The 144,179-nt window shown below is 40.4% G+C and overlaps 2 protein-coding genes across 4 annotated transcripts; one reads left to right on the top strand and one right to left on the bottom strand.

The window, feature by feature from the left end:
- Positions 1-40,456: 40,456 nt before the first annotated feature.
- Positions 40,457-118,803, bottom strand: CTPS2 (CTP synthase 2). 2 transcript variants are annotated; one of them, XM_074605762.1, is made up of 19 exons: positions 118,527-118,803; positions 115,613-115,818; positions 112,889-113,059; positions 112,503-112,603; positions 110,541-110,657; positions 109,098-109,181; positions 105,736-105,816; positions 101,738-101,889; positions 101,347-101,479; positions 95,707-95,795; positions 94,538-94,632; positions 93,624-93,686; positions 92,954-92,997; positions 60,693-60,789; positions 58,533-58,588; positions 56,750-56,846; positions 53,463-53,607; positions 44,225-44,335; positions 40,457-42,543 (listed from the first exon to the last, which is right to left on the bottom strand). In XM_074605762.1, exons 2-18 carry the CDS (start codon positions 115,776-115,778, stop codon positions 44,266-44,268), a joined length of 1,761 nt encoding a protein of 586 aa, XP_074461863.1. In that variant the 5' UTR covers positions 115,779-115,818; positions 118,527-118,803; the 3' UTR covers positions 40,457-42,543; positions 44,225-44,265. The 2 variants fall into 2 exon arrangements, with proteins under 2 accessions (XP_074461863.1, XP_074461873.1); XM_074605772.1 differs by lacking the exon at positions 118,527-118,803 and adding an exon at positions 118,330-118,464.
- SYAP1 (synapse associated protein 1) lies at positions 118,748-139,740 on the top strand. 2 transcript variants are annotated; one of them, XM_074605786.1, is made up of 9 exons: positions 118,748-119,125; positions 123,992-124,110; positions 126,387-126,453; positions 128,162-128,235; positions 128,585-128,724; positions 130,396-130,541; positions 135,519-135,577; positions 136,517-136,664; positions 138,132-139,740. In XM_074605786.1, the coding sequence occupies exons 1-9, from the start codon at positions 118,933-118,935 to the stop codon at positions 138,257-138,259; spliced, it is 1,074 nt and encodes a 357-aa protein (XP_074461887.1). In that variant the 5' UTR covers positions 118,748-118,932; the 3' UTR covers positions 138,260-139,740. The 2 variants fall into 2 exon arrangements, with proteins under 2 accessions (XP_074461887.1, XP_074461898.1); XM_074605797.1 differs by lacking the exons at positions 135,519-135,577; positions 136,517-136,664.
- The last annotated feature ends 4,439 nt before the right edge of the window (positions 139,741-144,179 follow it).

The following is a 144,179-nucleotide window of genomic DNA, read 5'->3' as shown; positions in this document are numbered from 1 at the left end:
ATCACCTTCACCTGGGATCCTGGGTGCCACTGAAGACCCAGAGCCCATGCAGAAGCTGTGTCCCTGTCATTCACTCCTTCCCCTCCCAACAGCAATCATGGCTGATCCCTCACTGCCAGTGCTGCCTCCAGGCAGCAGGGCAAGGGGACCTCCAGGAGCCACTGGAAACCTGCTTGGCCCTGTCCATGCTCCCCTTTTCACCCGGCACTTTGCCTTGGAAGCTCCCTGTGAAGAACCAATGCCACTGAAAAAGGGTCCTCCTTATCACCCCCCATGCCACCGCTCAGGTGAAAAGAAGAGGAGCGAAGGGCACCGCAGCTGGGAGGTGCTTCTCTTTATGAAACTTATCATTTTATATGGATCAGAGGGTGCATTTAAGGAATGCTGTGTCCATCCCACATGGGCCACAGTGAGCGAGGGAAGGTCTAAGGATTCGTCCCTGACCTGTGGTGGGGAACATCTCGTGATACACCTGGAGATACAGATGATGTTCCCAGTGCTGGCAGGTCTGCAGGCGTCCTGGCTACCACTATTTTTCCTGTTTTCTTCTAAGGTAGAGTGAAACTCTGCTGGGAAACACCAGGTGTTTTGTTTGCAGTGTATATACCAGAGAGGAACATGGGGAATCTCCTCACTCTGGGTGAAATAAAGATCCAGGTGGGAAAAAGCCAAAAAAACAGAACTGAAAACAATCTTTTTATCTGGTTGCTAATTTTGTTGCAAGAAAAGGATCTTTTTAAACACAGTGGCCACAGTTCAGTCTCCAACAAGGAAGCATCTAGTGCCATTTGAAATGTCCTACAGACCTCCTCAGCTGACAGATGCTGCTCCACAAGGGTACAGCCCTCCCATGGTTGTATATTCTCCAGTCCCATGCAGATGTCCCAACTATGAAAAGTAGAAAAATGATGCCATGTTCAGGCAACTTAATCAATCTCTGTATGTCATCTTCTTGCAGAGCTGGACAAAAAAAAGTCCTACAAGATACGAATTAACATCAGTTTAGTTCATTAATTTTAGACATTCCTGTGCTTTTGCAGGCCAGACAGATTTCTAGTGCCTCACGTTATGCAGCTTTACACTTCCTGAGGACCTGCAGGTGCAAGAAGTATGATTTCCTGTCGTTTTCCAGTAATAAAGGAGTTCACTAGTTACTTAGCCTGTATATTCACATTTGAGTCACTCTCTGACCTAAGTACCTTTTTGTTTTATAAATCATTCCATAAGCTCCAAGTATAGTCAATTGTGTCAGAGAATGATAACCAAATCCAAAACAGACTTCCATGAAAGTTTTACTGGAGGAACTAAGTGTAAAACTGAGACTTTGCTCTTCATTTGAACCAGCATCTGATTACCATCTGTTCTTCCAAGCATGCTTCTGCCAGCTTTCTTGTCATTTATGCAACTATGTAAGGATGTACAATCTTACTAATCTCCTTCTGTAGTTAACAAAAAAGATAGACCCTCCAGACTCTAGGATTGTCAACGTGGATAAATACAAAGTGCCAGGAAGGAAGTTTACATGCTGAATCTTTGAGCATCTCTAACTTTCGTTTTTACTTGATATGTTTTTCATTCGTTCCATTGATTCTCTCTAAGATATCACCCATTCTTAGCCCAGAAGTTAGCAGAACAGCTCCCTCAAACAGATGTTCCACTTCAGGATGTGTGTCTTCCATCTCACTCTATGGAAACATCACTTTGATGGACAACAGCCCTCCTGTTGTCTTAGGCATGAGAAGTGACAGAACACACAGAAGACCAAACCCAGCTTTGGGTCAGAGAAGCATCCACATGGGCACAGCAGAAACCCAGGGCCAAGTGCCGGGGGGCTTAGACATCTCCAACCTGCACTAATGGGGGGAACAATCCAGACACGAGCCAGTGTGCGCCAGCTGGCCATGCAGCCAGGGAAATCCTTCTAACTGGAAGGTTATCATCTCCCCTACTAGAGACAGCTTAGGACAACAAAGTTGTTAGTTCAGGTGGCACTGTGCATCCAAAAAAAAGCCAACTGAAAGCCGTATGTTGCTGGGTAATAGTGACTGTAGCGCAGATTTGTGGATCCCATCCAAAAGGGTTAGGGGAAAGTTACAGACTACATGGGGTTTCCCTTTCCTGCTCCTGTGCTCATAAAACTGAGTCACAGGGAATTCCTCCAGGCAGGCCAAGAGCAAGAAATATCCCCGTTATACGCGTAATGGGAAGTCCCACTGACCAACCCTTTGGGGTACCTTGATATAAATTGTGAGGGGAATAGGGAGGGATAATTTCTCTCAGTGTTCCTCAGCAGTTATGTGTTCTTTCATATTCAAGGAGAACCATGTAATTTCTCTCAGCAGATAGCCCAAAATGTTTCTGATAATCTGTATGGTGAAAAATACTTATTAACATGCAAAAATTGCAATGTATCAAATTACAGCTTTTAATTGAAAACTAGCATCGACACAAGTATGTTGCTGGAAAGAGAAATATGGTTTGTGATACTAGCAGTGTTGAGCCCCATAGTGGGCTGTTATTTCCTAATGTTTTTGTACATACAAAGCATACACCCATTAGCAAGCTACAGTAAATAAGTAGGGTACAACAGTAGTTAACAATTACTGCAACTGCGCCAGCATTGAATACAGGCTCTTCTACCCTGCATTCAGACATCCAGGCTTTCCCCTTTAAGCTTGCTGCTTATGCTTACATGTGAAAAAATGAGCTTTCTTTTCTATGTGATTTGCCTTTCTACATTATCTGCAGAATATGAGAATAGCAGCAGGGCTTAAACCCTCCAGTGTGACTCAGAGAGCTAAGAAAAGCCAGCAGCCACCCTGCTAATGGGATGAGAACTCGCATGCAGAGCTGCTAACTGCTTCCCTGCAAAAAGCCTCCCCCGTGCTAATACATCTCTGCTCGCTGTCTTCCATACATAGATATAGACACGTGGTGGGGGTGAGCATGGCGCAAAAAAAAAAAAAAAAAAAGTGGCCTCAGTGAAGTCAATCGTCATACCCTTGGTGAGTTATACAGGGACAAGAGTTTGCCTCAGGTCTTGAAGCCAATGTGCCTGCGTGAAATTGCGTCTAAACTGCGGGCCCGATCGTAGTGTGGGGCGTTTGCATTTTGGTTTACCCTGGAGGGAGCCCCAGGAAAGTCAGCGCGTCAAATGTTTGACATAAGTCTCCGTACATCAGCAATCCCCTGGCTGAGGCATGAAGAAAGTGTCCCCGCTGCTGCCATCCGTGGCCAGCCCGCCTCCGCTGAGTTCTGCGGCTCAGCCTTTAACTGCGCTGGCTGTTCCAGTAGGCACAGGATCCCCCCACGTCGACTCACCCTGTAATCCTGTTTATCACTAGGCCCACCTCAGAGAAAAGAAAAATCCTATTTATTGTCACAGAAGACAGGGGAAATGCAATTTATTTATGGAACTGGGAACAAAGTTACAAAAAAACCAAAACAAAAACGACCAACAAAGGAAAACCTAGTGGCAACAGACACCTGAAGTATTTCTCCGTCCTCATCTGCTCTGTCAGGACTCACTTGCAGATATTGCCATCATGGATAAATTTTCACAAGCAAACAGCTTTCAGAGTGTTATTTTGGAGACCCGGCCTCTTCCTCTGTTCATAGGCTGGTTATATGCTGTTTATATGCTTTCTTAAAAACAAAAAAAAAAAAAAAAAAAAAAAAAGCAAACAAACAAACCAACAAAAACCTCTAAATAGTAATGAACTTTCAAAATTTGGCCCATGTCCACAGTGTTCCCCTTTTCAGCTATTAACATCAGAGTTTGCACCATGTTTCAGCTCCATTGCTTTTTTCCCCTCCGGCCAGTCGGCGCAGACAAGTCCCTCGACGCCAGGTCGGTGTGTCACCAGCACCATGCCTGCTGCCCAGAGCAGCTGGCCGGGTCCCAGCTGATGTTTAACCACGGTTAGAACTTTAGATGTAATTTTATACAGGCACATTGACTTCAAGACCTGAGGTAAACGCAGCAAAGTAGGTCATTTTACTTAACTTTCACATTTCCAACTACACGTTTCCACTGCCAGTTCAGGCAGTCCTGTGTTCTGTCACAAAACTTCAAACATTATATCTTTGCTGTTCCTTAAGATATAGTAGCACTTCACCAACACCGAGTTCAGCAGGTTCCCCACACACATAAGAGCACCCAAAACTGCCCAGTAACAGGGACAGAGAGCAAAGCGGAGGTGAGAACTACAAGCCTGCCGCCTCGGGCTCTGCGCAATCTGCTCTGGCTAAGCACTTTCCTAGGTGTGAGGATGAAGAGGCTCAGAAAAGTGGAAACAAGCCCAGAAAAAACAGGCTTGTACTCAGCTGTGTGAGTTCACATCCTCTGCCAGGGGCGCCTGTGCCCTGCAGACCCCCCTGGGCTCCCTGCCAAACCCAATCCTGAAAATGGGGAGCTTTAGCACAGAGAGGCTTAATCCCACCTTCCTGGCATCCTGGGTGAAATCTTGGCCGCGAGCAACCAGTGGGACCATGGCGGGTTGCATTGCCCTCCATGCCCAAGGAATAAAGCGCAGTCATTCCAATTCAGCAGCCCTCCAGAGACGCTCGTGCAGCCTGGCCATGCAGCGGTACCCGGCGCCCTCCCCTCCGCACCGGTTTTCTGCTCACAGGGTGAAAACAAAAACCCCATTGCTGACCAGCAAAACACAGCAGATCAAAAGCCAACCTTTATTGCAGGCACTACGTGCTTCTCTAATTAGGACACCTTCCCGATATCTCTGTTTTTAACTGCTATGGCAACAGGCGGTATGGACATGAACAAATCGAACAGAACGGGAGGGGAGGCTCTGAAACAAGCAGAAAGACCACATTGCACGAGTGGACTGTGCAAAATGACGCAAAAGCCAGTGAGCCTGGAATTGATTTAATAAGTGATATGCAACAGGTACAAATTTCTTGTGCCTAGAAAATAGGGTAAGAGGTATAAAGACTTATCAGCTGAATCCTGGTAAGTTGTATCCCATGTAATCACCTTGACATCTTGAAGTGCAGATGCTTTGGTTGAAGTAACCAGCGTTTGTTGTCTACAACAAACCCGAGCAATTCAATGTAAAAATGTGTTTAAAGCAAATTCAGGGCAGTGCAGCAGTGCTAAAGCGGTTTCTGTTTCTCATGGCTGCAGTGCTTTCCTGAAGACCATGGGGCAAACGTGGGCACTACGAAAGCCCTTAGAAAGCAGGACTGGCAAGCAGGAGAAAACGAAACGCAGTTTCTTAATCTGCAGTTACAGACAAATGTAGATACAAAAATCAAAATGATGCGAGGCAAGTGGATTTCAAGAGAAAGGGACTGTAATATGAGATAATAGACTGGAACAATATACTTATTGCATGACATGTGATTCCTATTCTCCTTACTTCTCCTTCTCATTTCTAGATGGGAGTTCCAGTTCACTTTTGTCCCTCTTTATAGTCAAGCCCTTATTTTTGTGCTGTGTTGGGACTACCACAAAATACACGGAAAGAAGAGTTTGTGAGGGGTCAAGCCCAGTGAGTTCTTACCTCACCCCATTGCAGAGCCATTTTTCTGACTTTCTCCTCTTAAGTTCTTTTTAACATATATGTATATTAAATTCGTACAGAGCATGATGCAACAAAATCAAGAAAAGGCGAAGTTGCTTTCTCCTAGAAAATCACCAAGAAAATAAACACAGAGTGATTATTGCTGAGGATTCTTTAATGCTGGAGTGCTGCTCACACACTACTTATACTCGTTATGTAGATACTTCTAGTTACATAAATATAACTAACTAGTTGCACTAGTTATTAGGAGCCATAAAAACCACCTTCATGTGAATTGGTGTCAAACCCCATCAGACTGACTGTCCATCAAGCAATCTTCTAGGAAAACTTTGTCAGTCTGGAAAAAAGACGACTGAGGGGGGACCTTATCAATACTTGTAAATACTTAAAGGGTGGGTGTCAGGAGGATGGGGCCAGGCTCTTTTCAGTGGTGCCCAGCGACAGGACAAGGGGTAATGGGCACAAACTTGACCATAGGAAGTTCCACCTAAGCATGAGGAGGAACTTCTTTCCTTTGAGGGTGGCAGAGCACTGGCACAGGCTGCCCAGAGCGGTGGTGGAGATTCCGTCTCTGGAGACATTCCAAACCCGCCTGGACGCGTTCCTGTGTAACCTGCTGTGGGTGACCCTGCTCTGGCAGGGGGGTTGGACTAGATGATCTCCAGAGGTCCCTTCCAGCCCTATGATTCTATGAAAACCTTCAAGGGTCAATGCATACTTATTCCTGAATAGGTGATATTCCTTCCTCTCAAACCTCAAAAACAAAATACAAACTAGCAAGGTCTCTGACACAGGTCCGTGTGCTCCTGAGGGTACCCAGCACCTAGCACAGCTGAGCTCAGTCCCAATGGAGTTTGCAGAGACTAATAATAATTTGTCAGTAAAAAGCAACTGTATTGAAAGAATACACATTAATTTAAGAAATTCCAGAAAGAAAAGAAAAAAAAATAATCACATTAGCTTTGAAGCTGAACTCAGTCTGCCCATCTGTTCGACAGTGTCAGAGGCTGTCAGGACCTCCCAGGCCTTTTCTTGCTTCTGGGGGGGTCACAGGACCTGAGCTAAACACGAGCTGCCCCCTCCCTTGCAGCGCTGCCGTCTCCCCAGCGCACCCATCACCGGGGCTCTGATCTCTGATGCCTCCTCTCTGTTCACCAGACCTCCACGAACTCCTCGTGAGCTGTCAAAGCAGAACCTTAATTTCATTAAATTACTTTGCTCTTTGAGCAACTTATTATAATTTTGGCTTGGAAATAAGGAGTGAGCAGCGTTTTTAGTAGAAATGGTCTCTGGGCTATACAGCAACACAGGTGAAGGTGGCGATGTCTGTAATCAACTTTATTGGTATCAGCATTGGAATCTGGTCTTCCCCAGCAGACATGCTAAGTCCTTACAGTGCCAAAAAAATTAATATTTGGTGTGCAGTTCAGAAAATGAGAATCTTTGCTGTTTAGAGGCTTAAATTCATACAGCATGTCTATGAACGACAAGGTTGAATACCTATGGATTCAAATATGTTCAGTTTTCTTTCCCAAGTATATGAATCCTATGCTCAAGCAGTTCGCTATATATTCCGTTTTCTAAATCCCTTTAAACAGACATAAATAAGACTTATTTTTAGTTCACAGCGTTCCAAGTTTTATCAGCAGAATACTGTGTCCCATACACTCTTCCAAAGTCCAAACACAAATACATGCTGAAAATAAACTCTGCTTACTTTGCTAGCTCTACTTTTTGGGACATTCTTGCCTGTTTTGTTTTTTTTTAACTCTAAGCCCTGCTGCATATTTAGGGATTTGAATACAAACAGCATGAAAAGGAAGGCAAGTGGGTTTTCTAAACACCTTCTGTAAAGATAATTCCAAAATAAAACTCAAGGAAAGGCTGGTCTTGCCTCAGGTTTGCCTGGTCATCTGCCGTAACTGCATAGTGGAACAATTTTTTAAAGGCAGAAAAGAGATGCTGGACAAAGGGAGCTTTCTCCTGCAGGCGACGCATGGGTTTTCCTTTCCTTATGGGTGAAGTTAACCAAGTGCTCTGCTACGTTTTATCCCGTTTCCTCCGGAAGTCTCAGAACTTCTCCAAAAGAAGCTGCTGCAGACAAAAAAAAATGCAGCATGTGTTATGCAGGACTGCAAATACCAGTAATCCCAAGGAGGGCTGCTTTGGGCACCCAAGGAGCAGAACTGTTCTGAAATGTGATCTGAGCATCTGAGACCACGACACGCTGGGCAATGAGGTTGCCGTCACAGCTGAGCCCCTGTCCCCACAGCAGTACAGGTTGTCCCAGTGCGATTTCCTCTCTAAACCAGAAGAGTTTTTCCCAGTTTGTAACCAGCATGAGCTACCTGGACCACAGGCACCGTGCTGCTACCGAACCTTGCCATGCTGTGGGCTGCTTCCCAATAAAATTATTTTATTCTTTACCAAATGCCTTTTTTTTTTTTGTCGTTTCTTCTGGCAAGTGGAAAGTAAACATCTCAATACACATCATTTGTTCTAAATATATACAGAAATTGACTTATTTTCTACAGCTTCAAAATACATTCATTATCATCAAATCCTGCCACCTCATGCCAATTAATTTCTTAATTTATAAGTAGCCAAAGGGAATGGCTTTAGATAATACCTTAATGTATAATTGATGAGCTCAGTGTTGCAGATGCCTGTGAGTCAAATAACTGGACGAAGCGACTCCAGCCTGACTGAAGAGTTTTTTAGTGAAATGTCACCTGTGATGAGTTATTGCCCATCAGCACTGTATATTGCTTGGTCCACTGGCTGGGCAACTACGCGTTCCCTGAGGCTGCTGCAACTCCTCATGACTTCTAGCTTTTAACATGGGGCAATTTCTACAGGCTGATTTTCAACGGCTTGCGGTGAATTACACCATCCCAGCTGTGAAATCATAAAAAGTAATTTCTGTTTTCCATTATTAAGGAAGTGGCTGAGCTTTGGTACATTCATTGATTTTTTTTTTTTGTCCAGTCTCATCTCTAATGTTTTATTCCAAGTTTTCTTTTCAAAAAATCCTAAAGGTCCTGACATTTTCTTACACTCTTAAAAGGTATGAAGTCTCCCACATTTTTATTCTCAAAAGGAGAGAGAAGGAAAAGAACAGACAAAAAAACTTCTCTTCCTACCCCTTCCTCCTCTTCCACCAAGCTCTCTCCATCTCCCCCATAGTTTGAAAACCAGATGTAGCTGCAGTGGTGATGGGAGAGGGTGGGGACAGAGACAGTGTCCGAGGAGGCTTCAATGTCTCCTGACTCCCATGCCCTTCAATGTGCAGTAGAAGTGGGTGCACGTCCTCTAGCCTTTCTGGCACAGCAAAGGAATAGCTGAACATTTGCAGGTCCAGCTCGTGGCTCCTGCTCCCTGAGCTGGCCCCAAGGCAGCAGGACAGGGCAGGGATGCTTTGGGCTGCCAGCATGCTGGGCTTCACGTGGGCAGAGGAGTTCAGGGGCTTGCCTAGTGGTGGTAGTCCTCACCACCAGCCAAAATTTCTCCATCCTTCCCATTTCCGTGAGCAGGAAGAGAGAACTAACCCACCTGAGACACTTCCAATGTTACTGGCCAAGACCATTGAGGGAAGTATTTTTCCATTGGCAAATCCTGACTGCATTTGCTATTACATACGCACACAAATGCACACACACCCCTGCCCACAGAATTTGACCTGCTTAATTTAAATCGTATTAGAATATTTTGCCCTTGGGTCTACAAAGAGTTCATCCCTGAGGACAGCAATGTGCATTAAGTAGTACAGAGAATTAAACATAAAAATACGTGTACGGGCATTACACAAGAACAGGCACTGATACTGTAAAGAGCTGAGCAAGGAAATAACTCCCCTTGTAGGAGCAGACAGGGATGTGATTTTTCTCTCAAAGCCATAGCTGCCTCTTTTCAGGATCCTATACATTCAATTCACTCAGAGCTGTTTCATTCCGGCAGCGGGTGTCGCACAACTTGCCACACAGCTGTTGTCAATTAATAACAACAGATTATTATAATAAAACGAATAGCCTATTAGTTCACATCCTGGTTTATTTTCACGCCTCGCTCTCAAGAAAACCAATAGGCAGCTGCTCTGTGACTTTAAACTGGTCCCTATTCATTTCCTACGGGGTGTGCCTGGACACCCAAATGTATTATGCATGTACACCAACACAAAGGAGACTCGTTCTTGCGTCGAGCGTGTGAAAATAATACATTGGATCTGATGGTTATATAAATAGTAGTAATTATGCAGAAAACAGCCCATGTTCCCTTGGTAATGGCACTTCATTAATTTTGCTGAAACCTCCCTAAATTATAGCAATGAATTCTGCTGTCAGGTTTTGGGTTGGGGTTTTTTTGTTTGTTTGGTTTTGCCTTTCATGAGCAAATTGTGCCATAGAAGAGTGAGAAGGGAACGTTTCTGCTGGGTTGCAGTGGACAAATTGCCCATCAGATAAAACAGCGGTGGGAGAGAGAAAGACCTGTGACGGATAGTATACACTAAAATTGTGCTTGCTAACAGCTGTAGATAAAGTATTACTTTGACCAAAAAAAAATCAAGAAGTAGTTCCAGACGAGGTGGAGCCCAGTTTCCAATGGATTTTTGTCTTGTAGATAGCTGAACTGCATGAAGGCTGCAGCATGAACTCACCATGTCAGTAGACATGAGAGAACCCTCTGAGGAGAAAGAAATAATATGAATTTTGAGAAAAACTGCAATTAGCTAGAGGGGTTGGGGGGGTAGTATAGGAGTAGTAAATGCCAGATAATGTCCTTAGGAGCCAACCATTGACAGAGTAGAGGACTGTTCACTTGTTACTGGCCCTGTGTGTCATGCAGCTGAAAGTCAGCCATGGAACACAAATCACTGGAGGCCTTGAAGACAGCCAGAGCATCCCTTCGGTGTCTGTATGGATCCTCTGGCAACTAGTACGATTTGAGCTCAGGCTGGAATATCTTCCCCTTGGTAAGGAAATGAGTGGAAATGCAGTGTATTCGAGGCCTTCAGCAGTCTGCCAAATCTGGTTGAAACAGAACCGCGAGTTTGAAAGTTATTGAGAAGGGAGCTGATGGCGGACAGATCTGTGCAGCAATGGAGAATGAACTTAGTTTCTTCGGAAACCAGGCTAATAGAGAGATACACTTTCATTATTGTCACCTTTCTGGTTCCCGGGGCTAGCTGATAATAGTGTCACCAAGCTGATCATTTCTACTTAAGAGTCTACACGTATTCTTCTCAACCTCTCCGTCTTTAGAAGTCCAGGCCTTTAATACATGCATTTCTCTTCACTGGACAAACACTGGAGAAGTAGCCTTCTACTCTTTAAAATCATCACAAAGCTTTTCACCTGGAAAACTGCTCCAACTCAATGGGTAAAAGGAGTGACCAACATCAGGACAAGAGACACCCTTGGCAGGTGCATTGTTAGGGATCAATGAGCTTGCGTGCTGAAATAGTCAATGAAAATGCAGCTCAGTATATGTTGCCAGTGTTCACAGTGCAGCCTGGGAACAGGAGGTCAGAGAGACTCCTTTCTTCTCTGTGCATGGAGATGGAGCAAGCAGCTACTACTCCAGTGGTGTTGAACTCAAACAGCCTCAGCACTTCTCAAAACATAATTATTTCCAAATATAATTATTTCAGTCTTTATTCCTGCTTTCAAAAGGGTATGAAGAGGCTTTTTCAAAGACTGAGAAGAGACTCAAAGCTATTTTGATTCCATTTACAAAATATTGGCTAATAGATAACTAACTGCTAATAAAAATCCTACAAATCCCATTGCTGTGTGAAATTTTGTCCCTTATTACTCTTTGTGAAGTGCTAAAAAGGGTTTCCTTTGGTTTGCATTTGCAAGGGGGAGACTGTTATTGTAGAGTTCCTTCTATACAAACTAACATTGATTTTCAAGTGAAATGTTTCTAATGCATTTCATTTTATTCTCTATACTACTGGATGCATTAATAGGAATAGCTAATTGATTTAATTCGCCATTGTTGCCGTGCTGGACATGCAGAAGCGTACAGACTCAACTGCCATTTCTCTAGTTTGCAACTTTAGTTAGTTATCAGTGTGTTGCCGATTTTTTTTTCCCCAATCCTTTGTTAATTTTACCTCATGTAACCTTGTAACTCCTGGTGAGGAAAGTTTCCAAAGAATCCCAAGAATCAGTTATTTCACGAATTTCCCTCACTCCCAGCTTTTATCCTGCCTGGTTCGCATACCTGAAAGCATTGATGAATGCTTTAGTACTCATGTATGCCATGCCTTTCTGTTTTTTGTGGTCGGCAAGCTGCAGCTATACAATGTCGCTGCTTCGTTTCATTCTGGCTTATTCATTTCTTTCATAAATGCGTGCCTGTGATATGTTTTTCCAAACACTTCTCGACAAATACAACTGTGCTACAGAATCTTGATACAGCAAATAGTTAATAAAACTGTAAAAGCAAGTATTAAAATCTAAAAAGAAATGAAAACAAAATTTGTGTAGATGAAGTAATTGGCATGAATATGCAGTATTTCTAAAAAGGCCAGTGAGAAGGTTGAAGAACGCTAGGGAAACCCCTGGGCCAGTTCTCCTTTTGACAACACTGCTAGAAGTGTACTGTTTATTACAGCCAACACACCTGTACAGAGAGGTCAACGCTTTCAAACTCAGTTAGTCCGACATTTAGAAATATTGAGTAGATACAGACTGTTGACTAGAGGTAGGAGTCCTTAGTGGTTGTAAAAAATAGCATTTTCTAAATTAAATCCCCAAGCGGGAAAAATATCAGTCAATGCCTTTCTTACCAGGTGTTTCAAATTATTCTCCTATTTCATTGTATTTACTTTAAGTGGCAAGGTTTTGGTAGGAGGCGGGCTGCAGGGGCAGCTCCTGTGAAAAGACACCATAAGTTGCCCCCATGTAGGGCAGAACCAGTTCCAAACAGCTTCAAGACGGACCTGCCACTGGTCAAAGTGGAGCTCATCAATGACACCATGGTGCCTCTGTGATAACATATTTAAGAAAGGGTAAAAAACATTGTGCAGCAACTGGGAGAGAGGAGTGGGAAAATGTGAGAAAAACAGCCATGCAGGCACCAAGGTCAGTGAGGAAGGAGGGACAGGAGATGTTCCAGGCATTGGAGCAGAGATTCCCCTGCAGCCCATGGAGCTCCACAGTGGAGCAGATATCCACACTGCAGCCCTTGGAGGACCCCACACTGGAGCAGGTAGATGTGCCCTGAAGGAAGCTGCAGCCTGTGGAGAGCCCACGCTGGAGAATGCTCCTGGCAGGAGCTCCAGCCCATGGAGAGGAGCCCATGCAGGAGCAGGTTTGCTGGCAGGACCTGTGAGCCTATGGTGGCCACAGGTGACCCATGCTGGAGAAGCTCCTGAAGGACTGCACCCCATGGAAAGGACCTATGCTGGAGAAGGTTGTGAAGACTGGTATCCCATGGGAGGGACTCCATACTGGAGCCAGGGAAGAGGGTCAGTTTGTCACACGTTGTCTCTGCTGCAACCTCCATTCCCAGTCCCCCCGCGCCACTCGGGGTAAGAGAGTGAGGAGTGAAGCTGAGCCTGGGAAGAAGGGAGGTGGTGGGAGAAGGTGTTTTTAGTTTTGTTTTATTTCTCACTATCCTAGTCTGTTACAATTAATTGGCAATAAATTAAATTAATTTCCCCAAGTTGAGTCTGTTTTGCCCATGACGTCAACTCTTAAGTGATCTCCCTGTCCTTATCTCAATCCATGAGTTCTCTTCAGATTTCTCCTCCTGTCCTGTTGATGGAGGGGATTGGTGGACACCTGGCAGCCAGCCAAGGCAAGCCCACCACATTCATCAATATAATATTTACTCTTTTTCAAAAGTCCTTCTGTGTCTATTTACTCTGTTAGTCTCCCTATCTGGTACATCTTATTTTGTCTCTCTTCTGTTACATTATGTAAATACAAAATCACCCATGTTTTTACTAAGCTTTACTTACGAAAATTGCTTCATTTTTATTCACAAGTTGTGCTACTTAATAATTTTATTTCATTTTGCTTGACCTTTCAAAGTCCATATTCCGTCTTTACTAGTGCAACACATTATTTATTCAATTCTTGTGGTACGCATAGTACTTTTGACAAATGCGACAAGTCTGTCCTCTAACAAGCTTACAGCTGAAATAGGTGACAGAAGAAGTCTGAGCTGGGGGCAATCAGGGAATGATAAGATTTGCACAGTATACACTTGAGAACAAATTGACCACAGGATATATACAGATCGTCACATCCTTGATGGCATGTAACTGTGTAATCAGGGTCTGATAAAGGCTTCAAGACATCAAAGCAATGAGGTTTTAGAACAACCGCCTTGTTAGAGTGGTGGGGACAAAAAAATAAGTCATCCTTAAGCTGGAGCCTGGGGTATTTCTGTAAAGGACTGCAGGACGCTGTTCCCTGCAGTAGTGGGAGAGTGGATTTTTTTTTATTTTTTTTTTTTTTTACTTTTTTTCACAGTATTTTTGTATTTGCTTGTTGTGAACATGGGAGGGAAAGGGGCTTGTTAGAGTGTAGGTTTGAAGAAGGTGAATGTCAAAACCGCATGCATGAAGGACAGCAGAAAAGGAACAGATGAAGTGAGCGAGTGGATGAAGAAGTGTTTAGCACAAGATCTATTAAGAAAGCAGGCTCTTATTAAATGGCTTTCCAGTGGTTTTCACAGCTGGTCCTGTGGTAGTTCCCCTCCGTGCTCAAGAGGTGAAAGTATTTAGTTTATTGCATGAGAGACGGACATTGGGCATTAGGCAGAGCATTGCTGTGGACCAGCCCATTGTGGACTAACCCAACGATGGTTGCCAACGTGCCACGCAGAGCTGTCGTCACGTGGCGCCAACCCTGCAAACTTGCCAAACCATGTTAAAAAAACCCCATAAACTACTTTCCAAATAAGCAGTTGCTCTAAATTTTAGAGAGCTAATAAAGGCAGGAAGGAGAAGGAAGATGGTCTGCTGGGTGGGGAAAAGAAGAGGGGGCATGGCCAGACAATGGTATTGCAACTGACTGTGATCGGTTTTTCAAAGATAGTTTGCACTCCATCTGCAAACAGTATATTTCATAATAAATGGCACTGCTGGTAGAGTGGCTAGACGTTTTAAGAAAAAATTAAATGGTTTATTTGATTACATGGGGATAAAGCATTTGCACAGACAAAGCATAATTAAATACCAAGTTCTTTGCATCCCTCAGAACACTGCTGCAAGGTTAAGGTTCTGTCTTTTTCCCTTGTGCACTGATTGGTTTTTGATTATACACACACACACAAACACACACACACCCCTTCACTGTCAGCTTTCTGGATTTGTAGTTTGTTTCCTGATTTGAAATAGTATTTTCCTACTGGATATACCACCACTGGTAGTTTCTCAAATACTGGTGGCATTCAGGAAGCAATGACAGGGAATGGCTTATTCAGCCTGCGTACTTCTGTCACTAGTCATACCTAGAGACCGAATCCTGTTTAAAATACAGCTTTAGTACCTAACGGACTGTTTGCCTAGGAAAACAGATGTCTGAATCAAAAAGGCTAACTTAAAGGGAAGGTGGGGTGTGATTACAGCCTTTAATTTTTTTTATTTGATTTCAAATAGGAAGAAGTTTTTAAAGTGCTACAAGACAGGGAAATCCAGGAGTTTCTGCACAGCACCTGCTCGGTGGCTTGAGAGCCCCAGGTCCCAGGAGCCACGCTGGCATGCAGTCAGGCTGCCTGGTTTCTGCCATGCCTGAGCTATCTCCACTGAACGTTTTATTTTCTGTCACTCCACAGAAGCCAGGCAACGCTGTTTTGTTGGAATTTTTCAAGTACTTCTAGGCGCTCTGGCACATAATTATTTCTACAAAAAAACCTTCTTCGGCTCCTTTCCTCTCTGCTTACCTCACCCTCCTCCACAAGTCCCCTCTTCCTGCATGGCTGCTGAAACCTTGACACGGCAAAGGCACCTGCTGTTTCTGCAATTGCTGCCTACCGCCCTGCCCGTCTCTCCATGTCTACCCCCGGAAGCCTGTCAGCTAATTGTATTGTGCAGTGAGGGGCAAGGATGGGCTTTAGCCAGCACCCGGCATGCTGGGATCCTGCTCTGGGCGAGCACTCCTGAGCACAGCAGCAACACAAACGTTATCGATAAAATTGTACTTAAGTAGAAACACTCTCCCGAGCTCCTTTCCCCCTTTCTGATGTTGTGAGAACAGGAGTTTGACCTCTTTCCACGCACCGCCTTCACCAGATGTCTTTTGCAGCACACCCAGAAGGTCAGTGGGCCTGGGTTATTTCAAACCAAAGCAGCTGCCTTTAAGAGCATTCCTCTCTGAATGCGTATCTTGAATGCAGACACAAAAGCAACATCTCCCCCTTGATTTTCTTGAAGGGTTTTGTTATTGCATTTCATACTGTTTTGACTTGCTCTCTGTTACTTATTGTTAGGGGTCTTTCTGGAAATAAAGATGCATTTTGATTTATGATCAGAGGGCTGGAGCACCTCTCCTATGAGGACAGGCTGAGAGACTTGGAGTTGTTCAGCCTGGAGAAGAGAAGGCTCCAGGGAGACCTTATAGCGGCCTTCCAGTACCTACCAGTACCTAAAGTGGGCCCATAAGAGAGATGGAAAGCGACTCTTTATCAGGGAGTGCAGTGATAGGACAAGGGGTAACAGTTTTAAACTGAAAGAGGGGACATTTAGATTGGATATCAGGAAGAAATTCTTTCCTGTGAGGGTGGTGAGACACTGGAACAGGTTGCCCAGGGAAGCTGTGGATGCCCCATCCCTGGAAGTGTTCAAGGCCAGGCTGGATGGGGCTTTGAGCAGCCTGGTCTAGTGGGAGGTGTCCCTGCCCATGGCAGGGGGGTTGGAACCAGGTGATCTTTAAGGTCCCTTCTAACCCAAACCATTCAAAGATTGTATGATTCTATGATTTTCCTCCATGAGAGAGTGGAGACTATTTATTCCTCAGCTCTATAGGTCTGCTTCACCTTACTCCGTCTCTTTCAGGATAAGCCATTGCTGGCAGGACTGGGGAAACATAGTACATTGAACTTTCTGAAGCTAGGCAGGAGCAAAAAATCTTGTGTATGATGATGCAAGAGTGAGGTGTTAACAACACTTATGCCATGGTCTTGGTAATGGAAAGGAGAAGAATTCAGCAATTCTCACTGCTGAGGCCTGCAGAGACACTTCTCGCTGAAATCTGGGGGTGACATCCAAAATCTGTTTTCCGGAAGACCACTGACGGTTGCTGGCATGGCAAGCTATGGCATATGTCTCTTAATTCTTGAGGAAAAATATCCAAAAGCCCTTGTGTAGAGATATATCACTCCAAAATCCCTGAAGGGAGGGAGAAATAGGGCAAAATGCAGGACAGGAGAGGAATGGATGGGACAGCTGTCCTGCCAGCAAGAAGTATGGTCAGTGAAAGGCTCTCCAGAACTTGGGGCTACACCATTGCCATGGGCACCAAACATCACCTTGTTGTTGATCAAATTTTTTGGCAGTCAATTCTGTGGGGAGGTTCCGTCTGGAATAAAAGTAGAGAGCATGAGAGAAGTTTCAGGTTATAACCTGGTATCTTCAAAGGGCTTCCCAGAAAGCATGATTGTAGGTGCCATCAAAGTTCTTCTTGTCCAGCCTTTGTCTGGAGATCCGGTTTCTCTCTCCACTCCTGTCAACTTCATTTCAGTCACCTAAAATAGGTCCTGCGTTATTCCTTCGTTGTCATATACAGATAATGGCCCAGAAGGTGCAGGCACTGTTATAGCTTAGATTTGTTTCCAGCTCAGCTTTGTTTCAAAAATAATTGCAGTTTCAGATTAATCCAGGTTTTGCTTTTAGCCTGCGTTTGGACTTCAGGCCAACTGAAGATAGGCATAAGCCATCTGTAAGGTTGCCTTGGGACTTTCCTGTAAGAAAAAGGCCTGTTTGGATGTCACTCTATCTACCTTGATATGAACTGAAATAATCATTGATATCTTGAATCTAAAACATATTTTATGCTTCTTGAATTTAAAAACAATGGAACAAACGAAGAGTTTGTTGATAGCTGCTGTTAGGCAAGAAGAGACCAAAACACGTGCTAAAACTGAGCTTCTTCAGCAGTCCCCCAGAGTCTTTGAATCTCTTTTCATTTAGTAAAAATTTGGGATATTATGAAAAACTGATTCACACTGTTACTCTAGGCAATTAAAGAAGTACTATCATGTTTTCACACTTTTAAAATTCTTTCAGTTACTGAAGCATCTTAAGCCACATGTCATTCACCATAGTTCTAACAACAACTGTAGTTTCCTTGGGAATACTTCACTTGTCAGAAATTAAAATTCATTATCACTAATGAGATGTTCTGATTTCAGATTGTCATTTCCGATTCTAAATATAAAAGTAATTACCAGCACATACGACCCCCCCTAATGGAACAATTTTATCATCATTCCCGGAAGTAACATCAATACTTTTGTTGTTTCTTGTAAACAAAAAGCCTTTACCATAATGACCCCCTGACAGTCAAGTAAAAGCCGTTACATAGATACAAAGGAATGAAATAATTGCATCAGTGATTTAGCAACGTTTTCTACTTACAAGAGCAAGAAAAAAATACAAAAGTGTAGTTTTTTAAGTTATTATGTACAGTTATATAATGCAGCTTTTGTTTTTGTTTCCAAACTCATGGAAAAAATTACCCAAAATATGCAGTTGAGTCTCTGAAAACTGCAGCAGCACTAGGCAGTGAAGAGAAGTTGGTGCTACTTGTGAATCTCAATAAATAGAATATCCTTTCCTTTCATTCCATCATGCCAATATCTCACTTTGTAAACTATACAGCTATTCACAGGAGACCTTTTAAAATACAAGCAGCAGATTCATAAACAAGCTGGATTTCAGGGATAATTTTGTCAAGTGCAGACCTGTCATCTGTGCCCTTCAGCACCTCTCCTTTTTCAGCATAACTTTTGTAGCAGGCAAACACTTCTGTAAGCATCGCCATCCCTCTTACAATTTGGTCCCTGTATAGTCCCCATGGGATTTCCTGTGTTTGGTACAGAATATCACAAGATGTCTAAAAAGGGAGTCACACAAGTAAACAGACATTTATAGACTCTCCCTTTACCTAGCACTCATAGTTAAGATTATCTAAATAACTGCTGCATTCTTATACAACCTGTTCCTATTCTGTAATCGCATTGAATATCCCTGCATATGTTTATATATTAAAACACAACTCTATATAGCCTCATCCGTGCTGCGCAAGTTACATTTTTAGACTAGTAGTATTGAATATATTAAGAACAGTGAATGATTACATAAGGATATAAGGGTCATTTCTTCATTACTTACTATTTGGTACTGAGTAACTGTATTCTGTACACGCTGTTCTGGTTTATTTTAATTGGAAGGTTTTTCAGAAGAAAGCACTATACTGGATATCTGGTGAGATCAATACTTAGACAGCCACTAACTATGTCCCCTTTTCCATTCCCATTTCACACCCATTTGAAAGGCATGAGAATTTGGTGGATTTTTACCCAAATTCTTCTCCTTCTCCTGAGAGAAAGACCATGAGATGAGATTGATGAAGAAAAGAAGACTGGAAAGATCTTCTTGGATTGTCAGATCTAGTCTTCTGTCACCTCCGTCAGCCACGTCATACACATCTTTTCATAAAGAGACAAATGCATAACTTTTTTTTTTCTTTTAATCCTATTGGAAATCAGCTACTGGTTAGGAGCATTGGGTTCATTTCCACTTTGAAATTATCCTTGTCAGTGTTTATTCCCAGTCCTTTCTGTATCACCATTTAGGTCAGTTAAACGCAGCGAGGTCTTTTGTTTAAATGCTAGAAAATGGGCTTTCCTTTCTTCTGATCCTCTTCTCCCTCTTGCCCTGTTCTTGCCCCTCTTCAGAATGGACGGATTATCAATGACAACTGTGCCCAGCATTTTGGGTGGGAACTTCCCAGTGGTTCACACCGGGTAAATAGGACTTTTCCGGTTTCTGCTGGAAATGCTCTGCCTGATCCAGCCAAAGGCCCCTTGCTGGTCTTCCCACAGTTGCATCTCAACCTGTTCACCCCGCAGCTGTTTAGTATAATGAGGTCTTGTTCTGTCCTTTGTTTCCAGCTGATGAATTCCAGTTTAGAGCAGGAATTTTTGCTGCTTAGCCGCCTTGTAATTTTGACTTTTACAATTTCATTATTTCTTTGTTATGTCAAGACTTAAGGTCATCCAGTTGTTCCTGTACTGTTCCTACCTCCCAGCTGTTACCATCAAGAGTTCATCAGCATGTTCGTACATTTTCTGCCAAGCTCCAAGACATTTCTGAGTCCCACACCCAATCCCCACGGAATTCAGGTCTTCTTTACTCCTAGTGATTAGTTCTCCTCCACTGCAAGCCTCCTGCTCTCTGCTTATTGGCCATTTCCTTAACTGTCATATACTAAATGACACAAAACTTTAAACCAATTAGTCATTTCCAGTGAGGAAGTGTTTTACTGAAGTCCAGACAGATTGGAGCTATTTCACTTCCCTTGTATCAAAAATTAATTGACTCATGAGAGATAAGTATTAAATCAGACTGGCACAATCTACTGTCAGCCGATAGTAAATCTATGCTGTTTTATCCCATTCCCCATCTAGTTCCTTGACTTTAATTATTCTTTCAGACTTCTGGGATGAATATTGCCTAACTTTCTAGTTTGACTGCATTCAGCATTTTGAATTCAAATTTGGTTATGGGAATCAGCATATTTTATCATCGAGTTCAGAGTTACTGGGTTAAACTGAAAATATGGTTACATTTAATTATTTGCAAGGCTATCTTTTGACCATGTAATATGTCTATTTGGGCATCTATACTGCTGAAGAAACGGTTCTTTTTTTTTTTTTTTTTTAGAGTGCATTTACAAAGTCTAAATGGGTGCCCTTTTTTTTGCAGTTCTGACTTCAGTCATAATCTTCTTGCTTTCCAATTTATAATTTTTTCGTTGATCTACCCCTTCTTCTTTTGCCAATCAGTCTGACAAGTGCCTGTCTCTCTACACAGGTTCTAAAGAGACTCTCAGTGGCTCAAACGTAGCAAGTCTTTATCAGCACTGCAGATACCTGGAAGTCAGGAAAAATGAGAACCAGCCTGGGAGTCTTTCAAAATACACTGTAACTAATTCAGGAGTTACGGGCTTGACACATAAAATAAGGCTCTGAGTCTTGTGTCGTGAAAAATCAAGTATAGGATGCTAATGGTCCTGCTGGATTTTTTTCTAGGTAATTAATGAGGAAGCTTGTCACTAACCGCATCCAGGAAAATAGCGCCGTACTGTTATTACTGTGGTTCTTCGTTCTACACCTGAGAAGGTAGTTTCCTCATTCGTATTGCAATTCCTAACACATTTTTAACTTGGAGAAGTCCTCAAATATTACTGTACTCAAATGCATTCACACAAGCAAACATGGAGATAAACAGTGAAAAAAAACCACCAAAGAAAGATGTGTGTGAAATGATTCTGCAGCGCACAGGACAGTAGTACATTTGCTTTAACAAAACTAGTAGAAAAAGCCCTTTTCATTGCCACTCTTACTGGCATCTCTATAATCACCTCTAGCATTTAGCTTCACAGGCTTTTCTGGTGTAGTAAGAGAACTAGAGAATTCGACCTAGTTGCTAGATTTAAGAGAAACAAGACAGACAAAGGAAGAAGCTGGGGGTTTTTAAAGCAGGATGTTGCCAGGGTTACAAGAATTTGCTCATGTAATGCTCTCCACCACACTCAAACCATCCCAGGGCTGTTTCCTGGGCCCACACACTGAAATAAGTGCATATGCACAGGTCTTGAGAATGTCATTTATAGATGATGGGAAATACAAGATGCTGGGTTCAACATGGCTTTCAGCTCATTTTGTTCCTTATTCCTTATCAAACCAAATATTCTATGTCAAAAAAAAAAAAAAAGAATGGGGTGACCTTGGTTTGAGGAAGTTAATTGGATTGTCAAGATGTTTCAGTAGCATTCCCGGAATGGCATCATTTGAGTAGACTCTTAATACTTCATAATGGACTTCACGGTAGTGCTTAAGAGTTTCAGACAAGCAAATCTACTTTTGAAGTCTATATTGATGCATATTTCACCTTATCAGCATCTGACCAAAACCAAATATTTGTTCCTGAAGAGTACACTGTAAAAGCCCCGCAGAGAAAGCAAAGCATTAAGATTTGAAAAGTGTAAACCAGGAGCTTCCCTGGCCCCTGGCCCTGCCTGAGCTACACCACAGGTCCCTGTCCCCTGCCCCATCCCTTACCAACTGGGCACCCTTGTCATCGTTGTGTCCCTAGTCGTGCCTGGCCTTGCCTCCTGCATGGACTTCAAACCCACATCACAATAGTGCCTCTGCTGCTGACTTGTTACCTTGCCTCATCTGGGACTATTGGTGGATCCTGCCACTGTCACCACCTGAGCCCCGGTCAGACCCTGCGGGACAGCAGCCATCAGAGAGGGCACACTAAACCCCGGCTCCAAAGGCAGCAGGGCTGACAGCTCAGTGCAAAGAAAGCACAAGCCCGGTGGGAGCTATGCTGAGAATGAGCCTTCCCCGTGCTTCGGTTCTTCTAGACTTTCCTGAGGCTGAGGGTCAGTCCAACCGGGCACAGCCTGGCTGAAGCGTGCCTACACTTCTGCCACACCTCTTCTTATGGACTCTCCTCTGTGCAAGGATTGTAGTAGCGTATGCAGTGGTGAGCTTTTCATGCTAGTGGAGAGTTTTCTTCTGCCTGGGAAGGTTCTTCTCTTGCCGGATTACACTCACTGGAACTGATTGCCCAGAGAGGTAGTGGATGCCCCATCCCTGGAAGTGTTCAAGGCCAGGCAGGATGGGCCTTTGAGCAGCCTGGTCTGGTGGGAGGTGTCCCTGCCCGTGGCAGGGGGGTTGGAACTACATGATCTTTAAGGTCCCTTCCAACCCGAACCATTTTGTGATTATATGATTCTGTGATTCTATGATTTAACCTCAGAAATATTCAGTAGTTTTGTGAATGCTGATGGCTACAGATTCTTACCACACCACAGGGGGTCAGAAGCTAATCTTGGTTTCCATGAGTGCTCTGTAAAGCACTCCTTTCCTTCTCAGATCATGCCGCTCGTTCTAGTCCTTGCTTTGTTTTTCATGGCTAGTCACTAATTATCCCAAAGATTGATGCAGAAGGCTGTGAGGACAGGTTGCTTTTGACATCAAACAACTTTAAAAAAACCCAATTCATTAAGAAAAGTTGGAGACGTGGTCCGTCTGAGGCTTACATGGATAGAGCCAAAAGACCTGTTAAACCCATAAGTAAAGCGGAGACCAGAATGATCTCATGGGCATATAGCCCATTATTTCATTAATAAAATGCACCCCAGCAAAGGGTTAACATTACTTGAGCATCTCTTACCTGGGGCTTTGTGAGAACACCTAGTGCACTTCCCAGCACATCTTAGGCTTTGAAGTACTCTGCCATCACACGGGGAAGGAACGGGTTTGGCCTGCTAGTGGGCAGTCTGCCATCGTGAGCGTATTATGGCGTTACACAAACGTAATACCAACAGTCCCAACGCTGTGCAGGCACGTATGTGTAAATAAAAAGCACAGCGTTCAGCACAGACTGCATCACGCCCTGCCTTGCCTCACAGCACACAGCCCGGCCCAGCCCAGGCGCTTTTTGCGCAACCCAGCCCCGGAGCCTGGCTCCGTCACCTGCTCCACAAGCAGCTCCTTGGGCTTGGCAGCAGAGGAGAAGGGCAGAAAGGGAGCTGTGCTTTCCCCACCTGCCCCTAAAGGCAGCTCTCCTGGCTCCCAGCCCTGCCTTAGAGAGGATCATCGTTCCTGTGGAGGGTCTCTGAACCCCTGGAGGAGGAGGAGATGAGGGAAAAGATTATGCTGAAGAGCTGGGGCAGGAGAAGGGAACTAATCGTATGACCTTGACTAGCAATGTTCGCTGTGGAGACACATCCCAGGCTCATCACCTCTCCTTTGTTCCTGTTCCAGCCGAGCACTCAATGTACCGATTCTCTCCTCATCAGCATCGCCCTTTGTAAGCAACACAGGAAGTTTCCCATTTTCAAGATAGAGCAAAATAACGCCCTGATTGAATTTCCTCCGTGGAGAGAGGCAGAGGGAGAAAGACCTTCTTCCATCTCTGCCCCAACACTAAAAGCCCCTTAGTACAGCATTATCTACAATACTCGGAAACAAATTTAGCTCACTGCCTCCAGAACTGAAAAACAGGGCAATCAAGAATAGCATAAAATCTGTGCTGTTGTTGCTTTAAAACACCCTTTTGACTGACAGCTCTTAAACCCAGCATCAGAACTGAGGCATGTCCAGGCAGCGAATGGCTTAAGATGCAGTGTGACAAAACCTAGACTCCTCCATCTCATTTGTTCTAAAGTTTATCTCGGCAGCTTTTGACTCACTAAGTAACTGTAAACTCCCACTGCAGCTAGTTTGTCTTTTTAAAGTGAGAGCCTAGTGCTGTGTGAGCCTCAGCACAAGTAGTATCATGGATAAAATGCCCTAATTGGATAGGGGTAGTATATGCCTGCAAGATGATAAATAGATCTTTGCCAGCAGTTCCCATTGCGAGTCTTGGAAATCGTGCAATGTGGTCACTTAGACATTTGGCTTAGCTACCGCAAAGAGATAGCATTCGGATATAAAAAGACAGTATCAGTTTGTGGGAACTTTATTCCGTTGTTTAATGGTCCTTGGGGCAGCACAAGAGAAGCCGTGCATGAAACAAGAAAACAGGCAAGGAGGCAGTAGTCCTGGCAAATGGCAGATTCATTTATTCTAATTAACTGAATTAAATTACAGGAGTCAGACAAACTGTCTTTCTACAACCAGCCAACAAAATCAATACCAAGGATTAGTCATAGCAAATTTAGTAGTGTTGCCTGTTATGAAGGTGGCTGGACATTTCCTATTAGAAGACCTGCTTTTGAGCTAATTATTCCTTGCAAAAGTTCATCTGTCTGAACTGAAATTTTCCATATGTAATATCTAATTTTGACTGATCCGTCTGGAAAATTTTAGCAAGAAGAGTCCAACCATTTCCAAGAATGAAAATAGTGAACAGGATACTGCTTGGCCTTGTCACTTTCCAGGACCTTTTCTTTCTACCTTCTTACCCTTTGCTTTGGAGGAGGCATTTGAAATGTGGAAGTAGAAAGTGGAAGCTAGCATCAGGAATCCCCATAGGGTGTAGCCAAGCTCAGCTAAGCTTCACTGTCCTCAGACACTCTGCAGATGCTCTGGAGAGTTTGATAGCTGTGATACCCAAAGGTCCAGCCCTCCCTGAGGGCACTGCGCCCAGCTCCGGCACTGACACAACCCAGAGGACTGCTCGACCTACAGGAGCGGTGGGAAGCTGCCCTGAACAGCTGCTCTCAGCCATTCCGGACCTACCTGGGATAAGCAACGGATTTGTACTTACTTGTTCCTTTGGCGTCACCCAAGCAATCCAAGGGAGGGACCAGTCCCACTTTGAATAAGGAAGGGATGAAAATCTAAAGAAGAAGAAAGAAAAAGACTGGGCAGGTACAGGGGAGTCAGACCCAGGCCTGGGACAGGGAGAAAAGGAGGCTGTGACAAGAGGAGCAAAAGGACCATCTTGAGACAAGCACCCAGGCGATGGCCCAAGTCCATACTCTGTGGAGGCCCTGGCACCTATCAGTGTCCTCTCCAAGGTGATTTCCATGGGGAGGAAGATTCCTGGGTGCAGGCCAGACAGAAACTTCACTGCAGTCCAAGAGGTGCCGACTCAGCGTGATGAGGAAAGCCAGGAGAAGGGGAGGAAGGAGGACTGGAAGGAAGCGGAAGATATGGCATATCACCAGGCAGGAGAGAATACTTCTGTGAGTGAGAGAAAAAAGACAAATATTTCTTATAAAATCAAAGTTCTAATCAATAAATATTAAAAAGACAGTAAGGTGAAATTAACACATTAATTTTTATTAATCCTCTTGCTCTTCTAGCAACTTCTGCTGACTATTTCTGGCCCACAACACAAGAGGTAACCAAGCATTATCCAGCCATGCAACGGAGCCATCAATAACGCTGTCGCCAGCATGCCTAAGGGAATTCTCTCCTAACCTGTTTAAGTTCCAATGAGCTTGGGAGTAGCTGTCAGAGCAGACTTTGATTATCTGTTCTAATCATCTTTTCAGGCCACTGGGGAAGAAATAAAACCGAACGTTTTATTATCTGACTTGCCGTGGATTTGGGCTTGTTTTTTTTTTTCTTTTCTCATCTGAGAAATTCAACCTCCAAAAACCTTCTACTCAATTCCTTGGGTTGGGGCTTCAGAGGCTACTCAAACCATGCTTAGGTATGCTCTGCAGAAATGACTGTCAATCCATACATTATCGCTTTCCTGCTGGTGGTGAACACTTCTCCATCCAACTCAGGAGAACCAATTGTTGGAGTTCTCCTTAATCGGTCCTGTACCAGCTGCTAGGTTGATTTAATGTGCACTATAAGGCAGTTTAACCTACCCTGGCTTACTTTGCCCTGAGGCAGATGAAGAGATCTCATGTTTCCTCCAGCTGGGGGAGCAATCACCTCTGAAATCATCACAGGTATTCCAGTAGGAATCATCTGCCTCCAAACTAAACTTACGTTGTGCAAATGCTTAGCACAAAGTTTATGTCCCAGAGCACCTGTTTGCTGCCGCAATTTAGCCCACATAGTGTTGAACAAAAGAAAAGTGAGGGCAACCCAAATGCTGCTGTATTTCAACAGCTGCCAAACATTTGGGTTAGAGATGTTGGCAGGGTGGCATACAAACACCTATAGACGAGCAAAGTAATCTCCACTCTTTATTCATATTAGGGTTTCCAATAGTGTCTCTCTGTCATGGGAGAAGGCTGGCCTCCTATTCCCTGTATCTCCTCTCCTGTGAATCTGAAGTCTGAAAATGCATGAAGAAAAACAAAGGCAATTCAAATATACATTAGATCACACTTTGTAAAAAAAGGACATAGATTTGCAAAATTTTGACAAAAAAGGCCAGACACAGGAAAGCATCTGAATGTGGCACATGGATGGGCAAACCCCTGCCTGATTTTCATCTCAAAATAATTTGGCTTCAGTATTCTTAACAAGCAGGTCTCATTGTACAATACCGAATCAGACACGCAGAATTATGACGAATGAGAAGATCAGCCAGCAGGCCAACCAGGCATTTCAGCTATTTTGCTTCATCAGACAGAGACGCCGATTCGACCGCTCCCTGCCTATAGCAGCCATGGAGACAGGCAGGGCGGCCATGTAAGTACTACGTCGTCTCCTTGCAGCTTGCCTATCCGCACTGGTGGCAGAGGAGCTATGAAACAACTGGAAACACTCTTAACTTTTAGGATTCCGATTCTTTCTTCACAAAATAGCTTGAAAACCCAAAATCTTGTTTCAGTCTATGCTAGCTATCAGATATCCCCATTTTTTCAGGGCAGCTTTGGAACTGACTCATGTTTTTTGGGAAAGCCATGGTGCAAACCCCAGCCACCTTTAGAAAGCTGTCACTGTGGTTCCAGCCACGGTGAAGGAATAATCCCATTTCAGGCAAGTATAAGGAGAGGGAGAGAAGAACAGAAACATAGATTCCTCTTTTCATCTCAAGTCACAGCAGTTAATGGTGTCAGCAGTGCAGTGGTCAAGTCTGGCCAGGAACGCCCCACATAAGTTATTCCATGGAGGAGAAGGAAACTCGGGAGGTAAAAGCCTGGGTAGGCATCGTACCTGCAATTCTCTTCCCTTGGCAGGAACATCTTGCTTTAGAGAGTGTATGGGCCTCCCTAAGGTGACTACAGCAAGATGTTTTAAGAATTACTAACCCTTCTTCCCCTACACTGAGAGAATTGCTGCCAAATTTTTATTTCGGACATTGTTATAATACTTTGATACAAGAAAATAAACACTGATAGGAGCTGGCAATTACCTGTTGCAGAGATAACAAGAAGAAAGACATATTAAAACACTGGTTGTGGCGCAGCCCTTTACCTTTGATACCTTCTGGTGCTCAAATTCTCCTCAGCCTTCATTTCTTTTTATTTTAGCTGCTGCAACCTATCTCTGTGTGGCCTTCTATGGTTCCTGCTTCCTTGCATCCGAAAGGCATATATAAAACCTCAGAACTGTGTTAGGCTTTTTTCCCCATGAACAATTGCCAAAAAAAGAGAAATACAACAAATTGCCATTTTTTTTTAAGTCAGCGCATAACCTTACCCTCTGACCTCTCATACTTCCAGGCCCAAAGTTCTCCTATTCATGTAAGGATCAAATAGACAATATTCTTGTTTTCATACAATGTGTCTTCCTGGTTTCATTCCAACACGCATTTGTTGTCATCCTTGTAGAAATAAAACATGCAGCTGTTCATAACAACAAGAACATGACATTTTAGCAGAAAAATAGCTCAGGGGCCTCATATTTCTCTGTTCCCTCCAGTCCTAGCCTCTTTTCATCGTTGGGATGAGAGAATACAGACAACTTGGCCATTGGAAAGACATTACAACATTCTCTTTTTGAACCTCAGGTTGTTAAACTGCTTCCCAGTTGATGCCTTAAGAGGTCCATCCTTGCACCTGTCTTGGTGCTGACTCTCCATAGGACTGGCTTGCTGGTGAGGAGACAGCCCTGTGCACTTCATAGAACCATAGAATCATAGAACAGTTCGGGTTAGAAGGCACCTTAAAGATCATCTCATTCCAACCCCCCTGCCATGGGCAGGGACACCTCCCACTAGACCAGGCTGCTCAAAGCCCCATCCAGCCTGGCCTTGAACACTTCCAGGGATGGGGCATCCACAGCTTCTCTGGGCAACCTGTTCCAGTGCCTCACCACCCTCACAGGAAAGAATTTCTTCCTGATATCCAATCTAAATCTCCCCTCTTTCAGTTTGAAACCGTTACCCTTCATCTTACTGCTCCACTCCCTTATGAAAAGTCCCTCCCCATCCTTCCTGTAGGCCCCCTTTAGGTACTGGAAGGCCAATATAAGGTCTCCCCAGAGCCTTCTCTTCTCCAGACTGAACAACCCCAACTCTCTCAGCCTGTCCTCATAGCAGAGGTGCTCCAGGGAAGCCACCACCCCTGGGAAGCCAGCAAACAAATCCAGTTATGAGTATTTGGATATTTAAGCAGCACGTGCTCTCTAACCCTGAACCCTGTGAATAATGAGGAGGTTTGAATGCCAAAGCTCCCATAGCCTCATACCTATGGCGTGATGAACTATTTCACTTTGTTAAGCCGTATTAGTGCGTCTGTGTCTCTCACAGCCAATGACAGCCTTGATCTAAAGACCCAGCAACTGTTTTGATGACACCCGTGCCCAGATTTTCACAGTGTGCTAAACTCTGAAATATCTGGTTCCATTTACATCAAAGAGGAGATCTGGCTTCTTAATGGGTGTATCACAGTGAGACTAGAGAAAGTCTAATGAAATCCATGCTGAGATATTTCATTATCTTGCAGGCAATAAAGCCATCAAAACAAAGCCATTCATTATCTTTCCTATTAGGGGAGAAAACAAGTGATCTATACCATTTAGATTACCTCATTGTCCTCCCCGGTCGAAAATGATAGTGGCATAACGAACACTAAAGAAAGCAATGTATATTATTTACTTGTTTGTTTCCACAGCAAGAAAGCAGTGCCTTAGAAGTAAAAATAAGCTTGAGGGCTCAGCAGCATAAAAATCATCTATTTTACAGATCATTGCATTGTTAAGTAACATTACAGTGTAATTTGGGCGTTAGGATATAGTTTTACTTAGGATAAGCTAGCATTTGCAGATTTCTTTTAACGTCCCATTCCCCCAGATACGTTACACACAACCAAATTCAATATTTGCATTTTTAAATCTGCACTAAATGGAAATGACTATCAGCATACATGACAGCAGGCAGCTTCTGGACTCCAATTCTGAAAACATGATTGTTTCTAAAGTGATATATTAAACACTTCGGAATTGCTTGTCTCTGCTGACTATCTTGATAAAACAGATTATAAAGTCTTCATGGTAACAGCTCTGTCACATCAACATGCCAGAAGGCTGTGATCGTAACAAGAGATTTGGGATGTTAAAAAAATACAATGATAATAACAATTTTTGCCCTGTTTCATAAGAAAAAGAGACTTTTGTGACTGCATCATTTTTTCCCCATCATCTTCTTCAGTCTGTCAGTGAGCTTCTCATAACTTCGGGGAAATTTTCAATCACGCGCAACAAAGAAAGAGGGGTGTCAGAAATGTTAAGTTCCTCCAAACTTTGTGGAAACTGGCTAGGAAAAACTAGGTAAATGGCAGTTATTGCTGACAAAAAGCACCAGGGAGCTGGAGCAGTGCCTCTGCTAGGTGCGGGCTGGGCTGACCTGAACTGCAACCAAGGCAAGTGCTAGCAGGAGATCTTCTGACATGGAGTCACGAGCAACTGCTTGCTCTGGGGCTTACCCCCTCGTCTCTGATGGTAACGAGAATGCTCTCACATCGGCTCAAACAGGGCACACCTTGCTCCAAAATACACATCTTTCACAGCCGTCTAGAAGACTTGGGACAAAAAACCAAAGTATCTATCTATCTTAGCTGTTTCAACGTTTATTAATCATGTTTTTCTTAAGCAGCAGAAGAAAATATACCATGAAGTATTCTCCCAGCTTCTACCTTCCTGCTCCTCCTTTGCTTTCCCTGGTACTTCCTCCAAGAAAAATTATAGATACGCAACTTTTATTCTTGCTTTATTCTTCCATATGAATATCTGAGTAGATAACACTGCATTGTGCTAATAAGCCATACTAGCTTATAAGGACTTGTTTTTTCAGGTCATCCTCTAAAAAGGCCTCGCCATGTCCAAGGGAGTACCTGTAGCCAACCATCAGATCCTAACACACGAAATATGCCCAGATAGCTCTCAGCTTTTTAAGCTGAAAATGGAGGCGACAGGGCGATCTTTACCACGGCAGAACCCCGCTTCGTTGCATATGGAAGAAACTCAGTATAGACGCTGTATTTAATCATGATTACACCAGAAGTAGACCAAGGCAACTGTGGAGTAGGTTTATCCAGTATTTGGATTCAACAAGGCTAGGATTTTACACTTAGGAAATACCTTTTCACAGCTTCCGTGGCATTTTTAATTCAGTTAAGCCAAAATGAGAGTTTAGTCTCCCTGGCTGTGGAAGGTAATTTGAAGCCAAAATATATGGCTTAGAGGCAACGATTGAAATCAAAGGGAAATTCAGAAAAATGTGTCATTATGATATTCCCCATCTCTAGATGACTAAAGAAACAGCATCTAAAAGAGGAGCAGCATATATTTTATTTTCATACTGGAGCCTCCTACATATAAATGGCAAAGAAAAAACCACATTGATAGTAAAGACAGTCAGACTGCGTGAATGCAAGAATGTCCCGGGTTCCCCCTAATAAGGAATTTCCCTACAAATAATACGACTAGCACATACAGTTTTTAAAAAGCTCACTTGTAAGATTATTTTTTTATTTAGTAGAAGAAATTAAAAATAGGAAGAAAATAGTAAAATTTCAGTCCATGAGAGGAGGGGAAATTCTGGATTATGTTCTGGAATTGGATTCTTAATAAACAAACTTGTTATTGAATAGCTATTCATTCAAGCGACTAAAATGGTGATCCTGTGGTAGCGCTTCAGTTCTACATTATTAAATAGACGGAATAAATAGATAGAAGGTCATTCTCCAAAGTTGGACTTTCATTTTCAGATTCACTCTAATGCACACATCTTTAATTGTAGGTCGGCAGTAGAAGATCCTTTGTGGTAATTTAGCTTTAAAGCAATTAAGATCTTAACGCCCATGTAACATAAATTTTCCCTACCATTTTCAGCTTAGCTGAAAGGAGAGGGCCAAATGTTGCCTTTGGGCACATGAATGTAAGTTACACAAACAGGTGAATGAACTTCAGTTGGTATTTGAAGTTATAAATTCTCATTCAAATCCACAATAGCCATATCTGACTCTGAAGTTGTTACCTAAAATATATCACAATGTGTGAAAACATAATCTTTCTTAAATGAATTTTTCCTCTCATCAAATACTTGGATAGTACTTTTCATCCACAATGCTTTCCAAAGGACATCCGTCTGGGTAAACTGAAGCACGCACGAACAAACTCACTCATCTAAGGTCTCGCTGTGGGGAATAAAATTCCGTCTCTCAATCCTTACTTCTGGACTCTACCAAGAAGGCAGCTTCTCCAGATCCTAAACCAGATACGATCAGATACAATCACATATCTATCCTGCAAAGTACAATACAGGTCAGAGATACTAAAGCTACCTTTAAAAAAGATATCTCAGAACATGCATAGTCTTGACAATAAGGAGCAGGACATCCTGGGATATTGGGAATGAATTACCAGTTTCACAGATACTGTGGCCAAAAAGGTATCATTTTCTTCACTGTAGGTTGCAGTTTTACAAAGTAATAAAACTAAGAAGAGATGGGGTCCGTCTGAGAAACATGGAACAAAACATACCAGGCATCCAGTTACTGAATCTTCAAAGAGGGCTTCAAACTCATTTTAGAGGGAATTACAGCTAAAAGCCCCTGGGCAAGTGAAATGAGGAACAACATCTAAATAAGTAAGCCCTCAGACTGAGCTGGTCAAAAATCTGCAATGAAGGTACAGAGCTCTCCTTCAGATAACCCAAAAGCTTGTCAAAACTCTTCTACATAAATCTTTTCATTCGATAAAGACCGTTACGTCTGCCTTCAAGTTTGTTTCTCCTCTCTGACTTCACAGTCAAAGCGTTAACTGATGCGTCAAAGAGGCAGCAAAGCCCAGGGTATTAGTTCAGACAGCGGTAGGAACCTGTTCTTTTACCAAGCTCATGCTGCTGAACACTGCAGTAAATATTAACAGATTTTTTTAAGTCTCTACAGTAGAAACAAAAATGAGATAAATTATCACTTTTGTAAATTAAGGCTCCTTACTGTCAAAGAACAAAGCCAGCAAACAAGCAGACTGGGTGACGGCTTTTGGCCCTTTCACACTCACGTGTTCCTCTGCCTCACACAATGAGATGACCAACAGATGTTGAAGGTATCACCTTAGAAAAAGCAGTTGCAGAGAACTGCCACTTACACATTTTATTGTGTACCTAGATTTTTACTTTACGCAGTCGTATTTTAAGCCACGTGCAAGCTCTTGGTTAAACTTTTACATTTGCATCACTGCAACATTAAATATAAAAGCACATAAACATCAATCTTGTGATTACTCTAGCCTGCCCTAGGAAGCCCTTCTGTCAAAAGTCTCAACTAAAGCAATCCCAGGACGTCTTCTACACACTTCTCAGTTTAACAAGCAATCATGTCTTTGTTCCCCAGTGAACTCAGAGTTGCATTACCCTGAGCAAAAAGCAGACCATTACATGTATAATGTCATCCCTAATTCACTTACTTTTGCAAGCAGCAAATCACCTAATACATGCCACTCAGGGGTGATTCTCTCCTGCTCACAATACTGTGCTGCTATCTAACTTCACGCAGCCAGGAGAACTTTGTATCTTCAATTATTGAAGAGAAATGTTCATTGGTCAAAGCCTGTCTTTCTTAAAGCTTGTGTAAAACGGGAAAAAGATGCTCCCAAGAGTGGTATCCTTGTCAGTCTGTAGACTCAATTCTGTCTCTAGTACTGATATTAGCAGTAAGACAGCATACACACAAATAAATCAAAATTGGGAGCCTACTTTATAGTCAACTCTAAACTAGCACTGACCAAACTTTGTAAAAGATGTCACATCATGCTAGCAAGACTAAACAGCCACAACATTACAACTACATTAGCCAGCCACAAGCCTTAGAAGTTAATGTTTTGATTGTTCGAAATTTTGGATGCCTATTCAATTTCTCAAACCTTGAGACTCAACCAAGGCATATTATTAGGCAGGTATGTTAACAGGAGTTCAAGCCCTTCCAGGTAGTGCTTGCATTGGAACTATGCTGAGAACAGTTTTCTTTTATGTTTACAAGCTTCCTTCTATACCTTTTGGAATAAACTAAATTAAAATCCTGGGTAGGACAGATGAATGAGCAGCACATCCAGCAGAGGAAAAAATAATAAGCATTCCTGAGCCTGAGGCTGGCGCTAGCAGAAGCAGAAGCTGGCACAGGCTCCTATGAGCCAGCAGGAATAATAACTAGATGGACAAAGCAGTGATGCAGCAAGTTCCAGCCATTACACTGAAAAGAGAGGCGCTCTCACTTCTTCCTGCTGAATCTGTGCCACCCCAGAGAATAGGGTTCAAGACTTATTTGGCCAAAAAGAGACAGCAAAAGGGGTTCTTTAACATATTTATTATAGCACTCGTTTAGCAAACAGGAGTCCTGTCCTCTGGCTCTGTTGGCCTCTGGCCAACAACTGTTTCTATCTTTTGTTCAATAACTTCTTAAAATACATACGCAGTCTAAAGACCTGGGGTCAGGTGCTCTCCCCCCCTCCCTCCCTTCCAAGGAACCTCCTGTTGCCTCACCTACAGAACCATGTACTCGCCGTTTCTTTGACACAGGACCAGTAGGTGGTTTTATTTCAGATTGTCCTAACGTTGTTATGACAGCAATGAACAATGTCACTGAGAACTGATGTTTAACCTTGTTGAGTGGGCAGCCCCCAAAGGAGAGGGGGGTCTGGCTGCCTCTGAAACTCAGGAGGAAATTGGGCATGTCTCCTACACGCCAGGGGAGTGCTCTGGGAAAGGGATTTTTATTTGTCAAGGGAGGGAGGCACACTACATGGTAAAACATGATGGCAGATGCTGATGCTGCTTCTTGCATGGAGCTGGGCCCAGCAAGGGCATTCAGAGAAGGCTTACCTGAGCGCCCACACTGGGGAGACACTGGTACAGGGCCCTGGTGGGGCTTAGGCAAGAAAGAGTTGCTAAATTTGAGGCCTTGACTAACACAAAGATGGTTTGGGGCCCACGGGAAGGATGAATGTCGCACTCTGGGGAAGCGTAGGCTACCCAGGGGAGAGTGTGCTTACCTGAGCCCCCAAAAGAAAGGAGCCAGTTAAATCTAGCTGATTAGAAACAATGAGTGGTGACTAATCCCCACTTCAGCACCTACACACCAGGAACACGGTCATCTAACCAAACATAGATATCTGAGCCATTTGGGCGAGGTTCTTCTTTGAGCTCCATGACCAGAAAGAAGCGATACCCACGGCGATTCATCTGATCTGCTAAGGAGGACTGAAAAGCTCCTGCTTTTCTCTGCCGATTATAAAAGCAGCCTGTGGTGAGTAGCTCACAGACAGGCATCGACATTTAACTAAACTGATACTGTGCAGGTGCACAGATGAGCATGATTCACCTACTTTAAAACAAAGACTGTGGTCCTGCATTTTGCATAATGTCCCACTGCTCAAGTAGGACATTTACCAAGCTCAAAGAGGACCCAGATCAGGCCATCCAGTGTGACTCGAGCACTCTGCTGCCTGGTTTCTCCTCTCACCTGGGAATACAGCTCCAGCAACTCAGAGCAGGATGTCTGTGTAGAAGTTTGAGGAAGCTTTCTGCAAAAAAAATGGCTGATAGGAAGGTGGACACAACACCCATATAGCACAGGAACCATTTTTGGGTGTCACAGGAATGGTCTGAACACCTTCTATTGGCACACACTCATTAAACACACGTTGGAGGCCCCCACGGCAGAGTGCTTCCCCGAGTGGGTTCAGAACTGAATCACACCAGCATTTGGAATGGATCTTCGGCTTTGTTTCCTCCAAAAGGAACTGCGGTCTGCTGCACAGCACAACAACTGCTGCGAGAAACCAAGCACATGTTGCAAATGGAGAGGATTTGCTTCAAAAGTGCACCATTTCTCCAAATTGCTAATTTAGACTTGGACAAGAAAGAGTACATTGCAAAGGTAGAAAAAGTGATATTCAAGCTAAAAGATACATGAGATCATATTTTTATTTCTCAGTTTGACTCTGTGAAATCAGGAGTTTATTGAAGCTGTTGTTGGGTGAGGTTATGTTATGCAGAAGCTCTCAGAGCAGACTATCCTAACCATTCCCTTAAATATGTGGAGATTTGTATTATGCTTTAATCCAAGACTTGAGTCAGTTCTTAGGTTATGCAAACTATATTACTGTTAGCTTCAATAGCAGCTTCCAACTGTTAAGTTTCTTAAACTATGAACCATACAGCCTACAGAGGTGGGAAAGATAGACTTATCTTTCCAGTAGCCCTCCTAAAACGCAGAATGTTTCTACATTTCAGGCAAAGCTGGATTTGTAGGCTCTGATCCAAAACTGTGAGAGCACGTCACGAAAAAGGCATGAGTCCAATAAGGCAACCCATTTCCTCAACTGAACTAGGATGTTACAAGCGGAGAAAATATTTCACATACAAACAAACCATCAAAGTGTAAAGATTAAAGTACACACTTTTTAGAAGATGAAAGACAGTTTAACAGGCATTATTGCAGCAGCAGGTCAGCTAGGTCAGACCAGGATGTTAGATCCTGCAATCCATGAGGAATTTTAAGGAGCAAGGAACCAGACAGTACTGAGGATGACTCACTTGGATATGAATAAAGAACAACAGAACTGGTCCACCTCTGTGCTTCAGGAAACGTTAATTCTCATTAAAAAAAATACATAGTTTTTTTTTAAAAAAAAGCTTACAGATGAAAGCAAGAGAAGCAACCAGCAATTCTGAATCATTTTAGCAGAATTACACAAATATGAAGTTCCTACATAATAGAAAATATGTAGCTTCTTTTCATATCCTTATTTTAGGGGAGTCCTTAATGCATTTCACCCTGTCAGCACACAGTGGTTAACAATTCAGATACAGTTGAATACCTGAAAAATCGAGACAGGACTGAGAACCTGATACAGGGAGGAATAAAATTCATTGCCATCAAAAATAGAAAGGCTGCTAATTGGGAAGATGAGCAAAATCCTTGAAAAAAGCACTGACCATGTCAACAGCGGGGCCAGGGTGAACTGGTAAGAGGAAGAGTTTGTCTGAAAGTTATCACAGATCTAACAGCTACCAACCACTATGCTAGCAGGGAAAAGCTAAGCACTACGTGGGACAAAATGCTGAGGCACAGACATGTATCACGACTCCCATGAAGATGCCCAAGTGAAGGAGCCTCCTCCTGCTGCTGTGCAAGGATGAGGTGTTATTCAGTCCTAGGTACAGAAAGGATTGTATTGTTTGTTTGCTTCCCTGTCATGTTGCAGTGAGTGAATTTCCCCAGGAAATTTCTCCTTGCTGGAGGAGGCCATGTGCTCTCCTAAAGGCAATGTTACTCTGATTCCCTCCTTGATCCACCTTACTCCCTTTCTCAGCAAATTTTAGTCACCTCACGTACGCAAACAGTGAAGTTGGGGGAAATGAGCTTCAGGCAGTCCCACATAGGTCTTCACAGCCCCTGTTCATAGAATCAGAGTCGTTTTGGTTGGAACGGACCTTTAAGATTATCAAGTCCAACTGTTAACCTAACACTGCCAAGTTACCACTAAACCATGTCCCTAAGCGCTGCATCTACACATCTTTTAAACACCTCCAGGGATGGCAATTCCACCACTTCCCTGGGCAGCCTGTTCCAATGCTTGACAACCCTTTCAGTGAAGAAATTTTTCCTAATATCCAGTCTAAACCTCCCCTGATGCAACTTGAGGCCGCTCCCTCTTGTCCTATCGCCTGTTACTTGGGAGAACAGACTGACGCCCACCCCGCTACAGCCTCCTGTCAGGTAGTTGTAGAGAGCGATAAGGTCAAAACCTCCAGTGTCTTCCCGGCAAGCTGGGGCTTCGATGCCTGCAGAGGAATTTAGGAGGATCATGCCTGAGTGCCATGAATGACAGGGGACAGTAAGCCCTCTTTGGTACCACCCTGTAATCAACAAAAAGTCACGCTTCGTGTGCTATGAATATGGCACCACTTCAGTAGCTTCAGAAAAACAGCAAGCTAGTGCAGGATCCGGCCCACCCTGCCACAAGTACTCCCTAATGAGGAATAGGCTGGTCGGCCAAGCAAATCCTCCTCAGTGACTCAGGAAAACTTAGCAAAATGCCTCTCCATTAGATTCAACCTCTGCAGGCATTACATTAGCACATGAAGGTTATCTCTCCAAGCTGCTAAATAAACTAGGAAAGAAACCTCAACTTCAAGGTAACACAAGCTAAAATATGTCGAGCAGATGCTAAAGGACTTCACATGTAAAGATCACAGCAAAACAGGAATCTATGCTGTCGAGATGAAATTCTTGACTAGAATAGATATTCGGTAAGACACAGTATCGGTTAAGTGCAATACCTACCCCCTGCAGTCCCATTCAAACCTGGATGCTGCTCCCCTTGTTTGCGGACAAGCACGGCCTCTGCTCCAACTCAACCAAGCTACCAAACTTTCTGTGAAGGAAAACTTGAGGGTAGCTGGCGTATCAGCACAGGACCGCTTTCTGGATGAGGTAGGCATAGATTTTAAGTGTCATCCTCTAACATACCAAATACATCTTCCTGGCACCCAACTGATCTTCAGCCCCCAACAACCACACCCGACGGATCTTTGCGTCAGGTTTTCCCAGACAACACAGCTTAGCTATCTCTAGGCTAGTAAAATACACAGGTTCACAGAACATGCCCAGAAACAGGTACACGACCATCCACTCTGGCAAAATATAGCACAGCTTTCTCCCAGGGTATCTAGCACTCTCCCTTAGGCACCTTTCTGAGAGTTAGCATGCACTAAGGACCTTTCCCAGCAGTCAGCCTGAATGCGGCCCCCTTAGGAGGTGAGTTTCATAGAATCACTGAATAGTTGAGGCTGGCAGGGACCTCGAGATTGTCCAGTCCAACCCCTGTCTCACAGCAGGGTCAGCTACAGCAAGTTGTTAAGTGCTGTGTCCCATTGGGTTTTGAGCATCTGCAATGATGGAGATCTCCATCACCTCTCTAGGCAATCTGTTCCAGTGTTCAACCATCTGCAGCATAAAAAAGTTCTCTCTTTAAGTAGAATTTCCTGTGCTTCAGTTCCTGGCCATTGTCTTTTCTTCTGTCACTGGGCACCACTGAGAAGTGTCTGGCTCTGTCTTCTTTATTCCTCTAGCATCAGGTATTTATAAACATCGATAAGATCCCCCTTGAGCCACCTCTTATTCAGACTAAGCAACACCAACTCTCTCAGCCTATCATATAATGGATGCTCCATCCCTACAGTCCTTCACTGGTCTCACTCCAGTATATCCATGAAAGTTTAGCTGTAGAGAAGCAATCTCAGCCACTGCAGCTGGGCTCAAAAGACACTAACGTCCCTGCCCTAATTTACTATTACAAATACAGCCCTTGAACCTAAGCAACAGACACAACATAGGATGGAAAACACAGATTTCAGACCTTGCTGTGCTCCAAGTATATGCTAAAGAGTTTTAACCAGTGGTACTGACCTAGACAGTTCAGTATATTAAGCTACCGGCTCAACAGTTCATGCTTCCCAAGGAGAAAGAATAGATCCAAGTCTATCAAGACACGATCACAAAAATCACAGGTGCAGATCAATGGTCTCAGAGTAACTATATCTTTCTTTCTACATTGCTTTCATTACATGCCCAATTTTGGAATGAAAACACAAAAGCAAACTGCTTTATTTCATTGTTATCCCTTACAAGAATCTAAATGCCACTATTCACATGCAAATGAAAAACATATACGCGATCTCGCTTTGTTAAGATGTGGTGTGTACTTCTGCATTAGCAGGCTGTCTTTTTTTGTCCTGCCACAGCACTAACAAAATACTGCTCTCTGCGTGAATGCAGCATTAGGTGTAAATATAAAAATGGAAATGAATACATTTCCACTGAAGGCCTTACTCGAACAGGATGAGAGGTCTGAAATAATGCAAAAAGCACGCTTCACAAACATTTTGATTCAGAAGGATAACTTCAAGCTTTACCCTTCATCTGTTCTTAGGAATTATTTCTTCAGACTTTGGATTGTGTATGTAAGGTTTGGCTTTTTCAAATCCTCCTCTCTCTTTAGTGAGAGAAGCCTAACTATAGGTTGCCTGTGACAATCATGCCTCATTTCACAAAATGTTTGAGGTTGGAGGGGACCTCTGTAGGTCATGCGGTCGAACCCCCCTGCTCAAGCAGGGCCACTAGAGCCAGTTGCCCAGGACCATCACCCAGGCAGCTTTTGAGTATCTCCAAGGATGGAGACTCCACAACTTCCTTGGGCAACCTGTGCTAGTGCAGTCACCCTCACAGTGGGAAAGGTGTTTCCTGATGTTCAGATGGAGCCTCCTGTTTCAGTTTGTGCCCATTGCCTCTGGTCCTGCCACGGGGCACATCTGAGAAGAGCCTGGCTCCGTCCTCTTTGCACCCTCCCTCCAGGCATTTATACGCATAGGTGAGATTTCCCCTCTCCCGCCTTGAGATTTCTCTTCTCTAGGCTGAACAGTCCCAGCTCTGGCAGGCAGGTGTTCAGCCATCCCCAGGAGAGCAGGGGTCCCTCACGTGTAACAGTAGCTTGGGAAGACAAATGCCATAACTCAGAGCGTCTGTCCACCCGTCCTCCTCCTTTCCCCAACTTTTGTTGCTGAGCACAATGTCATATGGTACAGGACATTCCGTTGGCAGGTTGGGGTCAGCTGTCCCAGCTGGGTCCCCTCCCAACTTCTTGTGGGCCCCCAGCCTCCTCACTGGTGGGGTAGGGTGAGTAGCAGAAAAGGCTTTGGGGCTGTGTAAGCACTGCTCAGCCACAGCTGAAACATCTCTGTATTATCAACGCTCCTTTCAGCACAAATCCAAAACATAGCCCCATACTAGCTACTATGAAGAAAATTAACTCTATCCCAGACAAAACCAATACACTCTCAGCCTTTCCTTGCAGGAGGGATGCTCTAGTCCTTTAATCACCGTAGTGCCCTTTGCTGGACTCCCTCCAGTATGCCCATGTCTCTCTTGTACTGGGCAGTCCAGAACTGAACACAGCATTCCAGGTGCGGCCTCACTAGGACTGAATAGCGGGGAGGGATCACCTCCCTTGTCCTGCTGGCAATACTCCTAATGCAGACCAGGACTTGGCTGGAAAAGGCTCATTTGCCTTCTTCCATTTTGGAAATGGCCTGCTGCTGCTTCTGTCAGTTCAAGTGGGAGACGGATCCCTTGTGACAGTGATGTGTTTATCTCCAGGATACTGCTTTGTATAGGACTGTTAGAAGGAAGAGGACTGACAAAGGCGCCGGGAGACTAAGGTGCTGTTTCCAGCTTCACTCCAGGTTGTACGTCTTTTTGTCCCCTCCTTTTTTTGGATAAATCACAGCTTCTCACAGACAATGCAACTCAGACACGACTCAATGAAAAATTCTGTCCATGACACCACAGTTCACAACTGGCACTATGATTCTTTAACACAGTATCTAAAGACTTCTGAGTAACACAATTTAATATATTTGAAAAATCATTTGCACATTACAGACAATCTTAGGAAATGCTTCACCTTTCACGAACCAGTTGGCAGTGTCTCTCATTGGGGAAGACATACAGTGACATCAATTCTGTCAATACCTGCTACTTCTAAGGCACACATTTTCAGATCACTTTAGAAAAACACTGCCATAATAATATATTTTATATTGCATTAGCATTAAAGCTTTTTTTAGTGAAGAGATAAATTGTCTGTGTGACCCGAGATTTTCTAAAGCAATGCAAAGCTCTCAAATGTACTGTTTTACAAAGCTGTAATAAGGGACGTGGTGCTTTTAATTTTTATACAAATATTTACCTTTTGATGAATTAAAAATGTCACTTTGCCCAAAACTAAAATGAAACACAAAGCTCAAAATTCAGGAGTTTTCTTTATAGGAGAGGGTGCCCCAGGCATTTGGAGGCCGTCGGTTACATAGCTCAGGTCCAGCTTCTGCGACAGGTCTGATGATGCCACATTGCTAAGGGGATCCAGCCTTAAACACGGTAGAGCACCTCTCACCTTCCCTTTCTCTCTCAGCAAGAGACTGCAATCGCCATGCAGTAGAATAACTTTTGTGATTTCTAAATTAAAATATATTGTTCTATTCTACTGGGGAATGAGTGCCACGACCACGAAGTGGTCACTGGATGAGGGAAAACAAGGGTGAACCTTAATTCACCTTTACATTAATTTATTGACATTAACTGAGTGTTGCATGGATGGTGCCCAGATAATGCTCCAGATTAATCACTGGTTCCTCTACAACTTTCATACAAGTGTTCAAATTACATTTTAACATATGAGTGTATTTACTTTCTCTCTTACAAAATACAAATACAAAACCACCTTCTAATATCACTTCTGTAATTTTGTAGGTCAGAATTACGTTCAGTATTATCAGACTTTCAGGAGAAATAGAGCTTTTGTAAACTTGAGCTTTTGTAAAGTGAAATCACTTATAAAAGCAAAGTGAAAAGATGTGTATCCAACATCAATTATTATAATCACAAAGAGCTGAAATACGGCAACAATTTCTCATTTGTACATATTGAACAGCAAAAAAGTAAAAAAATATATATATACAACAAGCTTAATAGGGAAACAAACCTGAAACAGTTTTCTTCTGCTCATGGATAAGACAACTTTCCCTTACTTTTTTTAGTGCATTCCCTCTCATTCACAAGAACTAATGCATTTTGTCTTCCTGTTCTAAAGCGAACTGAAAACAATCAAATCTTCCTTCAAATCAAGAACAGTTGTGAAGTAGTGAATTAATACATATTCACCTGAGATCATTCTGAAATATAGGACAAGATCAATAGTGATTAACAGCTAAGGTGCACAACCATTTTGTAATTTGTAAAGAGAAACCGCATTTATACGGAACAGTAAAACTGTCATCTGTAAAGAGAATTATTGAGAACCGTATAGGAGGAGACACTATGAAGACTATAAGCAGCTTCTTCAACTTTCTTCTATTCAATATTGTCCTGTTCCCAACTTTCTGTAACAAAAACAGGGAGGGGAAGGAAGAATAAATGGAAAAAAATTAATGATTAAAAATATTTCTTCTGTAACTCCGTTTATTTCATGCTTATGTAACTTTCTCTCAAATCCGTTGAGTGACTTCAAAGTAGTCCTATGGTAAATACTACAAGTAGGTGCATTTCATCTAGGTCAAACAGCATAAAGCAAAACCACAAAGCTATATATAGTCTATATGTGTATCCAGCTCTGATTAATGGGTAGAATTAACCCTGAGATAAAAATAAATGTGCCAATGCTTCTATCCTTCTTTTATATATGGAATTAGTTACTTAATCCTTTCTAGAGTAATTCTGTTGAATACATTTGGTATCCACTAGTGACATGTTCAAACAAAATCAGACTACTGATAACTACTTAAAAGCATCACAAAAGTACATTCATCCAAGCACTGAAAAAGTGACATCTGCAATAGTAAACAGAGAATTACCATTCATAAATTCCACTGAGAAAAGCAAGGTCAAAGCTAAAGGGGCTGTCCTGTACTACGTGTTGGTCTCAAGGAACAGAGCCATGGTATTTGGAGGTGGGAAGGATCCAGGTAAGAGTGAAAAGGAACATTTTGTCACTCTAGGACATGCATCAGTACTCTATCTGCATGCACCAGGTCATGAAATCATTTAACATTCTGTTCTCCATTCTCATGATTTGGGGATGTATTATTATCTTTAACATGCGATAAATGAGAGGGAAAAAGAAATAAATTACAAATCACAGAAGAAACCCATGCTGCGGCTAAGGACTAAACTCCAATGTCTAGCATCTCATGCCAGTATTTTTAATCAGGAGACCATCAGGCAGAAATGCATCACTCATATGCAGCCTTAATTGTCTGTTTGGCACAGCTGCTCAGTGACTACACCATGTGAGAGGAATAAAATCAGAGGGGAAAGCTGTGTCCCGCTTACAGAACTGCTCAGAAATCCTGAAAAACATGAACGTATACATATTATCAGAGTACCATACCAGCCACAACTCTGTTGAATCTGTGTAGGGAAAATAAAGTAAGACTAAGACTCAAACCCAGATCCTGCAGAGATCAGGTGTCTCGCAGCAAATACAACCTCCGAACTGAAAGGAAATCTATGGCTGCCATGTTTACAGGTGAAAGAAACAATCAATACAACATCACTTTGGCAAAGCCTACGGCAAAAAAAGCTACAACTTTATAAAACTTGTTTGTATCTCTATCACTCTGCAGATTAAATCCAAGTATTTATCTTGGGATGTCTTTGTTGTATCAGTGCCTCAAATGCAACTACAGATGAATTTTAATGCAAAACAGAAAGTAATGTCAACATGGTGTACTCAAAGTGATCTAAACTTGCAAACCAAAGTAATAAAAAAAGAAAACATAATTAAAAAATATATTTTCATTGTATCTTCAAACACTAACACAACCTGATATTGTACATCATCCTACATATAAGCTGGACCCAAAACACTTAGCAGACTTTAATACAACAATTGCAGAGTTAAGCAGCAGAAGAGGAAAACAATTAAGTGCTGCAGGCAAGGAAGAAAACATAAGCTCTCAGATGGGATTTGAAACAAAAGGGAGAATCAAGATAAATTTGTCTCCTGTTTCAAGTCTAGAAGAAATAAATGTCATAAAGCAGGATCAAAACGATTCTGTTTACCTCAGCAGCATCATCCATTTCTGTGATCTCATACAATCATTTCAGCTCATTTCTGAATTAGAGAACTCTTTCTCTGGAGAGCTGTCATCGCTGAGGTCACTGTAGCTGTCACTGTTAAAAGCAACACACAGTCAGAAGGATCTAAACCAAATATTGTATTTCAAACCCTCCAACCCAGATGATGCACATGACAAACACTTTCCTCAAATGCAACCCATTTCCAGAAAACTACTTTAAGCTCATGCTCAATTTTGGTATTTTAGAACACGCTTCTCTACAGGGCTTAAGTTTGGAGCCTAAGAACTGATGAGAAAAAATATTCCACCATATAAACAGTATGTTCCATTTCTTTTTGCTTGGCTCCTGTACATTCATTCTATAGTTTGCTGGTGCTGTGTGCCTGCAACCATGATTAAAACCATGGAGAATAACAGGTATTCAGAGCAAGACTAAAAGGAATTTCTCCTTTATAATAAAGAAAGTGACTGTTTGACCAAAGAAAAAGCTAAGGCAACTTTATTTACTCAGAATGCTTCAATTTATACTTAAATTACAATTCTCGCTCTTCCAGTGAGAACATAAATTGTTGTCATTGCACCAAGCAATATCCTGACAGTTTTTCCTGAGGTTTTATTCCCTTCTGCTGTTTTCTGAGAGAAGTAGACTGGTTTTCACAAAACAAACTGCCATGCAAGTGACCGTTTTATAAGTGGCCAGAACAAGTAAACAGTGAAGGACAGGAATCACCACAGTGACCGAGACAAAGAAGTGCCCACAAACCACATTTTCAGTCAGCTGTGATGTCTGTCAGGTCTCCAGGTTTACCTTAACTCCAGCCTCAACCTCCCCCTACTACACTTCATCTCTACAGTCTGTTTTCCAGATGCTTGAATTTCCCAAGATCAGAAGCCAGCATAGGGAGCCCAGGGAACTGACAAGTACATCTAAGAGGCAATAATTCTCATCAATTCTGTGATACATCGGAGTGCAGGTTATGGTTAATACAGTACAGGTGGGGATCTCAGACCTCGTTTGTGTGGGCACAGCAGTGCCAGCCCTGGGTACCCACTCTACTGCAGCCGCTGCGGGCCTGTCTGCTCACATCTCACTCATCACATACACCTTCATCCTCCAGCCAACAGGGCCTCAGTCACATCACGCTCCCCCACTGTGGGCGTGATCTCCCACCGAGACATCAAGCACATCACCACCCCGTGTCCCGCCTAGACACAGCCTTAGCAGTTGATCCGCAGTGACCGCCTGCTGTGCAATGGTTCAAGGGGAACCACGTAACCCCGCAGCTGGAGATCTTTGATCTAGCCTGCAATGTGGAACAGTGAACAAACTGCACTCAGTTATACTGGTGCTTCTTACTGAGCGCTGCTTTGTAGCCTGAATTTCATCCTCTCTTCTTTGCAAAAAAAAAAAAAAAATTTTTTTAAAAATCACGGCCATTTAATGGAGTGGGACAGGAGGAGTGGCACCAACAGTCATCTCATTTAATTTCTCCCTCTGACTGTCAGGAAAGTCTCCCACAGTTGCAGCAAATCACTGTACCAAATTCCGACTTTTCTAACATTAAGACTTTGCCTATAGCATTCTGCCCTTCCTTTGCATGACACGTATGTTGTCGCTGCGCTTCTCATAAAGAATGTGTCATATCAGGCTAGTGAGAAGTGCTCAACTTGATCATTTCACCAGCTGGCGAACAATTACACAGTTCAAGTGAGGAAAGTGTTGTTAACAGCACGATCAAGCATGCCAGATGCACACAGACAAACACAACATCACCAACGTTGTACTTACTTCTTTCTGAAAGTACCCATGGAAACATGGAATAAAAATTCAGCATTATTAAAACAGTTTTGCACTTTCACATCACAGCAAAATAGCAAAAATTTTCCACAGAACAGAGGGTAAAACTGTGCAGAGAGCTGCGTAATCTCATGATAGCCCTGGTTTAAGCCCAAAGTCTTCAGAAAACTTTTTTTTTTAATGGGTTCTGCTGCCTAGTGGCAGTCACAGCCCAAAAACATATGCCGGAGCTCCATATACACCATAGTACGGGACACACATGCTTAAGTGAAAATGCTCATGGGCCAATGAGGTGAGTGGAGAACTGCCCAGCTTCATCTCTTGACGACAGTTACATGCTGATCCCCAGCCAGCACTCTCATCATCGGCCCTCCCCCACTCAATGTCATGGGGTTTAGAGGCATTCACCCACAGAAGCAGTCACACAAGGCTGGCTGCTTCCATCACTTCATTGATTTACCACCCCAGCTTCTCAGGCCTTTTTCCAGTTTGGGAAGCTGAGGGTCACTTGGCTAGCCACTAGCCCAAAGGCTAAAACACTTACTCAGCCAATGACAATTTTGTTCCTGTTTCCCCACTTCCCAGTTCAGCACAAGGCTTGACTCCACACTCCAGAGCAGGCCTCTTGTCGCCACATTCTTGACTGTTTTGCAGTAGCACCTCAGGTTCTCCCCTGCTTTAAGGCTGTCCTCCTGGGTGTAAGTCAGTTGTATCTCTAACAGGCAGGCCACAGTGGCAAGAAAGGTAGGGGAAATATCCAGGTAAGGGTCAGCCCTTGAACTTCAGACTCAGGTTAACTGTCAGTCTCACAGTTTCAGCTTCTTGAATGGTATCTCTAAGCACCTCCAGACTGTGGCATCAATTACCAAGAAGAACTTGGGGTCCAAGGAAACCTGAACTTCTTCAAGAATAAAGCTTCCACTGAAAGCAAGCAGGGACTCATGAATCTTGGCATATCTGTATCTGTGTGCTACAGCTTCAAACCAGAGCTGATGTCCAGTTTCTACGATTTACTGTGATATGAACTGTACTCAACTGGTAAGTAATCTGAAGAAAAGCTCCAGGTGATATTAACCACAAATGAGTCATCCCCTCTCTTCGGAATAAATGTGTACTTCCTTTCAAATTACATTGAGTTTCTAGACAGATATTAAACACAAAACCCAAATGGCTATTTTGTGCTCATAGTTGCTAATATTATGTAACCTTACTTCAATGTGCTGGCTGTGAAAATGGTGGTGGTGGTGGAAAATCAAGTAAGCCCGGCTTTTCCTTTATGATATTCTTTTTCACGCTGAGCCCTCAACTGAAAAAATATGCTTGCATTTCCTTCATCAAGTTTTCTCTTAGTTTGTGTACAAATTAATTAGTAATTACCTTGGGCAGGAACCTGACACCCACTTTATCTTGTTTGTAACTATTCCCACAACACTGGACTCCAAAAAAAAGGATCTAGCGAGCAGATTTAAGGCCACTACAGTGGTTCTATTCCGTCTTTTTTTTTTTTCATGGGATCTGGAGCATAAAAATGTGGCCAAGAGAAAAACAGAACAAAGCTCAGAGTATGCAGCGTCACTCCATCTAGTCAGTCACTTCAGTCTTCAAGATCAAGAATTGTAGTCACTTTGATCCTTACACCTAATCTACCTGTAGTTAATGGAAATACATTCACTGCAAAGTGAAATACCAACCAGTATCTAAGCTGGTATTTCACTTTGCAGTTAACTGCAACGTGGAACAACTACTAGTACCTAGCTGGCATTCGATTTTGCAGTAAACTACAACATATTTCCTGACTGGAGCAAGGAAAACATCCTCTGTTGAGAAATTACATGACGGGGCTTTATTCTGTTTTAAAGTTCACTCATCCTCAGGTATCTGTCTTCTCAAGACATAAGCAATAAAAAGAGCTTTCCCCTGCATGTGCTCCATTATTACCAAATTCATGCCCTTTTCAGATCTCTCTGTTCTGCTGACAGAGGCATCATCATAACTCTGTTATGCATCAGTATAAAGCACAGAAGGAGGTAAGATCAGAAGATTCCCTATTGGTATGGTATCGAAGGCAGCCGATAGCCGGGGCCACGCAGCATGAGGCTGGAATGCATCACCTCAGCAACCAATCTCAGCTACAAAACCACTAGAATTAAGACGCAAGATCAATTTTAAACCTGTATTTCTCAAACAGCCCCAAACAGCTCAAAAACAGTCTCAAACAGCTGCTCAAAAGCCCCAAACTGCCTGCTTTCGATGCTTTTAGTAAGAAACAAAGGCAACTGTAAAATGGGTACTCCCTGAACATTCTGTTTGTTTCATTTTGAAAATCCAGATTAACATTCTTTAAAAACAAAGGATTTGACACAGTTGCAGGGGGGCTTTTTTCATCCTTTTTAATGTATCATTAACAAAAAAAGTCCTTTTCCAGAAATGGAAGCAATTTAAACAATTGTTACGGTAATGCTATTCCTGTAAAGGCAGGAGCCAAGCTAAGTGCATTTCTTCCTCAATCCAAATTAAAGATAAACGTAATTACTTTTAGTACAGGCTGTGACAGTTTAAAACAAACAATTGTTATAGCTTTCGAGAACCTAGCAAAAAGCAATCTGTCAATTATCATTATTATTTCCCCCATATAAAGCTGAATGATTAAAATTATTATAGTCATTAAAACATTATTTAAAGTAAATGCATATTTGATTGTGCAATGGTTATAATTGCAGTCACCCATATTTCTCAGTGCATATTTTTATGATTATATGATCATAAAAATTAACATATATCATTTATTGCGATCCCCATCATTATATGTCCTTTGCTTCCACGAAACATCATTTCATTAAAGCATCCCTCAGCACATACCTAAGACTCTCCAGTTCCAACCTGCCAGACATCTGCACTCACAAAACTGGACCTAGAATAATGGTTTTATTAGGACCCAGCATTACAAAAATCACAACCAAGATGCCAGAAGATATTTGGATGTTATAAAAACTCCCAGCTGAGTGTCATGCACGGGTTTCAGTTCATATAGCTTTAGACATCTTCATCTGAGATAGTTGCCACCAGCTTCTTACAGTCAATGGAGAGAAACAGGCACTTGTGGAGTATAATGCTTCTGACTCACTCAACCATTAAGATGAGCTATTTGGCTCCTTTGAAGTGCATATTAACTTAGCCACTACACAAAAAGACTTGGGGTGACCAGCTCTGAAAACATCTAACATTAACATGACAAAGTAACTGCCACAACTAACCATTACTAAGTTCATCACTAAGTACCACTATGGTTGAGAAGGGATTTCCTTTAAAACTTTTTCTGTAGTTTTCTCTAAGAGCTCTGGGGTCTTAGCTGCTCTAATCATCCTCACCTGGGGCCTCCACCTATGGGCCCAGGAGCCTTGGCCCCCAGTCCTTTCCCACGCTATGTCACAGGCATGCCTGTACCCACCTCTGTAGTTCTGTACTTGGTGACTGGACTTCCTGGATTGACCTCAGACCCAACCCATCACTTTGCACTTCTGCACTGGACTGTCTGCAGGACATAATGAATGTCACTGGAGCCGGTCCACTTGCCTTCTTTGGCAACTGTGGCACTGACTCCTGCTGGTGAAGACACTACCCCTACTAGTACAGCTGCTGCCCCTGGCTCCAGTATTGCCTTCTTTTGTGGAGCAGCCCCTCTCTTGCTGCTCTCTTGACAGTCTTCAAGCCACAAGATTTTCTTCACTTTCTTCTGAAATGTCTGCATTGGGTCAATGACAGAAATATGATGCTGTGCCAGATCTATTATTGGTTGGGGACAATGTACAGGGACATCAGAGATAGCCCTGCCCATATCTCCTTTGTCCCTCATACACCAGAACATGTCACACAGGCTGTTTACTGTTCTGTTTATAGGTTGTTGCCCAAACCTGCCTACACAACTGAGACAGCTGGACCACGTTAGTGCAGTAAGCACCATATGGACAAGCTTTCTGAGGTTTTTTTCTTTATGCTCCACTCCTTCTGTCCCCTGGCCACTTTTGTACCCTGTCTCTGAATGCAACTCATAAGTCATCTTTTATTAATAACCCGCCCAGAATTTAACAGATTATTCTGTCACTAGATGGTATTGGATTGGTGCCTTCCATTAGCATATTTACTAACGACTTGCAAAAATTTCTTTTGGCAGCAGTCATAGTTGCCCACACTTTCTCACCTAGGAACATCTCTCACTTTCTACATTTCCTCCCATCTACTGCACATTTGCGTTATTCCAAAGAAAAACAAGATTTCATTATTTTCAGCTCAGATTTCTAAATTCTCTGTATTTTTTTATGTTATTTCTTTGTTCTGAATAGTGCTTTCGGCTCTTCTTTGAATTATATTATTTGCAAATATCATTCATACACTGTAGCCTACTGTTGAAGGCCGTTAATAAAGATGTTGGTTGAGGGGAAAGAAGAAATAAAACCTGCTGATGCTAAACTTGCTCTGCAAAAAAAACCCAGCAACATCGCTTTATTGTACATCAGTGGTTTTGCAATCCATATGACAATGTTCCCAAAGATAAGCCAGTTTTTATTACTTTTTCCAAGTGAAATTCTGTCAGACTCAGTAAAAGCCAACACTACATCTGAAGTTCTTCTCTTAATCCACAAGTTTTCTATTAAAACCTTTCAGTTTCTCTTAAAAGCAGCACATTTGTGGGTATTGTACACTTTCTGAGCATCTCCTGTGGTTCTAGTGCTCTCTGTCCTTTAAAATGAAACATGTAAACTGGCAGCCCCTCACCTTCCTCAGCTCCTTATGAAATGGTGACTTCAGTATTTCCATGGAAAGATTTTGAAAAGGTCATGATTTAAAACCATTCACAAGGAAATTAAGAGCATGGCTTTGTCTGATGGTTGGCCACGCATGCCGTAAAGCACGAGAGACTGCAACCACAAAGGCAACTTAGATGCCCAACTACCACTTCAGGTAACTAAGTAATAACTCATCACTGAGTTACTCCAATCCTGTCTTTGGTTCTTAATTGCCTCTGTCTACACCAAAGCTCCTGGGAACTAAGTTTACCCCAGAGGATGCATTCCGGTCTCAAACTAGGTATGCTCATGCCTATGTGTAAGCATTCTCAGGCTGTCTCCCAGACTAGGCCTCACAAAAATTTAAGAGATGGTTTATTCACTTTTATTTATTTAGGGCACTCTCCTGGGAGGTGTGATGCATCTTCAAATTTACTGTTTGCTTTGCTTAGAAGCTAAGGCTTCTGTCCAGGTGTCAGATGTTCTAAAGTTGTGTCCTAATTATGGGGCTGTTAAATATTCTAGGGTAATGATTTCCTGTTAAGAATCTCATGCTGATGTATGTATTTCCTTTTGTCTCAAGACTTCATCATTAACTCTCTTTTTAGTGCTTTTAATAGCCTAGTTTAGGTAATCTGCTGAAGTTGCTGGCAAATTCTCTTTCAGGTTATGTGTTTGCTCTAGTCAACAGCGCGACTACAACTCGTGTAGGCAGCGGTGGATAAGGTATGCAGAAAATCCCCTCCTCAGATTTGTTTCAGTCTTCTTATGACACACCTTAGCTTTACCGTTCAAGGAAATCACTAGCATTCTGGGGTTTAAAGGTTTAAACTGGAAATCCTTTCCACTCAGCAGGTGGATATGCTAATATGAGTGGGTGTGCTGTAATTTGCACTGAAATTCCCTCCTGAAAGTTCTTCCCTGCAAAATGCTCCTCTTTCAGGCCCAAAATGTTTTTCTGTTCCAATGCTCTATCTCAAGACAGAGGGGTTTCCTTGATTGCTGTGTAACCAGGTAAATGGCAAAATTTGTATTTTTATATATAAAGTTTTGGGGTATGAATTTTTGTCTTTGCCAAATGGTTAAGTGTTGGTTGGAGTTTATTATATGAACATGAAGAAAAAGAGTTTGGTATACTTTTTTATTGATTATATATTAATTTAAATAAGTGTAAGTGCAGCACATTCAGTAATTGATGAAATTTAAAAGTCAAGGTTAGAAAATATATTTGCTGTAATGCGAAGGGATGTAAATTTAAATTAGTGTGACCCATGCAGATCACTCATTCAAAAAAAGTAATTTTTCTTTATCTCAGAGACATGAATAGGTATACTCATGGGAGGAAGCAGTAAAAGAAAGCACATTGGGACCTGGGAAACAAGATGAACTGTGAGACAGAGAGTGCCCACAAGAGGAAAAGACTGAAGGTCACTGTGCTTGAAGACTCCCCTTCCTGCCAAGCACCACAAAATTTTGATCGGTGTAATGCACTGGCACAAATTTTAAAAGGTAGATAATGTTATGACCACTAATAACAAAGACAGGCTAAGGTAAGAGGAGTATTTCAATCAAGCTGTAGTTTGCAAATCAGAAAGAAATTCTCTCTGTATGTAGATCATCGCACAATTGGCCAGGGTGAGCAAAGATGAAGTGCATTTATGAAAGGGTACCAAAATAGATTAATCTGGTCTGGCTTGGCTATTTTCCATTACTACTGAAACCTAAACAAAATTTCTACTTCTCACTTAAGAAGAAGACCTCATTTTAAGAATAGAAAGCAATGTTCAAAAAAAACACACAAAAAAACCCAACCAAAACTAGTAAGTTTGCTGCCTTGTTTAGGGGAAAAGACAGTAAGCCAGGGTTAGATACGTTCTGTGACATTATTCAGTCATTCTGTGATTATTTTTTTAATATTTTTTTTTCATTTTTGTTATTGTACCCTGAGCTGCCCCCTGACCTCTTTATTATTGTTATTGTAATGAAATTGTTACTGCTATTAATATCATTCAAATAAACAAGAATGAGTTAACACTGGCGAAAAACTATTGCTACATTCAACAAACCAAAAACTCCGTGTCCAAGGCAACTGGCACAAAGGATTTTGGTTTGGCTGAACCATGCAGTTTTGATCCAAACCCTTCCATAAGTCTAAAGATATCCCAACTGTCTTGTTGCAGGCCTGTCTCTGCTCGATGGTACTAATTATTTAGCTACTGCAAAATAAAATCAGTTTTTTTCTTTTCTGTTCCTATAATCATTCAAATACAACTCAGTAAGAATTTCACTTCATTATTTGATCCTCTAGGAAATCTCTTTCCCTGTGAAACTGCCGTTAATGAAAGTTAACATAGGAGGTGACTAACTTCACATGAATTTACTCCAGGCTTTTTACTTCTTTCTGGTTATAGTGTATGGATCTGGCTTTAGCTCTAATAGCCTCTGAAAAGGAAGTCAGGAACTGTGCTTCCTGCTTACAGATGCTTTTACATCAGGGTTTATGTTAGGCATGTACAGGAACAAGTAAATCCATACGTGAAGAACTCCCTTTCCTCTTCTGGACTTCTGAACTGATGGATGGGATAGTTCCCGCAAAAATGTGACTGTCAAACTGCAGGCACGTAAGAAAGAAAGATTACCTTGGAGACAATTTACATCCACGTTGCAGGTATGCATTGAGTGTCCCAGTTGCTGCTAACAACAGTCCAAGGTATGGAGGTGAAGGTTTCATAGGTCTCGAGGAAAACTCTGGGTGGAACTGAACTCCCACAAAATATGGGTGATCTGCAAGATAGATGTCAAAGAAAATTATAAGATGTAGGAAGAAGACAGTAGAATAACTGTTAGGAAAAAAGTTTATTGAAGATTTCACACAGGAGTCCAGAAGCCAGATCAGCATGTGTGAATTTAAGGGCGGGGCAGCAGGAATCTTAACTTTTTCCACAAAAATTAACTGACAACAGAGGCCGAAGGTTAGTAAGGCCAATTAAGGAAAAATCATCCTGTGATTCAATCTTAATGCGCAAAATGATGTAATTAAAAGCTGAATAATAAACCTGTACTGACATGTAAAGGAGGGAAAGGGGGAACAACCACAAAGTCTACATTTATCACATTATTTTCATAGTACTTTGGCTTTCAACACATATTTATGCATGTATATTCAGAACATGCACCCATCCATATCTGAGCGAAAAACAAAACAGTTCCTAAAAAACCAAGCATTACCATACAGCAACTATTTACACATTAAAAGATGGATATGAAAGAAACATACAGAGAAAATTGGTGAAAACAAGCTTCAAATAATTAGGCCTAGAAGGGATCTCTTGGGACATTAAGTCCAGTCGCCTGCTAGTGAATGCAGCTACATCGTGTAGTCTCACGCACAAAGGGTCAAGGCTCTGTCGTAACACCCCCTAGGTTTTTTTGCTCCCACTAGAAAGCTCTTCTAATACTCCCTCCTTTTGATTAGAAACCTTTTCCTAATTCACAGGCCATCTTTATTACAGCCAACTTATATCCATTTCTTGTGGTGCTCTTCTTGCCTGCTCTTTATTCTGTGTGATTAAGGATGACAACATCACCATCACTCAACTCCATCTGCTAAGCTAAACAAGCCATGCTGCTTCATCTTCTCTTAAATCTTTAGCTGTTTCCCAATCAAAGCACCTCTTTACTACTGCTTGTTTCCTTTCTGTCTTCTTTGAAAGGATAAGGAAGGAACAATGTTTTCATACTCTTCCATGCTGTGCACCTGCTCCTTCTTTGAATATTGTTTTAATATTCACATTAACCACTTCTAGTGCCAGGACACTGGACAAAATGAACCATAGATCTCTTCCAGTTTGACAATTTCCAAAACAATCCCAAACATTCAAGGAACTTCTCTGCAGTACAGAGTATTTGATAACAAGAAAGCTGGGGTTTTCTTCTATGAAGATAAAGGTAAACCATATGATGTAGTATACTGCTCTTCTCTCTGCTGCTACGTCTTAAAGACAACATGAATCCTAAATTTATCCCATAACTTCTTTCTCTCTACCATGCAATTTAGTTCTTTAAAGCTGTAAAACAAGACAATGACAAAGCATCAAATATTTCCCATGGGGATATTTTGCTTAAAAGCTTTGCCTAAGCTATCTGGTGTACTGTTATTTCTGCACTTCTGCTCCAACCCGCTTTCCTCTCTATGATGATTGTTTTTCTTTAGTAATCAGAGTCTCCTTGGAGCCCATTCTGAAATAATTCCAGGTTTTACTGCTGCTTTTATTCTTTTCACACTAACATGCAATTTAAAAATCCTGCCTGATTTATTTCACAATGCTTTCTATAGAAGTTGTTTCATGCAGGGCAGACAAAATAGCCTCCCAACATCAGCATGCATAACAGAGGTAATTTATCAGGAACAAACTAAGCAAAGAACACCATGGCAATTAGTAGTTTATGAATTCACATGTATCCTTTGCTCTCAGATTACTCTCTATGGTGCAGTTGCTTGACACTGAATACGGACACCTACTTATAAACCCAGGTTCAAAATTACAGCACTGTTCTTCAACATACCATGGAATATAAACTGAATTCTCGGAAGCATCACGTCACAAATAGTACTCCATAGGATGATAATATATTCTTATGATAAATCTATGTTTCTGTGCGTGGAATTTATCTTAACCAATGGCAATTAGGGGCCATGTCAGAAAAGAAAAAAATATGTTGTAAGATATCCTGAATCTTCATGTGCCTGATACTCATCCAGCCAATAGTGACTTAACAGCAAGGAGTTAATCAAAGAATCAAGCAAACAGAAGGAGACACAGACTGATTGGACGGCATCTTGGAAGGTCTCTAGTCCCGCCTCCTGCTCAAAGCATGGTCAAGTTCAAACTTAAATCAGGTTGCTGACAGCTTTACTCAAGTTTTGAAGGTCTCTATCCGCAAGGATGGAGATTTCACAGCCTCTCTAGGTAATGTATTCCAGTGAAGTTTTATACTTTGGCTATATTGCATGTATATATAGTTCATATACGCGAGGAAATTGAACACAGTTATATATGGGACCCGACTAAGAATATTTGGGGGTGCTTCGGGAGCAGGCCAATGTCATCATGAAGCTGGTTGTTCTCTTTAAAAGGCCAAGGTGATCATGAGATCCTGGATGACTGGAAAAAGGCAGGCACCGTGCCCTTCTTCAAGAAAGACAAAAAGAAGCATCCAAGAAACTTCAGGACAGTCAGCCTAACCTGCGTTTATAGCAAGATTATGAAACAAATCCTCCTCCAAGGCATCTCCAGACACATGAAGGACAGGGCACAACAGGCTTGGGAACAATAAGTCTTTGGATGCAGGGAGAGCAGTAGCCTTCATTTACCCTGACTTTAGCAAGGCTTTTGATATGGTTTCCTAGCACCCAAGCTGGGAGCTATGGACTGCGGGTAGACTACAAAATGTGTTAAAAAATGGCTGTACTGTTGATTCAAAGAGTAGTGGTGAGTGGGTTTGAAGTCTAACCAATAGGGTACTTGGAGATACTCAAAACTTGACTGATACGGTGCTTAGCAACCTGATCTATATTTGAAGGTAGCCTTGTGTTGAAACAGAGGGTTGGACTGGATGACCTCCCAAATCACTCTATGATTCTACACAGCCAAATCCCACTGAGCTAGAATTATGACCTTTTGGAAACGGAGCATGTCTCCCCTTGATAATCAAATACATGCACAATCCTTGAGAAGCGTAGGACTTCTCCTAACATCCTCTGAATCTTCACCCATTGTAATACACAGGTGGAGTCAGCAGTATCTCCCAACATGATCTTGGCTGTTACAACAGCTAAATGTAGTCCCTACATGTCATTTAACAACCTACAGTTTACACAGTTTTAATAGATGCAGAAAATACAACAGACAAGTAAGACACTCACTCTCCAGTTCAATAATTTCCATTCTGTTCCCTTCCGTATCATGGCCAACAAATTTCAAACCTTTATCTTCAAAGCAATGAGTCAATTCTGGGTTCACCTGAAATATTGAAAGTAACAATGATTGTAGTTCTATTTATTTTTGGATTTAACAAACAGTAGTAGATAATTGTAATGTTTCTAGTATGCATATAAGAATGAAAGAATTGAGAAAAGAGTTGGGAACCTTTTCTTTCTTGTTTTAACAACTCTGGTATAAATTTGTAAAAGTGAGCATGCTTATTTAATAAGACATGATTCAGTAATTTTAAAACTTACTACATAACATTCAAAAGATTAAAGCCAAGGTCCCTTCTGCTTGCTATCCTCCTGCTTCTGAGCAGCTTGCTTTGATTTTTAAAAGGCCCACTACGGTAGGCATAAAGACTGACCTCCTATTTGAACACTGCATTTCAGTGGTTATGACACAAGCTGTGGTTCAGCTCCTCCTTGAAACTCAGGAGCTCTGCAGTGAGCTGTTTCATTTCCTTGGTGGTGTTCTAACCACTCGGTTAATATTCAAACTCTGAGCACCTTTACCACCATTCTCCTTCCAGCTTTTTAAGTAAACTTAACATTGTTTGAATCAGTTTGTAGCATGCATGCATCTCATAGCTCAGACCCCTCTGGAGATACTGATGGAGTCAGGTCCCTTCTGAACTATCTGAGATAACTCTAGGAGTCCGGGTCTTGTCTGTCTCCTTGAATGACAGTATTTTGAATGTACACAGACACCTTTACTCAAATGTTCTCAAACAGAGGAGTGGACCTATACAAGGGTCCTACAGAGTTGGATGGCAGGAAGCAAGTGATCTGAATTAGCCTCCAAGTTGTAGATGCCTGAAGTCTGCCTACGTTTAGAGTATGAAAGAATGTGCTTTACCTGAACATAATCTAAGCCTTTAAATAAGCCAAATCAGCCAAGGAGCAATGCATTTGAGGATTATAAGCCTTTACCTTTCAAATACTTCACAGGAAGTCAAGTCAGGTAATATCTGACATCACTCTCCAAGATCATTTTGCTAGACACTGCACCATCTCTACCACAGAAACAGTACACTACATTATTCCCCTCTATTGAACACTTAGAAGAAGACCTCTGTGATACTCTGTCTAGTTTCAGGCGCCTCAATACAAGAAAGCGATTGACAAAATGTTGCGAGTCCATAGGAAGTCCAACCAGGATGGTTAGAGGGGTGGACCACACGCAACATAGGAGAAGAGACTGGATGAGTTGGATTTGTTCAGCCTGGAGAAGAGAAGGCAAAGGGTGGATCTCAGTGCTGATTTCAACTATCTAATGGGACGGTATAAAGAAGACTGAGCCAGATTCTGCTCAGAGATGCACAGCACAAGACTGAGAGATAAAAGACAAATTGCCCAAGCAAATCTCCTCTTAGATATAAGGGGGGAAAAGGGTTCACAATGATGTGGTTAAGCATTGGAACAGATTGTCAAAAGGTGTTGTGGAATCTCTTTTTTAAGAGAGATTCAAAAATAGATGGGACAAAATCCTGAGCAGCCTGGTCTAATTTTGAAGCTGGCTCAGCTCCAAACAGGGTGTTGGACCAGAAGACTTACAGAGGTTCCTTTTGATCTAAATTATACTATCTAGCCACTATTAAATTTTGGGTTAAGTTTATGTAAGAAATCTCCCATTGGCTTTAAGGAGAATCATGCCTACCAAGAGAAACACAATTTGCTTAAGCTTTAACTCTTGAGCACAAAGTACTTCAGTAGTGCTTACCTCATATCTATGCCTGTGTCGCTCCTCTACAAACATTTCATCACCATAAAGTTTCCCTGAATATACAACAAAAAAGAAAGTAATGCTAATGTGTTGCTTTAATAGTTGTTACAACTATTTCTTGTAATTTAAACCTCAAAAAAAAATTCCCATGTAAAACATAAAAGGACACTATTCATCTCACTCCAGCTTTCTGTTTTTCAGAGGGATGACTAGTTTCTTTTAATTTACTGTTACCTGAGTTTAATCAGGATTCATATAAACATTTCTTGACCAGAAATAGCTTAGGTAGACTAGAATCTGAAGGCCATGCTTAAACTAGTTTAAATTGTAAAGCCCAAAATAAAATAAAAAATGTTTGAGTGAACAAGCAACATTAAAATCCCTTCAGGGTTTTACAACAGTTGTATGCAAAAGATGCAGTGAAGGAAGCCTTTTAGTAGCATCTGTTCTGTTTTAATAGATTATGCATGGCAGCTGGCATAATACCTCCAACAAGAAACAGAGAATATTGTTCTTCTCTGTTTTCCTGATCTCATTACCCAAATGACTTTTGCAGTCCTCTGAGCCTAATCTGGAACACTCCACAATGCAGATCAACAAGGAGTAAACTAGAGGTATGCAGTAAACCAGAATTTAATCATATATCTTACTTAACATTACAGCTCAAACTTTGCTCTCAATTTATCCTAGTGTCATTAGGATTACTATCTCACTTAGGGGTTGGTACAAGAACTAGGCTGCCAAGAAGATCTCCAAAAATTGTAGAGTGATAGTACTGCAATTTTACAAAAAGTGGTATATGTGTTAATTTTAAGGAACCACTTTTTCAAAACCATTATTTCCATTCAAGTTGAAAAGCATTAGGAACAGGAATCAGATTTCCTGAGTAAACTACCAGAGCTTTCTTAGAGTGTTTGATAAATATGGTCATCTAAACAACTCATAATACTGGTCAAGAGTTAGAACCATGCTAATTTTTATTAACTTTTCCACAAAGCGTTTAGGCCACAGAACAACTTGTGCATTGTGATATGCATATATATATATCACACCTAGGCAAAGTATCACCCACAGCAGTCAGATCACTAGCACAGGCATTCCCTAGAAAGGCAGATTTTTCATTAAATGGGCATATGTATTACATTTTGGTTTCCTGACGAAGTAAACGACATTTGTAGAAGCTCAGAAGGATATATTCCGTAAGTTCAACATAACTAAATATAGTAATAGTTCAGATCAATGTCAAAGGCAGAGCAATATAAGAAATATGCCCATATTTATCGATGGACAAGAAACCACTTTTTACACATTTTCAGCTTCACTTATATTATTACTGTATAATAGGCTGATGAATAGGAGACAAGTATTACTTCAATTTTAAAATACATATAGATCAAACTGAATCTTTTGTTCTATATTCTGGTTGCTTTTATTTTGCCCTTTGAAGCATCCTGTTAGAGCAAATAATTTTCCTTTCCTACAACAAATAATTTGCTTTCCCAAAACAAGACTGTTTCCAGGGCTAGGCTAGGCCTAGGGCAGTGCTGTATGAGAGACTGGAGTTAAGCAGGGCCTGGCTATAATTAAGATACAACCTAGCAAACACTATCAAGACAAGGTGAGGACTAAGGCAGCAAGGTCAGATGACGTTTAAGGCTGAGGCGTACTGGCAAATCTAGGGAATGACAAGCAAGGTCATTGTAGGTCTGGCAAGAGCATAATGAGTGGGAGTTTGGGTTAGTTCTACCAAAAAGCTTCAAGGGTAGAACAATAAGCCCTGGTTCACATGTCCTATCAACTCATAAATAAAATAGGAAGAAAATGCTCTGATCTTCCCAAGAAAATAATGAAATAAGCTACCATAAAATGCATTTCAGTTATCTCACCAGTTATCTCACCGTTTATTTAAAGTGTTGGACCCTAACTGACCTTTTCACTGAAACTTCCAGATGTCTCTCATTTCTTTCTTTACATGCCTATCCTAGATAAATGTATAAGGGGACAGAATCATGAGCTTGGGGCAGCTGTCACACAACTGCTTGCTTGAGGTTGTAGTCCTTTAACAAGATGTGCTTTGGGTGCTTTGGCATTTTTGCTTTGCCCTGTTACAGAGTTCCTATTCAAAAGGCAAGTCATAAGAGCAGAAATTTAACTTACTTAAAACAGAATTTTCTGTTTTGAAAATAGTCCTCCTCTTCCCCAGTCTCATTGTTCCACCCATATCTCCAGGATTGTGTTCTGGCATGTCAATAACCTGTAGAGAAAAATTGTTTAAACACTGTTTCATCCAACAAAGAAAAAAAGAAAAAAAGAAACAATTGTGTAACAGGCTGCATAGATTTATAAATAGTAACATTATTTATTTTTCCTCCAAGCATTCCTAATTATGACTTCCTCTTTGGTTTTCCTACTGCTTTGTTCTCAGTATTGGCACTGCAATAGACTGAGGATATTAACTGGTGTGAAACTTTTTCATTTAATGTTAAGATCAACAAAAGCAATTATTAATTCCTTAATTTAATTTTTGGAGTGGAAAAAACCTTTCTTTTAAAAAAAATACCAAAATGTTAGCAATAGGATAATTCTGCCAAAAGCTATTCTTGGTGCTATAAAAGTACACAGATTTTTAAAAACTGATAAATTCATAGATGAAAAAAAATCCACAAAGTGATAAAGACACCATCTCTGAAAAAGCGAGTCCCTTAACCACACAGTGACAGAGACTGAAAAATTACCCTGGGTAAATATTCCTGTACACTGGGCCCTTTCTTACGCTGTTCTTCACACACAATATTCTTTCTTACACTAAGAGGCAGAAAGAACTGTCTTATCAAGAGAGCGGAAGTCCTCTTTTTGGGAAGCGGGAGAAGAGGAGGGCACAGAGCAGCAGAGTGCAAAGAGGGCACTTGAAACAAGACTATAATCTAATGTTGTAAAAGCAGAGTACTAAAAGAGGTGACTCCGACATGTGTGTGCTATTTCAGATCATATATGTAACTAATTTATCACAGGGAGAAAATGGAAAAACCTCCCCCCTCTAACTCACCTTTACTAAAGGGTTTCTCAGATTGCCTAAGAATCCACAAAATACTAAATTGCCTTATATGAAGAACACGCTATTTAACATGACATTTAAAGAAGAGGATATACAAATACTGGTTTTGATGACTGAGGCAGGTGGGTCAAATGGAATCCAGGATGGTGGGACTCAGGGGATGTGAGAAACAATGGCTTAGTGGAAGGAGTGCATTTGGTTTTGCTCAGTTTGAAAAATCCTGCTGGGTCTCACAATCATGATTAGACGAAGTCTGTCTCAGAGAGGTAAAACAGTTCAAAACTGTACAAAGAGTTGAGCTGAAACTATGACCTACGTGCTTGTATTCACATATACACACTCTGTGAGTATAATTGACAAAGAGAGGTTCTAAAAATACAAATATTCACACATATGGGTAATCTGGAATTGGATTTTTATTAACCTTAATTTGCCCTCTGGGAGTAATGAAAACAATTTCTGATGATACACTTCATAAAGTGAAGTTATTCAATTTAGAAGGGATGGTGGAAAGTGCTTAGCCTTTGGCCTTGTGCCAATGCATTTCAGCTGTGCAATTATCTCTGTATAATCTTATACCTTCAAAATGTTATTTATAAGCTATATACTCATTATAAAATGTCACAAGCAGAAGTTGTGATCAAACCAGTGGGATATTACAGATCCCCTAATTACCTCCCAAATCATGAAGGTGAAAACTATGCAGTACATCCAGCTAAAAAAACCCCAACAAAACACAAACTAAAAAAATAATAAATCATTCATTAGATCTTTATTACTTCAAAAAAAGACGGGATTGTCTGCTTTTACTTTATTTCCTTACATTTACTTTCACTTCTTCTCTGAAGTAGCGGCCACAGAAAACCAGAGGACATCAGAAGCAGTTAAAATGTATACAGCAAACTGTGTGTATATGTCTAACACTCTGACCTTCTGAAATCAAACGTGTTCCAGGAGGTGTTATTCACTTGCCTACTCCCATACAACAGATAACCTTCAAGTTGCGCTCCTGACTCTTGTCAAATGGAGATGAAGTGCTAACAAGCAGCTACCAAGGACTTCAAGTATATGCTTCTCTTCCAATTACAAAAATTTCATTTAAGAGCTGTTTAACAAATATTTGACAAGTAAAACAATGAGGGATTTTTGTTGTTTGTTTGGGTTTTTTTATATTTGGAGGCTAAAGTCAAGATTAGACATTCCTTCACTCTCAAAGGTGTATCAAGCACCTAAGTACTGTCCCCTCAGCTTTAGATTTTTCTTCCTAAAAATTTGGGGCAGGATGTTTTGGTCGAATTTTGCTAACTGAATTACGGTAATAGTCAGGTACTTGGAGTCACCCCCCCTTCTCAGAAAAAAAACAGATTTCACTATTTCACCTTTCAGTATTCGCTGTGCTAAGATATTCTATCACAACATTTCAAGCATAATGCCATAAATAGAAGACGGCATGGGGATACAATGAGTGGGATGGTAACTTCTTGAATGCTCAGCTCTTAAACTCCTCAACTAAACCACTGGCTCCAAATGAAGTGGACCTGTCTATGCAGTCCACAGCAGATTTCACTAATTTGCTATGCTTAAAGGTGTTCTCCAGGAAGACTCAGAAACATTGGTTAGCAAATATATGGTCTCCTTCATTAAACAGAGCATATCAGTTCAAACAGGTTACAGCCGCACTCTCAGTTCTTCCTTCTTTCAGTAGGCAAAAAACAATCACTGGATGCTCATAAGTCCCAATAAAGCTCTAGATAATGGCCCAGAATGAAGCTCTGCAGGCTTCTGCCACCCTTTGTGTCAGAACTCGACATGGGGCTGCAAGCCCAACAAAAATTCCAGTGGAGAAATGGCCTCGCAAGGAAGATCCAGGCATTTTTCCTCAATTTTTGCCTTCTGAAAGGCCTGCTTCCTTGCCTCAACAGTTACATTAGTGGGGTCTGGGGCACATATTCAGAAAGGATGCGACCCTTAAAACTTTCACTAATGTCTGCTAAGTCTTAATTGAGGTGCCTTTTAAGAAACACTGCACGATACAACCGTTCAATCTTATTTCTATCTGCAGCAGATTTTCTGCCAATGTGACAGTTGTATTGAGTTTCAGCATCAAGCAGCTTAACGTGTGTCCGTATTTTGTTATAGATACGTGCATTATAAACCATCTCTCTGTCTTCCCCAAAATTTTTAGGCTTAGGATAGTAAGAAAATAGACAAGGCTTCAAATATTAATTTTTGTAGCCTGGTGAGGAAAGGAGCTACTTACGAAGTAATTACCTCAGAGCTACTCTGACTCTGAATCTTCCTTTTTGATCTCCTCTCTGGCTCTGATCAACTTCTGCAACACAACTATCACACGCAGCCCTCAACCTTTATGTATTACATGAGTTTCTCTGCAACAAAGTCTATGCAAGAAGCTTTTGGAAGCAAAGTGGCACTGCTGCCCTACAGCCCAAGGACAGTAATAAGTACCAGAAAAGCAACTCATATTATGGAAAATTTTGCTGTATTTTACAGAATTTATTTGATCAGATAAAAGATGAACCTTCAAGTGGTGGTTATTTTGAACAACTGTGCAACTGAATGCATTCTTCAAAGAGCTTATGCTTCCTGCCACAGAATACATCAGCTCTTACTATGCATTAGCTCTTTGAAGAGCAGAGAACAGCACAGAACAACAGGCACCACAAGCAACAAAAAAGCATCAGCAGAGAGGGTGGGAGAAGGGATAAGGCATTAATTAGGTCTTTCTTACCCAAATCTCTGGAAAACTGCTAACGCTACAGGGATTTTACAGAGATCATGTATTACCTGGCAGACAGCCAGGTAAAAACAAATAATGAATCACTCTGCACATTCTAGATATAAAACAGTCCAATCAGTATTAAATCATGCTACTGATGAACAGTAACTTTAACTACCCATGAACTGCAATCTTCCTTCAGAAATCTACTGCTTGGATCATTTCATTGTCATTTGGAAATATATAAAAGCTAATGAGAAAACCTCTGAAGCCCAGACAGTCAACATAGAGCAACCAAGGCCCCAAAAACCCAACACCTATCATTTTACTAATCACCCTAGGACCATTAAGTTTTGTCTTTGTTTTGCCTCGCATCTTGCAATGCCGTTCTGAGGAATACATCCACCTTGATTCCTTGGGGGGATCTGTTTGGGTTTTGTTTGGTTGCTTGGGTTATTTTTTTTGCAGGGGAGGGGATATGGGGATGGAGGGAGGAAGGAGACATTACTTGAACGACAATTTGGTAAGTCAGCTTTGGAAGCAGGTTTTTAGGTTTTTTACTTTTTTACTCTGTCCTAGTCTGGTGAGCAAATGATTTGTCACTGCTGAAAGAAACTGCTATACATGTAAGAGCTGATCAAAGCACGAGGAGAAGCCCCAACCCTAAAGATTAATTGAACACTGAAAAGAGGCTGTGGGACACTCGGCACACGAGACGCGCAGAGGGAAAGCCCACAGGAGCAGGAAAGACAGTGACAGATACTGATGAACATTAATCCCTGCTGAACACAGCTATGAAAAAACCCCAGCAACACAAACTGACAAGGACTCAACCCAAACTAGAGGAACCCATTCTTTTATTGACTCTTGTATCATTCCTCTGCAGGATTAGTCAGTACTTGCTGGATTCGATTTGATCTGTTTCAATCACAAGTTCATCAATAAACAGACCCAGCCACCTACAAATGGGATGTTTATACTAACATTTTAGAAACAATAGTACAAACATTTTAAAGAAAAAACTGACAAACACAACACTAAGAGTGGCACTGACAGCTTCCAACTTGGCAAGTAAACCAAAAAGACACTCTTTCCCCATTCATTCAAAACCAGAAATGTGACATTTTCAATTACTGAAAGAAGGTTCAAGAATCACGTATCTGCCAGAACCCCTCACTCCCTTGTTCCCCAAAGATATCCTAGTTCCAAGCTAACTCCATCATTGCCCACCAATCTTAAGCACTCAGCCCACTAGGATGGAAGTAGTTGCCATAAAGCCACTTGCAGATTTCGGACTATGCAGTGCTGTATTACTCTGGCTGAAGAAATGTTTGTTTTCAAAAAGATGATCACTGTCATGTACAAGATCAAAGCAGAAATCATCAATAGCTGATTCATGCAGCTACACAGTGATAGGAGTAACCAGTTTGAAAAATCCCATCCTCTGCTCTCTTCGCTAAACTATGGAACAGTATCCAAATATTCCAACAAATATCAGCTTAAATTTCTTAAACTCTTAAAATCCCATAGCATGTTACTGTTAACCATTTTCCAGTTCAGGCAATCCTTTTTCCAGAGATTTGTTGTTTCCTATTTTAGAATTAAGTAATTACCCTAGAGCGTTTATACAATTAAAGCCTAAAAACTCCCTAAGATAGATTCTGCCTGATTCTGATACAGAATGTTTTGTAACATTTTCTTCAGAAAAAGTCATAGAGGGTGTAACTCCTTTTTCAAACACTGCTTACTCACTTATAAGCACAGTGCAGTGAACTGAGAAAGTTAATGGAGATGTTGATATGCAAAACCCATATAGATATTGCTTAACAGCATTTTAAAACTCATTCTAGTTATTCCAACCACATGTCTCAGAGTCAGCTTAAAGACTTAATCAAGCAGAAATGTTCAGACCGTTAGTGTTAGCAAAAGGAACAGGGTCAAACAGTGCTGGCTATAGAAATACGCTGGGGTGCCAGTCATGCCATGCCAGGCAGTGCAGGATTTGCCACAGACTTGAATAACTCAAAGAAAGTGGAAAAGTGTTCTTAGGCTTTGGATTGGTCCAGCTCGCATTAACAATTAATGACAAAATACTCACTAAGTTAATTTCAGAAAGATCAGCATGTCTGTAACTAGAAGAAATCCTTCCCTTCCTACTGCATACATCTATTTAAAAAATTAGAACTCTGTCACTGCCTTTGACAGGGACTTCTCCAACTCAAATTGCTAGTAGATGAAATTTTGCCCTTACCAAATTCACTTAAATCCACAAAAGATACATCAGGAGGAGGAAGGCATGAAGCAAGTCTGTGTTTCTGAGCATTCTAAAGCAGAGGGAAGAACCTACAATGGGAGACAGAGCTTGATCCTCTCTTCATCGAACATCCCAGCCACAAAGATGAGATGGGGATAATCAAACACAGCCCAAGACTGTTTAAACGGTAGCATGCGCGATGGTCTCTGACAAAGAGAATTATTATATCCTACAGGCAACTGCCATGAAGACTCGGCCACGGAGAAGCCCTGCTAGCTAAGCTATGCAAAGTAGCCAAGGAGACATGAGATTGTCCTTAGTAGAGACAAAGCACAGTACATGATGTTTTACCCTTAAAACTGTCCACAGTGTTCTGTACTTCCACCACCCTGAGTTATCACACATGAGCGAGCTCCCATTCCACTTATTTCTCATTCATTAACAAGGTAGCATTAGTTAGGATCACTTCATTATCAGTTATCTCTGCCTTCAGCAAGCAAGGCAGAAAAACAATTTGCTTACTTCAACGAAAGTAAGCAGGAAAATTGCTTACTTAAGTGCCCACTGCTCCAGACCTTCACTGAGAAGAATTTCTGGTATCAGCTTCCAGGCAATGCTCAGTACCATGACCCGCACTATCCTAGTATTTCTTGAAGAAATTACGCTCATTTGCCATAAAAATCAATATCCTCATAGGTAACATGAAGAGAACTAGCAACTGTTTTCCATCCTATTTCCCTAATGTAATAAGACCGCTTCCAGACTTGCAACCAAGACTGCCTGGATTCCAACCACTGATTGTTCTCACAGAACAGTGTCACCAATCATCCTGACATCCTGTCCATCTTCCAGATCTGCCCAGTGGTGATTTGGTACTTGATGATCAGAGATGCAGAAACCGAGTCATTTCTTTTAGAAAGGAAGTCAGTGGGCAGCATGTAGAAAATTATAGATTGACCTATCTTAATTTTTATTCTACTTGGAAGGTACTTTTGTTGTGGTATAAAACTTTCCAGGTAACTTCAGAGCTGAGAAGAAATCTCTGCAAAGGTCCTGGATCAGTTGAAAGAATTTTTTTGAGTAATAGCTCTCAAACGCTAATCAGAACTGCAAGCCATGGCCACTTGTTTCTAATTATTTTTAGTAAGCCACTCTCCTTTTTCAGGCCTGCCAAGACAGGTGCAGAGACATGTTTGACATAAATTTGTTGAAATTGTGTGTATACGTGCTAAAATATATCAGTTGTTGAAATGGAAATAAAAGACATCTTTCATTTACTGGAGATGGAAAAGCATCTTATCGAAAGGATAGCTATTTGAATAGAAAAACGTAAGGTAATGGTACAATACTGTTCTTTGATATTGAAAAAGAGACTGGAAGTTTTCAAGAGCTCTACTCCCAGAAGAAAGTAAGATATGCAAATGCTATCTAGAGCTTGAAATCCATGTCAGTTATAAGAATACAAATCTGAACATATCTTTTCTTTTTTTGTCGTTTAACTTCTAAGAGAAATGGCTTTATTCTGTCTGCAATTCAGCCTAATAAATCATTTTTACGTACTCTGACAACATATGCTTGACTGATTAACGACTTCATGCATGCATTTTAAGGTGACTGCACCAACTAGCTTTTGTTACTGTACATATGATTAATATATGTTTGATTAATATATTAATATATTAAAATAACTTCAATATTAAATTGAATTTTTAAACTGAAGGGGAAAAAAAGATACTATCACATTGCTTGATATTGCCACAAGAAAATGCCTTATTTTGAATTTGGAGTAAATGAATGAAACAGAAATAAAAACGGATTCTAGCTCCATGAGGATTTCTGTGCTACAGACATGGTAGGAAGCAGCCCGTTACCACTCTTCCCACAATTAGGATACCATGCTTCATATCTTTCCCAAAGATTAGTGGCAGACCATGAGCTTTAACGATTGATTGATCACCTTTCGAAACAGACACCAGAATTTAAAACATGACACTTCTACATCAAAAAGACAATCCTCTACTAGCTGAACTAAATCTCTGATAGGTGAGCATTTTTATGAAAATCAGTTGAATATAAGGAAAAAAGAATACACTTACTCAGGAAAAAAATCCCTAATGTTTAACTCCTAACTTCTAAGACCAAAAAAAACCCACAATACAATCCAAGATCCCAAGTAAAGGCAAAGTAGTGAGAAAATATCTTGAAATGCTTTAAAGACACTGCTGAGCAAACCTGTTAAACTTCTACAAGGTATTTTGCAGGTTGTGTATCTTTGCAAAAAAATCCCACTGAAGTTGTAGACAACTGCAGACAATTTGTGAAAGTAAATGTTACTCTACTCCTTGTGCCAAAATCCCGTGCCAATCTAATTCATTTAACAAGCAGCTCAGCTGAGTCCACCCTGCAAAACCACACAAAACAACCAGCTCATGCCAACCACTGTAACCTTTAATTGAAGCAATTTGTTCTGATGAGCAAGTCTATTTTCTTTTCAACTCTGCTTTTACATTTAAGCTGTAAATTTATAGAAATGAAGATAGATACAGGTAATGAAGAAGTGTAGATAATGAAAGCTAGAGTAGTCCTCATACTCATTTACAGTGTAGTCATGCTTCTTCCTACCTTCCATCTCCTTTTCTTTGTTTTCGTTTTTGCATTTTGAAATGGGATCTCACAAAGGATCACAGCCAGGAATAACAAACACTGACAGCTAAAGTAACCGGTTTTAGAAGGCAAACGGGATCAGTTTTAGCGTTTAAACAGACATTCATATCTACTACGCAGATATCTTGTAATATTTTATACGCATTTTTGTATTGCACTCCTTCCCTCTTCCCCTTTGGAAGCTTCTGGTTTTGTTTAACTCCTGTTTAAATGTCACACCAGTTCCCTCATCTCTATCATCCAGTAACATTCTGTTCCCCGTAACAAAAGCATACAAAATAAAAGGAGCTATAGAACTGAAGTTGGCCACCACATTACTTAGTGGTCCTCACACTTAATTTACTAATTTGAGACATTCTAGTAGTGATAATCTTATGGACTAAATGCATGACAGACATATTATAACAGGGAATTTCTAGGCAGAAAGCCTCTGGCACAAACACTGTAATTTTAACTACTACCACTTGTCTTCCATGGCATGCCCAAGATAATAAAAGTACCTTGTCCTATCAAGTCTCTCATGCCTGTAATTTGGCCTAAATTACAGAGAACAATCTGAATGCTGGATATCTCATTAGTCATAAAGAATGGACATTTAGTCCTTTGGAAAGCTCTCCAGCAAAGAGTTACAGGATTTTCTTTCCTCCACGGAGTGATAGCAGTAGTGGAGATTACTTTCATGAGTCGTTATCCTCTCCCCTACACACATCATAATATTTCTCATTCCAGCTGGAAAACTGTAAGAACTAAAGCAAGTGCTGTATATCATATAATGGTAATCAAGGCACTGACTTTTAATTCTAGGATTTCCTAAGAATACTGTGAACTACGTAAGAACAAAAAAAGGAAGACAGCATAGGTAGATAATTACGATGATACAACTTTAACTAGTGAGATTATCTTGCAAAAAAGTACCTTGGCACTTTCACTAGTGTCTATCTAACAACAGTACATATCTCACAAGCTTCAGAAAACCAAAAGAAATTATATATATTAATATCACAGCAGAGCTCAATTATCTTAATTACCTCTGCCAGCCATTTCAGGGATGCTTTGTACAAGCTGTATATTACATTTAATAGTTTCCTGCTTCCACACAGAAAACTTCAGCTGGCCAAACAACATCTTGCCTGGAAGAATCTTAATTCCGGTAGAAAATTTATGACATACAATCCAAATCCTTTTTATTTCAAGCAGAAGCTACGAGTCTTCCTTCTGAGCAGGACCCCTCCTGTCTCGCTTTGTCTGTTCTGACTGCTCCAAAAACCTGATAAACATCACTGTCCAGACCTTAATTTAATTCTGCACTCCTTGTGATCCTCCCCCTAGCACATTAACTCTATCCCCTTCAACATCAAATGACAAGAATTCTTTGGAATTTGCTTTCCTAAATTGTCTTTATACAGGTATTAGTGGTCAAGTTCAGACTCCGTTTAAAAAGACAAGTGGCTTGACCAGTTGCATCCATGCCACCTACATTGTCAGAGCTCAAATGTTAATCACTTCCTCACCCAACAAGACACCAGCGAGCACCACTAGGATGCTTGGAGTCAACTACGAGGTCCAGAATTAACATGACAGTACAGATATACCTGTGCAGCTCTTGTTTGATAGCAGGTCATAAAACCAGAATTGCAAATCTACATATTCATTTTTAGAGATGAATATGGTACATACTTTTAAAATATAATCAGATAGGAGGAGATACACACAAGGAAGTAAGAAGAGAAGCAGAGAGGATGTGTGCATGCATGTGGAGAACCATTAGCAAAAAGACCAGAAAGAAGGAGAAATGGATCTTCAGATTATTTCTCATTTAGCAACAAGATGGCAAAAGCCTACAAGAAATATTTTACCAATATTGTTTCTAAGAAAGTAACATCTGTAGAATAATGTCACCTTTATAATAGCACATTTCAAGTAGGGATTTAATAAATGTGACATCAGATGAACACACCCAGCATAATTCAGACATCCTCTGTGAAAAGTGTGGGTGGCCGGGTACAGATCAATTCAACAGATAATGCAGTCATCCACTCAAATGCTACAAATATTTACCAAGCAACCAGCAAAAGATATTGCCACACAGCAAAAGTTCTAGGCCGTGTCACCAACCAGCACAGTATCACACACAGCACGCAGCGAGCACAGCAGCTAGCTCTCATACAAAGCAACACAGAACTGCTACAACCTCGCAAAGGCAAAGTAATCAATTACTTAACGGTGCCCATACAAAACTCATTTTTATCCTTCACCTGCACCTCTAGTATTTTGTGTCCCCAATGGCAGAATTAAGAGTTGGAGAGTACGAGAAACAATTTTTAGTTAGAAAGCCCAGGTCTACAGTGAATCACTGTCCAACCCAGTTCTGCAAATGCAGTTCTGTTGTTCAGTGCGTAACTGCACAGTACGGAATATCGTATCAGCACATAAAAGACAAGGATGGGAGGCAAATAAATACAGAATTAAGAAAACCAAAAACCTCATTTAATAAAAAAGTCTTCCTTTGGGAGGAACCTTTTTATTATTCTTCTGCCTCACTTCCAACAGATAATTTGCTAGTGGGGTACTCCTTAAAAATAAAACTTTGGCTGACAGTTTTTCTTTATTTTTTATTAAAATTACACTGTTCAGAACACAATGAACAGATCACTCACATCTCATTAAAACCACCCTCCAATACAACTGTGCAACTGATCTCAATTCCTCAGGTTTTTCTTGCCCGTGCACTCTTAGGTGCAAGTTCAATTCCAGTTCTCACTCCTGGACGTCTACAAGGCTGTTAGGAAAAGGGTGGAAATCCTCAGCTGCTGTGCAGACCTGCAGGTATCAAGCCACTTTACAAAGGCAAGTGTGTTTCATTACCTCCACTTGGTATGAGAAAAATAAGGCAGACTAAGCACTTTGTTTAACCTAGCAGAACCAGGACTTCTCTGACACCTTATCTTGTTCCTACACTTCAGAAACAAGGCAACTAACGATACAGAAACTCACACATTCCCAGGTGAGCTTCTAACAAGGCCGGTGTCTTAATGTCACTTGGTCAGTTATCTAGGTAGAAGAAACTTCTATGGAAATGGCATTCATAATATTGAACAGGATTTCATGTAGTTTTCCACACATGAGCTGCAGTATACAGGTAATCTATTTCAGGTTTCCTAACTTTTTTTACTTTTTTTCATACACAGTTTCTGCAAGCTTGTTTGCGTGGGTGTTTTTTTGGGGCCAGGGGTGTGGAGAAGGTGTTTTGGAGGCATTATATTCAGTAATGTAATCATGGTATTAAGGGATCTGGACAACCCCCTTCCACATTTACTCTATTTCATTGATCAGTATTGCGTTTTTAACTTGCCAAAAAGGACAACTGTGAGGAACTAGTTTACCACAGTGCTCCCAAGTTAGTCCCCGTGTGTGGGAATCACCTCACATAACTTTGTCTGCATAACTTTCAAATAGATAATTTAAGGGACCCACCTGAGTGCTCCTCTCTATAGAGCGAAGCACCTCCAGAGGCCAATAGATTCCAGCTGGAGAATCACACCAAAACGTGTGGCAGCCTGAAATCCTTGTCTAAGCCATAAGGCAGGCAGTGCTGTTCTGCCTGAACATGTACAACCTGCTTGCACCAGAGGGTTTTGTGAATGGCCCTTCCACATCCATAATTCATCAACACTAGATATACCTCCCCTGGAGCATCCATAGTTCATACTGAAGTGAAACACTATTCAAATATATTGCAGCGTTACCAAGACAGACTTGGGCATACAGCCCTCCGTAAAATAAATGTTCTCTGGTTATTAAATCAGGCACTGACAGATACTCACCTATGTCCCCTTCGTCCAGAAAATTGTTTTGTACTTAGCATAAATTTTCCTATTTGATTTACAATTAGTTATACATAATTCCTTATGTAAGTACTGGAAAGGTCAAAGACTTTCTGAAAACATAACCTGCAATTCTATTTAGAAAAATCCTTCTTATGAAGAAAACCTTAAGAAAGGAAAAAAGTGGGAGGTTATTAACAGCAAGAAGGCATCCTTCTCAAAAACTAAATCGATGTCCAAATGAAGATAAACACACACAAATATTTTTAAGTTGAATATATAAATACCAAATCATTAGTCCATCCTAAAGTATTTGAGAAGCAACTTTTAAAAGGCATCAGTAACTAAATTATTTTTAATTCATTTTCATTTAAGGTGAAAAATCTGTTATTCTAGAGTTACTCTATTATCAGGATTAAAAAAATAAAACTCATACTCAAAGAAGCTATCACGATGGCATTAAAAAATGAGTATTTTGCTTGTGTGCACTGTCAAGGAGTTTGAAAGACATTCCCAAGCTAAAAACCTTCTTCATGGGAGACTAATGTGCCCATCTCAAATTGAAGTGTTAAAAGAAGTGATTACAAAACAAATAGACAAAACAGACAGTAAAAAAAACCAACACTGGAAATGGATGGTACTCGCTCAATTTTGAAGCAATTGAAGGGTGAAATAGCTAATCTAGTAACTGTGGTGAATAACCTCTCATCGACCTTGTCACGCAAAAAGACTCTGAAGTCGCAAATGCTTCAGAGGAGATACAGAGGAGATACAGTCTGAAACACCTGATGTCTGTGCCGTGCAACTTGAAGAATCTTTAACAAAAATATAGAAGTAGGGAGCACCTGGGCAGCTTTAACATTTTGGGACATTGCCAACAAAGATTTTGTAAAGGGAGGTTGTCTGTCTGCCACCTAGCTATTGAAGTTCTCCAGAGAAAAAGTACATGGATAAGGGAGATTTGGTTGATAATCAAAGTCCACTTTGATTTCTAACAGACGTTAGAAAGGCAGGTAAAGCATGTCATCAAAGACTCATAAAAAACTAAGCAGCTATGAGATTAACACACACAAAATACAGTTAAAGTACAAGAGTAGAATAAAACATAGTTTTTCACAGTGGAGGAAATTCACTAGCAGAGTTGAACAAGGCTCTAGGAATAGTATATTCAACTTATTTGATAAAAAGAAAAAAGAACGAACAGTAAGTGACAGCCTGCTGATGACACCTAATTTACTGAAGGTAATAAAGATGATAGCTTACTACAAAGAATCATGAAAGGACCTTCTGAAATTTAGTGATGAAAGATTAAAATGTCAATTGAAATTCAGCAGAATCAAATATAAATCCATGCACAGGGGATAAAACAAGCTTAATTTCACATCACAGTTACAGGCTTTGAGCGCATCACAGCCCCTTGGGAACAGGACCTCAAGACTACAATAGACAGTTCTATGAAGATGTCAGTTCAACACTCAGTAACAGTCAAAAGCTATTCAACATTATTAGCAATTACAAAAGGAAGAAAGACCACAGTAGAGGAGATCATTGTAACACTTCTTATGTCTGTGCTGGCCACAGTTTATACTGCGCAGTTTAGATCTTCCAGTCTTCTCTGGTTTGAAAACATCTGAGCTATTTAAGTTGTAGGAAACGAGAAAATATTCTGTAGAAGCATCACTGTACACCTGCTCTATTATATGTTTCCACAGATAATTACTCATAAATGATAACAGAGACAGGCGATGGGCCAAACGGGCCTCTGACCTAGATGGAGCTGTGGTCTGACACAGTGGGCTTTTCTTAAGTAAAGGTGATACCATAAAATGCACTGGAGAACACCAAACACATTTCCTACCTGTGATATAACCATAAGTGTGCTTAGTTCACAAATATATTTCATCAGTTCAATCTGGGTTCTAAGAGGAAAGCAGGGTTCTTTCCTTTTAATTCGTTATCTCAAATAAAGGTCCTCCCAGTGCTACTTGTCATTCGAACTTCAGATTTTGATGAGTTTGCAGGGACATGGTGGATGAAGAAGAAGTTAAATAAATTAACTGAAGAAAGAATCTTTAGAAACTTTTTCAGTTTTTTGCTTAAGTACTCTAATGCCCCCAAGAAGACAGAGACAATTACATGTGTCTTGCTACTTAAAATCCAGCTCAGAAAACACAGGCAAAAGGCAGTTAGGTTGGGTGAGAGAGTGCTAATATAAATATATTCACCGCATAACGGTGCTAATGGTATTGAATTTCAAAACCAGTAATTTATTTGGTGTTACAGAATTCATATACCATTCGTATACCATCACTTACAATTCCACATTCACAGTGAAACAGCAAGACAATGCAAACCTTGCAAGAAGCCTAATTATCTCTATTTAAAACGGATTATTTTCAGGAAGTTCAGAGTATTTTTTTGCCATAAGACCGAAAAGTTTTGCACAAAGTCAAGCTGTGCAAGAAAGCAATGGTTGCTGATCTGCATTCTTTGCAGGCACAGCATGTCTGCTGTGATTTGTCAAAGCATTTTTTTCAGTTTACAGATTGAGCAATACTGAGGCTTTGGTATTTTTGCCAGGCTCTTTGGCAACTGTTGGGTTCCCTTCTCATCAGTGAAGACCAATGTTAACAGTTTCATGGCAAGTTACATCTCCGATCCCTATGCAGGCTCTCTGTAATTAGCCAGGCCAAATTATAATCCCAATGGAAGCCACAGTTAATTAAATTACATTATCTTTTAGCCGCAATGCAATAATCACTAAGTGGTTTTATCCACATATTTTCATTATTTTCAAATCAATATTTCCAGATTCTTCACAGCTAGATATCAGGGCTTTTTAATCCTAGGGTGCAATGGACAACAGAAGGTGAGTGTGCAGAGGTGTTGGGAAAAATCAACTTTAGTAACATCTCAGAGGAAAACCAATGTTTCTCCTTTTTTGATGTTTTGCCAGTTCTGACACACAAAGGCCACAGCATGCACAGGGATCTTGGGCTTACACAGGTCTGTTCCAAACTGATGCTAGCCTTAAGGCCGAGCTCCGCATGGCACCTGGTGCACACCCTTACAAGCTAAATACACTTAAAAGTTTCTTATAAAATCCTCTCCACTCTTGATTCTGAATCCTAAGAAACTTCGTAAAGCTATAATTTGTTACAGCTTAGCTGTGAACTTCTGTGTATTACAGGAAAGAAAGGAAAGCAAAAAGCAAAACCTTTCTGTCTTGAAGGCAAGACTAGTTACTAACCCAAAATAAATGAAACCGGCTCTAAGGTTGAATCTTCAATTCAACTTAATTGATAGTCGGGTTCCTCACCAGCACAACTGAGAAATGAGTTATGATTGAGAGTGATAAATTGTTAATTTCAGTTTATAACAAAATGCAAATCTACTTCTTTGAAGTTCTGTTTTACAGTTCTTTATAAATTCCTCATTTGATCCATTTGTGTAAACTGAGAACTTCCACACTACTATTGCTGTTACTTATTGAATTTATTATAATTTGGCTTTGATTTAGCAATCACATTAGGTAATTAGCAAATCTAACGTTATCTAGGTACACATGCACTATTCCTTCTTGACTACAGTTTTTGTTAAGTAGCAATAGCTTCATTTCTTTCAATAGGCCATAATCCCATATAACATATTTAGACAACTTATTGCTCTATACCGTTAGTTAGACAAGGGCCACTCTTCTCATACACCTGATTAGTTCCCTCTGATTTAATATTTGGGTTTCCCTCATGTCCCAGGGTAACTCTTGACTTGGTCAAAAGAGGAGGCAGGGGGAGACTTCTGTTAATTTGCTTCCATTGTCCCAAATTCACATATCAGAGAGAACGGACAGTTTTTCATGGTAATTTACTTAAACAGTTCGACAGTTTTCCTTTGGAAAGAGTTTCGCAAATATCTATTGTATCTACAAATCAACACATCAAAGTGCTAACAGATGACGGATTTGTATGCCAAAGGTAAAGCTGTTACTTTGTAACATCGTTTTTGTTATGCTTCACATCGGTAATGAAACGTATCCCAGAATGCCACTAATTATCTGATTTTACATGGCATGGCATACTTGTAGACTTCTGACTGAGAACTAGCAACTACTGGAGCTCAACCAGTGCATATAAACACATCTTTCTCTGAATGTAAGAGAGAGCTCCAAGGTTCTCACCACTATGCTACTTCTCCTCCTCCGCATTTTGCACTGCTCGGTCTGACAAGGCCGGCAAGGCTGATCTAGTTGTTCTTAGAGTGCTGAAGATAAAGAAATTGAACAGAGAGATTCAGAGGTTGAGACCAAAGAAGCCTTGTAAAATGACCTTCATTTCTTTCCCCCTAAGAGCACCTCCCATGGTTGCTGCTGTGTTCCCCAAACTTACCTGTTCCTGGAGGAAAGCAGGTGGGCATTTCCTAGCACAAGCACCTTTACTCAGTATTGTGTGTGGCACTGTCTCAGTAATACCCTTCTGCTTCAGCAGCAAGGCCAACACAGCTGCAGCAGGGTCACAATGGCCTAGAGGGTCACTGCAGCACAATTCTGATAGAAGACCTCAGTGCCCAATTTCTAGGGGCTTGAGCATTGTAACTGTGCTGGGGGCCCCCTGTCTCCACGCAGTGTACAAAGACATCCACACAAGAGCGCACGCCGATCCATGTGGTCAAAAATTCAGAATACTCATTCTCCCAGCTCCTGTTGTTTAATGTAAAAGGCAAATTTGTTTCAGATAAAGAAGCCAGAAACCAGGTTTCCCAATCTTCCCCACATGCACACAAAGAGAATCAAGAGTATCCTATCACATCACCATACCATCTCAAGCTGTAGGCTTGCTTAAAAAGGAAGTGTCACTAACTCAAATTATATCAGGCTCCTTTCTATCAAATCATATTAAATAAATTGTGAGAATATGTAATGGATTAGGCCCTTCCAGGATCGAGACAACCAGATGTGTCATTTCTGACCCACTAGTAGGGTTATCACATTGACAGACAGTAGTACTGGACTTGCCTGAAAAGAGGTTATAGGTATTTCTAGGCAAGAAGAAAGCTGTGCAAAGGAGCTTCTTACTAGTATTTTCACACTTTGGGATTTAGGTATCTCAGTGCCAAGTAATTCCTACATTATGTGCCCATGTGGTTAATTAGGTGCACCTCTAGACCTCTAGTCCATCAGCTTTGCATTAAGAGCAACAACAATGCTTTGAAAGCAAACTACAGAACTTGATTCTATCTCTCCTCATCAGTTTAATTTTCAGAATGAAGAAGGGTTCTTAGATACAGCTGGGTACCTACATCTAAAGAGTCCAGGCACCTCCAAGGTCAGGGGACAGCTGAGAGAAGACTTGATCTCATCAGGAAAATAACAAACTTGCTAGTGCCCCCTGTACAGCATTACCTTACTTATACTTTTTTGCCCTACCTGAAACATTTTTGTCACTCCTCTGTAAATGCATATGTGCCTTGCTGGAATGGAGATTTATGCATTTTTAAGCACTATTAAGAATGCCACAAAAGAAATCTGAGTTTAGGAACAAACAAAAAATTTTAGCGTTTTAGCAATTACACTAACTGTAAATTTCAGCTGTAGCAGTAACAACCTTATTGCACTGCTGCATGAGCCAACGTTCAGAAAGCGGAAGGATAAAACCCCTTCCTGAGACACGTTCTCCCTCAAAACTGCCTCATGTAACATAGAATATCTATATCACAGGTAGTTTCAGCGATATAATAGTTTGTCTTCCAGATGTCTTCATGTGGCAGCAAAAGCTGACACATATAGCTACAATGAATAACACAACATCAATTTAAAGCTGACTACAAACAACGCATCATATGAAGTCATTCATCCCTGTAGCAGCCGCACCCAGTCCTGTTTAAGGAGACACCTTCAATGTCTCATTAGGTGTATGTCATAGTATAACAAGGGAGGGCCTGGAAGAAACTCTTGTCAGGATAACCCATATAGTTCAAGTTTAATTTGTGAGATGAGACAACCCTTTCACACGTCACCATTGCAGGTTTTACAAACAATGGCAATTTTAACATAAGAAATGCATCACCTGTGACACACAAAGGATTTTACAACCCATCCTCAACTTCCATCTAACAGTTCCATACCTCAAAGCAATGCCAGGTTCTCTACAGTGGCAGTAGTGCAGTTTTCTGAACTTCTCACCCATAATTATTTGATCTTTTTCAGAAAATTTGTTAACTGGATGTTCCTTCTCTCTCAACCTGTCCTTTGTCTCCTCCTAGCCTGACAGTAAGAACCCATGGCAATAGCAACATTGAAAAGCTGTACCGCAACTCCCCTATTTGCACTAGAGTTAGTTCCAGATCTGCCAACATACACCTTGAAAAAGGTCCCGTGTAGTAGACTGACTATCAGGATCCCAACTTTAAAGCCTTTTCCTTTTTGCAGGTGGTGCAAGAATGTCTGAAGATGACTGCAGTCGCAAGACTGATTCTCTGCAGAACTCACCAAAGCCCTTATAGTCAAAATGAACACACATCATGGTAGCAGCAGACATCTGCATCTCCACGGCTTTCCTTTTATTATTTGCAAATTATCTACAGTACAACCACCTAAAAAAATATTATTCCTACCGATCTATTATTGTACATATTCTGTATCTAACTTCAGATGCAGCTAGAGATTGGTATTTTAAAACAGGCATAGACACATATACATTCTTTATACTAGCATTGGTTCTATACAAATACTGCTCTGCTACTTTACTTAATAAGAAATCAAAATTATTTGACACCTGTGCAAGATTTCTTTGCAAATCAGTTAAGAAATCATATGTTCCACAGAGTCCCTAATCCAGCCCAACTTATTTTACTGTCCCATCCTCCTTCTCCACTTCCAATCCAGAAAGTTACCAAAGTTTACAAGGGCTTTGATCCAGTGAGTGACGTCTGGAAGCTAGAGATGATGCACAAGCAGTACAGAAGTAGAAATAAGTGAATATGAAGCACAAAACCACCTCCTGGTCTTTCTTTCCAAATGCACAACATCCACAAATATATGTTCTCAATTATAGCCGATTTCACCTTGACAGTAGACACTTCTGTACTGCGGTCAGGCTGTAACATAAGCCTCACAGAGGTTCCTCAACTAGCTTTAAAGTAGTTAGGCTAACATGCAAGTAACAGTGATGCTGCTAAAATAAAATACACCGAAGAAACTGGAAAAATACTGGATGGTTAGGGCGTTAACCTATCAGCAAAGGATTAAACAGGATGACCGAGATAGTTGTTGCCCTCAGGTGACAGCCCCACCCCTGTTGAAGGTGTCTTGTGCCTTCCAATGATGACAGTGAATGGCATAGAAATCTACTTGTAGACCAACCCAATTTATAGTCCAGCACGTTAAGGTAAAAAAGGAGCACAGATTCACATACCATTCAGCCATCAATGGTGGCAGGAAGGATGTGACAAGGGCAAAAGATAGCACCTGAGTTACCATCCCACCCACTTAATCCATCATTAGACATGCATGAAGACCGTGTGACCATGATGCCATAGGCTTCACCACTCCTACCACTAGCAGTGGTGCCCAAACTTTAGTCATCCCTGCAGCTTGTATTCTCTTACTCTCCAACGTGATTGGAATTGCTTGCTCCAAATATGCCAGCAAACCAGTTTACTAGGGCAACACTCAGCAACAGCCAATTTTGAATGAATATTGAATCTGCAGACACCATCACTGAAAGCAAATGACACACAATCATCCCAGGGACATGTGTGTCAGATGCATCCCTAAACAGACTTACAACACATCATCAACTTAGTTCTTTTTTTGCTAATGGCTTTGTATCTAGCTACAATAAAAACGTCAATTCCAAAAGGATATGGTGTTTACTAACATGATTTCTCTAGCCCAGGGCAAACCCAATTGAATTACGTGACAAACTGAAGGAACAATACATATTCATACATCCAAGAAAGAGCAGCAAAACACTGTAAACCAAATCTGGACTGCTGCTTCTACACTGGGAGTCAGCTTGCACTGACATCAAAGCTTGATACCAAATGCTGTTCTTGGCAAAAGTAATATATTATCTTCCCCTACTTTTGTTCAAATTCTTGGTCAGTGACCAGAATTCCTTACCCCTGGATATCATTCTGCCATTGCTGGGCTGTGCTGGATAAACTGTACCTATTTCAGAATAGCACTTACATCCTGCAAAGGGGTCTTCTGGCAAAGACAGTGTACTGGGGCCTGTCAAACTGAGTTCTGCTGCTGATTACGATACAGAGTTAAGAGATACCACACAAATTATTGGAGGAGGGCACTGTGGTCTAAATGAGAGAGAAGAGGAAGAGAGTTGGGAGACCAAGCTACAAACCCCAACTCTGATGCTCTCTTTACTCTTCTCACTCTGACAATGTTTTATAGATTACAGTGCCTTGTGAATAAAGCTAAACTGAAGAGACCCCAGATTTGGCATGCAACTCTTGAGCAGGTCACCTAAATTTCCAGACATTGGTCTCTCACTTCCATGGGAAGATGTTTCAGTAAAACTGGTTATGCTATTTTGCAATTTGATGGTGTTCTTTAATGAACCCTTAACAAATTAACAAGGCTAATGTGCCGAATTCCTTGAGTTGTGATCCCTTGAAATACAGTTCTTCTTCCATACTACTAAGCATCTACTACCTCTTCAAGACAGGGAGGGGCCTTTGCTACAAGTAAAGACAAGTCATTTGAATACTTAAAGAAAAAAAGTTCTGCAAATACTGTAGTGTCAACAATACAAATCAGGCACACCAGCTTACTGACACAATTTTCAAAAGGGATAAAGCAATAAGTGTGGTGACGCTGCCACAGGCAGGAGCTGTAGGCAAGCAGCCTTATCAGGAAGCAGCAGACTTAGAAGATCACCTGGTCATGCGCTACTAATAAAATTTCATCATCTACCAAAGGTGGAAAACAAGATGGAAGGAGAAAGATGTTTGTTTTGCATTTTGTTTGCAGAAAGAATAGGAAGAGAAAAGGACTTATGAGTATCTTACTCTCACGAACAATGATGGAGTTCACGCCTCAGTTTGGTGTATGGGACTTGCCCTAACCCATACAATGCACTCTAGACCAGGACTCCCAGACTGGCTTGCATCACTACCACCATCTACTGTAGCAGCAGTAGAGGTTCTGCTAGTGATGACGGCAGCAGCTCTTGACTTTCTGTTGAGCCAAAAATCAAATACAGGAAAAATGCATTTCCAGCTTCATCCCTCAGTTGGATTGGACAAAGATTGGGGCACACCTGATCTCTGATCCTCAAACTAATGCCAGGCTTTTGCGCTGAATTTTTTTTTTTGCTGAATATTTGTCCTCCCCACAAGTTTGAAATAAAGTGTCAAGAAACTTGACAAAGTCTTCCACTATTAAAGACCTGTATCCTGCCACCTCCCTGAAAAATGACATTAAGGTCCTCCTCATCAACCAAGTGCTTCAGGTGCTATTTAAATTTGCAACACCATGAGCCCCCAGAGTGGTGAACAAGCTGTACAGCTTTGGACATGGCATCTCAAGCAGGATAAGAACCAACTGGACAAAGCCAAGAAAATGAGTAGATCCAAGAAACAGGACTCCTAAAGGAAGACTAAACTAGCAAGGATTTCTGAACCAAAAAAGGAGGACAGAGGTTTTCTCAAATAAGTTAAAGGACATCTTAAGAAGGAAGATGATAGGTCTGTTCTCCCTATCTGTGGAGACAGGAGAAGCAAGGGGCTTAAGTGTAACAAGGCATGTGGACATTAGTAACACTGTCTAATAGCAAAACAAGGAACCACAAGGAATGGACCAGATAAGGAGGTTGTGGAGTCACCGTTATTTAAGGCACTTAAGACTATGTTAAGCAGACATCCAACATAAATACCAGTGACTCCACTCTAGGGCAAAGGGAAGAATGAATTATATGATCTCTGGAGGACTCTTCTAATACTCTTCTCTATGACACTTAGGGAAATGAGTATAAGCACATACAAGCAGGTTGCTAATGCAAGGTGTATATCTACATGATTCATCTAGCAAAGCTTGTCTAGTCTTCTCAGGAAACCTCCTACTTACCTGTCATGGAACCCTAGACCCATATATCTGCAGTACCAAAAAAACCCTTCCCAACCCATCCGTCTCCTACAGACCCACAAAGCTCTTGGCCCAAAGTCGTAAGTGATGCAATGGTGGTTGATCCTTAATAAGAGATGCACAGGGTGAAAGATCTAGTAAGTAATCCTGGAGCTAAGCACCCAAAAATGACAACAGCAGATATCAGACAGATTAAGTAGCATGTAAAAGCCAGAGCCAGCAACTCAGCAGTTGCAAAACCAACAGTGTTGGGTCATGAAGCATCAGCCACAGGCTGAATATCACTCAAAAATGCCCCACAAACCATCAATGGAATATTATTTTAGAACTTGCAGAACACGACACTCAGTTATGAAGGTGTTCCCAAGAAGGAACCATTTTTCAGAACCTTAGATTCACCTTTCCCATTTAGAATGCTTCAGTCTTTTTCCATTCACATCACGGACTGTTGTGATTCTTAATAGTATCAACCAAAATTTTGCCCCAGATCAAATTCATCACTCTTGTGCTAAGAAATAGCACAAAATTTGGAGAACTGGCTTTGGCATTGGTGATTATCGACTCACACAAAGGGCAAGTAGCTTCTTCATTTTTTATTTGCTTTTCTGGATCTTTTAAAAACAAATTTATATTTACCATTTTCCAAAAGACCACTATAATAACCAATGATATACATATTCCCATAGGAGCCTTTTTGAGGCTTCTCTGGGTGTGGTACATCTTGAAGTGTAAAATACACAAATTTAAGAGAGAAAACCTCTCCAGGGTGGCCTATAAAGACCAAATAAACCTACATCAAGTTCAGTGGTGAATGCTGATGCTGATCCATTTCAGAGATAACAAAAAATATTACTCATTTCTGTTGCTAAAGTATCCTATTCCTTTGACTATTGAAAGCACAATAAAACTAGTGCACTGACTCAATGACAAATGCTAGTTTCATAATTAGGGTGGAGCATGCAAGCAACTATAAAGGTTGCCCCAATCTGAGACTCTCACTTCTGCTGGATACATTTGAAAGCTCTGGATTTTGAGTGAGGTAAGCGTGACCTAAACATATTGGGTATTTCAAATCTTTGAACCTAACTTAGATTATTTTTTTTTTCTTGGGAGAGTTGATCCAGTTTTACAGGAAGAAAAAAAACAAACACCCCCCTTTTAATCTAGGTTAAGTATTAATTTCAAATGGTTAGTAAATGAATGAACAGGGTGTCAGATGTATTTCAAAATTCTGATGCGCAGGATTGTTATTGTCTGCTTTGTTTGCAGCTATTCTTCAAGACAACACCGGAGAAACATGGAACATTTACTCAATGATAACCTTCTGAAGTATTTTACCCAGTATGCTTTAATGGAGGGTAGCACCAGTGCACTGTCAATTGGTGGGCTGAAAAATCTACTTCAGAATCAATTTGCACAGTATCTGAAGGTAAGTTTCACTCATTATATTCACTGTGCTTCCTATGAAATGGATAGGAAAAAGGAAATACAGACAGTGATGTTGCAAGGCAGATTATTGTGCCCAAATGTTTTCACTAACTCCATAAATAATCCTTAAATAAGTGTTGGCTTATAAAACTTGATTCACATTAACGAACAGTAGCTCCAAACAGATATCTGAGTAGGGAGTTTATAACAAAGCCCTATGCAAAAATCTAAGAAGCTGTTTTGGTTGGGGTTTTTATGTAAGCTAAATTTCACCCAGAATATTGCATCTAAGTCTTATAAAGTATTTTTTGTTTCAGTCTAAATAATAAATCTTGAATCTAGAAAATATATATAAAAATCTATAAACTAAGTAAATTAGTAGGACAAATTTAAAAGTAACAAACATGAGCCAACTTCTATCTAGATTAAGTTCCCGCCATCAAAAAATAAAAGGTTTGCTATTCCAGAAAGATGCCAAGTAAAGAAAAGAGATGCCACCAAGCTAGACAGAGACATACCCACTTCCTGTAGCTGGAAAAAATCTAGGTTCCGATTTCATATATACACTCTGCCAAACCTTTCCTGAACTGCATTAGGAATCAATTTAGATTCTTTTGCTCAACATATGCTTAAATACTGTGTTTTAGATAGCTGACAAAAGTAATTTTTGCTAAAGGTCTGAAAGAAGTTGCCTCAAAAATCCAGTATTTTGAGAACCACAGTAATCCAATTTAGTCATTTCATTAACATGAAGTGGCTAATTAAAAAACCCAAAAACCTAATAAAACACAAAGGTTTTTTCCCTTAAAAAACACGTCAGAAATTAATTACCAAAAATTAATAGGACACGTGATGCCAATTCAGAAATATAATGCTTTTTACATTAGCTGTAGACAATTTGGCACCATACCCGTTTTCCCACATATGTAGAAATGGAATTGCGCAGGAAAAGCAATACTGATGTCTTCTGTCTGGATATCAGACATTTTCAAGCATCTGCTTTGCTTGCAGAACTATATGGCACCATAATAAATCAACATAAAAGCAGGATAGGACATTACAAAACATGCATAGACATAAAGTATGAAGAAAGAAAACATTTTAAAAATTTAAATTATAAATCAAAACTGGTTTTATATTAGCTAGCCTGATCAGGGATGTTATCAGAATACTCACTGCATCAGGATGTTACAAGCACTCTTACCAGACATGACAAATAAAAGGAGCTACTAATCTAAACTAGATTTAATACATTAGCAAGACATTTTCAACAGTATTTCTAGTAAAGAGAGAAAAAGCAGAGGGAAAGAGACTCTCAGATCCTCGTCAAAAGCCTAATGAAAGTAGCGACATGTTTTCAAATAGTGTATGCAGGGCCAAAATTAGTATCTAATAAAGCAGTAGGTGGTATACATATTAATTTTTATTGGTGACTATGTACACGCTGCAGCTATTCCGTCTGCTCAGTTTCCTAAACTCCGAATTTACCCACAAGACTGAAGTATTCTGTTTGAGTAATACTTGATACTTCTTAAATGGTTATCATATCTTGGTTAACATTTCTGGCAGGCAATAGCAGGCACTGTATTTCTAGTTTAACCAGTAAAACTGGTAAATACGATGCTACCAGTAACATCTTCAAGTAACACTGACTGTTATCGACTGCATCACTTTTTGGCAACATTCCTCAAACGAAAATAGTCGTGGCAATCTATTTATTTCATTCTTTTTTTTTTTTTAATTCTTTTCCTATAAAAACAGGATTCATTCTCACTTGACAACATAGTTAAATCGTTGGACAAAAATAATGATGGAAGTGTCAGCTTTGATGAGTTTGTGATGCTTATAAAAAAGATAACCGGTACAGGACAGTAAGGCATCTGCAAGAATGAATATCACTGCTTTGACGGAGAAGAGCCTGGTGTTCGTGTACATTATATGTACACTTAAACCCACGGATTGGTTACGATTTTAAAACATACAGAATAAAGATTTGACATATAACTGTGTCTTGTATTGTGTTTCCTGCACATTCGCTTGCCACACTTTCCAGCTAAGCTGCCTCACAATTAGTTCAAACTACCGGTTTCTATTTCACGCTACATTTGAGGATGTGTTGTTTAATAAACCCTGCTTTACCTGAGCTATTATTTTGACCTCTAGAGCACTTCAAATCAAATGGTTTCTAAAACACACAAAAGGAAAGCTGTATCATTCCATTTGAGGAGTGTCCCCTGGTGTATACTATCCAATACTCCTCCCGGTTCAGTTTCATCATTCACACAAGACAATGCTTCCACACAGTAAAAAGGTTCAAATTTTCAAAACATAAAGTTCTTATTTTCAACAATGATGTAACAATGCTAAGTATGAGGACTGTAACATTACGTGTTCATTTTAAATTGCATTTACATAAGTATGTACTTTTTTGGTTATGACTCTTGTAAATGGGACTACATAAGCATATATAGGAACTGAGTGATTGCCATTGCAATTAAAACATTCATTACATTTATCTGGTGCAGTTTTAACCTTCTCATTGCATGATTCCCTGTGACATACGTACTTTCACACATGTAATCCATGGGCATTATTATTTAATTTAGGAGGAAATTAGTGAAAAAGAAGAGAAATGAGAAGAACGGAAATTTTGAGAAAAAGTAATTCAGTGGATTAGCCACTAATCCTACGAGAGAACTCTGGAATTTCAGACTGAATTTTAACACCAACGTCATCCATTATCCTGACAAATCAGTTAGATCTCAGAGTTACTTAAAGACTTAAAGACTCAACTTAATTGCAAAGCCTACCAAGTGCATTCAGGATCCCATACTACAGTGGTTCCTATCCCTGAATTTCCCCCCCATGAAATGAGGAATAAAGTACTCCACACCAGTGATGCGGTAACAGAAGCCTCAAAAATTATGATATTTAAACACGATATGAATGTTCTAACAAGCTCCCGGGCCATTCTTTTACACGAAGCCTTCAGTTGTTAAAATGTGTTATGCTTCTTGCAAGGAAAGAAAATTATAATATTTACCACTTTTTTCTCATTTATGAAAAACGTAATTCTAAATTAACTAAAATATGCTTTGATTTCAAAACTAAATATACTTCACACACATTTGCTTACTAAGCAATGTTAGCTATTTTACACACATAAGTAAAACCACAGAATTTTAAGAGGTGCTTTTGCATAAGTGGGACATACGTTCCTTTTCACCTCTTAGACAACCTTAGAAATTTTTTAATTCAATCAGGTTACGGACATCCTGAATAGGAAAAGCTGGCATCCAGAAACAAATATGTTGTAAGAGTGTCACCTACTGGCAAAATCTGTTTATGCACAATTTCTTGAGTTCATAGAAAATGCACTTATTTTACCCAGCGCAATATCTAAAGTTTCATGATCCTACACGAGATGCAATAGGTCATAAAGAACAACAGTCACAATTAAACTCAGCCTTTTTAAATTTAAAAAAAAAGAAGTGTGTTAAAATTATTTCTGGAAAGAGTCATCTTTTTTTCCTGGAACAGTATTAGATGCAGTTGCAATAAATTTGACAGAGAACATAATTAAGAGGCTCATCCAAAAAAAAAATAAAGGTAAGTTTAATAGTAGAGGAAGACTAGAGAGGTGGAACAAAACAAATAACTCTTTTGCCATCCAAGGAATCCAGTTCATCAGCAGTTCACAGACTACACAGTTTCCCTTTAAAGGAGTTAATTTTAGAATTATCGTTTGCAACAGAAAACTCATACTAAGCACTACTCTGAAGCACATGCATTACTTTTCCGAACAGTTATCTTCCTGCAAATAACAATAGTAATTTTCCTATCATTATTTTCCAAAAGGCTAGAAAGTAAAGCAGAAAGCTTAAGAAGATATAATGGGAACACGACCTCCAAATATTCAACCAAGATGTGATCAAGAACATGAGGGACTGTGATCAGTGCTCGTGCACCGCCCTCACTTTCCCTACTGAAATCAAACCTGTGTTAAAGAAGAATTGATGCCAAAACCTTAAGGTGGTATTTTGACAGTGTAAATGGTATGGTCTGGTGAATACAGATAATTGTCATGTAAGAGGTTTGCGGGTTTTTTTTAGATTCAGAGTACACATTTTTAATTTAAGCCAAAATGAAAATATCTAATAGCAACTTCAAATCTATCAAACACAGCTTATAATCATAGAATCGTAGAAGCATAGGGTTGGAAGGGACCTCTGGAGATCATCTAGTCCAACCCCCCTGCCAGAGCAGGGTCACCCACAGCAGGTCCCACAGGAACGCGTCCAGGCGGGTTTGGAATGTCTCCAGAGACGGAGACTCCACCGCCTCTCTGGGCAGCCTGTGCCAGGGCTCTGCCACCCTCAAAGGAAAGAAGTTCCTCCTCATGCTTAGGTGGAACTTCCTATGGTCAACTTTGTGCCCATTACCTCTTGTCCTGTCGCTGGGCACCACTGAAAAGAGCCTGGCCCCATCCTCCTGACACCCACCCTTTAAGTATTTATAAGTGTTGATAAGGTCCCCCCTCAGTCATCTTTTTTCCAGACTGAAGAGACCCAAATCCCTCAGCCTTTCTTCATAAGAGAGGTGTTCCAGTCCCCTCATCATCTTGGTAGCCCTTTGCTGTACCCTCTCCTGCAGTTCCCTGCCCTTCTTGAACCTGGGAGCCCAGCGCTGGACACAGTACTCCAGGTGCAGCCTCACCAGGGCAGAGTAGAGGGGGAGGATGACCTCCCTCGACCTGCTGGCCACACTCTTCTTGATGCACCCCAGGATGCCATTGGCCTTCTTGGCCAAATCACAGCTTATTAATATTTTCAAATTCTAGGTCCCATTTCCTTTAAGTTTTCATCATAAATATTCAGCTTTAGGAATTTCTTTTTCCCTACAGCATTTTCAATACACAATTTTGGCTGTTTGACATTATTAAGTCATTAACTTCCATTTTTTGTTTGAAGAGACCACTATTTTTCCCGAGGTATTTGAAATCTTAACTCTACAATACTTGAAGTCATTTACTGCCAATACATTTGATATCAATATTCCCTGAAATAAGCAATACAGGGTTACACGGGGTTTTCCTCCTATATAAAATTACTCATGGGTGCTTTTGCAGAACCCACGTTGAGCAACATTGTTGTAGTGATACTTAGTAGAAATAGGTGAACAGATAAAATGAAACATATTCAGCATTGCAAGCAACTCTCTAAGTTTGCACGTTTAGTTGTGCATTCGTTATTGTTCAAAACAGAACAAGTCACAATAGCCTCACAAAAACCTTATTTTAATTGAGAGACAGCTGTCAGTCATATAATTTCTCATTATTTCCGCCACCTGTTTTTCCTTTGGAAGCCTGATTCTGAGTGACATGATTACTTGAAAATCTCAGGTTTTATTTCTAATAAAAAAGGTGCAAAATTTCCATAGATGCAGATAAAAGGGAATCAAAGTAGACCAAGATATTTCATTGTGCTTCAGTGAGTACAGTTGAGTATTTGAACATTCAGCAAATTAAGAAGGGATGTAAGTAGCTGCATATTTTATGGTTGCCCCTGAGTTCCCCTGCCAAACTACATATTTGAACTTCTGTCTTTTCTCCTTTTTCTTAAAAATAAAAGGAAATAGAACTACTGCCTCACCAGTGCCTTTCTTCTCCCTCTTCAGTCTCCAAAGGAGCGGGAACCAAAAGAAAAGCACACTGCTTTGCTCGTAAGTTAGCACTCAGTTGAACCACACAGCGGCATCGCAAGATATTATCAGTGCTGATAGGGTGTTCCCAATTAACCTTCTTGGGCAATGAAACTTCTACATCAGGTAGTTCACAAGCTTCACCAATCTGCTTCTCTTCCTATCATTTTTATTTATTTGTTATTATATAGAATATCTAAACAGTTTTTAGCACAAGATGGACTCTGCTAAAGCGGATTATTTAGCAGTTATAATTACTGATAGTGCAAATTTCCCCCTTGGAATGATTTACATCTGTTTCTCGCACAGAATTGAGATGTCAAAGATCAGATTAAGATGCTGAAATATGACTGGTAATAACCAATTTCAGAACCTCAACGCAGCTCAGAACAAAAGAATATCCATTATATGTACTGTAAGCACACTGCTTCAATTGTAAACACTGTATTAATCTTCTATGACACATACATTAACTCCATTATTTCCTTAATTTTATGTCCACATAATTTTCTCTTTAACATATATACCTTACTTGCCCTTGAATGCAAACTGCAAATCAGTCAGTTAATTACTTGTGGAATAAAATTTTGTCCCAGATATATTGTACCAATACACACCACAGTTTCTGTAATAGAAGAAACCGCTGGTAGGGTTGCAGCAGACAAGCATCCATGTTCCTGACCAGCTAAGTGTTGAGCTCTGCATCAGAGCCAGCTACTGTGAACAACCTTTAGAATAATGGTCAAGGAAGGTGATTCTGCCGCTCTACTCCCATCTCATGAGACCCCACCTGGAGTACTGCGTTCAGCTCTGGAGTCCCCAACATAAGAAGGACATAAACCTGCTGGAGCAAGTCCAGCGAAGGGACACAAAGATGATCAGAGGGCTGGAGCACCTCTCCTATGAGGACAGGCTGAGAGAGTTGGGGTTGTTCAGCCTGGAGAAGAGAAGGCTCCAGGGAGACCTTAAAGCAGCCTTCCAGTACCTAACGGGGACCCACAGGAAAGGTGGGGAGGGACTCTTTGTCAGGGAGTGTAATGATAGGACACAGGGTAATGGTTTTAAACTGAAAGAGGGTAGATTTAGATTAGATATTAGGAAGAAACTCTTTACTGTGAGGGTGGTGAGGCACTGGAACAGGTTGCCCAGAGAAGCTGTGGATGCCCCATCCCTGGAAGTGTTCAAGGCCAGGCTGGATGGGGCTTTGGGCAGCCTGGTCTAGTGGGAGGTGTCCCTGCCCATGGCAGGGGGGTTGGAACTACATGATCTTCAAGGTCCCTTTTAGCTCTAACCATTCTAGGATTCTACGAAACCAGCAGTTCCAAAGGGTGTCTCACCCTCTCCTGATGATCTGACTACATCCTGAAAAGGTACCTGAGGTGACTAGCTGAAATGCAGTCAGGGGAAGTTAAATAAAACTCACACTAAAAACCCTTAGGAACAAAGATGACCCAGAATCAGTCTTCTGTACTATCCCTTGTTTCCCAAAAAATTTACAGTAAGCTTTCAACATCTTCCACCATCTTCCACATTTTACAACATACTGCTATTATGAAATTGACCCCTCCAGAGAAAGAGTACGTCTTCACATACAGTTGAAGGGTGAAGGAAGAGACCTCTTACAATGTCAAACCCACAAATTTGATGCCAAATGCAAAGTTTACCTTTGTTCATCTGAGGACATTTCCAACTGCCACCAAGTTTTAGCAGGTCTCACACCGAAACTCTGAAGGTATCTAATTTACCTTCAAAAGTTCACACTAGATCATCTCTCCTATGCATATAAACAACCTTGACAAAGAGGTCAAAGACTTTACAAACCTCCTATTTGCATGTTTTGGCTAAGCAAATGAGGAAAAAAAATATTTTATTTACAAATCCCAACAAAACTCTTTTGAAGGAAATTGATATGGAAACAGTGAGTCACTATGAGCAGCCCACTTAACTTATCACTACAACAGATGTATACATCTTACACCATCTCACACGTAGTTTTCTGATCCTTTTCATTTTCTTAAAAACCTTCTCTTACTGATCATTTTTAAGTTTTACTATTATGACAATGTGACACTATACTCTCCTAAACTAGGACATGCCTGGAAGAACTCCATTCTAAAATTCTGCCATTGGCATATGATACAGAGAACCCTGTCACATCTACAGCATTGAAATTTTTCTCAAAAGGAGGACTGTGAGATACATGGGGGAGGAGGGGTGTATTGGTTATTTATACTATTTATATAAAGGAAAAACAAGAATTTTTCAACAGCTTTACATCTAATCCTTATTTTTTATATAAATTTATATTTTGATAATAGCTCTGTGCTACGCTTTCCAGCTTCCCTTTATATTTTATTCTCTTGTAAAGCCAACCTAATCATTATTGTCTACTCCCAGAATCAGTCTACAGCAAAGGAAACTATTAGAAAAATTACAAATATAAAGCTAAAGCAAATCACAAAAGTGAGCAAATGACAGCAAGGGACTATTAAAAGAAAACACCTTTTTAAACAACAATTAATAGGGACAGCGGACACCCCTTCACCTCTTTTACCATGTAAAAATATATAGAGACCTTAATGTACACACAGGGAACTCCCTTTTTAGCAAAAGATCTACGTTCACGAAACATATGCAGGAAAAAAATCAGTACTTACAACAGGTTTTTTTGTGTCTGGGTCAAATTCTGTAGAATTTGCATCTGAAACAGGAGTTCAAAACAAACACAGTACATTTCCATTGTTCTACCTGCACTATAAACTCATCATAACAGTTCTGTTAAATTTTAGGGCTTGTCTGCATTAAAGCTACAATCTTGTATGTTGAAGCACATACTGCACCACTTTTGAAGCAACCACAGGAAGCCTATGACCTCCGTCACACAGGCTCCCTTTCCTACTTCCAAAACCCTTTTCCTCTCAGCTCTTAGTGATAGAAATTCATTGGTGAGCTAAATCGCTTCATACTACTACTGCAACGGCTATGGTTTGGCTACTACAATTAATGAAAGCAAGTGTGAAAACCACTTCTTGCTTTTTACTCCTCACCACCTGCATGCTCCAGAAAGAGATGACAGAGGTGAACTGTAGGCACACTTTCTCCTATGCTGCTTAGATCAAGAAGCAAGTTTCAAGCAATCTGCATAATAAGAGTTCCTACTCCTTTGTACAAAAAGGTAGCACAGGGTGCTTAGCTGAAAATGATCATGTTGCAAGTACCTAATGATTATAGGCTCTATATAATAGTTCTAATAATAGATACACATTTCACATGTAGAATAAAATTTCTTCTAAGCAAATCATATTCACACAGTCATACTGAGCTTACCTTTCCAATTCAAACAGTTTCTTGCAAATTCCACAACTGCTAATTGCATTCCCAGGCAAACTCCTAGGAGAGAAAACAAACCCCCCAGAATTTAACAGGACAAAGAGCGGCACTGACAAAGTACTTGCTGTTCTGTCTTAAACTTGACTGCTTAGAAATCTTGGTACCCAGTGTATATACACAGACTTACGAAAAACATAAACCAAAAATGGCTAATGTAAACCAAAAACTCACTCTTCAAACTTGGCACACTGTAAGTACATGTGACACAATTATGTGCTTTAAGCCCTTTCAAAAAATTTTTTTCCTGCCATCTATTTTACCAATAAAAAATAAAGACAAACAGAAGCTGAAAACCTATGTATCCAGATGCAAATTTTGCTTTGGCAACTAGTCACAGTAGTCACTTATAAAATTGTAGGAAATGGGAAGTAAGAACCAAAGCTTTGGAGGCACTTAAACAAACAGCACTTAGCTTGTAGGCCAGATGGCATCTTTAGATTTTGCCATAATAAAATATACCAGTAAATCAACAAAAATTATTTAATATAGTAAATGTGTCCAAAGACACCTATGTTCTCTACACACTGATTAGTATCTATAATGATCCTGATTTAATTACAATGTAAAGCAAAGACTCTCACATAAAATGTGAATATAGCAAATAAAACCTTTGAAGTAGGGACAGTCTTTTTCTTCCTTCCTTATACAGCAGATGTAGTACATGACTATGACCCTGGACATTATTTACAAGGCAAATATTCACAACAGCATAGGTACTCCCCTAAGAAAAGATCCTTCCCTAGTGTGTGCTCTTTGTGGTTTTTTTTTTTAAATCAAATCAATTAGCTTGCTTTTATTTAGCTTGCTATGCACCTCCAAACCACAATAATTTCTGACTCTAAGGATCTTACCAAGAAAAGGTTTTTTCTTTGTCCTTGCCCAGGAGATAGCTTGGAGTTTGCCTTCTGTTCCCCTAATTCCAAACCCTCCTGGGACCAGAATGCCACTGTAATGACAGCCATATATAAAGCAACCAACAGTTAGAATCAAACCAGCAAAGGAAGTCCATACAAATTGAAGAAAGACATTTTAGGTTATAACAAAGCAAGCCCAATGCACAAAAGGCATGTTTTGTATGGCCATTCAGGAAACACATAATTTAACTCTAAATTTGGAGATTTGTCTCATCTAGAATCATAGAATTGTTAGGGTTGGAAGGGACCTTAAAGATCATCTAGTCCCAACCCCCCTGCCATGGGCAGGGACACCTCCCACTAGACCAGGTTGCCCAGAGCCCCATCCAGCCTGGCCTTGAAAACTTCCAGGGATGGGGCTTCCACCACCTCTCTGGGCAACCTGTTCCAGTGTCTCACCACCCTCATGGTGAAGAACTTATTCCTAATGTCCAGTCTGAATCGACCCATCTCTAGTTTTAATCCATTCCCTCTAGTCCTACCATTACCCAACATCCTAAAAAGTCCCTCACCTACCCACCACGATTCTTATCTGACCAACCTCATGCTTCACAGTGAAATTCCTACTGCTTAAATACGTATTGCTTAAATAAACTAGCTAAATATCCACTACTCTAGGATCGTAACACAGAAAACTTTATGTCTACTAAGTAATACTGAAGAAATGAATGCATTTTGACAACAAACATCCTCTTATAAATACAAAATCCTGCCAATGATTCTTAAGAGACATTTGCAGAGTGTCACCAGCATTTATTAAGCTTTTGTCTAACTACCTTTCACTATGATGCATGTTGACAAAGAAAAATCTTTGACAACTGACCTGCACTGTAAAGAAAGCCTCGCTATCAAAAAAAACCCAAACCCAAAACAAACCAAACAAACAACTGCAACCTGTCTAAAGAGATTAAAGCAGAGTTTGAGGATATAGGTTGATACTATAATTTGCTAGGTCTGAAGCTTGTCGCGCACCATGTACATCTATCCCTTTATGTAAGTAACGGAAGTTTGGATACACTGAGAAATGATTTACCAAAGCATTTTTCATCACATGAAATAAATATCACAGAATGCATTTGGGATACAGAATACCCAATGCCACTTACTCTGCTTTGCACAGTTTCTGCCATGCCTGGTGATACTTCACTGAGTTCTCCGCTTCTGTAGAACGTTCAAGTTCTGTTGAATCTATATACTAATAAAAAGATATGCATAAAATAGTCATTTCTTCCACAGAAAGAGCAGCATACACTATATAACCAACTTTTTAATAGCACTAAGACAAACCTATTAGAGTTTTCAGTGAATTTCCCAATAAACCCATAACAACATCACCGAAGACCCAGTATTTGCTCTGAAACCCCAGTGCCTGCCCTAGTTGCAGTAACGCGCGCCCCTCCCTTTGCGCATAGCTCTGAAGCTCTGTCTGCACCTCCAGTCCTCATTTTGCTACCTTCCAGGTAATGCTCCATAGCTGCGTACCCAGATTTTCTTCCTGTGGAAATCAGAGCACCAATCAAGGGGTGGTGCTGACCTTATCTCATCCAAATGATACGCAGCCAGGGTGTTAACTTTCCTAGCTTTTGCATGCCACAGTTTATCTAATCTTATCACAGACTGGATAAACCTGCATTGTCTAGCCTGTGAGAAAGGCATTCCTGGGGACTGACGTGAAAGCACCAGCTGTAGAGGGAGAAGCAGACTCATTATCTATGTATTATTACTAGAAATACTGCATTAGAAACTCTACTGTCATTAATAAGCATGGCTCCTGAGGTACCACTAGAGCAAATGAGTGAGGTGGCTATGTACGGCACTCGGGACACAAAAGATCAGAGTCTGATTCTTGGTTTTGCCAGTCTTTTTCTCAGAGTAACATAAAATAGCGTCCTGCTGTAGAGTCCATACCCCATAAAAACGAGATCACCTGAAATGACACAACTCATTTATGTACAGAGAAACGAAACCATCAAGAAGATTGCTGAAAGTTTTCCAGATAGGATTGCATTCTAGCAAGCATTTTCTACTTTTTCCACACTCCAGAAGGCATCAAAAATACAACATAAAAATAACTACTCGTGACTACTAAAAGCACACTTTATCATGCTGGGAGGTTGGAGAGAGAAACTAATTACAGTTGAAGTTAATTGTGGTTTCCTTGCCAAACATGTTGAGCCAGCACATTTATCACTTCAAGCAGCACCAACATTTCACAATTCAGAGATGTGGATGCTAGGTTATGAGCTGGATGCCACATACAATATTAAGCAGTTCCTTCAGAACATGGGATTATACGGAGAGCCTTTGGACAAAAACACTAAAAAGGAGGTTAGCACATGCAGGTAAGTACAGTAGGAGCCCTTGTCTGTTAACATTTCAGCACCGTGCTGGAACTCCAGCAGTCATCAATTCACTTGCTCATTAATGCAAAAGCTCCACCGAACTCAAGACTGGCTGCACACAAAGCTAACCACGTATTTGCAAACCTGGTGCCTTTCACTTTTTTGCTAAAAGCAAAGTTATTTTACACATCATAAAATTTACCCACTATGTAGCTGCCTGTATAAAACACTATTTAAAGTGACAGAGTCATGTAGGTCAGAAAGGGCCCTGGGAGGTCTTGGGAGGTACCTAGAGATACTTTTTAGCAGTGAACGCAATATATAAGTTCTTCAGTATGTAGGAAAATATTTCCTCTTATTAAACATGAAGTTATTTTGTTTTCTTGAGTGGTTCCCTAGCTGTTTTACATGATTGGTAGCAACCAGTTCTTTGTCTCTATACTATTGAACATTCAGCATATCTTACAGAGGACAAGAGTAGAAGGACACTAAGATAAGCAGTTTCTGGGTTTTTTGCTTTTCTCTTGATAGGAACTGCCTCTTCCCCCTCTCCAGAGACTAAATCAACCCACTTCTCTCAGTAAAGAAGCCCTACAGAAAAAACAGTTCAGATTTGCTTTTGTTTGTGCATCTCTGCATGTCTTCCCTACTTGAAAAGGTTCTGGGATGAAATCAACAATGAGAAGCAAAACATGAAGGATTTGCAGCTGACTGATGTGCCTGACAAGCAGCAGAACGATACTGTGAGAAAACAACAGGGTGATTTCAGAGCCCACAACAGCACAAGCCACAGTGAAAAGTACATTCTACGCCATCACAAGCTGCTGCAACTACTGCACCATCTGAATAGTTCATCAGAACCAAGCAGCGATGGGAGGGTGCAAAACATAATTGGTTATCTTGGTACAGGGCTAGTCACCTCCTTCACCAAGTCACTGGAAAGAAAACACCTGAGGCAATAAATTCCTGGTGACCTGTGTTCTCAACCAAACATTAGTATGTTACCAGGTTTTTGATGTAAGAAATTCCTTCTTTAGTACTCGGTGTTCATGGTTTAGGGAATTCACCATCTTCTCCCAGAAGATATTTAAAATATCACTGTGTATTGGGTCTGGCTGAGATGGAGTTAATTTTTCTCATAGCAGCCCTCATAGTGCTGAGCTTTGTATTGGTAACTAGAAAGGTGTTGATAACACACCAGTGTTTTGGCTACTGCTCAGCAGCACCAAGACTGCCTCTCCAACATTGACTACTCCCACACCCAGTAGGCTGAGGGTGGGCAACATCTTAGGAGGGGACATAGCCAGGACAGCTGAGCCAACCTGACCAAAGGGATATTCCATACCATATGATATCTCTCAGCAATAAAAGCTAAGGGAAGGAGGGTATGTGTGTGGGGGGGGGTGCATTCATTATTATGACATTTGTCTTCTAGAGTAACCACTACATGCAGTGAAGCCCTGCTTCCCAGGAAGTGTCTGGATAGCGTCTGCTGATGAGAAATAGAGAATAAATATTTGATTTTCCTTCACTTCCATGCACAGCCTTTGCTTTTGCATTATTAAACTGCCTTTATCTTGACCCATGAGTATTTTTACATCTTGTTTTCTCCCCGCCCTGTCCTGCTGAGGAGGGGAGTGATAGAGCAGCTTGGTGGGCACCTTGTGTCCAGCCAACGTCAACTCACCACAGTCCTTTTTGGCGCCTAACATAGGGCACGAGGAATTCAAGATAAGGATGGTAATTTGGAGAGGTAATGGGCAAAACATGGACTGAATTTTGTTAGGGAGTGAAGAGAGGAATGATTGTGGGGAATTTCTGTTGTAATTGCAGTGAAGGGATGAGGGGTGGATTGTATGTAAATCGTCCACTTTCATTCAGTGTTGTGATGATGTTGTTTTGATTGTGGTGTGCGGAATTCTTTTTTTTTGATGTGAGTGAAGATTGTGTGATGAATGTGGATTTTAATGATAATTCTTAAATATGTGATTTACAGAGGCGAGGGGTGGAGTGCATTGGGTTTGTATGGCAAGGTTTTGATAGTGGGGGGGCTACAGGGGTGGCTTCTGTGAGAAGCTGCTAGAAGCTTGCCCTATGTCTGACAGAGCCAACACCAACTGGCTCCAAGACGGACCCACCGCTGGCCAAAGCTGAGCCTATCAGCGACACTGGTAGCAGCTCTGTGATAAAATATTTAAGAGGAAAAAAAAACCTGTTGCGGAACGGCAGCCAGGAGAGAGGAGTGAGAATGTGTGAGAGAAACAGCCCTGCAGACACCGAGGTCAGTGAAGAAGGTGGAGGAGGTGCTCCAGGCCCAGAGCAGAGCACTGCAGCCCGTGGTGAAGACCATGGTGAGGCAGGCTGTTCCCCTGCAGCCCGTAGAGGTCCATGGTAGAGCAGATAACCACCTGCACCCCATGGAAGACCCCATGCAGAGCCGGTGGATGCACCCAAAGGAGGCTGTGACCCCATAGAGAGCCTGTGCCTGGAGCAGGCTCCCGGCAAGACCTGTGGACCCATGGAGAGAGGAGCCCACGCTAGAGCAGGTTTGCTGGCAGGACTTGTGACCCTGCGGGGGACCCACGCTGGTGCAGCTTGTTCCTGAAGGACTGCACCCTGTGGAAGAGACCCACGCTGGAGCAGCTCATGAAGAACTGCAGCGTGTGGGAAGGACCCACATTGGAGAAGTTCATGGAGGACTGCCTCCCATGGGAGGGACCCCATGCTGGAGCAGGGGAAGAGTGTGGGGAGTCCTCCCTCTGAGGAGGAAGGAACAGCAGAGACAATGTGTGATGAATTGACCACAACCCCCATTCCCCATCCCCCTGCACTGCTCAAGGGAAGGAGGCAGAGAAAATCATGAGTGTGACTGAGCCCGGGAAGAAGGAAGGGATGGGGGAAGGTCTTTTTAAGATTTGGGTTTATTTCTCATTACTGTACTCTCATTTGATCGGCAGTAAATTAAGTTAATTTCACCATGTCAAGTCTGTTTTGCCTGTAACTGTCATTGGCGAGTGATCTTTCCCTGTCCTTATTTCAACCCAAGAGCCTTTTGTTATATTTTCCCTCTCCTGCCCAGCTGAGAAGGGGGAGCGATAGAGCAGCTTGGTGAGCACCTGGTGTCCAGTCAGGGTCAACCCGCCACACACGGTAAACAGGACTCCCATGTATTTATTACTCTGTGCTTCATTAAAAAAGTATATATGCAACCCTGGTTGTTCTAGGTGGTCCCATTGCTTCTTTCTGGGGTAGACAGACTGAAGCAACAGAATGGTGGCTATGTCTTTGGCCTGCTGCCTTTAGCAACCTGTTAAGTCACCCTGGACATTAATGACCTTTCTTGTCAAGAAGTGGTTAATTCCAGTGAGAAGCTTTCTAGAGCTGAGTGAAACCAGCCTTCTTTCCTTGCACAAGCACTATCTAAGCAACCCATGCATAGCTTTTGACACACTGAAATTTTCACTCCAGTATCTTCTGGTTTTTATATCATGAAAAAGAGAATGACCAAGAAAGGTCACAGGGTTCAGCAATTTTCAGCGCATAAACACACAAGCTTACTTCAGTCAGAGACAGGCAGAGACCAAAACCTACTGAGTGCAGTACAGCCTGCAACGGACCACTTTGATCAGTTTATCTTATATCATTTAATGAATCGCTCTAAAGCAGCGTGTTGCTGATGATACTTTGTGAACATTTATTACTCTCTTGATACTACATGTTGCTAAAATGTCCTCTGTATCCATTAAGTGATAATAATACACACTTCCACACTGTTCCTCTGCCCCAGGCTTGCCATCCCTAGAAACTGACAGTTCCACCAGTGAGAAAGCTGATTAATAGTTTTTCCCCCTGTAGTTCAACTTTCTATTCTCATTAAAATGAGACAAATTAGATTCCTAGATAGTCCTTTATTTGAGGAACTACTATCTTGGAGAAACTAAGTTCATGGCTTAATTCTGATATCATTGGAATCCTACTGAAAATAAATTGGATGGGTCTCAGAATATTAACTGAAATGAAGAGCAACAGCTTCTGGCACCAGATTTTAAAAAGAAAGTAAACTGCTTTCCAATTTACCTATTTTCTCCTGTCTTTAAGCACGATAAGCAATCTCATAAGAACAAGTGAAACCTACCTTTGATAGTAAATATAAATTTGCAGGTAAAGTCTGCCTTTGCGTCAGATTCTGTTTTGGGTAATTGCAGCATTTCTTTCAGATAAGTTTAGTTCCAAATAAAATAAATAAATCTGTAAAAGCTGCTTTAAAAAAATGAGATGACAGTCTGTATTTATCTGCATGATTCATTTTCTAATTTCCACATGAATTAAAACTGCCTCGCATGACAGAAACTAGTAGAATATATTCAAAATATTCCTGAAAGCAAAATCCAGAAACATCCTCACCATTAAATCCAGTTTGTGATTAATTGCCAGCGCAGAGTGTTCCAGAGCCTTGAAGACAGATGCATAGCAATCACTTAGTTTTGTGTACTTGCCAACGAGAGCTATGGAACACACCTTCAACAGCCTTTCGTATCTGACAAAAACAAGGTTTTTGATTATTACACCAATTTTCACAAAGAAAACATTTTAACAGTGTTTGCTTTTTCTTTAACTTAACTTGACAAAACATGCTCTAAAATCTCAAAGCTGACAATGTTTTTAAATCCAGACCATTCCCAAGTGTTGATCAGCAGCATGCTACTGAACCCAGTCCAGTTTGGTGACTTCACAGCAGCTAAAAACCTACATTGAATTAAAACACTTCTAGAAAAAGCAGTGGGAGTTAGAATACCTGTCAGCCATTTTCTTCCATTTCATTAGAAGATTGCTTGGCTGGTCATCAATAGGCAAATTCAACCTCTGTTTAAAATACTTAATGATGCCTTGCTCCTCCAACAGGATTGGTACTCGGTAAGTGGAAGAAACATCATGGATAAATATCACCTAACAAAAAAAAGCATAATGTAAAAGGCTTACCTAAATATTTTTCATAGGAAATATACATTCTATTTTTAGTATACTACATGCGTTTTTTATTCAACATACATTCTAATTTTTAAATACTTCTATTTTGAATAAGCAGGGTAGCAAAGCCCATATTTAAGGCTCCACTAAATCTACAAGGAAGAAGATACCCAAAAGGTAAAAATGGGCTTCGCTTCTACATCACACAATCATGCAAAAATAGCTCATCAAGCCTATCAACACATCAGTTTTAATACAAACATCTGGCCCCAAAAGCAGTCATGCTTGCTAACACTTCTTTCTCCTCACAAACTTGAAGAATATTAATTGGGAAAGAAAGAACACAAACGGAATCTAACAAAACAGACCCAATTGGGTTCTGATAAAGTCTCCTGAAGGAATTTTCTTAGTGAATTAGGTTATGTAATTAATTAATGAGCATAGTCCATTCAAGGACCATTTAGTTAAGAACACATTTATAATCTGCATCCAAGCTGCTGGCAGTTAAGTTCACTGCACTTGGCTTACATGAGACTGCAGAGTTCAGAAACCTGAGCACAAGCATTCTCTTCCCTGATACACGAGAAGTAAAGGATACTCGCTTAGTTATCCTTGAGTTACTTCTGTTCATCACCTAAGTATGTACACATGCGTGCTGCCCCATGCCTCTCTGCATGCCCATTCAACAGCAAAAATAGGGTAACCACAGCCCTCCTACAGTAGGAATAAGGCTTACCCACCTGTTCTTTCAAACTTGGCTACTACCATCCTAAGGATATAGCATTAAGAAAGAATCACCAGCTGCTCTAGGTTACAGCCGTGCTGACCATGGACACAGTTATAATCCTGAAATAAGCTGAAGACACTGCTTTTGTTTTGGTGGTAAATACACTGAAGTGAGGAGGGTGGACTCACTTGATAAAAGCGAATTAAAAAAAAAATCCACTTAAAGGAAGTCTGTGGACAAAACAGCATGTGGTCTTCATGGACTAGTTGTGACAGTCCTGGAAACCATTTCCAGGCACATAAAAGACAAGAAAATCATCAGGAGTAGTCAGCATGGATTCACCAAAGGGAGGTCCATACTTGACCAACTCAATAAACTTCTATGATGAAGTGACTGGCCTGGCAGATGAAAGAAGAGCAGTGGATGTTGTCTACCTGGACTTCATGAAGTGACACTGTCTCCCGTAAGATCCTCATAGACAACCTGTTCACGTATGGGCAGGATGAGCAGACAGTGAGGAAAACTAGAGGAATCGCCAGGCCTAGAGGGTGATGATGAGCAGCACAAAGTCTAGCTGAAAGCCAGTAACTGGCAGAGTACCCCAGGGGTCAGTACTGGGCCCAGTCCTGTTTAACATCTTAACTAATAATGTGGATGATGGGGGAGAACATACCTTTAGCCAGTTTTCAGACGCCACCAAAGTGGCAGGAGTGGCTGATATGCCAGAGGATCATGCTGCCACCACGAGAAATGGTCTGACGGGAACCTCATGAACAAGAAGTGCAAAGTCCTGCACCTGGGGAGGAACAACCCCACACACCAATATATGCTGGAGGCCACCCAGCTGGAAAGCAGCTTGGCAGAAAAGGACCTGGGTGTCCTGTTGGACACCAAGTTAAACATGAGCCAAGCAAGGGTATCCTGGACTGCATTAGGAGGGGTGTTGCCAGCAAGTCAAGGGAGGTGATCCTTACCCTCTACCCAGCACCAGTGAGGCCACACCTGGAATACTGAGTCCAGTTCTGGACTCCCCAGTACAAGAAAGACATGGACATATTGGAAACAGTCCATGGCCCACAAAGGGCCATGAAGATGATTAAGGGACTGGAACATCTCTCCTATGAGTAAAAGCTGAGAGAGATGGGACTGTTCAGCTTGGAGAAGGCTCGGGGGTGGAAAAATCTCATCAATGTATAGAAATACCTGAGAGAAGGGTGCAAAGAAGATGGAGACAGGATCTCTTCAGTGGTGCCCAGGGACAGGACAAGCGGCAACAAGCACAAACTGTTCCTCTGAACATCAGAAACCACCTTTTCACTGTGAAGGTGACCAAGCCCAGGCACAGGCTGCCCAGGGAGGTTGTGGAGTCTCCATCTTTGGAGATATTCAAAAGCTGCCTGAATAATTGCCCTGGGCAAGTGGCTCTAGGTGGCCCTGCCTGAGCAGGGCGGTTGAACCAGATGACCCCCCTTCAAATGTCAACTATTCTGTGATTCTATGACAGCAAATAAATGGGAAAGGTGGACTGAAAAGATTGACCTCCTCAAGACCGTAAACCACCATTCTAGACACAAAACCTGTAGCTTCTTCTCTACTGGGACTGCACATAACTCCAGGAAGAAGACTGATGATGCCTCTAATCCTTCAGTTCACAACAAATCCAGGATCATTCTAGGGAATATATAGACATGTGGCCAGTGTCTTCCGAAATCCAGAAGTGCTTCATTAATTTTAAGACACACAGGAGACTTAAGAATGGCTTTGCGGAATTCTGATTAATAGAGTTACAAAAAGGAAATAAAAATAAGAAATAAGGCTGCAACACAGTATGGCACCTTGCAACATCCCAGTTCAGTCCACTGGGTCTAACCACCTATATTATGCAACATACACCTATATTACACAATGCAGTGCTGTGAACAGACATTTGAGCTAGCCAGAAGAGCACAAGAAGAGTGCAGCACTCTGCCCGGGATCATATACTCAGCTTCTCATGAAAGCTATGACTGGTACAACTATTGAGCTTCTACTCTAAAAGGTAGAACTTTGGAAAAAAAAAACAAAAAACAACAGTGCCATGAAGACAGCTCCCTCCCTGCCAGGGAGCTCTTGGGGAAGTTCAGTTACACGTAGGACTCTTGGTCCAGTTAAGACTGGCGTAATAACTGCAGCTGGAATCTGAGTATGTACATGTTTACACGTGGCCTGATACTGCCAGAAAAGCACAAACCATTTTCATTTGATTGAACTTCCAGTTGTTTCTCTCTGGCTGGAGAGGAACCACAAAGGTTTTTCCAGAAGCTAGCTCAAGGGTGTTGTCTTCCACGGATAGCAAGATGGAAGCAAGGGGGGGAAGTAATGGCCACACGGCCCTCTATGTCCTCGTCGGGAATCTTACTATAAAAAGCTTTTCCTTACACACTGCAGAGAGAGAGGTCAACAGTGACACGTATTTGAAATATAACATAACTGTTGGCATCTATTATCCCTTTAATATCATCCATTACATTGAAGAGTGAAATGCTCTCACTTGCGAAATATATTAAAGAACATTTGATTTATCAAAATTAGTATTCGAATAGCAATTAATCACAGAAACTATTAAGGCCAAAAATCACATGTGAATTATAAAAGGATATATAACTACACAGTAGATGTTCTAAACACGTTAAAGGGCATGAATAGCCTATTACATACTATCACAGTAAGAGTGTTCATGTGGCTGTAATGATCTATGGACATAAGCAAAACCCCTAGCTTTAACCACACCGTGTTCACCCATTATTATAACCATCTGAGATGATTTATGGACAATAATCAACCACAGATTGAAACTGCACAGTTTTCTCAACTATGTATCGCAATTAACCATGCACTCAAAATCTATTCTTTTTGTTAATGACCATTTCACATAAAATTTGACATATAAGCTCCCAATATTTTTAAAGTGTTATAGTGTACACTACAGCAAGATAGAAATTGTAAAAACAATTACATATTAATGAAACTGTCTGAACTTGAAAACAGAAATGCTCAGAAATATTTGTATGCTTTCCCACGTGTTTAAATAATGACAAATAAAATACTGAAGTACTGACCTGCTCGGGCTCCACATGGCAAAACATGGAAATCTTTTCCTTCACTGCCATTTCTATAGGTTTTGCACTTCTGCAGACAATCTGTCATAACAGAAGGAAAAATCTTAAATGTTTACTAGGCAAACCAATAGAAAATCCTCAATACTGTTCATGGAGAAGGCACAAACAAATGTGCCTTTTTTTTTTCCTTTTTCCCCTCTTTTGGAGTTCTACAACATATCAGAGCTCACAAATATCTGCTAGCAAGGCAGAAGTAAATCAGTCACCTGCCTGTACTGACCCACTTTTATTAATCTTTCTTTGGCATTCTCTGCAATACTGCTTCCTCATGTTCTCCTTTGTAATACTCTTCACCTAAAGCCTAGCACCTCTGTAAGTACAAATGATATGATGAATCAAAAGAAATACTGTGATCTTATCAGCTAAATTTAGAGCAGTAATACTTGGCTTATATGCATGTTTTCTACTATTTCAGTACTTCAGCACTTCTTAATTTGCACGTCACGATAAAAAGGAGGAGCCTGAAGATGAGAAAACTATTTCATAATTTTGTGGAATTTTCCTGGTGCAATTATTCTGATATTATTTTGCTGACACATGTAAAACTTGGTAATTGTAGAAAATATTGATAATTTTTACCAATAAAGAAAATAAGCCCCTGATTTGGTGTTTATTGGAAGGGGTTTTTTTTGCATCATGTAACTTCAGGCAACTAGCTCAAAATGCAGAACTGCTCTATCAACGTGCCTATTGATTACTCAGTCTACTATCTTCAGTTATTTTGAATCCTGAATGTATAACATGAAGTGGGATGATCCTGATAAAAGATTGATGAATTCTTTCCCATCTGTCTAGCAAATGCAACTACTTTATGCATTAAGACCTTTTTTGTTCAGAAACATGTAGCTGATCTTTGATCACCTTGCTAGAATGTAGTTTAGCTACACTGATATTGATGAAGATTAATTAACTTCCCCTACCCTTGCAAGAAATTCTAGAAAGAGAAAAACAATGCCAAGTATAAGGGAAAATTAGTGCATATTCTAATAATAAAAATAGAATTATGAAACAATTTGTACATTCTATTCAATTAAGCACAACTTATATTTAAAAATTGGGTACTGTTTGAAGACGTAATTCATAAACCTTGACAGTATAAGCACATGATTAAATCCACTTTGAAATCTATCATCCATCTTGCCGAGACAAATTTAAAGGTAATGGAGTCACAGAAATCAAAAACATCAGAGTCAGCATGAAAATACGATGCTACAGTAACAGTGGCAGAGATGCATCTCAAAAAACCCAATACAAAGAAACAATTCAATCGAACAGGACAGCACTGACGAGCATATAATCAGATTTCAAAATGCTGTAACAGAGGCCATTAAATCTGCAGATACGGTGTATTCATTAAGCGCTTAGAACACCCCATGGAGAACAGAAAAGCTCTCGCACATACACAGCTGAGACTGGCCCAGCACGCCGCCTCGGGGAAGCCTGGGACCAGACAGCGAGGCAGCAGGTATTAAGCACAGGTCCAGCCAAGTTTAGATGGGGCAGCCTGGCAGCACAGCTTATGAAGGAAGCCCTCCTGACTGCTCTTCTAGGAGCTTCCCCATGTGTTGATTTGGCCCTGGGCCCCTGCCCAAGAGAGGAACCATTTAGAGATTTTTCTTGAAGCAGTGCCCAAGCAACTTTACAACAGCGCCAAGAGGCTTTGCTCAGAGTATAATCTCTCTGTGCTTTAGTGGTCAACAGCAGCAGTTGGGGGGGGGGGGGGGGGGGGGGGGAAGAAAAAAAAGAGAAAAAAAAAAAAGATACTGTGCTTCTGGCAGTCCCAGAACTGCCCCAGGCAAGAACTCAAGATGTGAGAAAGTGACTAGATTAGTCTGTTTTCCATTTATTACACACACACACTTAACAGGCTTTTAAAAATTAATGGCGGGGGAGGGGAGGAGTGTCAGGCACTGGCAATTATCTTAAAGGCCTTCAAAAATCACATGCAACTTTCAATATGCAATTAGCATCTCAAGAGGGATTTTGAAATTTAGGCCCTGAAGCTTGGAACATACAGCAGCACTGCGCTAATAAAAGTCTTTCCCTCCACAAACTGATTATCGTTAGCAGGTCACAAGAATTTGAAGCAACCTAACACATCCTTCACACATCCTATTTATAAAGCCACTAGTTTGTAGCTATAAACATGCTTTTTAATATATATGTAAAATGCAAGAGTTCAAAAAAATCAGGAAGAAACACAACATACGATTGAGTTGTGTGACTGTCCTTTTGCAAATAATTTTTCCTTTTTGAGGATATAAATATTATACAGAAGCAGTGACTATTCTCACTGCTCTTTCATTTCTGAGAAGGGTTAGGAAGCTTTTTCTCCCAGTGGACTTTATAGGAATGGAAACGGCTCAACAGCTTCCAGAATCAGCTATGGAAAATATTGACTTAACAAGCAGCCTCACACAAAAGAGCAAAAACACCATTTTCTGTTCCTGAAGCAGGCCTAGAAACAGAATGTGTTTTCAGCTGCACCAGCTGCAGCTCAGGAAGATATGAAGCATAAATTTAAACTGGGATTGTACTGGTATTTGAAGCTGTGCTGCCCTGGCTTAACTGCTATCAACACTTGACCAAGCAGGTTAACATCTGCAGTGGCAGACAGGTACCACAACAGGGAGCTGCAATCTACTTATGTCTCCTCTCTGCTCCCATGAAGTGGTGCCAGGGAGGCAAACGCTGCATCCACATAAGCACATACTCATTACCAGGGCACTGGGGAGAGAGAATGGAAGGAGCTGAGCATTTGTCATCATTTGCCAATTGGCACAAGGTGAAACTTGCTGGCTTTAGGTTCACTATACTATGCAGTTCAAGTCCAACACAAGAAAGAGATTGAGGAACCTTACTCTGAAGATTCACCCACATGTTTTATATTTCCAAACAGGAGTATTTTTAAAGGCTGTGCTTCAAAGGAAGGATTGTTTCTTTTTAATGACGCATAAAAAGAAATTTGTGAGAATGTTAGAAGCCAGAAGCATTCTAGGTCTTCCCACAAAGTGAACTGAGACTAGATTATTTTTAGCAGTGCAGAATGATTCTTCTGCAAAGATCCCTTCAGAAGAAGAGCATAGCTACAGTCCCAAGATATTGCATGGAGTTAGTTGAATTAAGCTAACTTAGAGTAAATTTGAGTAATTTGATTTCTTGTGGCTTTAGTGAAGCAGTGCAGCATGCATGTTGCATATCTTCTAAAATTCTTGACTCTCATGGGAGACTAAGGCTTATACTTTGAACACAGGTTCACTAGTCGATGATGTCTAAATAAAAATCTGCATTTATTGACTCACCAAGTCTGGAGACAAGCCTAGACCCCTCAATGCTCGAACACTGTTCTGTGTTGGTTTTGTCTTCTGTTCACCAGTGGCATTAGGCTGGAAAGACATATTTTGAAAGCTCAAATTGCAATTAAAATCTACAAACAGAGCAATTACAGGTTAATGGAGAAAACTCATTGCAAGTAATAATGCTTGCAAGAAGCAAGCATATCCAAAAAGAGACACAATATGCCAGAAACAGAAATGGCACCGCTATTACTACATATATAAGAAGTTCTGTGAAGAAACCACACAGCCCTAACTCTGGTCAGTTTATTTTGGTTTTTTTCTTACACAGGAAAAGTTTCAATATAATTGACTCAGGCAGGAGAAGAATATTCCAAAAGCTGGATTTTCCTAATAAAAGGAGAATGTCCAACATAGCACAAAGCCTTCAGTGACTGTCCTTGAAAATAATCAGATGTAGTGAATAATTCTGTTCTCAAATACACAAAATTAACCCCACCGATTGCTGATTGATTTTCTAATCCATAGCTGCAGTGGTTAATAATTCTGTTTTTAATCTATACAAGGTGCAGTTATATCATCATTACCAACCTTTGCTTACCAGAATTTCCCCAATGAATACTTACCTCTTAAAATAATAAGAAAACCTCTTTGTGAAGTAGAATCTAAAGTCTGAATGGAAAAATACTTTTAGCCCTGTACAAAAAATTGTTATTGACTGGAAGACCACTGCACACCGCGGAGTAAGTGAACCCTAGCGTTCACCTGCGGATGCCCAGGCCTGTGCTGCGCAAATCCCTCGGCCGCAGGACAAGCCCCCCCAGCTCCGTGTACCGGAGGAGCCTGCGGGCAGCTCCCACCTGCCATTACAGGGGCAGCGTGGCCTTGCCTTTACCGAGGGATGCGGCGAGTTCTCCTGAGAACTTCCTTTCTATTTGACATTAAAAATGAGACAGTTGTTTCCTTGTTATAAAATCATCTATTAGCTCAAATGACCGAAAGGGGTGACTCTTCTATGGATGTGGCCCGCTCAGCATTGTGCTGGCCAGGGCCATTCAATGCCACATCACCAGCTGGAGGGACCCAAGGTCCTTTATACTGGTCTCTCCGTACAGTCTTACCTCTAACAAATACAATGCTAAACGATACCTTACGGAATCTTGAGTGCCCTTCTTACTGGGTTCACCTTCCAGTGCAAAGCACAACTATATTTAGCCTTCTAGATAAATTAGCGTTGATAAGGGTTTGGGGTTTTTTGGCAACCTACTATATTAAAACAGATTCTCACATCAATAAATTAATCATCGAGGCCTTTATTTACCCCCATGTGCCTGGGTTTCATATCTCTCTCTCTAAAACCCTCCAGCATGAAAGGGTGAATGGGAGAGGTAAACAAATATAAAGCCCAATACAGACTAAAATCTATGTTATTAATTTTTAATAACTTACCTGTGGTACTAGACTAACATGGATATTACAGAAGTTCTCTCTTTTCGCTTTGAACTGAAACTGTCTAAATGCTTCAACAAATGGCATTCCTTCAATATCTCCAATGGTTCCACCCAGCTGAAAAAGAAAGCTTGGATATGTCAGAGAGGCAGAAAGCATAAAAAAAAAAAAAAGAAAAAAAAATATCTCTCTCTTACATACTCAACAAGTTTCCTGAAATTTCTATCTTAAAAAACCCCTGACAATTGAAATTTGCAGGCCTACTCTGCAAAGAACCCTCATCTATTCTGCGCATTTTGTTTCCTGTGGAAAACGTAAAACAATTTTCTAGTTTTGTTATATGCACTTTACACCAAATACATAAACTTCTAAATACATAAACTACTGAATAATACATGCTTTCACACTGCCTTCAAAGTGGTGAAAAAGCAATCAATAGTTAAGCTAATGTGAAGGTTTTCGTACAGAAAAACTTTTATTTTATTGTCTGTCAAATTAATCAACAGTTGTGACCAACAAGATACAGATATTTAGCAACGTTATCATAGCTTTCAAACATCAATAAATGCCATATGGACAACGTGAAATAATATTTCACATTATAAAGGACTTCAAAAATTTATTACCAAACCAAAACCCAAGACTAAGTCCATGATAAAGCTTATTTATAAAGACAGAAACTTGATGTCTTTCAAAGACGCAAAGAGCTGTAGTAGACCAAGCACTGAATAAACCAGCGTTTAGCACATAAGTCTTCTGAACTAGTTGTATTTCACAATGATCTTTCTGTGCCACCAAGTGGTTTTTGACAGAATTGCATATATGTGTTCACCCAGTACCAAAAAAATTTCAGACAACTACATTTGTACGCCGCACACATATTCACTCTATCTCCTTCGTGATTCTGTCATGGAAAAACATTACAATTATCCTTAAAGTCCTGAAGAAAAATATTTTTGTCAGGCAAAAAAAAAACCTTACGTGGAGGAAACAGAAAATTAAGTTTGAAGTTAAAGAACTGATAAGGCCATGACTTATTAATGTTCTTCTGCAAATTCTGTATTTACTGTTTTTACATTTGTTTTAAATGAAATGTTTGACTCTTACTGTGCACATCATAAAAAAGATCTATAGCTATACCAATAAGTGTATTTTAATCAAGGCAAATTCTTCTGTATAAGAAATACTAAGCAATTCCGTGACCTGCGTCACAAGGTTTATCACACTATTGATTACAGCAGTCACTTCTGGCGTTAAATCTATGACATATTTTTCTGTCAGATTCTCAGGTATATTTTTTTTCTGTATTTTCCACTGTAATAGCAATACTAGCAATTACTGACTGCCTTTTCTCCAGTTTTCTCAATAGCCTACTAAGGATGGGTAAAACTCATTATTTCCATTGTGCAGAACATCGGCTGGCTAAGCAATTAACAAAGTTGCCTCCAAAGATCTTAAAAATAACACCAGAAAGTGGGAAACTAGCTTATACAGTGTTTAAATATATTCCTTTAAACATGACCACGAGCAACGAGATGGACATTTGAAGCCATATGGAAAGCTGGAATGTTACAGGCTCTCCTACTGACCATAGGAGACTTCAGGTATTACACAAGTTTTCTCAATACTATTAACAGTATAAAGGTTCAGCCAAATGTCTGTATCTTGGAATAGACACTTCACATTACAGTGACACCGGCTGCTTTAATTTTATAAATTAATAAATTCTTAAGCAGCTCAGTTTCAAAAGTACTCTAGAAGGGATTTAGTCAAGTAAACAGAAGCTGTAGGGATAATGATGCCTATAATTTTCAGAGCAAATCAAAGAACATAAAACGTGTCTTTGCATTGCTGCTCTCCATAAAACTTCAGTCTGACCTTTTTACAGTAAGTAGCAAAGAGAAAGCAAGCTAGTTCTTTGTGCTCACTGCAGATATATATCCTAAAAGGTTCCATACTTGCCTCAATTACGCAAATTTGTGGCTCTTTTCTGTCATCGTCCACCGGAACTTTTGCCTGATTCATTACCCATTCCTGAACTGCATCAGTGATGTGTGGAACAACTACAAGACAAAGCCAAAGAATGCAAGCAGATCTTACTTTAGGCCCATATACCAGGTTTCGCATGCAAAAGGGGGAAAATGAGCAGAAAGTCAAAAGGAAACTACTAGCTCCTTTTTCTATTCCTCTTTTCCTTGAGCCCAGAAGCCCAACATTACAGGAATACGCCCATATCTTTTGGGAAGGAGAAAGGAATACGATGATGCTGCAAGGAGCAGGTTATTCTAGCTGATGACTCTTTTGTGAAGACTGAATGGACTAGTATTCCACAGAATTAAAAATATCACCTTGAACAGTTTTTCCCAGGTAATCACCATGTCTTTCTTTATTAATGACATGCTGATATATCTTTCCAGTGGTGATGTTGTTATCTTTATAGAGATTGATGTCCAAAAATCTCTCATAATTTCCCAAATCTAAATCAACTTCTCCACCATCATTCAGTACAAAAACTTCACCTGAAAAAAGAAAGTGAAAACAGACAGAAAAGCAATAAAATAATCAGAAATTATTACACAGACAGCAGGAATACCACAAACTTATCTTAAAGTTGAATGTTTTTTAAAATGACATAGCACAATGACATGTCAATAAAGAACATGCTGCAACTCAATCTGTGTTGTCATTCTGTGTGACTTAATAATTAATAATTAATCAGACTTAATATCCGAGTCATTACTTTTACATTGAATGCCTATCCCTCAGTCATGTATAGGTTTGCAAATAAATTTAAGTTATATTGCCAAAATATTTAAGCGACTTAAAAATATTTAACAAGCATTTCAACAGCATTATACAATCCTTGATTAGAAGAAACCACTCTCCAGGAATTATAAATCAGTAACAAATAAAATGTTAATTTACACATGGCAGCCCAAAATGATGCTTTTATAAGCATTAACTATTACGCATGTTCAAAGTGTTTCACTATAAATTCATGTTGTTTGGATCTTAATGACTAAGGTTTGAATCAGGAGTAAAGTTATGATGAACATAAATGCTTCTTCAAAAGTCATCACTGTTTGGTTGCTTCATCTTGTATATTTGGTTCACTATGTCCCCAGCGAGGATTATTTTTGACCCTTAAAAATCTAATGAAAATATCCTTCGGGTTCAGACTTTTCTTAGACCTCTAAAGAGTCTCTAAATTCTGAATCTAGTCAACTTCTGAAGGAACTAAAGTTGCTATATCTTGAGGTAAGTCTGAAAGCTCTTCAGAAAAACCATAAAATATTTTGCCATGACCCAATGAATCAACAACTAAACAAGTTACGGGACTAATGCACAATTTAAAAAAAAAAGCAATCCCCCTGAAGGTATAGTGTGGACTATGGAAATATATATCACAACAAGATGCAACAGTCCAATTAATGGTTTAACAAAAACACCACAATGTATACAACAGAATGGAAGATTTACGCCTGATCCTCCTCTGTACTAAGTTGCCATTTAAGCCAACAGACACAGAGTGGAACCATCACTTCTCATAAGCCGGCCTTGGAAGAATAAAAAAAAATACATATTAAAAAAAAAACAACTCTTTAGTTAACTGGAAATCACCAAATTTAATTTTTTTGGCTCAATCATATTTCTGGCAAGCCTCTTTTATTAACACTTTGGCATTCTGACTTGTGTGAATTTCATAGAATCATAGAACAGTTCGGGTTAGAAGGGACCTTAAAGATCACCTGGTTCCAACCCCCCTGCCATGGGCAGGGACACCTCCCACTAGACCAGGCTGCTCAAAGCCTCATCCAGCCTGGCCTTGAACACTTCCAGGGATGGGGCATCCACAGCTTCTCTGGGCAACCTGTTCCAGTGCCTCACCACCCTCACAGAAAAGAATTTCTACTTATTACCCAGCAAGCCAGTGTTTCTTCACAAGCAGTAGCAAACTCTCAAGCGAGGAGGGGAAAAAAAGATCATGTTGGAATTACATGCCATAGTATCCCCTCTGCTCTGTACCTGATCCAGGTGAGGAATACATCCTCACAATCTCAAGTCATCGCAGCAGTCTTACCACAAAAGGTAAAGGCATAACTTCCCTGGTCAACTGCCTAAGTAGCACCAGGTGCACTTCTGAAAATGCAGGACTACTGGATTAATTAAATTTCTCTTTTTGAGAGAGGTTTGATGCACTGTGCTCTTCCTCCAGTTAAAAAGAAAAGTGGTATTTTTTCAGTTCAGGAGATAAACACATTTATCTCCAGTTCAAAAAATTTTGGTCTAGACTAAAAGTAAGCAGACAAAAACAAATAAAAAAAGTTAGAAATGTCTATTGGCTGAAGGTACTTCGGAACTTTGAAAACCATTGCTTTAAATAAATGTACAAGTAACAAGACAGACAGCTGAAGGAACATTCAAAATTATAAATGCACGTCAGACTGTCTTGTAGCTCATCAGCAATGTAGTCAATATAACCAACATAGCTAAGAGAACTAACCAACCAAATATCTACTTTAAAATTATATCACTAGTTGGCTCTCTAAGCTTCACTGATGGTTTTGACTAGATCCTCATTGTCTAAAATGGGAACTTAATCTAACTCTCATGAAGACACACTAGAGACACTGACAACTAACACACAGATAACAGCATTCACGAGTAACCGTTGAGAAGCTAAGTTTCAAAAAAGATTTACAGTCCTATTCATTTTTATTTTTTTTTAAATCAAGTTGAACTGAAGATACCATTGACTGAACAAGGCCTAGAGCTAGGATTTTCCCAACAAAGTGGCACTTTATAGGAAGGAAACATCTACTCATAAAAGTATCTTCAGCAAATGGGCTTCTCCTCTCCTTACTTAGAGCAGACAATGCCATTGAGAACACATAGTACAGGGAAAACTTGTATTGCTAAATACATTATAAAATGACTAATAACTACCATACTGTTGTTTTTCAAAGCGAAAAAAAAAAAAAAAAAAAAACCACAACAAAACCAACCCCAAACCACCACATTACTGTGAATATAAATATTTATGCAAAAGGTAACAGCACTGCCCTCCATACCATGTTCATATGGTGAAAAGGTTCCAGCATCTATGTTTATGTAGGGATCAATTTTGATTGCAGTGACACGTAGACCACATGATTTTAGTATGGTGCCAATGCTGCTTGCAATGATTCCTTTGCCAATGCCTGAGATGACACCACCAGTTACCAGGATGTACTTCATCGGAAAATCAGCACAAGCACACTGATCTCCAGCTGGAAATCTAAAATGACAAAAGATATACATCTGATGAATGCAAATTCATTCCAGGGAAGAACACAGCGTCAGTATGCAAAGAATCTAAGCTGAAACAACCTTCAGAAACAGAAAACAAAATCGCCATTTTGGAATCTGGGAGTAGGATTCGTCTCTCCCAGCTTATACACCAATACGTAAGCTGAGCACCTAAACCCACTTCGCAGTCAGTGGTAAAACAGATACCATTTTGATACACTGCCCTGGGGAGATGCCAAAGAGGCACACTTCATCCAGCCCATTCCCCTCCTGTGACAGGAAAAGTCAGCTAACTTTTAGAACCACAAGTTAGGCAAGATGAATCTCACCCTGGATTCTTTGTAAATTAAAGAAGTTAATCATTTCACACGTATTTTGAGAAGCTAGCTCAAAAATTGTTCATTGCTACATGAGCCAGAACACTCACATTCTCTACCCAGTAGCCTTACCTTCAAAAATAGCGACTGTAGCTTCAAATATCTATTAAAATCAAAATGTTATACCACCCACTCCATTTTTCAGCAGCTTTCACTTCTCCAACTTACAGTGTATAAAGTATTTCACTAAAAGTCTTACAATAACGTACAGATCAACAGAGCATGAGACCAGGAAAGAAAAACTGAACTAAAATGTCCATATTTATATTACAGTACATTACTGATCAAGAGCCTAGAGTCCTTTCTTCACATGCCTACCCGTTCTCCCTCTCCATGTAATTACTGTGAGAGGAAAAAAATCAGAAAAAGAATCACATAGCATTTTTGGACTCCAAGGCAGAGTAAGAGTTGAGGCTGCTCTAGAAAACAAAACAACATTGTATCGGTTTAAGGTTTCAGATTTAGAGAAACACCTGATGTTATGACACACATTAGCATCAGGAATTCAGAAGGGTAACTCTGGACAGAGTAGCTCTGAGAGCCGTGGCATGTGGCCTTCATGTGGCCTTCACTAGACAGTGAAATAAATGATTCTTCACAAGAAGGAACTGCAACTATGAGTACTCACTAACTCTATATGCTGAAGACAGAAACATGAGAGTTAATGAAGATTATGGTGATCAGACAAAACATCGTATTTCACAGTACTCTACAATACTACTAGCATGAGCAACAATGGCTATTCAGATACAGAAACTTCCTCTCTTGAAAATGTCGCTGTTTATAAGAAGCCCGGATAACTAAAATTGAAAAAAAGGGACTTGCTATGAACTAAGGGATTCAAATATACTAAGCAAAGCATATGACCGGGGGGGCTGGGAATAATCTAATAGATGCTAGTATACCTATGCCACCTTGCACTGTGTGAGTATGAATGGTAAGGGATCCAGAACTCTTAAAGGAGAAGACAGGGAGACACTCCCATCCCTTAAAAACTCTGATAATTACTACCCTAATTAAAAATTCTTCATCACCCTTCTTGTTGCTATAATCTGCTGTTCTCACTGACCGCTGTTTATGTTGTCCCTGCAATTCTCCCACTTCACCTGGCTTTCACAGACACGTACATTTTGCCAGCATTTCTCCACCCCTTCTGAAACAGGATGATGTTGTGTGTATCTCATCCATAACTGCATTCACATTACATTCAGGCAGCTGTGGAAGCTAATCAATGGAATAATTTTTGAACAACGACAATGCGGCTCACCACAGAGCAAAAATTCTAGGGTCAAGAAAATCTTTCCTTACTTAAGTACCTAATTCGTTCAAAACAACATGCAACAAGACCTGATCTAAAAGCACTCAGGATAAATCAAAGCAGTATGGTTCCTCAAACGTTGGCAGTAAGCAGCAGCTTGTGGACAAACATTGTACCTCTTCCCCTCAAAATACTGAAGTAACATAAATAAGGCCTGGATCTTCAGGAGGAGAGTTCAAGGATCTAACAATGCTTGTTATCAATGCTCTTATGATCGATCACAAGAATTAATAACCTATTATTTCCTTGTTAATGTAGACAAAAGGAAGACCACAACCATCAAAAGGATTTAAATCAGGAGAAAAGGATCATCAGGAATTAACTTTTCCCTGCTATTTAATTTTAACACGTAACTTCTTTTTTTTTTAATGGCATAGATTTCAAGATTTGGAGCCTACCTCCTCTTTCAGACTCTTCCTTCCTAAATCAGCTAATGCAGTTGTCAACATTAACACTTCATAATCATCTAAGCCATTTTCAAAGCTACTTCCACAAAAAGAAGGGGGGTGGGAGGAATTAATTCAACAGGTATAAATCTTGAATATATGCCACTTTAAAACTTTTAAATCCTGTCACCTTGCTTAGAGGAACCAAGAGGAAAAAGCAAGAACAGCGATTCCCCAGCAGCTTAAGGAAACACGCTGTTTACTTGCAATAGAAACAACTCCAGGTGGTTTGGGCAGTCACTTGTAAAAGGAGAAGGAAATAAGGGAGAGGGGAAAGCAAAAAGAGAATACTGGAAGCAAACATTGCGCTGGGAACTGGCAATCAGCACAGGCCGGGAGGAAGAGGAATTGTTCCGTACAGCCTTATCAACCGCAGCTGTCTCTCTTCAGCGGGGATTTCGGAGCCCTCCACCCCAAACGCGCTGCGCTCCAGCCAGCAGCAAGCCGAGCCCAGGAGAGGGGCTGTCCCTGCCTGGCCCGGCCGTCCAGGCGGCCACCACCTCAGGAGCAGGGCGGCGGGGCGAGAAGGGCCGCCAGCCGCCGGCCTGTGACTTACCGCCCCCGCGCCGCCCTTTTGGGGTTTTAAAGGCGGATACTCCAACCGGCAGCGAAGCGGAGGCGTGCCTGCTAACCGGGGCCGCCACCGGGCTGACGTCAACCCGCGGGGGGCGGCGGCGGCGACAACACCTCGCCGGTAGCCGCGGGCAACGCTGCGCCCGCGAGCCCGGCCGACGCTTCCCCCTTCAGGGAGGAACCCAGCAGCCGCGGGGAGGCACCCTCCGTGGGGCCTCCTGCCCCGCCCCGCCGCCGGCGGCGCTCTCCCCACCTCGCCTGCCGGTTCCGGAAGCGGCGTACGCGGAAGGAGCGGGCAGCCCAGGCTTCCGCGTACAGGGCTGCTCTCCCTCCGGGCGTTGGGAGTGCCCGTTTAACGGCCCGAGCGCGGCCGTCGCCGCTCCCGCGCCATGTTGCGCGGCCTGGGTAGTTGGTTGGGGCTGGAGCGGGCGGGCGAGGAGAAGCTGTTGCCGGCCGAGGAGAGGAGCAGCTCCGAGGAGGAGGTGGCAGCAGCAGACGCGGAGTCGGCCGCGCAGAGCTCGGAGCCGGCGGAGCTGCAGGCGGACTCGGAGGCGCTCCTCAGCCAGGCCAAGGGACTCGGCAGTGAGTGTTCTGCCCGCGCCCGGCGGGGAGAGTGGGGCGGGGGCGGCCCGGTACCGCCGGCCTCGGGGCACACCCGCACCCGACCCGCTGCCCCTGTGCCTCCCTGCGACCCGAGAGTCCCCGCTCCGCTCCCCCGCGGTACCCTGGGCCGTGGCGGAGAAGGGGGTGGGTCGCCTCCCCCTCCCACACACACCCGTGGCGGGGCTGGGGGGCTTCGTGCAGGGAGAAGGCTTAAGTAAAGGAGCAGCTTCGCTTGTTGGAGGGGTGTGTCGTGTCCTGGCATCTTCCCCCGGGGCGTTTTGCTATGGGTCTGGGGTTTTTTTTGTTTTGTTTTTTTAAAAAAAAGGTAGTCTTAGCAGCAAAAGTCCCTTGGTGTGGTGAGAGTAGTACAGGGTGGCAACTGGAGAACTGAAGGTCGGCCGGTTTAGTGCATGTTTTGGGGATAGGGGAAAAGTTACCAGTACTTACCACTGGCACTTAAACCAAAGCTTTAGCTGAACTAAACAGTTACAGACAGGTTTTAAGATGAGATAAGCATGTTTATTCTCAGTTCAACATCTGTAAAAGAAAAATCGCTTTTCATCTGGATATCTGCAACTTAAACGTAGCTTGCACGGTGATGCAAAATGGGGAACGCAAGTTTGAGGTGACAGCATACTCTTTTTAAAAAAGTAAAACAGCTCTGAAGCATATCTTTCTGTATGCAAATGGTGACTCAGGTCAGTTTCGCTAGTATGGAAGCTTATTTCAGTGAAGAAGTGTTAAAAGTAACTCTTCCCTGCTCTCTTTTTATTTTATGTTTTTGCATATCTTTGTTTTGCATCTTTCTTAAGTGATGCTTGTTAACGGCAGTCTATGACACGCATCACTTCTGTGTAGCTTTTCATGCAGCTTGACCAGTCTCTTCCACAGTTCTGAAACAGTCCTAGGCAATTGATAAAGCCGGAAGTTTGGAAGTGACCTAACTCACATCTTCAGTTTTCTGCATTTCTGTGAATCTTTTAAAATAGCAGTTGTTAGCAACAAGAAAGATTTACATTGCTAACAATTCTGTGCACAGCATGTTGCCTCGCTGGAGATTAAAAAAAATTTTTTAATTTATTGGAAAATTTAATTGGATGTTTAAAATATGAACCAAATAAATGGCTACAATTGTGTTCCTTTAGTTATCGTATTTTTCAGAATTGTTACTAAATTAACAACGTTTCTTTAAGTATCTGTTGTGACTGTGTCAGAAGTGATGTGTACATACGGAAAAATGTGCTTCATGAAGTAGTGAGAGGTTTCTATGAGTTTTTTCATAGGAAAGTAATGGGGTTTGATTTTGTTGAACTAATCTGTAATGAACCAGGGCTGTAACTGGCTACAGGTAAGAATTCTGCTTTACTGTAATAGATTCTTAGATAAAGTTAATCGAAAGTGCAGCTTCATACTCATTGCTGAAGTGTTTTGGTTTTTTAATTGGTGCTCTGAAACGCTGGATCAATATCATCTGAAGAGTTAGTCGGAGAACGTTCTTTACTGTGCTTTGTCTTGGGCTGTCTGAGCTGCAGCAGATAATCTGTGTAGTTTGGTCAAATACTTGTCTGGTTCTTGTAAATCAATCCTAATCTGGTAGTCACTCTGATTGTTCAGGAGGAAAAGAAGACTTTGAGTTGTTAGGGGAAGAATAAGTATTGACTGCTACAGATCTAAAAGTCCATCCCATAACTTGCTCTGGAAGTGAGAATTTGGTTTAGTGATTTATGTATCTGTGTCTGTCTGTGTCTTGTCTGTGACACTAGAGAAGACTGTAGTGGGAAGGCTTTTTTGTAAGGATTTGGACGTCACTGCTTTAACACAGGATGACTCTAGAAACATCTGCGTGGTTAACAACCAGGGTAGCTGTGCAGAAGGACGCCCCTAGCACATAAAGAATTTTACTGGTAAAACTGAAGCCTTACATACATTACTTTTTGCTCCTTATCACATCATTACCAAGGTTAGGAGAGTTTGTCAATGTGAACTAATGTTAGAAATATTGCTAGATACGTATTCTTAATACAGACATAGATTTATAAGAGGGAGGGAAACCTCCTTGATCGTTTGAAAGTAGAAGTGTTGTTTTTCCACCACTAATTCTGTTTTTCTAAGGCTAAGTATCACCTTTTATTGAGGCTTATAAGTACCTTAGTTCAGAAGAATATTTGCCCTTAATGGAAATAAAGAGCATTTTGCCTTTCAGATTGGCTCCAGGACTGGCCAAAACCACTCTGGCCAACAATACCAAAGCATTGCAGGACAGTGAATGTTTCAGCACCTTTTGCGCTTAAAACAATTGCATGTGCGAAAGTTTCCAGAGATACATAAAACAACCAATAAAAGCTGGCAGGGAGGAAACAATCCAGTAGGCTGCTGCTTCCCCTACTGTTATAAGAGGGATAGTATATGTATCTATATCTACAGTGTAGAAGATAGGCTTTTTTTTATTTAATATACAGTGTGAAGCATGTGATGGGTTGTAAAGCTGATAACAGATACGAAAGATGCTAGCAAGTACTTGAATGAAGTTTGGTTGCCACCATTCTGTGGCTTTATAAATGGAAGTTACATGTAAAAAAAAAAAAACCAAACAATGGCGTTCGTAACAGCTGGCTAGACCTCAGCATATTCCAGTATTGATTTGCTGATGTCATAAAGAGGGAATATTTTATATGCCACAAAGAACAGTCAGCTTTCCAAAAGGTGACATCAGTGTTCCAAAGTAACTCATTCTACCAGTGGCAAACAACTGTGTGTTAAACAACTCAATATTTATTTTTTTTTTTTTTTGCATGGTAGGGTTATTTGTTACATTTCTAACCCATAAGGAAACTGGAATTTTTGTGAGGTCTTGAGAAGGAAGGTGGGTTTTTGTTTGTTTGAAACAGAAGTGCTGGGGGTTTTTCAAGTCCCCTGTATAAAAGTCAAAGTTGATTTTCTGGAATAACTAAAATACCTTACCATCCCACATTATTTGCATTCTTACTAATGCCTCAAATATATCTTTGGTAGTTACTATGCAGTTTAGATCCACCATTACTAACCCCAGAAGTAGAATACAATAGACTGTTTCAGTTGGAAGGGACCTACAATGATCATCTAGTCCAATTGCTTGAGCAATTCAGGGCTGACCAAAAGGTAAAGCATGTTGTTAACGGCATTGTCCAAATGCCTCTTAAACAGTGACAGGCTTGGGGCATCAACCACCTCCCTAGGAAGCCTGTTCCAGTGTTTGACCACCCTCTCAGTAAAGAAATGTTTCCTACTGTCCAGTCTAAACCAGCTTTAAACCATTGCCTATCGCTGGATCCCAGGGAGAAGAGATCAGTACCTCCCTCCCCTCTTCCTCTCCTGAGGAAGCTGCAAAGAGCAATGAGGTCAGCCCTCAGCCTCCTTTTCTCCAAACTAGAGAAGCCCAGAGTTCTCAGCCGCTTCTCATAGGTTGTGCCTTCAGGCCTCCTCACCAGCTTTGTTGCCCTCCTCTGGACACGTTCAAGGACCTGAACATCCTTCTTAAATGGTGGGGCCCAGAACTGCACACAGTACTCAAGGTGAGGCTGCACCAACACTGAATACAGCAGGATAATTCCCTCTCTTGACCGACTGGTGATGCTGTGTTTGATGCACCCCAGGATGCAGTTTGCCCTCTTGGCTGCCAGGGCACATGGTGACTCCTATTGAGCCTGCTGTCGACCCACACCCTTTCTGCAGGGCTGCTCTCCAGCCACTCCTCTCGCAATTTATACTTGTGCCCAGCGTTACTCCATCCTAGGTGCAGCATCCAGTGTTTATTCTTGTTAAATATCATGCCATTGATGATTGCCCAATGCTCCAATCTATCTAGATCCTTCTGCAATTATTATATTTACTATGACATTTGCAGACATTTTATCATTGTATATACTGTAACAGTGATATTACAGTCATAATACAACTGTTCAAATGTAATAAAGGGCTTGTGGCATCATGTCATTATCTGAGAAATAAACAATACCAATGTTGTTTTAAGATCCTTTGTCAATAAACTGATATTTAATGTTTCTGAAGGTTTGTGATATACATTTGCTGGTTGCAAGCTTGTTCTCCTTAATTAAAAACGAACAATACAATGCACCTTGCCCATGCTACATAGTTCTTCCCCTGCCATCTTTCTTCACTTTAGCACTGCTAATATAAAAAAAGTGCTAGTTAGTCTTTGAAAATATTTCTTACTACTGTTCTGACACTGAGCATATTCAGAAAAATAAGAAACAGCCACAGTGCTTCTCATGGAGCTAAAAAGAGGAAGACAATGCAAAATAGGAAAGGGAAACATCAAGAGCAAGCTTCTGTCTTATGAATTCTGAAGGAATTTCTGGTGTTACTTGCCTGAAATTTTTCATGCATTTGCTGCCTTCATGAGAATTTATTGTGCGTGTTGATTTTATTAAAAAAATATAATTGTGTTTTAATACTGTTGCTAAAGTTACTTTATTGCTTAATGTCTCCAAAATACTTAAATGAAATTAGGAAAGACACATTGTTTCAGAAAATTTGTTGGAAAGCAGTATTTCAAGGACTGTTAGGAATGGTTGATTTAGTAAACAAGGTTCCTGTATAATAGTTTGTTTTACAGAAAGTTGTGATCAAACGTACAGTTTGATCATTATCATTAAAGAATACAAACTGGAAAAGAATAAATAGAATTTCAGGAGTTCTTTGTAGGCCAGAAGCTGGGTTAAATGATTTTGAAAGAAGCTTTCAAGTAGATATCCAGATGTCTGAAGAGAAAGGAAAATAAATCTAGTAAGACAACTGGATGTAAAGAGATCTTTTTTCAGGTCTGTCTTTTTTTGTCTGTGAAAGGTTACCTCTTCAATTTTGCCACTGCTGCTACAAAAAAGATATCTGAATCTGTTGCGGAAACAGCACAGACGATAAAGAAGTCTGTAGAAGAAGGAAAAATCGACAGTATCATTGATAAGGTATTTTATTTCTAGATACTTGATCTGAAAGATCTGTTTGCTTACGGTTGTTGTAATGTGGCAAATTTGGCAAGTAATAACATTTCTTTAAGCTGCCTTTAGGAATTATGTATTTCAAAAGTACATATCTCTTGCCATGACAAGTAACGTGACTGAAATTTTTATTCGGGGTAGATGTGCCAAAAAATGGCCACTGTGCTTTACTTAGTGCTGCACTTGTGTTCCATTCCTTCAGGATGTAGATACACTGGAGAATGACCAGAAGAAAACATGAAAAATGCTGACATAGGAGGAAAGGCCAGTAAAGACAGGCTGTTGGGGGATGTCTGGGAGATGTGTGGATTGGGTTTTTTCCCCAGTTTATTTAGGTGGAAAGAGGAACGCTGTAGCTTGAATCTTAAATGCATCTCTGAAGTGAGATTCAGAATTAGGTCAGCGTTGTGGGTATTGTATGTAAGACCCTAGAGCTATACGGGTGTGTTTTCATAAGACCCAATGAGTTAATGAAACAGTTTACTATTGTCCTGTTCTTTCCCCCACCCTCAGTCTGCCACTTATCTCTTGCCCTCCACATTCCTGGCTGCCAGTGCCAGTTGCTTAGCTTCTGCTAGTGAGTGTTCTTCCAGTGCTTTAAGTCATGAACTTGGCAGAAAGAAAAAAAAAAAAAAAGAAAAAAGAAAAAAAAGTAAAGTATCAGTAAGTGCTATGTAATGCTCTGTGTTTGTCAGCGAGGGTAGCTGGGAAGGGAACTGACCAAAACCAACACAGCTGTAGTGGGACTGTGCATCCAGGAGTGTCAGACATGCGAGATGCCGCCAGACCCCTCCTCCGGCTCCCATCTCTCAGACACCCCGTCAGGGGAATTAAAGCGTTGCCTTTTTTTTAAATACAATAAAGTTCAATTTCTTGATACAATTAATGTTCATGTTGTCTTCCAAATTAATCATCAAGTGACACTTCTAAATTTCTGTTATGATGGAATTTTGTCTCCAGATTTCATTGACTTTTTAGTCACAACTGTCTTTATATAATAGCAGTTACATATCCTACTACAATATATTAGAGTCTAATGTAATTTTGATCCACATCAAAAAGGAAAAATCAAGTAAGAAGGCTATTTGGTAATTTAATACACAATAATGCTCATAAGAAACTGTAGCTAAATACCTACAGCATATTTTATGCTTAAAATACCATTTTCTTTTTTTCTGTGAATGCCTTAGAGTTGTATGAATTCCTGCTTTAATTAATAAGTTTAGATATGGGAGCAACAGGATCATAGCTATATCATCATAAAGCTTTTTTCTTACACCATGTAAATTATTTTATTCCATAAATATCAAAAATTCATATAACTTACAAGAGGAACCACAATGATCTACTTCTATAACAGGCACTACAGTACTTCTCTCACTGATGTTAATCTTAAACTGAAATGCTGGGTTTTTGAAGGAAAAAAAATGTTGTAGGAATTTATCAGGAATTAGCTTGAAGACTTGCATGCTTTTGGGCAGCTTGTTAAGCCATAGACCTCACTGCATAAAATTTGTATTTTGTGAGTGGTTTAAGTATTAATTTCTAACTTAATGTTTTTTTTCCCTCTGCTTTCAACTACAGAACAACGTTTGCATTGTTATTTCTAGATTATGGCATGCCAACTTCTGAGACCATTCTCCTTTTTTTAATTCTAAATTTAATGTAGGATATTTCTGAACATAATTTTTTGATGAAAATTTGTCAACATAAATGGAGAAAGGATTTTATTTCAGCTAAGCAGACATTCTTAAAATCATACTTAACAATTTTACAAGTCTGATTTATTGCAATGGGTATATTTCTTAGGCAACTCTTGAAACTTATTGTAAGGGCAATAGTATCTTTAAAAGTTTAATGCATCAAAAGCATATTTAAATAAGTCTAAACAGTCTACATTATCTGTATTTGATATGGTAAGGTGGTATGTTTATATGCATAGTATGCTGATATTCAAATTACCAGCTACGATTTTTCTTCTTTTTTTTTTTTTGTCCCCTGAATTTGATAAAACTAAATATAATTTTGAAAGCATACACAATAGTTAAAAGTTTTGAAGGCAAAATCAAATGTTTTGGTAAAGTGGAATGTATGAGTTCCATGAAGCACGTTTAACTTAAAAAAAGGGCCTCCAGGGATATAAGAATATGATCCTGCAAGTATTTGAAAGCACTTTCTGAGTGAACACAAAACAAGAGGAGTGAATTTTCTTATTTATTGTGGTTCCCTAATTTTTATTTCAGACAATTATTGGAGATTTTCAGAAGGAACAGAAAAAATTTGTCCAAGAGCAGCAAACAAAAAAATCAGGTAATGTATGCTTTTTTTTGGTAATGCGTAACATTGCATAAGCTAAAACTTGCGGGAAGCTGCATAATTGACCTATATCTAAACCTAATCTATCAAAACTTTGTTTATGAAATGCATTATGGCAGAACTTAATTTACATTGTGGAATAGGAAGATGACCTTTTTAAGTGAGGTTAGTGTTACATTATCTGGTTGGTTTAGATTTGCTTTTTTTAACCAAATTCAGCTTTATGAAATTAACTCAAAGATCACTGTGCTAACAAAGCTGATCTCTTATTGTTGTTTTGAATCTTAAGCCTGTGTGTTTATTGAAAACAGGCATGCTGATTACTTTTCTTTTGAGCATTAGCAATCGTGTCATGCTTTCATAATTAAATGAAAAACATGGGTTAGGGTTTGCACTACAGTATTTATTAATTTTGCTGTAGGAGTTGCTCTGCTTACGTTAAAGGCATAATTGCTCTTTTGCTTTCCCATAAACCATTTGCTTTATAATTATTTGTGATCTAAATACTTTGAGTGAGTTATCCACTAGGGTACTATGACGTCAGTGGATCTATTTGAGACTTTACAATAACCCCAGTATTTTTTTTTTACATTGCATTTCATCATTGGCTCTTACCTCTTTTTAATGTGTTACCTGAATGCAATAATTTCTGACAGTTAATCTATTTTTAATCTTGAAAATGAGCTGGTTTTAAATGGATTGTGATATATTTTTTCATATTGTCGTTAGTTACTATCTTAGTCTGGTTTTTTTCTTGCAAGACTGCTTATGTGATCATGTTGTCTGTATTTCTGTCTCTTAGCAAACTTTGGCATCTGTTTATATATTTCTACAAGTTTCATGAAAATAGGTAGCTAGGTTGCCAAAAGAAGGAGTAACAGATGGCCTAACTGAAAGAAGCATTAGCATCAGGTGTGAAGCCATGTGGGTGAAAGATCTTGCTGATGTCAGGTGCATAAGCAAATAAGCATTGTTAGTTTAAGTGCACAAGAATTATTTGTTAACTATTACAGATGCATCATAATGTCTCTGTAGGCTGAATTTGCATTGACAGTGAAGAGATTAATAGATTTCTATACATCTACAATAGTTTATTTTCCTCTATGTACAGCCTACAGAACTATTTTAGAAATATCTGTGTAAATACATAAATTGGCTGAACTCGAGTATGCTTATTCAGTGTATAACATGTAATTTATAACAAATTACTTATTTTTCTCCATTGCTAAAGAATTGCTGTCTTCTGGGTGTTAGAAAAGTAATATAATAGTAAATGATTTTGAAAACCTAATTTAGACAGAGTTTTTTAGTCAAAGTTTACATGTTTAAAGTCAATCTAGAAATTTCTATTTGCAGGCAGTTTAACCAGTTATATAGCACTACTTCAGTAACTAAACTAAGAGGCACCAAGTTCTGACTGGCGCATGCTGCAAAGAAATACCTACAATTTTATTTTACAATAACAGAAATCAGCAAAATTTTTTTATTTTTTTTTTTTACCTCTGATAAGTAAAGATTCATTCTTAGACTTTCTCTCTTATGCCATGAACTTAGTTTTGGAGAAAGGAACAATGAATTGGCTTACTGATGTAAGTCTGCTTATTTTTGTGACATCATATGTTTCTTTATGTAAGGTTTGGGTGTTTGGGTTTTTTTGTTTAAAGTAATACACGTGCAATTATTTTCCTCCTTTCCATAACAGAAGCAGCAGTGCCTCCCTGGGTAGACAGCAATGAAGAAGAGACAATTCAACAACAAATACTGGCCTTATCAGCAGTAAGTATTTAGTTTCCTGTAAGATCTGAAATTTTTCTGTTGGAGAGATTAAAACTTCCTTTTTTTTCCCAAAGTAATTTTGGCTGGCATTATTAAATTATGTATTTTCAGTGTACTTCTTTTAATGTGTCTGTTACTGTACTGATTATGTGCAAGAGTAAATAGTTCTTTAAGTATCAACTTGAGCCAAAGTCGATCCCAAATATAATTTTTGATTTTTATAAAGGCTTTGCAGATTTGTGGTATGATAGAATTATGTGAGAAGTGTGATTGCTTTGCTTATCTTGTGTGTGAAATATGATATCCTTTTTCTGGTATCAGTTAATGATCATAAATATGTTCTTCAAAGGATAAACGAAACTTTCTGCGGGATCCTCCAGCAGGTGTGCAGTTTAATTTTGACTTTGATCAAATGTACCCTGTTGCAATGGTGATGTTACAAGAAGATGAACTTCTCAATAGGATGAGATTTGATCTCGTTCCCAAACAGTAAGTAATTTCTGCGGGTAACTATGTATGGTTGTACTTTTTAATGTGTCTGTAAATATTCATAAATTACTCCTTTTTCTTTTCATTTCCTTAAATTCTTTTTTTATATACTTTCTCCATATATATTTTATATCTGCTAATTTCAAATGCATGGAATATTGCAGTACATTGCAGTTTAGCAATTAAAGAAAAGAACAGAAGTAGATCTGTTAGAAATTCAGAACTAATAAGGACCTGTTGACTTAAGTATGGGAGAGGCCTTAAATTTTTCCATGTCCACTGTGTTAAATTAATTGAAAATATTTTTCCCAAACAAAGGTACATGCAGCAACAAAAATGTTCAGATCTACTGGCATTACTGACACTCCAAAAAGTTTATTGGAGGTAGACAGAGTCCCCCCGGAGAAATGGTAAAAGAAGACATCACAAAACAGCAGCAATGCAAGCAAGAAAAACTGGTTTTGAATAGGCAGTGGGAAAAGCTCTGTGTTGTGACTGCCTTCCTTCTAATAGACCTAACTAAAAGATCTGTAAGGTCTTTGTCCCAGCCATTATGGCCTGTTCCAGTATGGCGTCTTGATCCCAGCTCTGTTCTAGTGGTGTTCTCGTTCCTTGCCCAGCCCCAGACTCTGCTCCTTAAGCTTGTTTCACAGGTCAACATTCTTGTTAAGCAGGAGTTCCAAACATTAGTCTCTTGTCTGAGGGTGGAAACAGGAAAAAAAATTAAAACCTTTCTTTGTGCACTTTGCTATCTTAAATCTCCTCCATTTATAAACCTTCCCAGCTCCTTACGTTATTTACCCCATTCCCTGCTGTTCTTTGCTGCTGTCAGTCCTAAAGCTCTGCCCATATTCTAGGTCTTCATCAGATCTCTCTCTGATGCTCTGTCTTCAGCCTCTAGTCATGCTATCCTTGCCTATCCCGCCCCATTGCTTAATAGTTTTTTTTTTTTTCCTGTTCTTAGTCTCAGTAGTCACCGTTTGCCTGAATGCAGGGAAGGTAACTTCACTCTCTTCTTTCTTTCTTGACCTACACACCTTCCTCCTCGTAGGCCTTGCTATTTCTGGCTTCTGTTTCCTCTGGGTTAAAGTTGGGTTTTTTCTTGCTTGCTGGAGGATTATCAGAGGGAAACATTACCTTAAAACATGTGATACTTTCCCACTTATCAGAGCTGGTCATTTGCAAGATGGCAGTTTCTAGTTACAGAAGGTCCTGCAGACGTGCTGACAGATGTGAAGATAGTGAAATAGTTCTGCTGCAATCTAGGAATGGCTGCTGCCTATAGATCAAAGATCTTCCCTAGACCTCAGGTGGAACTGGAACATGTAGATGAGCATAGTTTGACAGTGATAAAATGTTGGTTTTGGTGAGTAAGTGAACAGAACAGGGTTATTTGGCTTGTTATCTAAAAAAATAACGTTGTTGTTGTTATTGTTATTATTATTATATTATATGTCCAAGTCCATTGTAACTGTCATGTAAGAGATCCAGAACTTCTACAATGATGGATTTTTTAAAACTTTGTTAATATCAGAAATTTCTTAAGTTTTTACTTAAAAGTTAGCTTATTCCTGCTCCTTCCCTCTGAGTATTTAATTTTATTTCATTGCTAGATGGTAAAAGGAACCATATTTCCAAATGTAGTAATCAAAACCTGTTTGTTCTCTCTAGCGTAAAGGAGGAGGTGTTCTGGAGAAATTATTTCTACAGGGTGTCCCTAATTAAACAGTCTGCCCAACTCACTGCTCTTGCAGCTCAACAGCAAGCAGCAGGAAAAGAAGAGAACAAAGGCAGCGAAGAGGACAGTCAATTGAAAGGTATGGAAAGGATTTGTTTTAGCACAGCTCATTAAGTTAGTGTCATACATATTGACTGTGTACATCAAGTGACATTGAATTTTTATCCTGGATTTCCTATGAAATCAGAGCTTTTCTCATCATACTTGGTCTGTTTGCCCAGATGGGGAAGAGGGGGCTCCTAGTGCTTTTAAGTAATTTTCCAGTTTCAGACAGCTTTGTCAGAGAGCGGATGTCTCCAGAGGTGAAATTTTGTACTTGGCTTACAACAGCTCAAGACCACTAGTGGTCTTTGGTGTGCTTTTTTGACTTCTCAGAAGGAAGTAGGAGGTAACTTTGGTTCACTTGATAAGGCAAGAGGTACTAGCCAATCCAGCCAGCTGGCATACGCTTTGCTCTTGGCTTTTGCTTAGGCCTCAGGCTAAACAAAGTTAGTGATATGGGGATAAAATTACTGTGGTGGTGGAGGCAGAAACGCATGCAGGACATGGAAAAGCACACTGTGTATTATAGAAGTAGAGGAAGATGAGGACGAAGAGTCTACCTGGGATTCAACCGTGAGATGAAAAAGCTGCTTCAATGTAGGTATCTTCAGTTACACTGATCAGTTTATACAGATTATTCTTATTTACTGAACCATTGGGCATCTTTTATCTGCATGCAAACAAATTCTGCAGGCAGGAATATGTGCAGCTTAAAGAGTGTAAAGCAGTTACTGGCTAAGACAAAAGATAACTAGTAGCTTATTAAATTTTAGCTTAAGCTAGGTATGCTCAGCACCCCTGATAAGACACCTGAAGAATCTTGGTAGGCTGGGTAGACATTAGGCAAAAGGAGAAAGCCTTCACTGCACCTTGGAACAGATTCTCGTATCCCCAAAATCAATAAATTGTCATAATCCATGAAATCCATTAACGCTGAGGTCCTGTTGACACTGCTGGCCTGACTGACAACCAACTGATCACTGCAAAGTTGACATCTTTTTCCTTCCTTTCAAATATAATATATTTTCGTATTGGTATTTTTCCTCTTGAGTGCTTGTACTGCTAATGATCCCATCTTTCTAATTCTCTCTCAGTTTCTAATTTCACCTTTCTTTTTACAGTCTTAGTGACTTTCTGCACAGACTGAGCTAAGGTTACTCAGCTGGGTCTTGGCTCCTTGGACACAGGCAGCTGAACCTTGGGATGAAGGGGACATTACAAAGGGAATTACAGAGCCAGGCTTGCATGTTGCATAAAAGATATCTTTTCAAAAAGGACTGTAGTAGTTTCCTCAAGCTTGTGTGTGTGCGTGCCTTTGCTGTCAGTTTGTCTCATTCTGTTTCTCACAGGTTCTGTTCTGAGTGCCTGTGTGTTAGCATAGGCAAGGTCCACATCTAGAATGAAAAAAGTAGTTTTTTCTGAGTTAAAATCCAAGCAATGCTGACAGGACAGGTCACTCCAGAACCTACTGCAGACCAAGAGGCACCAATTGTGACTTCTTTTATCCAGGACAGTTGTCTGCTGTCCCAGTGGACTACGTAAAATCAAACATTGGAGCATGTCCCCATGTAGAAACAGCATGCTGTTAATCATAGAAACACTGTTCATGCTGTTTCAGGCTTTTTAAGCTTAAAAAAAAAAATCATGGCCTCACTTGAGTGTATTACATGGAGCACAGAGGAGATCTAGGCCAGATCTGTGCAAAGCGACCGCTTGTGACTGGCCACCAACAGGATTTAACTCCATTCACCACAACTCTCTAGGCCTGGCCATCCAGACAGTTTTTTACCCTGTCCAGGAAAATGCTGTGGGAAACTATGTCAAAGGCTTTACTAAAGTCCAGGTAAACAACATCCACAGCCCTTCCCTCATCCACTAAGCAGGTCACCTTATCATAGAAGGAGATCAGGTTAGTCAAGCAGGACCTGCCTTTCATAAACCCATACCGACTGGGCCTGATGACCTGGTTCTCCTGCATGTGCTGCATGATGGCACTCAAGATGATCTGCTCCATAACCTTCCCCAGTACCAAGGTCAGACTGACAGGCCTGTAGTTCCCTGGGTCCTCCTTCCAGCCCTTCGTGTGGGTGGGTGTCACGTTTGGTATCTTCTAGTCAACTGGGGCCTCCCCAGTTAGCCAAGACTGCTGATAAATGATGGAAAGTGACTTGGTGAGCTCTTCTGCCAATTCCCTCAGTACCCTTGCGTAGATCCCATCCAGCCCCATAGACTTCTGTGTGTCGTAAGTGCTGTAGCAGGTCATTCATCATTTCCTCTTGGATTATGTTAGGTTCATTCTGTTCCTCATCCCTGTCATCCAGCTCAGGGGGCTGGGTACCCCGAGAACAACTAGTCTTACTGTAAAAGACTGAGGCAAAGAAGGCATTAAATACTTCAGCCTTTTCCACATATTTTGTCACTGTATTTCTCCCTGCATCCAATAAAGAATGGGGATTCTCCTTAGTCCTTCTTTTGTTGCCAATGTATTTATAGAAACATTTTTTATTGTCTTTTACAGCAGTAGACAGATTTTCTCCCTGCCTAGCCTGATACAATCTTTGTAGTCTTCCTGAGTGGCCCGCCCCTTTTTCCATAGGTCATAAACTTTCTTTTTCTTCCTGAGTTCCAGCCAGAGCTCTAGGTTTAGCTAGGCCGGTCTTCTTCCCCACCGGCTCGTCTTACAGCACATGGGGACAGCCAGTTCCTGCACCTTAAAGATTTCCTTCTTGAAGAATGTCCAGCCTTCCTGGACTCCTTTGCCCTTCAGGACTGCCTCCCAAGGGACTCCGTCAGCCAGTTTCCTAAACAGGTCAAAAGTGCGGACTTAGATTCTTTCATTTGCTACTGCACTTAGTCCTTTGTATAGAGGAAAAGGCTGTGTTTGGAAAGATTAGAAACATAAATTCTGCCAAGAGATATTTTCTTCACTGTTGTTTATAAGCATATTCTCTGTGAAGCTTGTTTACTATCAGTATGCTTCCCTTTTCCACTGAGCTTTTTATTTGATATTCCTGTTTCTGCATATCATTGCTTCACTAAACCAATTTCAGAAAAAAAGAAAGCTGCTGCTGTTGTGGCTGACAAATAGAAGTTACTCTATTGTTAATTACAGTGCTGGAGCTTTTGTTTATGCAAGCTAAATATGTAGTTAAATGGACAGTCTTAAACTGTAAGTTTCTAGGGCAGCATAACCTCTTTTTTTTTTTTTTTTTTTTTTAACACTACTCACATTTGCCAAACTATAGCCATTTTAATTGAAGTATCTCAGCTCTACAGGAGGGATAGCAACCGACCCTATTAAACAAAAAACCCTGTTATCTTTGAGTCATCCAAACCCTTGGAAATTCCCGGTCAAAGAGAAAAGTTGCTGGCTAATACCCAAAGAGTTCTAGTAATTCTAGTAAAATCTAGAGTGAAGTAAAATTCTAGAATTCTAGTAAAATTACCGTTGTGACTGAAAACAAAACATATTGTCATCTAGAAAAAAAATTGGAGGGGAAAAAAAAAAGGGCACTGTCTTTTCACCTGTTATTTATTTCTCACAATTCATGAGACCAGTATAGGATATGCAGATAGATCCTAATAACTGTATATTCTGTAATAAAAAGATACATTTACCAGACTGTAGTAAATACGTGTTTTGTTAGATTCAAAAATTGCATAGATTTGGGAAGCTCTGAAGCATCTGTGTTATTTTTGATTTAAATAACCTTTTTGAAGGTTGGATTCCCTGGTTGGAGGCTAAAACTGGAAGTAATTACCTGTTGGTAACTCTTCATGATGTTCAGGGTTTCTTCTTAAAGCTGACTGATGTCTATAGAATAGAATTAATTGCCTTCCCTTTTTATCCCTGTCTGTCTTCTCCTTACCCGCTGTCTTCACAAAGTTAAATTAGCATGGTTGATGTGAAATAAAAAAAAGAAGGGACAAGTGGAAGATATTCCATGTTCCAGTGCAGACACTAGATAAGATCTATAAGAAAATGCCAAGTTCTGGTTCTTCTCCAGGTATTAGTAACTATTTACTTGGGAATTGTGCAGATTGCACATCAGCAGTGGAGGAGCTGACGCTAGGCCAGTAGATCCAGAAGAGTGCTCATGGTACATCAGTCACATCAGACTGGTGTGTGGCCCAGTGCAGAGCTGCTGTGCTGCTTCTGCATGAGAGCAGCAGATGGAGCTTGAGGCACTTCACTTTCCACGGTGCTTTGGGCACTCCATGCTGAACAGCAAAGCTAGTGCCATGTTCTACAGCCTTCCTGAGCAGGGAGTGCTGGATCCTTCTTAGCTGCAGTGTTGGGTGCAGTAACTGATCTTCTCAAGACTGGGAAGGGGGAGGAAGGGACAGAGCAGCAGACATTGAGTAGATGAGCTGTATAAGCAGTGACAGCTACCAGTTAGGGAATTACTTCAGCATCTAGGGTTTATCTTTTTCAGTGACTTCCTCTGCCTGTGTGAAAGAAGGCAAGGCTGCGGAGCGCTCCTCTCATGTGCATTTAGGGGTGTGGGTGCAGATGTAGCCTGGTATACCTAAGAGCTAACTAGTGCCCATGTTAGTAGTAGTACCATCCGACCAGGGGAGTTTGGGAACTTCTGTGATAGGTGGTAACTGGATTTCATGACGTACTCTACACCTTTGTAACTTTAAAGATCTTGTGACATGCAGTGCAATCTGGAAGTGTTTTATAGAAGACATTCTTTCAGATTCCCAGCTGTTCCTGTATACAATCTTTGGATTGTTTTGAGGGCCAGAGGTGTTCCTGTGATTTAACTTTGGAGTCATAATGAGGAATGGTTTGCTAAATTTGCCTTACTTAATTAAGAATAGAAAATTGCTTCTCTTCCTTGTTGTTGTTGCAAATGCTTTACGTATGGCTGAATTCAGCCTTTGAACACAGGATTCCGTAAAACACAAAATACAATAATTTCTTGTACATTTAATAGCTATGCAGATTAAAGCAGATCTTTATATATTTAAATGTAATCTACCTTTTTTTTTGCCCCCCTCTTGATAGAAACAGTACGGCCAAAAACACCGCCTGTTGCAATAAAGCCTCAAATAAAATCTCAAGAGGTAAAAATGCTGTTCTATTTTTATCTGGTATTTAGTATGTGAAACTGTTACTTAATAGGTAATTATGCATCCTTTTGAGTAAGTTGTGCTATGAAACCATAATAATATAATATCTGACAGTCCTAACCTGCTGCTGTTGTGCTGTGATATTAATTTTTGGTGCATACACTTTAAACTCATTTCCAGTAGAAGAAAACAGTAGTTTATCTGAAGAATACTTTCATTAGTATCCTGCACACTATAATAAAACATGTTTTGACTCTGAAGAGTGACATTTCCAAAGTGTTTGGAATAGAAGGCTTGCATTGTGTTTAGACATGAGGAGTACCTTCATAAAAATATATTCATGTACCATGTTCTGTCCAACTCTTCAGTAGTTTTTAGGATTAAGTATAGGAAATCTAAATGATGCATTGTAATAGCAACATCATTTTATTGCAATGGCAAGGAAAGTTTTGCTTGATACTGCTGAAACCTTTAACTTAGACACGTAATGACCCTTGTTCGTTTCTGGATTGTAAAATCAGTGCCAGAGAACACTCTTGGCAGAAGACAAGCTGTGCATTCACTTGCCAATAATAAGCAGTGGACTAAATTAAGCTAGAAAGATTTCCAAAGAACAGTGCTCTCAATCTTATTTGTGTGTAGAAAACTGTTACTGAATTGTGGTCAGAATTTAATATTAGTCTTAGGTACTGTTCTAAACTACTTACGAGTTTATTATTATTTCTGTAAGATTACAAAATCAATTAAAGTTGTTAAGAAAACACAGAAAGGAGCCTAGAATGAAAAGCATATCACTTTCAGTACAGCAATCTAACATTTTTGTGTGTACAAAGATACTCTTCAAAAGGTAGTCAGTCACATGAGTGGAAGTATGTATCAGTGACCTTTTTTTCCCCTTTTTCAATAAGCTTACACAAAACTGTCTTACTGCAGGATGAGGAAGAGATTTCCACAAGTCCAGGTGTATCAGAATTTGTGAGTGATGCTTTTGATGCCTGTAATCTGAATCAGGAAGACCTAAGAAAAGAAATGGAACAACTGGTGCTAGACAAAAAGAAAGAAGAAACTTCAGTAGTAGAAGGTAAAGCTATTATTACCTTCTGTGTCTTAAATACAGCAATTCTAAGATAGAATGATTTTAAAAAAAAAAAAGTTATTTGATTTAAGAAAGTAGATTTGTGACTGTTTTTCAAAGTCTATGAAACGACCTGCAATGAAATATTGCAGAAATCAACGGTAGTTCTCACCACATTCAAACCACGTCCTATACAGAACATTAGCTGTGAGAAGTTTAAATCCAAAGAATCTAACAATTTTTAGGTGGTTCTTTTATGAAAGTGGCAGTAGAGTCTATGAATTTTTCTTTCTTTGACATCCTTGTAGGTAAAGTACAGTATTTGGAAATCCGACTGTTTTCTTCTTGTGATACCAGCTAAAAAGGCAGCATTTGCACCAGAGTGTGAGCTTCCAGATGCCTCTGTAAAAGGTTCACATGCATTTGGAACAGTTAGAATTTAACAAAGAGCTTCAAGAAGGATGAGAAGAAATAAAGTGGGGCTTATACTTAAAAAAATTCAGAATAATACCGGTGTAAAATGCATAAAAACAATCTGTGATGATGTGATTCTGGTCATACACAATGAACAATTTACTATGAAGACACTTGTATATGTAGATGCTTGCATACAGTTTTCAGAATTCATCTTACAATGTGTTTTAGATGTTGCTGAATCCTTTTTTTCTGAAATTGTTATTTTTTTCCAGTACATAGGCAAGCTTGAGGAATTCTAATAAGCATGCATGGAAGTGTTTCAATAAGTCATGTAATCTGTTCAGAGAAATCTCAGCTGGCCTTGGTGACTTGGACTATGGAATTACGTACCTTCATATCTAGGCTGAAGTACTAACCAGCATGTAATGCCTCAAACACCCATCTCCTCCCCTATAATCTTGCATATGATAGGTAGAGCTAATTAAAACAGAGATTAACAACACAGGAATGCCTTCTGACTCATTTGTTGCCCTGAAGTATGAAATATAACCTGTAACCCTGATTAAATGAGCTTGCCTAGCTACAAACGTCCGTGAGGAGAATGCCTACCTCTTTTTTTTTTTAAATTATCCACAGTATTTGAGCGTGATTTATTTTTTTCTTTTCATAACAGGATATCCAACAAACTTATGAACTTCATTCATTTTTTTTCCAGAGATTTAAAAGTACAAAGGGAGATTCAGTTAATAGTAGACTCAGAGACTGTAGGAAATGAACTTACAAAGGGACGCTTGTTACAACTAAACCCCATATTTGCTTTTTATATCTTTATTATAGTACGCACATAGGAGTATAGACTTGTATATTAATTAACTCCTATCTGTAGTCAATAAGAAGATGAAATTTCTAATGTTCAAGTTTCTTTAATTTTTAAGGAGAATTGTCCATAAAAATTATGGGATATGAAATATGCAGTGCAAATACGCCTAGTTTTATATAAATAAGCAACATTGTATATTATCAAGTTAATTCTTACACATCATTTCTCTCTTGTAGAAGAAACTGCTGATTGGGAAAAGGAATTACAACAAGAGCTTCAAGAGTATGAGGTGGTGACAGAATCAGAAAAGCGTGATGAAAACTGGGATAAAGAAATAGAAGAAATGTTGCAAGAAGAAAACTAAGCATTTTCAGAAAATCACTATAACCCTAAGCTTTTTCTGAGAACTGACATGGATTTCTGCTTTCATATTTTGCTTACGAAAGATCTTCAAAAGACATAAAAGAATCTAAAATCATTATAATTCCATATGGGAATACAACCAGTATTTCTGTTCTTTATATGAGCAGTTTCTGAACTTCTACAGTCTTCAAAAGGAGGAAGAAAAAAAAAAGACAGACACTGCCGGTTACATGTCATAATTAAAAGCGATAACATTATTACATGAAGCAACAGTTTAGTTTGAGGCATTTTTAGGTGTCCAAGAAGCTCTGCAAAGAGATTTCTAAATCTAAGAATCTCATTTTTTTTTTTTGTCTACAGCCTTCTGTTTGGGATGTAAAAATGGATGTTGTAAGTAACTTAATCCTTGAAAATAACTTTCTCGTCACATTTGCACTCTGATCCCTGTATAATCTGTAAATGTGTACTATTTTAAAGTACTTGTAGCTAGTAGCTTTCACGTGAATTTAACTTCCTTAATGTATGTAGCCAAAGAATTTATAGAAAACCCTATCGAATAACTTCCCATAGTTTGTTAAAAAAATACTAATTCGGACTCCAAAAGACATACTGATTAATTATTCATCGGGTATGATTAACTGGCAAACATTTAAGCATTTAAATAAGAACAGAGTTATAAACTGCTTGAATTAAACTGTTGGTTTTATTAAATCATCATATTAAGGTACTACCTTTTCCCACAGAGAGAAATGGTTTAATGCATTCTTTCTTCAGAAGACTGTTATGTCTCCATTTAACTTTGCTGTCTGAGTGAGAGCAAATTAAATGTTTCTCTTTATTTTAAGCGCTGAAACAATTATGTAAAAACTTTGGCTGGTTTGGACATCTTTATTAAATACTGTAGATATGTATAAAATTGGCTCATTTATTTGGAGGGAGGGCAGAGCAAGGGGCAAACATACTTCAGACTTATACAAGTTTAAAAATATACTTTGTCACAGTGCTTAAGACATGGAATTTAAATAAAAATAGTTTTCTTTTAAAGATTTTTTTTTTTCTTAGACATCTGGATGTTTCCTGTAGTTTTACCATGAAGTCAGTATCTTTATGTATATAAATGAAAATTTAATGTTCGATTTATCATCTATTTCATAAACTTCTCTGACAAAACATACGAAGGAAAATGGGTAAAATGAAGTAGGTAGGAGCCATTAAGCACAATGGAATTATGGGCATGTTACATACAGTAAGCACTGTCTTAATGACATAGTTCTGCAGAAAACTTTTGTGAAGAGACTGAAAAGATTATAGCTGTAATTATTCAGTCAATATTCATCCCGTGGGAATTGAAAAGAGCTAAGAAGTTAGTTTTAACTGATGTTACTGTAAGAAAGGACTACTTAAAATTGTCTCTGTTAGCAACTCAGACGGAAAGCCCTCCTGTATTTCTCGTTATGGAAAATTAATTGTTTTAAACTTGCATACATTTGGCTTCTCAAATTAGTTTCTTTATTACCATACACTTTCACAACTACAAATTATATTAAGCACAATTTGCATTTTTATAGTGTTTTTCACATTTAGTTAACAGATGCAAGATAAGTCATGGTAAATAAGAGGTACTTTAGGAGCTTTTTATATCGGAGATTAATTAAATGCCACAAAAGTTAAATCTGTTACACTCATAAAAATCAGACTATTTAAAGCTTAATGTTTACTCTTGACAAATACAACTGCTCATAGATTTAAGCTGGAGACATTAGAAACTGCCTACTGTACAGTTTGACTCAACACCTTCTAAAAAGAGAGGTAGTTCTATTGTTATGGTGGCAAATCTTCCCTGGATGACTAAGAGCTCAAAATCACTGCTCCAAATGTCCACTTTCTTAAAAACCAGCCTGATCATTCCTAGTATTTTTCACATATGTGACGGGCTTATTTGCATGGGGTTTATACATCATCAAGCTTCATCTTTCTTTTCATATAAGCACAGCCTATGTAGTGGTTGTAGATATTAAACTCCATCTGTTTTAGAGTATGGCTCCTACATATAAACCTTAGTTTTCCAAGTCTCATGAAACGCAAGTATGCCTAGGAAAAAAAAAAAGCAATCAAAACCCACTATTTAAATTTGCATTTAAAAAGGCAATAACGTAGCAAGGCTGAATCTGACTTGAGCTCTGATAGTTTAAGGCCTCTTCTCAAAAATCATATTAATGTTTGCAAATCTACGTATCTAGTGTTAACTTGGAAAGTGTTGTATAAATCCTGCAGTTTTCAGGACTGGCCCATGCCTTTCATTTAAGTCAGTGCTATAAGTGCTGAGAAGTTTTTGTTGTGATCTCTGTATATTCATGGTGAATTTTGTAGGCCTTTCTAGCCCAAATGTGTCATAATAATATATTTCATAAATGAGTATGCCGGTGTTTTCTTAACAACATTATTCCAAGCACTGGGATAGTGCAGATGCTACAATCCAGCAAAACAATAATGGTACAAAATCCATGACAAAACCAAAAGAAAACAAGAAGGGATGTAAGTAATACCAACCTGTGGAGACAACGTAACAGAAAATGCAGTTGTTTAAAACATTGACAAAAAGCAAACAAGCAAAAAGATTGTTAAGAAGTTTTCTTAGAAGAAGCTAAACTTGCAGATTTTTGAATTAAACTTTGAGAAATGGGGAAAAAGATTGCCCAGGAATCATTTAGGTTAGCTTGGAACAGTGTACAGCTATCTTTTGAGATGCCAACATCTCCAGTTATTCTGTGCACCAAGCAGCCTCTTTAGTATCCTCTTTTTAGCGTCCTCTAATAGTCAACTATTAGTTTACTAGTCCAGTTGGTATTAGTGAATATGAGTATGGAATTTTTTGATGCAGTAATTGGTTTGGAGGAGGAGGAAGAAGAAAGATCGTAAAATGCTAGAATTAAAAAAGTGTAGTAAAATGTGCCCCTATTTTCATTCAGTCGTGTACAGCTGGTCTCTAAAGAAAGTTAACCAAAGTTTTCAGTTTCCTGAATCGTTTCAGTAAACTTTGAATTTCTTTAGTTTGTCACTTCAGTTGGGTCATAAAAGTGGGTTTTTTCTCTTTGCTGTTCAGTTATCTTGGTGTTTGTTTGGTGGGGTTATGTATGTAGCACTGAAGCGCAGAATGTCGATTTTAACCTCACGCACTTAAAGAATAACCTGGTACAGGAGCGTATCACCTGACCACGATATGCATCCTTGAACTCTTGGCCGCTCACATATTATTGACTTTTACTTTGCAATAGCTATTACATAAAAAGGGAACGAAGTGTGCCTGGTTACTTAGCAGCGCGCTGCCAAGCAGTCGCAGCCACATCGGGCCCTCAGTCCATGTGCTGCATCTAGAGTCTGGCTGGACGATGACAGCATCGAGAACCACGCTGATAAGGGTCTGCGTTTCAATTCAGCTGAAGTTGTATTCTCCGGCCTGATACTGTTTGTCTCGGTACATGCTGACTGATGAATCTATAGCAACAACAGTAAAGTAGCCTAGTCTTAAATAACATTATCCATTAGGAGGATTTTGCTCCAAACTACTCATTTTCAATGCTTTTTTTCCTTTTTCTTAAACATTAGGGTGTTTGGGGTTTTGTTTTTAGATCAGCATTCCGATTTTTTCAAACGGAATGGTGAGTAACAGTGAATTAATTTCTTGCTATATTTGCTTTCTATTATGTTGAAGTTAATTATTTCAGAACACAACAATTCCTGCAAAAACATCAGAAGACATGCATGGCTTCATTTTCTTCTCAGTATAGCCCAGAATTGGCTCTCTATATATACACATATAAAGACCATGCATATATATAAATGCAAACCCACATCTATTAGGGTGTCTAAATATATTCAAAAAATCATAATGTACTTTTCAGCTGTTACTTTTAACTAGATACCATGCTGGGAGGAGGAGCAACCAAAATAATTATCATTAGTTTGACACTCTATCATTTTTAATGAGACAGCGCTCTGTAGAAATTATCTTGAAGAATGAATCACTTGCTTCGTTTCATAAAAGCCTGGTTTTCATTATGGCACAGGTTGGGAACGTATTCCTTTGCTGATTCAGGGATTCATGAAGCTATGACAAACCTCTCCAGATACACTTGGGAGGTATGCTTAATCCAAAACTACATGGGCAGAAAGGTTATTTTATTTCAGTGTGATTCTGACAAAGTAGGGAAAGACAGAAGAAAAATGCAGTGAGTTAAGGGTTATATATAAAATTAGAAGAATAAAGATTTGATGTCTGCTTTGATTAGCATGGGTATTTTTAATTGTATGCATGCGCAAAACCTTAATTCTGCAGTTGCTTTTATTTATTCGTTCTCTTGGCTATGGTTTCCATACTCGAATATGAAGATTTTAGAGCCAAATACAGCTGCTGCTTTTCTGCATTTCCTATTTTTCCTGAGGAGAAACGAGCCCAATTTACCTCGCAGTCAAATAATGGCCAGAGAACAGATTGATGACACCCAGCTTCTTGTCCCACTTACTTCAGAAATGTTTTCATGCTGGCCATGTGCCCTTTCGTGACTTTGATGTCTGCAATTTAAACATCAAACATTTTTGCTTTTGCTGAATCATCTTTGCCTTGCATCGTGCGTCATGTGTAACAAGACTTTCAAGCCCATCGTGTGTTGGGTGGATGAAAAGTGCTGCTGTAAGAGCATTACTGGGGTGGAGAGGAGCCTCCACAGACATTTAGTGTGGATGTGGAAACAACAGTCTCTCTCGGTGGGATGTGACGTCAAAGGATTAGAGGGCATGTGAATGAAAGGGCTGAAACCACTGTCTAAGCAGGCAAAAATACTGGTGCATGGGATCTTTCAGGTGGAGGAACTGGTGTATCGGACACAGTTCGGGCCCCTCTGGATATGGATATAGTAGTCAACTGACGTGTCTGAGCACGTATTGAAAGCTGAATGCTTATAAACAGTTTGAAACACCCCTAAAAATGTTTGCCCTGAGCCAATAAGCAACTTCTCCATCCACTCCCGGCCAATGAGTTATTCCCAGTGGAGCTGGTGAGTAACCCAGCTTTGGAGGCTGAGCGCCACGGGCTACTGTAGGGAATGGTCTGCATCCCCTCGGTCTGGGTGCTGGAGGACGATCACTGGCAGATTTAACTCACAGCAGCAAGCACAGCTTCTGGCTCGGGTGTCCTGCCCCCAGTCCAGGCTGGTGTAAACACGGACACGAGCAGCGTTAGGGTAAGCAGCGCCGGGTTCATCCAGACCAACTGCCTCCCTCATCACCGTGAGCCAAGGCTTGCCTTCAGACCCTGGTGACTGGCATCCGAATTCTCTTTCAAAGTACGACTGCAGGAACCTGTAACTGGCTATCATTCCTACCTATACAAGTGTCCAGTTCTTTTTTTAATCTAGTTCATTATTTCACTGGTATTGTGGGGTAATTATTTCTTAATGTGTGACAGGGAAAAATCTTTTTATTGGCTTTAAATGTGCCGCTTTGTGATTTAACTTAACTCTGTGTGACATAGGAAAACAGAAGATCCTGACTTGGCCTTCTTTTCATCATGTCTCACTTGTTACTTTCCTGAGCCAAGCAAGCAACTTCACAGTTTTCACTCGTGTCATACAGGAGCTTTCTATGCCCCTGTCACGGTTTAACCCCAGCCGGCAACTAGGACCATGCAGCCGTTCGCTCACAGGGCAGGGAGAAGGAGGAGAAAAAGGAAAAAAAGTCATGGGTTGAGATAAAGACAGTTTAGTAGAACAGTAACAGAAGAGGAAATAAAAATAATGGTAAAAGAATATACAAAATTGTGATGCAATACAGTTGCTCACCACCTGCTGATCCACTGCCCAGCCCATCCTGAGCTGTGATTCCGGATTCCTGCCCCTGGCCAACTTCCATTTATATACTGAGCT

This window comes from Larus michahellis, chromosome 1 (genome assembly GCF_964199755.1).
Source record: "Larus michahellis chromosome 1, bLarMic1.1, whole genome shotgun sequence".
Classification (NCBI taxonomy): Eukaryota; Metazoa; Chordata; class Aves; order Charadriiformes; family Laridae; genus Larus; species Larus michahellis.
Note: the sequence above shows the minus strand (reverse complement) of the source record. Positions and strands in the feature narration are given on the sequence as shown.

Excerpts from the sequence above, each read along its gene's own strand:
- CTPS2 (XM_074605762.1), bottom strand. The coding sequence starts at position 115,778 with ATGAAGTACATCCTGGTAACTGGTGGTGTCATCTCAGGCATTGGCAAA. Across the intron at positions 94,633-95,706 it reads CAGAAACTGTGCAAAGCAGA|TGGCATTCTGGTCCCAGGAG; the intron begins GTAAGTGGCATT and ends CTGTCATTACAG. Across the intron at positions 92,998-93,623 it reads AAACTGTTTGAATTGGAAAG|ATGCAAATTCTACAGAATTT; the intron begins GTAAGCTCAGTA and ends CTCCTGTTTCAG.
- SYAP1 (XM_074605786.1), top strand. The coding sequence starts at position 118,933 with ATGTTGCGCGGCCTGGGTAGTTGGTTGGGGCTGGAGCGGGCGGGCGAG. Across the intron at positions 124,111-126,386 it reads TCGACAGTATCATTGATAAG|ACAATTATTGGAGATTTTCA; the intron begins GTATTTTATTTC and ends TTTTTATTTCAG. Across the intron at positions 136,665-138,131 it reads AGAAACTTCAGTAGTAGAAG|AAGAAACTGCTGATTGGGAA; the intron begins GTAAAGCTATTA and ends TCTCTCTTGTAG.